This window comes from Dipodomys spectabilis, unplaced genomic scaffold, assembly GCF_019054845.1.
Source record: "Dipodomys spectabilis isolate Male_0828 unplaced genomic scaffold, ASM1905484v1 ptg000136l, whole genome shotgun sequence".
Taxonomy (NCBI): domain Eukaryota; kingdom Metazoa; phylum Chordata; class Mammalia; order Rodentia; family Heteromyidae; genus Dipodomys; species Dipodomys spectabilis.
This window is the reverse complement of record NW_024870813.1, coordinates 3507977-3649884: the sequence shown is the minus strand read 5'-3', so window position 1 is coordinate 3649884 and position 141908 is coordinate 3507977. Positions and strand designations below refer to the sequence as shown.

At 44.1% G+C, this 141908-nt stretch overlaps 6 protein-coding genes across 10 annotated transcripts; 4 read left to right on the top strand and 2 right to left on the bottom strand.

The window, feature by feature from the left end:
* Positions 1-37323: 37323 nt before the first annotated feature.
* On the top strand, positions 37324-53832 carry Ghitm (growth hormone inducible transmembrane protein). Of its 2 annotated transcripts, none has more exons than XM_042690221.1 (9): positions 37324-37392; positions 40528-40692; positions 42431-42530; positions 43891-44002; positions 44296-44437; positions 49002-49110; positions 50212-50400; positions 50602-50773; positions 52543-53832. In XM_042690221.1, exons 2-9 carry the CDS (start codon positions 40564-40566, stop codon positions 52625-52627), a joined length of 1038 nt encoding a protein of 345 aa, XP_042546155.1. In that variant the 5' UTR covers positions 37324-37392; positions 40528-40563; the 3' UTR covers positions 52628-53832. The 2 variants fall into 2 exon arrangements, with proteins under 2 accessions (XP_042546155.1, XP_042546153.1); XM_042690219.1 differs by having other exon boundaries at positions 37336-37458.
* Positions 53833-59579: 5747 nt separating this feature from the next.
* On the top strand, positions 59580-70657 carry CUNH10orf99 (chromosome unknown C10orf99 homolog). 2 transcript variants are annotated; one of them, XM_042690364.1, is made up of 4 exons: positions 59580-59591; positions 62668-62762; positions 64108-64188; positions 70298-70657. In XM_042690364.1, exons 2-4 carry the CDS (start codon positions 62693-62695, stop codon positions 70381-70383), a joined length of 237 nt encoding a protein of 78 aa, XP_042546298.1. In that variant the 5' UTR covers positions 59580-59591; positions 62668-62692; the 3' UTR covers positions 70384-70657. The 2 variants fall into 2 exon arrangements, with proteins under 2 accessions (XP_042546298.1, XP_042546297.1); XM_042690363.1 differs by lacking the exon at positions 59580-59591 and having other exon boundaries at positions 62656-62762.
* Positions 70658-73576: 2919 nt separating this feature from the next.
* Positions 73577-97666, top strand: Cdhr1 (cadherin related family member 1). The gene is made up of 17 exons (XM_042690265.1): positions 73577-73631; positions 74236-74331; positions 75772-75917; positions 76802-76852; positions 78135-78224; positions 80740-80826; positions 82272-82388; positions 83494-83637; positions 85306-85384; positions 86079-86179; positions 89174-89377; positions 90051-90203; positions 92122-92286; positions 92878-92945; positions 93507-93735; positions 94646-94906; positions 96493-97666. Exons 1-17 carry the CDS (start codon positions 73577-73579, stop codon positions 97024-97026), a joined length of 2580 nt encoding a protein of 859 aa, XP_042546199.1. The 3' UTR covers positions 97027-97666.
* Positions 97667-101326: 3660 nt separating this feature from the next.
* Positions 101327-105484, bottom strand: Lrit2 (leucine rich repeat, Ig-like and transmembrane domains 2). Its single transcript, XM_042690172.1, has 3 exons — positions 105375-105484; positions 104298-105079; positions 101327-102075 (listed from the first exon to the last, which is right to left on the bottom strand). The coding sequence occupies exons 1-3, from the start codon at positions 105482-105484 to the stop codon at positions 101327-101329; spliced, it is 1641 nt and encodes a 546-aa protein (XP_042546106.1).
* Positions 105485-111858: 6374 nt separating this feature from the next.
* Positions 111859-123170, bottom strand: Lrit1 (leucine rich repeat, Ig-like and transmembrane domains 1). The gene is made up of 4 exons (XM_042690369.1): positions 123049-123170; positions 119443-119909; positions 114743-115048; positions 111859-112844 (listed from the first exon to the last, which is right to left on the bottom strand). The coding sequence occupies exons 1-4, from the start codon at positions 123168-123170 to the stop codon at positions 111859-111861; spliced, it is 1881 nt and encodes a 626-aa protein (XP_042546303.1).
* A 3365-nt stretch (positions 123171-126535) lies between these two features.
* On the top strand, positions 126536-135368 carry Rgr (retinal G protein coupled receptor). 3 transcript variants are annotated; one of them, XM_042690353.1, is made up of 7 exons: positions 126536-126614; positions 128214-128370; positions 129663-129784; positions 130060-130213; positions 131449-131566; positions 134661-134774; positions 135237-135368. In XM_042690353.1, the coding sequence occupies exons 1-7, from the start codon at positions 126536-126538 to the stop codon at positions 135366-135368; spliced, it is 876 nt and encodes a 291-aa protein (XP_042546287.1). The 3 variants fall into 3 exon arrangements, with proteins under 3 accessions (XP_042546287.1, XP_042546286.1, XP_042546288.1); XM_042690352.1 differs by having other exon boundaries at positions 129636-129784; XM_042690354.1 differs by lacking the exon at positions 134661-134774.
* Positions 135369-141908: the final 6540 nt, after the last annotated feature.

Sequence of the window (141908 nt, the reverse complement as noted above, 5' to 3'; positions counted from 1 at the left end):
CTTGGAGTGAGAAAATTCTTCACACACACATACACACACACAGAGTGAGGAGGGGTAGGATTTTAAATATGCCCATGGTACTTTAGTAGTTAATAAGAAAATACTCCCAGCTGAGGATTTCAAACATCTGGAAGAGAAAAAAAAATGAGCCAACCTCCCTGGGGGAAGCCCCTATGCTGGATTTGCTTTCTCCTGTCAGCAGTAGTCACCGGCAGCTTCCTGTGCAATGAAATACGCCCAGTGAACTTGAGCCAGTGCAGCTGCTGTGGCTCACAATCATCCTTGAAAAATGAGCAATCCCAAGCCTTGTGTTGGTTGTCCAGAAGTATTACAGACTGTGTTCTGTCTTGCAGTTTCAAAGCTGGCTGGCATATAGTCATTTTTCCCAGGGAATGTGTGGGCTGCTCGGAATGTCTCTCTATTTACCAGCTCAGGACTCGGGATTGGATTGCCACATCCCATAAAATAATCATTCTTTAGGCTTACACCAAAACTTGAAAATCATGGCAAATCCATATATCCACTTACCAACTGAACAAAAAATGAATTAAGCTCATACTGAAACCAGAGTTTAAGGGTAAAAATCTCTAGCTCTAGAAGTCCCTCCCAGTCTAGGCTTGGCCACCAGTCTCACTAAGCAAGTTTGAGATGAAGTAAGCCAGGAGCTGGTGGTTCACGCCTATAATCCTATCAGCTCAGGAGGCTGAGGTCTGAGTATTGTGATTCAAAGCCAGCCCTGCAAGAAAGTCCATGAGACTCATCTTCAATTAACCACCAGAACTGTGGCTCAAAGTGGTAGAGAGCAAGCCTTGAGCAAAAAGAGCTCAAGGATAGCACCCAGGCCCAGAGAAGGGGAGGGGGGGACTAATAATGAATTTGAAGGAAAAAAAAGATATAATGGAATGCAGCTGCATCAGGAAGACAGCTGGATCCAATGACCCCAAGATCATCTTCAGGGTACTGATGTGAACTTCCCGTTGACGTAGTGAAGGAGTGAGGACCAGGGTGAAAGATATGCCTACTTAGATGGTTTCAGTCCAAGATGTTATCTTAGTTGAGCATTATCCAGGAATGGTCAGGTGGCATTTGGTCACCATGAGAAAAAGGCAATGTTGCCACGTGTTGGTGACTCACAACTGTTATTCTACTACTTGGAAGGCTGATAGTGGGGGATGGTGGCTCAAGATCAGCCTAGGCAGAGAAGTAGATCACACCCCCTTCTCAACCCATAGCTTGTTGTTGTGGTACGGGCCTCTTCTCCTAAACTACATGGGAGGCTGATATTGGGAGGATCAAACTTCCAGGTTAGCCTGGGCAGAAAGATTCACAAGATTCCTTCTCAATAGATAGTAGCAAAATGTAGTGGTAATTGCCTGCCATTGAAGCTACCATGGAAAGTCTAAAATAGGCCAATTATAGTCCAGGAAGAAGCCTAGAGAGGAAGAAAGACCCTATCTCCTAATTAGACTTGGACTTACATGCAATACTATCTTAAAAAGGAAAGTTAATGATTACTTCCTTATTCAATTTCTATCTAAAAAAAAAATTAGATGCCTGGTGTTGGTGGGTCACACTGGTAATCTTAGCTACTAAGGAGGTTGAGATATGAGGAACACAATGCAAAGCCATCCAGGAAGGAAAGTCTGTGAGATCCTTCCCTCCAATTAACCACCAAAAAACTGGAAAGGGAAGGGCAGCTCAAATGGTACAGTGCCAGCCTTGAGTAAAGACACTAAGAGCATTCAGGATCTGAGTTCAAGCCACAGTACCAGCACACACACACACACACACACACACACACACACACACACACTCACACGCACACACACAAAACCACCAAAACAAACAAAAACAAAAAAATTAGGAGCGTACTCCTATAGTAACTCCAAATCCTCTGGATTATTCCCTCCACTTTAAAATCCTGAAAATAAGTATCCAGAGGCCATCCAATTACCACAGCATTTTCTTAAAATTTTCATTTTAGGAATCTACAACAATCTGAAAAATGAGCTATAACTAGGGCAAGAGGTTTTAGAGGGTGTGTGTGTGTGTGTGTGTGTGTGTGTGTGTGTGTGTGTGTGTGTGCGTGTGTGTGTGCGTGTTTCTGCCAATCCTGAGGCTTCAACTGAGAGCCTGAGCATTGCATTGTCCCTGAGCTTTGGTTTTCAAGGCTTGAGCCACAGCATTACCTCAAGGGTTTGTTGTTGTTGTTGTTGTTGTTGTTTCTTGTTTTGTTTGGTGGTTAATTGAAGATAAGAATGTCATGGACTTTCCTGTCCGGGCTGGCTTCAAACCATGATGCTCAGATCTCAGCCTCCTGAGTAGCTAGGATTATAGATGTGAGCCATCAATGGCCTGTATGAGATGAGATTTTAAACACAGAATGATTTGTAGTTTTTCAGCCTCTTCCTCTTCTTTCACAAAAGTTCAGTGCTATGAGTGTTATTTGTCATGACTTATCTGTTCTACCTTCTGCATGTCTAGTACCAACTGAGATGCATGCTCTAGGAGAGACCCATGCACCCTTTAGGGCATGGTAGGAGACAAAAGAAGCCAGGGTGGGAGAGAAGAGCTTTGAAACAAATAGGACAATATGGAGAGGGGTATGCAAGTGCACTTCTGCTGCCAGCCCCAACTCTGTCCCTAGCACAGTCCCTAGCACTCACAGGGTGTGATGACATGGAGTAGTACTCAGCAGTAGTTCCCATAGGTGCATCCACAAAACGTTAGGAAAAGAAAGAGAGCAGAAAGGTAGAGCTCGATGAGAAGGGCAAATAACATCCCCAGGCCACCTAGGGCCCACATAGAGATGAATTGCCTTAGAAAAAGATCCCTAAGAGGCCAAGGGTCCTTTCAGAAAAGTAAAGAATCTAGATCACTAGATCATAGGTGTGTGTGTGTGTGTGTGTACACTCATTGGAGGGGTGTGTTTGTGTGTGTATGTCCATTCGGTAGTGGCATAAAGAGATGTAGCTGCACCCCTGTGGACCCCAAGTGGGCATCTTAGTCCACTGGAAAATACAAGGCAGGTCAGACAGAGGGAAGCCACCTGCAGCAGGCAAGGCTGAATAAAAAAGTTCATATATGCTGCCCACTCAGAGAAACATGGGAGACTAGGAGGAAATCTACCTTCCTCTCTTTTCTGAACTTAACCATATAAGGAGATGATTCAAGGACAAGAGAAAAACTGGGACCACACTGAAACTAACAACAGAATCATGAATCCACCTGTGGAAACCTTCGGCTCGTGCTTACTGTCTAAGATGGGCGAGAATCAAGTTCTCCCTGACTGACAGAAATGAGAGTGGAGCCAGGTACTGGTAGCTCATGCCTGTAATCCTAGCTTCTCAGGAGCCCAAGATCTGAGGACTTAGATTCAATGAAATCCAGACAGAAAATTCTGTGGGACCCTAATCTCCAACTAACTAGCAAAAAGCTGGAAGTAGAAGTATGTATCAAGTGACAGGGTACCTGCCTAGAAAGAAGGAAAGAAACAAAGGAAAGAAGGAAGGAGGAAGAGAAGGAAAGAAAGAAAGAAAGAAAGAAGAAAGAGAGAGAGAGAGAGAAAGAAAGAAAGAAAGAAAGAAAGAAAGAAAGAAAGAAAGAAAGAAAGAAAGAAAGAAAGAAAGAAAGAAAGAAAGAAAGAAAGAAAGAAAGAGGTAAGGGGGACAGAAGAAGGAAGGAAACAAGGAAGGAAAGAAGGAAGAGAGGGAGGGAGAGAGAGGGAGGGAGGGAAGGAAGGAAGGGAGGGAGGAAGGAAGGAAGGAAAGGAGGGAGGGAGAGAGGGAGGGAGGGAGGGAGGGAGGAAGGAAGGAAGGAAGGAAGGAAGGAAGGAAGGAAGGAAGGAAGGAAGGAAGGAAGGAAGGAAGGGAGGGAGGAAGGAAGGAAGGGAGGGAGGGAGGGAGGGAGGGAGGGAGGGAGGGAGGGAGGAAAGACCTCACTACTTATGCCCACTGTGGTTCCCTTGTAGTATTCTCAAGCTGTGTGACCTGCTAGAAGGGCTCCATTCACAGATGTTACACATGGCCATTATAAGTCTTTCCTCATCTATGGATAGGTATGTGATGAATCACTGTTACAGTTTGCCAAATTTAGGTGTCATCTGTTCTTTTATGTATTTAATAATTTTCTTTACCTTGGCTGGCATTTTTACTTCACTCCAGTCTAAGCAATGAAGTGTCACAACGCAATGAAGTGTTGACTATATTTTTATCATGTTATTTTTCCATACTTTAAAAGGAAAATCTATTCCTCTTATTAAAACAAAAGATCTGACCTTTATGCTCCTTAAGATCATCTCACATACCATTGATAAGTGTGATCCATTTCAAGAAAGATAGCCGGTCATTGTGGAAGTTCTACACTGGATCCAATCACTGAATGATTTTTTGCAAGGTTCTTGGGAAATGTAAGGAAAGCCAAGCAAGATTCTGTGAGCTGCTGTTGGTCTTTTACTGGTCGAGACAAAGTACTCTGCCATATCTCTAAGCCTCTTCCATCAAATAAGTGGAAATCACTGGAGACACTTTGAAATATAAAGATGTAAAGGGTGGCTACTCGTGACTTCCAATTCCTGCCTGCAATAGCAACACCCCAACTCATGTCAACTTGTACCAAATGAGACCCACAAACAGATAAAGAAAGATAATTATTCAAGCAATTACAACATGCACACTTAAGAAATCAACATGTGTGGTTATTGCAGTGGAAATGATACCAAAGTAGAAAAACAAGAGGACCCAGGACCTTTGCTCACCTCTGCCACTTACTGGCTGTCCCAAGGACCTTCAGCTAAACTACTCCTCAAGCACTGAATTTCTTTTTCCATGATGACAGGGTTGGGCTAGACCAATGCCTCTCACATAGGCTGACATTATTATTGGCTAAGCATTGTTACCTATCAGCATCCTAAGAAGAAATACAAAATATTCAATAATACTCATCATTTTTTCTAAAGTCTGCTTATTTCCTGGAGAAAAATTAGCAGCCATTGGGCAAGGTGGTCTCTAAAAAAAGTCAAAAGCCAACAATGAATCCTTTGTTGGAGCCATCTGATCAATGAAGAAAGAGAGAGGGAGGAGGAGAGACAGTTTGGAGAAACTGAGGGAAGCTGGGAGCAGAAGTTCACCTTTGGATATATATATACACAGGAAACGGCTCACCTCGATTGTTTTTGGTAGTTCCATGCTCTTCTTTCTCTTCCAGCCAAAACTCAAGCAGCTTTCCTCTAGGGACACCCAGGTTAAATCATACTGGTTCTTACCTGGCCCATCTCTGTGAGCAGCCATGCAGCCAGAAACCTCTCAGTTTCCAGGATACTGACCTTCTCAGAAGTAATCTTGTACTGCTGTGCTTGGTAAAAGTTGGATGAAGGCTGGAGAGTGAGGGCTGAGGGGAACATGGGAGTGATGAGATACTGCAACAGGAGCAGAGTTTCCTTACAGTGTCTGTCATTGAAAACTTCAAGGGAAGTAACAGCCTGTGTTTGGAGATGTTTACTCTAAGATCTAACTAGCAAAACAGTCATCTGATTATCTACAGCGTTGGGAGAGGAGCTTCTCAGGAAAGAGGGTGGCAAAAGAGAACTGACTACCCTTCAATAAAATATCTGTAAGCAGACAGTTGATATTCATGCCCTATCTGGCCTACACACCTACCTCTACTTGCAGATGATAAATAAAAGATTTCTGCCTGTCAAAAAAAGGAGTAATCCTGCTTTTCTGTTTTCTACTCTGCAAAACTTGTTCAAAACCAACAACGTAAGGCTTGTATTGACAAAGGCATTGCCTTCCAGATGTATGAAATGGCTCCAAGTTTGCTGCCACCTCAATTTTCTAATCTCACTCCCAGAACCAAGGTCTTTATATTTTAATGCGTAATGAGATTTATCTCCATCTACACACAACTTAGTGTGCATGTGTGACCTGCCTGACACTGGAAGCTTCATGACCCAGATGAGGCCATATGAGCCACTTTTATATACCTGCATCCGACCTCTGGCAGAACTGTCTCCATTCTGGTTAATGAGAAGGAAAGCCAGAGAGCACTAACCAGGAAGGAGATGTTGCAAGTTCAGACACTACAGTACAATCTGCTGGTACAGCCAGTGAGCGCAGGCCCAAGGGCTCACTTCTCAAGCAGGAAGAGCTCTGGGCCCCCGGAGGATGCCTGCTCCGTAGAGCTGGGGCCAGGAGGAACTGCTCACACCCACAAGATGCTGCCAGCTAGAAAGGTCTTCTGTGACAGTGGCTGAAGCTGTGGTCTTTCTTACAAACTCAGAAGCATTTTTCTTTACAGGCTTTGCTAATGAGCTGAAATGGGGTTTTTGTTGAAAACTCACCAAGAAACTCTCTCTCTCTCTCTTTTTCTCTCCCTCTCTCTTCATGTGTGTGTGTCCTCTTTCCTCTCAGAATTTCTCTTTCTCTCTCTAAATATGTGTGTCTTTCTCTTTTCTCTCTGATCCTTTTCTATGTCTCTCTGTCTCCCTTTCTATGTGTATATATGTGTGTATGTGTGTTTGTCTATCTGACATCTTTTTCTCTTTGCTTCTATCTCTCTTTATTCTCTTCTCTTCCCCTCACCTCATCATACATACCATCAAACTAGGCAATTCCTGCCACCTTCCTGTGTTTCCTCCATATTCAAGACATTTTAACTGCTCTTATGCCAGGTACCGCTGGTTCATACCTAATTCTAGCTACTCAGGAGGCTGAGATCTGAGGATCACTGTTCAAAGCCAGCCCAGGCAGGAAAGTCTGAGATTTTCATCTCCAATTAATAACAGAAAGAAAGAAAGAAAGAAAGAAAGAAAGAAAGAAAGAAAGAAAGAAAGAAAGAAAGAAAGAAAGAAAGAAAGAAAGAAAGAAAGAAAGAAAGAAAGGAAGGAAGGAAGGAAGGAAGGAAGGAAGGAAGGAAGGAAGGAAAAGGAGGGAGGGAGGGGAGGAGGGAGGGAGGAAGGAAGGAGAGAAAGAGAGAAAAAGAGAGAAAGAAAGAGAGAGGAAGGAGAGAAGAGGAGAGGAGAGGAGAGGAAAAAAGAGAAGAGAAGAGAAGAGAAGAGCCAGAAGTGGAGCTGTGGCTTAAGTGGTACAGTGTTGGCCTTGGGCAAAAAGCTGAGGAACAGCACCCAGGCCCAGAGTTCAAGCCCTAGCATCAGAACACACACACACACACACACACACACACACTCTCTCTCTCTCTCTCTCTCTCTCTCTCTCTCTCTCTCTCTCTCTCTCTCTCTCTCTCTCTCCCTCTCTCTCTCTCCACCTACTCTTTCTATGTGTCAGGATCTCCTCAAGTTTTGAAAGCTCAGCTGAAATGCCACTGACCCCAGCAAGCCTTCCTTGGTCTCTCCAAGAAAGTAATGAAATCTTTTCCCTCTGTAAACTCCATGGACTTCTCTGCAGCCCATTTCTGAGGCCTTCACCTTGTATCCATTCCCTTCACTCTATAACAGGTATTCCAACACCAATGAGCACACATCAATTGATAGTTGATGAATTAATGTACTGCAATCATTTTCATCCTCAAAAACAGTTGGTATTAGAAATTATATTGTGATAAGGGGGAATATGTTGAAGTAGTTTATTTAATGTATGTAAAAAGAACAATGGAGCCTGCTGACATTACTTTAAAAGAGGGGGGAGGGGCGTGGGATAAAGGAGAGTAGTAAAGGGGGTGAGGTTGATCAGGATATAGTATGCATGTGTGGAATTGCCACAATGAAACTTACCCTTGTACAACTACTATGCACTAAACAAATATTTTTTAAAAGTAACAGTGCAAAAAAATGAAGCAAGTCTCAGTCGTAGAATGCTTTCTTGGCAAACATGAGATCCTGAAAATAATAAATTAATTACAAATTACATCATAAGCAGGCATAGTGCACACACCAAAAATCTAATCAGCCTTTGGAGGTAGCCCAGACCAGCCTCGGCTACACAATAAGACCCAGTCTCAATAAATAAATAAACAAACAAACAAAAATAAAGTTTTTTAAAGGCAAGAAAGACAATGAAATAAATTAGATTGTGATTATTGCTTATGATGTCTGGGGATGAGGAAGAAAATAAGAAACAGGATAACATAAAATATAAAGAGTGGTGAATATTTGGTATAAAATAAGAAAATAAACAAAAAATGATGCACCTCTTTTCTCATGCAAGGAAATGTTGTAAATTTTCCTTATGTTATGATCTTGGCAGACAGAACCAAGAATCTTATCTCCATCTTGCTACTGGGAATTCTATAGTCGACAACATTATTCTTCTGGTATAATATAAAGACATTCATTGATCAATTTTTTTAAGTTGCTCAACAGGGCAAATTATTATTTTAATATGCTTACCCCTTCCCTACCACCCTCAAGTGATATTGGTGATGCTTTAAAACATGTAAAGATATTCAATGCCTCTGTTATCCTCTGGGAATCTGAACTGTTGTTTTTGTGTACATTAATAATTTCTTGGTGTAATTTTTCCCAAGAGAATGTATCAAACGAAAGTGTGCAAAGAGTTAGATATGTAATCGCTAATAAGCCTTCCAAGAAGAAAATAGCCTTCCATCCAGGAAGAAACAATATCACTTTAAAGCAAAGCTTAATGTCTATCAGTGTTTTTCCAATGTTATAAAAGAATGCGAGGCTATCAGTCAATAGCAATTAGGAAATGTAAGTAGCAATTCTGAGAAGTGGCCAGCCACTTGATGGTTACAGAGGCAAAATGCAATCTCTATTATGTGTATCTACTATTTTGTCTACCAGGGCATGAACATCCTTCTTACTTGGAAGTTATTTCCAAGATTTGGGGGAGGTAAAGTCCTATTTCCCTTCATGCATCTCCTCTCCCAGCTCCCTGATGACACAGGTATAGGCACATGATGGTGAACCTTGAACAAGTAATAAAAATAAAAACAAAAATATAAAAAACATCACCCAGTGCTGGTGGCTCATGCTTTTAATCCTAGCTACCCAGGAGGCTGAGATCTGAGGATCAAGGTTTGAAGCTAGAACAAGCAGAAAAGTACATGAGACTCTGAACTCCAATTATCCACCAAAAAGCTGGAAATGGAGCTGTGGCTCAAGTAGTAGAGTGCTAGTCTTGAACAAAAGAAGTTCAGGGACAGTGTGGAGAGAGATAGAGATTCCTAGGATTAACCAATGACTGGCATCCTACAAATTTGTAATAAGAAAGACAAAGTAGAATAAGGAAGTTATAGTTTCCCTGTTTTCTTTAAGTCCTTACCCAATAGCCAAAAAATGTAGATTTACAAATGACTTCATGTGATGTCAGTAAGATCGCTACAAAATATTCCAACAAAAATGTTTGGAAACAGCCAGGCTCATGGCTGTAATCCTTGCTACTCAAGAGGCTGAGATCTGAGGATCTCATTTCGAAGCTAGTCCAGAAAAGAAGTCTGTAAGTCTCTTACGGCCAATAAACTATTCAGAAAAAGGTGGAAGTGGCTCTGTGGCTCAAGTGGTAGAGTACTAGCCTTGAGTAAAAGAAGCTCAGGGACAGAGCCCAGGCCCTGAGTTTAAGCCCCAGGAAGGGTAAAAAAAAAGAAAAACAAAATATTTGAAAACATTTAAATGAAACATAGAATGAATAATATTGGTATGGAAATAAATTAAGCAATCTGGAAATTGGTACATGGAGCTTTATTATACACTGCTACTCTGATTGAAATTTTTCATAAAATACTTGCAGTAGTTTGATTCTGGCTCCTGTGTTAAGGCTTGCTTTTCAGCCTCGTTCAACAGAAATGCAGCTCTCCCCTACTAAACCACTGGCTGACTTTGAATCTCACCATCTACTTGCTTGTGGCCTTTGAATCCCTCCCAACACAGCTTTCCAAAACCGTAACTGAGATTTCAAAGACATTTTCCATTCCTAGCCAAGGTAAAGCAGAACAAATAGAAAAAAATCTGCCAGCAAAACCCTTCTAAGAAGATAATGCAATGTTTAAGCTGATTATAAATAAATGAGTTCAGCTATAGTGGACAACAACTAATTGAGCGTACAAAAACACAGAAGTACAAAGTACAGAAGATTTTGAATGTTCACTGCCTAAAGAAATGATCAAGGTCTGTGGATATATATGTATGTATATATATATATATATATATATATATATACATATATGCCAGTTACCCTGATCTGATCACCCCCCATTGCAAACATACACTGAACCCCGACTGGACCCTGTCATGTGTGCAGTCACATATCTGCTAATAATAAATAAAAAGTAAATGTGTGCAAGATGGCTCTATCTTCCCTCATTCTTCTTCAACTACCTTCCCCCTGTATAAAAGGATAAATGACATATGCATTATATTTGCTAAGAATGAATAATATCAGAACTCCTCTAAAGACTTGAAGCTGTAGAATTCCTTTAGTTCGATCTTTTTTTGCATCAAAAAGAATTTATTGAAGAAAGATCTCTACATTATTCCCCATGAATATGCAAACTCTATTACAATACTAGTATTTATAGTCATAATACCTTTAAATCTCTGTATCAGCCATATTATTTCCTGCATCCTGCAAACACACACACACACACACAGGTTTCACACATAATGCAGGTTTCATAATATTTTGGTTTGTGTTGGTTGACACTGGTATGGGGGCTTTAATTCAGGGCCTCGTGTTCTTGCTTGGCTTTTTCCCCTCAAAGCTGGCACTCTACCACTGGACTCATACCTTCACTGAGAGCTTTTTCTGGTTAATTGGAGATAAGAGTCTTGTGAAGTTTCTTGCTCAGGCTGGATTTGAACTGTGGTCCTCAGACCTCAGCCCTGAGTAGCTAGGATGACAGGTGTGAGCCACTGGAACCCAGCCCCGGAGGCTTTTAATCTCTAGGGTGGAGCCCAGCCCCCTGACAGCATTACCCCATATCAGGATTTCTGTAGCTCAGCAGTGTTGCCAACAATAGTCACAGAAGAGAGGAGGAAACCTATACATTATCATGAGGCAGAAGTTTTTTTAACGAATGGGAATTGTGTCACCAAACAGGAATGCTATTGTCTAATCATAAAAAAGTTGCTAAAAGTTCATGAAATTGGAGACACTCTTGTCTATAGGAGAAAGTTTGCAGTGTTTAGAAAAAGTGAAGGTGTCTTATCCTCATATTCTCAAAAAGCTAAGCATGCTCAAGTGCATTAGTTAAACATGAGGTGAGGGTAAAAATAACATCTAATTCATGTGAGATGACTATGAGATTGAGAAGAGATGTGTGGAAAGTTCACAAGGGCAGAGAGTTTGACTGTTCTACTCAATACCTAAACTCCTTACCTTGCACACAGGAGGCTCTCAGAGGTGTTGGTGAATGAAGAGTCGTGGGCAAGTGCTAATCAATGTGAGCTTATGTTAAAGATTGACCTATATAAATCTACCAAGTTAACAATCACTGTTCTTTATTTGATTTCCCCTGCAGTAGAGACTGAGGCATAAGCTCAGCTATTTTATTTGGAAGGTGATACCAGAAGTAGAGAGAAAAACAGAATGACTGAGACAAAGAAGTAGGGAGTATGGATAAAGCCAGGCACCAGTGGCTCATGCCTGGAATCCTAAGTACTCAGAAGGCTGAGATCCCAGGATCATGGTTCATGGTTCAAAGCCATCCAGGGGAGGAAAGTCAATGAGCCTCTTACCTGCAACTAATTAGCAAACAGCTGAAACTAGAGCTGTGGCTTAAGTGGTGAGTTCTGGCCTTGAGCCCAAAGCTAAGGGAACAGCACCCCGGCCCTGAGTTCAAACCCCCGAATTAGCGTATACACACACACACACACACACACACACACACACACACACACACACACACACACACACACACAAGGTGCTTGATTGAGCTGGTTACTGTTGTGCATGACTAACTTTAATCCCACTAGAGGAGAGTACCATTCCATTTCCCTTTGCTATAAGGAGATACCTGACGTTTAGCCATATGTACCAAAAAGATTGGTGGTGTTTGGGAGACTATAAATCCAAGATAAGTCAGCCACAACAATTTGATCTCTGGTGAGAAAATAATCAGTAGCAGAACAAGTGAGAGTGGCCCCTTGGCAAGACAGGGATCCAGAGAGCAACTATGTGTCACATGTGCTCTAAACACAACTTACTCTCTTTAAGAACTACCTCAGAGTCACAAAAGAACACCGCATCCAATAAGTTAGCCACCATCCCTTAGCCCCCATGAAAGAGTTCTCTACCAGTTCTCAACACCACCAGACCTAGCTTCCAACACATGAACTCACACCATACTCAATGATAGCAGAGGGTATTAGAACCTTGCATGAAGCTTAGAATCCTCCAATCAAGGCTTGGGGCCAGGGCATTTGTCCATCAACCCCTACCCCAAGTGGCTGTTGGCCACCCTCAACTCACACACTTCTAAGCCCAACCATGTAGGCCAAGCAAAGACCAGACACTTGGAAGAAATCCTTAAAGCAGAAGGAGCTGAGCTTCCTGAGTGCTTAAGGTGATAGGTGATCTGCATGGCCCTTGCCAGGCTGGAGCTGAAGGAAGAGGCTAACAGAGAATGAGCAGCAGTGGGCACTGCACTGGCTGTTCTGTACCTCCTGAATAACCAAGCATTAAGATTTTATGAAGTCCTGTGAGTGCCTCAGGAGACAAGTGTGATATCCAAGCACAGAACAATTTTATAATTTAAAAGGGATTTGATTCTCTTCTCTGTCTAGACAGAAAAGAAGCTAAGAGGATGACTCAGACCCTGTATATTTAAACAGACTGTTTCGTGGGCACCTTAAGTGAAGATGTGTTAGTCTCTTGTGTAGAAAGTCAGATTAATACACATTACTTTGCAGGAAAACTAATTAAATTTTTCTATCTTCCTCCTTGGCCTCTATCAATTAAGTGTAATTTAAACTTTACCTGGGTCTTTCCATAGAGGAAATAAAGAACACAAGCGAAGTCCTGGAAAGCAAATATGGTGTTCTTGGGGGAAAATTTGCAAAGGAGATAAAAATTGAAAACCTTTGGTAGTTTGGAGTTCAACTGATTACAACCTCCATTATTCATAGAGGGTAAACCTGGAAGGTACAAAGAACTTAACAAATATGCCGACCCCAATTACTGGATTCAAGGAGATATTAATGCAGATCATATCCCCCACAATAAACAAAACCAGGCAAAGAAACAAATCAACTCACACAAAAAAGGAAAGGCAATACCACCTAACATTATTCTCAATGCTTTATTTTTTGTGGCTTTTTGCTTTTGTAGTATGAAGGATTGTACCCACGGCCTTACCAATACTAAGTAAGCACTTTGCCCCTGACCTTCACCCCTACCCTTTTAATAAGTGCTATATGCTTTGGTGCACTATCAGACGGACTAGTTAAAGGAATGGTTGAAATTGTTCAACCCTTCAGAGCCTATGATAACCAGTGGGTTATGTTAGTAGAAAGTCACTTTATTCCATAGCCCTTTTTCATACAAGGTTCTTTGTGTTTTAGAGTCAGTAGGTATCTCTCAGGTGTATTGGTAAACACATTGGCTATTGTCCCTCTACTCTGAGGTGTCCTTTACCCTGGATTATAACACCATAAAACATAATTACACTACATAACAGCCTGTCTCTTTCTGTCTCTCTCCCTCTCTATCATCTGCCTGCCTGCCTGCCTGTCTGTTCATCCCACCATCTGTCCATCCATCCATCTATTTTGTTCAGTTATGCTCTCTTCCAGAAACTATTGCAAGTTTGACTTTTCTAGAGCTAGGGATAAACCCAGGGCCTTATAGATGCTGGGCAAGTGAGCTACATCAGAACCTGATCTTCTGATCTATGGCAAGGATACATCATGCCTGCTGCCTCATGCCTTAGTGTTTTAGCTAAGGTTCATCAACTGCACACCTGTTCTCTAGGACTCTCACTTGTTCTATAAATTTCAAGGAGGTAAGACTTGCACAAAAGCTATAGTGACAAACTCAGTTCTAGTCATTCCAACCACATCTCCTCAGCTCTGGCTAGTCTCTTCTTCCTTAAAAGAAATGTCTTTTAGCTTTCTTTTTTTTTTTGGGGGGGGGGGGGGGTGGTTCGGTCATGGGGCCTGAACTCTGGGCCTGGGCGCTGTCCTGCAGCTCTTCAGCTCAAGGCTAGCGCTCTACCACTTGAGCCACAGTGCCACTTCTGGCTTTTTTCTTTTTGCTTATGTGGTGCTGAGGAATCGAACCCAGGGCCTCGTGCATGCAAGGCAAGCACTCTACCACTGAGCCACCTTCCCAGCCCTCTTTTAGCTTTGTAAACTAAATGGTATTTAGGGGCATCATAGCTGGCCTTGAGCTGCAATCCTCAGATCTCAGCCTCCTGAGTAACCAGAATTACAGGAGTAAGCACCAGTGCCCAACTTCAAAATATTCTTTGAAAAAGCATAGACAGGCAGAAAACATAGAGATAACTTAAAAACTTGCCCTCTATAACTCAGTAGTTTCCGTTTTGAAAATAAATTATTAGAAAGTAATATATGCATATATGCATGCATATTATGGTAGTGATAAATTAGAAGCAAATTAAATGTCCTAAACAGAGGAAGTATTAATTAACTTGGGACATATCTACTTTGTGGAATATTATGCAACTATCACAAAGCATAATTATGAAGACTGTAAAGCATCTCAGAATAATACTTGTAAGTCAAATGGAAAAGCCAGGAATGAGACAATATATTCCATGTGATTATCATTATGTAAAAATATGGATTAATATTAAATACATAAAGGAATATTCAAAAAGTATAGTGATTATGTTAATGGCCTTTTTTGTTTGCTGTTAATTTCTGTTTCTTTTTTTTTTTTTTTTTGCTAGTTCTGGGGCTTGAACTCTGGGCCTGGGTGCTGCCTCTCGGCTCCTTTTGCAAGGATAGTGTTCTACCAATTGAGCCATAGCTCTACTTTTGGTTTTCTGGTGATTAATTAGGGATAAGAGTCTTATGGACTTTCCTGCCTGAGCTGGCTTCAAACTGTGATCCTTAGATCTCAGTCTCCTTAGTGGCTAGGATTACAGGCATGAGTCCTTGGTGCCTGGCTCTTTACTGCTTTTTAACTTTCTGTAACATTATGTTGCTTTGCAATGGAAAGAAGTCCCATCCCTGTACTGATGGCTCACACTAGCAATCCTCAGGAGACTGAAGGATGGAAGTTCGAAGCCAGCCCAGGCAGAAAAGTCTATGAGGCTTTCAACATCTCTGGTCATAAAAGAAATGCAAATCAAAACAAGATTGAAGCCAGGTGCAAGTGGCTCACGCCTGTAATCCTAGCTACTCAAGAAGCTGAGATCTGAGAGGTTCCTCAAAAGACTAAACATAGAGCTTCCCTATGATCTAGCAATTCCCCTACTGGGCATTTATCCAATAGACTACAAACAAACCCACACTAAAACCACCATCATGGGCTGGGAAGGTGGCTCACTGATAGAGCGCTTGCCTTGCATGCATAAAGCCCTGGGTTCGATTCCTCAGCACCACATAAGAAAAAAGAAAAAAGCCAGAAGTGACGCTGTGACTCAAGTGGTAGAGCGCTAACCTTGAGCTGAAGAGCTGAGGGACAGCACCCAGCCCCAGAGTTCAGGCCCCACAACCGGAACCAAACAAATAAAATAAAATAAAAAATAAAAAAATAAAATAAAACCACCATCATGACCTTGTTCATTGCAGCACTGTTTACCATAGCTAAGATATGAATCAACACAGATGCCCCTAAGTGGACGAATGGATCGAGAAAATATATTTATACACAATGAAATTCTATGCTTCCATCAGAAAGAAGGATATTGCCTCATTCATAAGGAAGTAAAAAGACTTGGAAAAATTATATTAAGCGAAGTAAGCCAGAAACATAGGCTGCTTGACTTCCCTCATTTGTAGTAATTAGAATGGGCCTATAAGTCTGCAAAGAAACCCAACGGATAGTAAAAGACAAATAATGACACCCAGACATGATTTATAAAAGTAGCATTCTAAACACTCACATAGTGAGAACAAAGGAGGATATTCTTAGGAGATGATCTCAAGGGCTCAATAATTATGTGTTTATGATCATATAAAATGATGCTTATCAAAATGAACTCCAAGAAATGGAAGCAAAGGGTCTTTTTATTATATTGTTTATGGTCTTTTTAAATTTTTCTTCTTTCCTTTTTTCATTGGTTTATTGCCTTCTGTTGCTGTTTTTTATTTCTGTGCCCTTGTCCTGTGTATAAGTGTATCTAATTTGGGAAGGGGAAAGGAATGTACAGAAAGGGCAGGAAATAGGTGAACCAATTCCACAGTGAAACCCACTGGACACTGTGTTGGAAATGAACTATACAACTTGAGGAGTGGGGGAAAAACTAGTACGGAATGAGGGAATGGGTAACACTGTTCAAAAGGAAATGAACTCATTACCTGACATGTAACCATAACCCCTCTGTACATCACCTTTACAATAAAATCTTTTTTAAAAATAAATAAACTCCTTAGCCAATACTAGAAAAAAAAACAGAGAGCCAAAAGTAGAGCTGTGGCTCAAGTGGTAGAGTGCTAGTTTTGAGCAGAAAAGCTCAAGAACAGCATAAAGGCCATGAGTTTTAAGACCCAGGATCAGCATCATCATCATCATCATCATCATAATAGCAATAAGAATAAATCCTTTATACATGTAAACACACAGTCACAAACATAAACTCAGCTTCTAATATTTCTTACAGTTTTAGCTCAAATAGTTTCTATCACAGGTTTAATTTCTCAAACTCAAGGGATATTCTAGAAATAAATATTTTTCTTTTCAAGTGGAAAAAAAGAAATAATTTTGTTTACTAAGGGAAAATGTACCTCCATATTGAGTAATATCATACAGTGCAATGCTCTTGCACCTCTGTGATCAGGGTGTGTATCTCAAGTAGATCTGCACTATGCTGCCCTATACCTTCACCTTGTTCTCCATCCACCTAGCTGGGGACTGGACATTCTAGTTTGCCTGGTCAAGCAAAGTACATTAACCTATCCACTGATCATTCTGAGCCCTGGGTAAAATGCTCCATCCAAACAAGCCAAATTGAGATATAATAACACTGCGATGAAATGCCGGAGGTCATTCTGTGCCAGCCAGGTGAATACATTATTGACAGTAAAATCATAAATTATCTAGAATACAACCAGGAAATTGTGTGTAAATGTATGTAGGTGTGTTCTTTTAACATTCCAGGAGAAATAGAAACTTAACCTCACTAATGTCTAAAGAATAAATATTATACTACATAACCATAGCCTATGTCATAATGAGAGGAGAGTGTATAATAATGACTCCTTTAACTAGATGCCTAACTCCTTCAAATTATTGTTTTTTCAATTTACATTTGTTTATGTGTTATGTTGCCAGTACTAGGGCTTGAACCCAGGGCCTTGGAGCTGTCCTTTAACTTTTTTACTCAAGGCTGGTACTCTACCACTTGAGCTCCACTTCTGGCTACTTGCTAGTTAATTGGAGATGACAGTCTCTTGGATTTTTTCACCTGGACTGACTTGAAATTGTGATCTTCAGATCTCAGCCTGCTCAGCAACTAGGATTAGAGGCATGGACACCAGTGTCCAGCCAGGGTGTCATTTTCCATTTTCCTTCTTCACCTATAATCAACCACTATATTCTCTTTATTCTACTTCTAAATAGTTATCGTATTAACTATCTATATCTCCATTGTCTTTGCCTAAATTCCGGTCTTTATAACCTTAAAATAGGCTAATGATTAGTATTCTCTTTGTCTAATCTTGCTTGCTTTTAGTCTGTCATCCATAATTAGTGCCAGAGTAATCCTAGCAGTCCTCAAAAATAATTTCAGTGCTTCTCCTTACAAGAATCTCAATTAACAAATGTAGGAGAAATGGTGGAAATAGAAAATCACCACTAGCCAGGGTAGGGTGATACACATCTGTAATGCCAGCACCCAGGAGACAAAGGCAAGATGACCTTGAGTTTGACCTTGGACTATGAGGCAAAATCCTGTCCAAAAACAAAGGAAACCAAAGAGAGGAACATTTCAGCCTTCACAAGCCCTCGGTGCTCGCACATCTGCATGTCATAGCACCCTTGCCTGGGACAGCATGTTTTCCTGGCCTTGTGCCTGAGCTGACATGACACAGAGGCACACCCTGGGGTGACCGGTAGGCTATGGAAGCTCCTCCCTGGACACCTGACAAAATTGCTGCTCATTTTCAATCAGCCAGCGTCCAGGAGGACCATCCTTTTTTGTCAGGGAAACAGCCCACACAGACCAATGGAAGAAATTGCCAGGCTGTGGTGTGGGGACTCGGTCGACAAGTATGGACCACGCTGCTGCATCCTAGACCCATCCTGCTTTAGATTCTGAACTATTTTAACTTGGAGCCAGCACAGAAGGTTTCATGTTTCAGATACTGTATAACCCAGTACTTGGCAGACAAAGGCTATTTGATCTTCTGAGGCAGTACCTGGAAGGCTGGTTGAACATGACTCTGAAAAAATTAGAAAACATCAAACACCTCATTTCTGGATGACTGCTGCTTCCGGAAAGAAACAGGATCCTGGTAGCTTTCTCCTGTAATACTTGATTCTTACAAGGGGTTTTACCTATGTTTTTTCTTCCAAGGTACCTTTATTCATGTTTCAAAGCTGAAATCTAAAGAGATACAACAAACAGGAAGAATACGTCAAAGAAGGCAAAATAAACTGGGCACAGATGTCTCATGCCTATAATCCTAGCCACTCAGAGGATGATAGCGGAGTATCAAGGTTTAAAGCCATCCCAGAGGGAAAAATATTACATGAGACTTTTGTTTGGGGGGGGGGGGGGTCTGGTCGTGGGGCCTGAACTCTGGGCCTGGGCGCTGTCCCTCAGCTCTTCAGCTCAAGGCTAGCGCTCTACCACTTGAGCCACAGCACCACTTCTGGCTTTTTTCTTTTTGCTTATGTGGTGCTGAGGAATCGAACCCAGGGTCTCATACATGCAAGGCAAGTGCTCTACCACTGAGCCACCTTCCCAGCCCTACATGAGACTTTTATCTCTAGTTAACCAGAAAAAATTCTGGACCTGGAGATGTGACTCAAATGGTAGGGCACCATTGCTGAGTAGATAAACCTAAACAAGAGCATAAAGCTCCAAATTCAAGCCCCATTACCAGCACAAAAAAGGTGAAAGACATGACATGAAGAAAATATATTTGCCAGACAAAATTTTTTGTAGTATTCCCAGCCTTAAAGCCATGCTGTATATTAAGAAAGACTATCATAAATGTTAATGTACCTGTTGCATTTTATAACTCTGTGTTACTCTCTCTGTGTATCATCTGCCTCACATTGTCCTCTTAAAAATGGGACTGATGTACCTTTGACACATTATGTAATGCTAAACACAACAAATGTAAAATGATAAATGAAGAACAGACCTGCCCTTCTGTTGCCGGCCAAGAAATCCTTGTCTAATAATGCGTTGGATTTACTGAGCTCTATTATAGTTGTGACTTGCCTTCAATTGTAATTAACCAGCTTAGTTTAAGAACTAAGTACAAACCAAAGCAGAAAGAAGTAACAGAAAAGAAATCAAACAAGATACATTAAAATCGATAAACAATAGGAGCTTATTATGATTCTGAAGGCTAAGTACAGAATCAAGGTGTCAGTAGATTCAAAGAAGAGACTTGCTCTCTGCCTCAGAGAAAGTGCCTTGTGTATGTGTTCTCATATGGTGGCCGGAATAAGGCACCTCTCTCCAACACTATTTATTTATTTATATGTGCATCCTGAGACTTGAACTCAAGGCACTGTCCCCGAATTTTTGGGCTCAGGACTAGCACTCTACCATTTGCGTTACAGCTCCACTTGAGGCTTTTTGGTGTCTAATTGGAGAAAAGGCTCTCACAGACTTTCCTGCCTGGATTGAATTTAAATGATGGTCCTCAGATCTCAGCCTCCAGAGTAGCTAGGATTACAGGTGTGAGGCATCTCACTTGTCTTCAACCTCTTTTAAAGGTCACTAATCCCACTCATGAGAGCTAACACTTCTCCCATGCCCTACTTCTTTATATCACCCCAGTAGAGATTAAATTAATTGTATATGACACCAACATTCACACCAAAGTACAACACCAATTTTGTAAACATACACAAGCAAACATGTGAAGCCTATGTACAATTTCCTGAGTTTGGATGGAGGATTGATTTCTAAGTTCTCTGGCTTCCCCCCAAGCCACTAGCTTTTATTGAATCAACACTATTCCCATTCACTTATTAGATTCCCAGGTTATGGCATATGACATATCATAGCTAAGTTAAGGTATTCAACTCAATTTTGTCATCAGTTTAATCAAACCTTCTGACAGAATGTAACACCCTATAATGGTATATGTCACAAAATGGAATTGAAAACCCTGAAATCATTCGTCTCCAGTGCAAACACTACATCCATTTTCATGAAGTCAAGATAGGCACGTTTATGCACATTTACAAAGTGCATATTTCTACTCTTACAGGTCCCATTACAATCATGTCTCAATCCTGTAGTGTTAAACAGAATGCCACAGTGAAGAAATTATTGGTGCATGCATGCAACGGCCTGGCCCGACTTCTTAATAGATTCACAAATAGGGATTTGATTCTTTTATTAGTAGTTAGAAAAGGTTGCATTAATATTCAGGAGTTAAAATGTGCCTTTCTAAATTTTACATAATTTCCCACAGAGGAATAAATTTTCTTGAGAATATTCCCCATAGAAGAATGGCTTTAATACCCACTGTCTGTGAACATGGCAAATAAAATGGCTCATAGACTTCTGCTCTGGCAAACAGTTGAAACAGCTTCCCTTTATAAATGAGTATGAGCCCCGCTCATTTAAATGGATTGAGATTGGCTCACTTCTGTATATAAGTGTGTTGACAATTCTTTGAGTCCTGTTGACTTTTGGGTTCCCAAGTCCTTTCTTGAAAACTTTCTAAGCTACTACTTTAGTAAAGGGAGCTGGCTAAGTGCCAATAGGTGGAACTGGAAATCACTGAAGGTTCTGAGAGAAAGGAAAAGTATTGCAGGAAAGTCTCTATTTTTCAGTCTTTTCCTCTCTCCTCCTTCTTTGTTTTAAACCATCAACCAACTTGAAGTAGCAAAAGGGGAAACTTCTTCCTCAAGTGAGAAAAAGAGCTACTAGAAAGCCACAGGAGCAGACAAGTAATTGCAATGGAGCAGAAAGGACTGCAATCCCATCGAAAAGCTTTTCTTCCTAGAATGCTGGAGAGAACTACAGAGCACTCTGCAATTCATGGGCAGGCCCAGACACAAAATTGCAGGGGATGAGTCAGAGCAACCACACACAAGGCTAGTGATTGACTCTCATCTAGAAATTGTTCTCAATCAGATAAATAACACTTTTCCTTGAAAGCAACGTGCTGGAGGAGTCCAACTGCTAAAAGAAGGAGCTACTTTTCTGTCTCCCAAAGTACAGAGAAGGGAAAACATCAGTGCTCTAGTGTAAAAGGATTTGGATCTAAATATTGTCCTGGTATCATTTAAGGACAAGGCCCACAAACCTCACCATGCTAAACATTCAGGCATGCATGCTCTCAGAATCTCTGTAGCACGAAGTCTGATTTTTATGGGTGCTGTCTCCAGGTGTCCCTGTTAAAATGTTAAGTATAAAGGCAGGGACCCAAAAGATTCTCTTATTAAATAGTTGTGAATATAAAAAATAGCTGTAACACATAAGCAAGCCCCTAAAACCCTGAGTAACATGCCAGAAACAGCATCTAGAATGCAAAGCAGGAAGCAAAGCTTATAGCAGGCTCAGATTTTTGTTTCCCCAGATCTAATTTTAAAAACTTCAGGGCAGGCTCACTCCAAGGAGAACTCACATTAAGCACAGATTCATTTATTTTCTGATGATGAATGCACAGACATGTGACAGCTGATAAAGTCATTTCTCTGTGTAAAAGGGTCTGAGGAATACAGTTAGGCATTTCAGCTCCAAATTCCCATACCATCCAATTTACTGATGCAATGATAGGTTTGTTGCTATTACATTAGGCTAAATATATAGGTGACTTGATTCTATCTATATTTGTTATCTTCTTTAGAAGAACTGGAATAAAAATCACTCCATCTACCAGGGGAAAAAATACGTTCCTTGTGATGTTGATTCAGTAAGTAAATGCAGTGGGAGAGGATGTAACTATTTCTGGGAAAATATCAAGAAAAAAATTTACAATTGGGTGCTAGTGGCTCATGCTTGTACTTCCAATTGCTGAAGAGGCTGAAGATCTGAGGACCACAGTTTGAAGCTAGCCCAAGCAGGAAGGTCTGTGAGACTCTTCTCTTCAATTAACCACCAAAAGCTGACCATGGAAGTATGACTCATGTGGTAGAGCACCAGTTTTAAGGATAAAAGCCAAAAGAGAACATGAGGCCCTGAGTTCAAGCTCCAGTACTGTCAGAAATAAGTTCTTGGCAGAAGCATACTGAGTCTTCATTTGGAAATCTGAGAGGCAAAAGTGCAACAGAGTTTTCCAGTTGCCTCTGCTAAGGCTCTGCGTGAAATACTGCTCCATTACCACTGACCTGCACCAGGTCCATGCTCAAGAACTTTTTCTTTTTCTTTCTCCTTCTTTCTTTTGTTCTCCTTCCACCTCATATCCTTCACACCCTGCTCTCTGTGTGTGTGTGTGTGTGTGTGTGTGTGTGTGTGTGTGTGTGTGTGTGTGCGCGCGCGCTAGTTCTGGGACTTGAACTCAAGGACTAGGAACTATCCCTGATGATTTTTGTTCACATATAGTGCTACACCACTTGAGCCACAGTACTATTTCTGTCTTTTTGCTAGTGGTGGTCATCATGAGTTTTTTGCTTAAGGATAACATTCCACCATGGCTCAAAGTGGGTTTTTTTAGGTGGTTAATTGGAGATAAGAATCTCACAGACGGGCTGGGAAGGTGGCTCAGTGGTAGAGCGCTTGCTTTGCATGCATGAGGCCCTGGGTTCGATTCCTCAGCACCACATAAGCAAAAAGAAAAAAGCCGGAAGTAGCGCTGTGGCTCAAGTGGTAGAGTGCTAGCCTTGAGCTGAAGAGCTGAGGGACAGCGCCCAGGCCCAGAGTTCAGGCCCCACGACCGGACCCAAAAAAAAAAAAAAGAATCTCACAGACTTTCCTGTCCTGGCTGGCTTCAAATCAGGAGCCTCAGATCTCAGCCTGCTGAGTAAGTAGGATTACAAGCGTGAGCCACTAGCAGCCACCAAGAGAGTCACTTTTAAATTATTTTTCAAATAGTATCTTATATTAATAACATCTAATGTTCATATTCATGACACAAAAAATAGTATTGAAACCAGACTCTGGTAGCTCACATCTGTAACCCTACCTACTCAGTAACTGAAATATGAAGTTCACAGTTCATAGCTACCCTGGAAAGAGGCTATGAGACTCATCTCCAATTATCTAACAAAAAGCTGGAAATGGGAGTATGTTTGAAAGGCAGAGCGCTAGCCTTGAGCAAAAAAAGCTCAGGGACATGTCCAGGCCCTGAGTTCAAGCCCCAGGACTATCACACACACAAAAATAAATAGTATTGAAAAGAAAAATGGAGGAATGTAATTGCAGGTATAAGAAAATGACTACCTAGAGATGAAGCACAAAAGATAAAACAGGAAATGCTAAGGCAGGCATAACACTATAGATACCAATAATTACCATCTGACTGTGAGTGTGGCTCAAGTGGCAGAGCTCTTCCAAGAAAATGCAGAGTTCAATCCCCAATACTAAAACAATAAATAAACGAAACAAAGAAAGAAACAATGAAACAAAGAAAAGAAAGAAGGAAGGAAGGAAGGAAAAAAAGAAAAGAGCATGCATACTGCATTTAACTAAGTATTACTGGGACATGGTTTTTTTTTTTTCAATCAACCCTACAGAATAATAGATTCAGAAGCAAAGAATGTAATGGTTTGTATCAACATTTCTTTAAAGCCTGAATTGTCCAAAGATACTGAAGATAATACATTGTCAGTAAAACTACTTTTAATCCCGCAACATCTCCAAAATACTTAGAGATGCTCTCTCAGGGTAAATAACTACAAAGAAGCAAATGGTTTCAAGGAAAGAAAGAAAAGCAAATGGACATTTTTATCTAAGCAAGGTTAATGGTTAATCCCAATTTCTGATCTAAACATGAGCAGCGAGTGCCACCTATTGAAAATAACAAAGAAAAATTTTGCTCATAGCAGGCTCTGCAACAACTGAACTGGATCAAATGTCATAAAGGAAGGAGTCAGCATTTTAGTGGGGAAAAAATCTGTTCTTTGTTCTGTAAACAAAGCTAACGGACTCGAATGGGCCTAAATACAAAGCCACAAAAGATTTGATGGAAAAAAAGACGTGGTTTATTATCAAAGACATTTATAAGTCTTATCCCAGCCTATTAAATCAGAAAAACAAAAGAGAAGCATAAAATTTAACAAGGGAGGAATGATTACTGAGTCTTTATTTTAATTAAAATACCATATTTCTTGGTGTTTTTCTTCTTTAAATGGTTTGTGTTCTAAAAATACTTTTCTAAACACTCATTTTTCACCAATGACTTAATTATTTTGTTCTCAATCTGTTGAAAACCATCCTAACTATAAATTATATCCTAACTATCTATATAATATATAATTATGTTATATATTTCATGTTGTATATTACATATTATTATATAATGTACATTATATTTTGTGTATTTATATGTATTAACTATTATATCTATATAATATACATATATATTAAAATAGAATACAAAATAGGACTTGTGGAATTAAGTTTGACCTATAGCTACCTCTACATGTTTTATTTTATTTTTTTTGGAGGGGGGGGGCGGGTCCAGTCATGGGGCCTGAACTCTGGGCCTGGGCGCTGTCCCTCAGCTCTTCACCTCAAGGCTAGCGCTCTACCACTTGAGCCATAGCACCACTTCCAGCTTTTTTTTCCTGCTTATGTGGTGCTGAAGAATCGAACCCAGGGCCTCATGCATGCAAGGCAAGCGCTCTACCACTGAGCCACCTTCCTAGCACCTACATGTTTTTTTATTGAGACCTAAAATTTTCTTTTCTTTTTTTTTTTATTGTGAAAATACTGTACAGAGGGGTTACAATTACATGGGCAAGATAGTGAGTACATTTCTTATCAAGCATTGTAGCCTCCTCCTTTGTTTACCCTTCCCATCCCTTCCCATTCTCCCTCTCCCCTCACCCAATTCTCCCCCCCCCCAAGTTGTAAAGTTCGTTTTTGACATGACAACTTGTACTTCTCATTGTTGTAACAGGTCCACCTGTATCCTTATTTAAACGACTTGTTTTTCCCCTTCCCCGCCACAAATTATACCGACATCAAATACAGTGAAGGCATGGGTTATACTGTGGGGGAGGGACATACAAAGCAACAAAGAAATAGTCTTATAATTGCATTAGAAACAAATGCATGAAAAAAAAAAACATTTAAAATACATACCTTAGGGTTCATTTTCCTAACATCACCTTATCTGACCTTTTCTGCTTGACTCATACATATACTAACTATTGCAAATAAGGGAAACCATGGGACCTATGTTTCTAAGTAGTAAAGTATAACCTAACTTGTGTAAACACTGCAACCTAGCCTATCACAATTAGTTGAGTCTCAGCCAATCAAATAGTTGAATTCTAGTGACTGACTATTCAAATCAGGTTCAAACAAAGCCTCTATCAAGCTTTACCCATCCAGCAGTCTTTATATTTGACTTCCTTTTCCTATACTCACTTCTTTTCTGTCTGCAAATTTTTCCAGCCATGTAGTGACTCTGAACTCATTCTGGGTCTGAGTGCTATTTGGTATGTAAACCATTTCATTTTTCTCAACTTCTTGAAATTAACATTTCTAAAGTGTCTTTTGAACAAAATAAGAGTCTTGTAAGACTGTGTAGCATTGATAAAAGGAATGGTATGTAGAGAAGGAAGAAGGTACTAAGAAGATTGGAAAATGTTACCTGGAGAAATTGTATGTTGAGATTAACTTTGAAGAAAGAGTTTGGTTCCAAACTGAGAGATTGCCAGGTGCTGGTGACCCATACCTATAATTCCAGCTACCAAAAAAGCTGGAAGTGGAGCTGTGGCCCAAATGATAGAATACTAGCCTTGAGTAAAAGAGCTCAGGGACAGTGCCTAGGCCTTGAGTTCAAGTCAAGTCCCAGGACCAGCACCGAAAGCAAATTTTAAAAAAAAAGCAAACAACAAACACACACAGCATTTACATCCATACTCTATTATCTACTCTAAGACCAAATGCAATGCTAGGATTATATTTCCCTTTTAATAAATTCAATGTCAACCCTTGGGCTATGAATAGAATGATCTTGTCTTGAAATTGGTTCTTTTCTGCTTTATCAATTATGTGTTAAATTGATATCTATTTTATTTTGCGTCAAATTTGGATCAAAGTAACTTGTGATCTTGCATGGTGTTTGCTTTAGGGGAAAGTTTTAAATTGTTTTCTTGGAGTCCTTTTGTTTCAAGCAGAAATATTTGTGGTCTCCGCTTGTGACATGGTATTTATCCTCGATTTCACTTCGTTACAGTGTTGGAATGGATCCCTCTTGCTTTCCAGTGACCATTATTTTCCTTGAATTTTTATTGTTTTTGGTTTTGTTTCTATAGTACATCAGCATGGAACTTCTTTAGAGAAATTATGCTTCTTAAGAATAAGGGATGCCAAAGTAGCAGGGTATAAAATTAACCCTCAAAAATCAATGGCTTTTCTGTATGCCAACAATGAGAAAAGTGTGGCTGAAATTAGAAAAGCAACTCCATTCATAATAGCCCCACAAAAAATAAAATACCTATGAATTAACTTAACCAAAGAAATGAAGGACCTCTTATGATGAAAACTTTTAAAACCTGGAAAAGGAAATCAAAACAGAACTTAGAAAGTGAAAAAAAATTCCCATGCTCCTGGATTGGAAAGATCAACATCGTGAAAATGGCAATACTTCCCAAGGCTATCTACAAATTCAATGTGATACTTATCAAAATTCCAACCTCATTCTTCAAGGAAATAGAAGAGGCAATCCAAAAATGCATATGGAACAATAAAAGACCCCGAATAGCAAAAACGATCCTTAACAGAAAGAACAGTGCTGGAGAAATATCAATACCAAATTTAAAACTCTACTACAAAGCCATAGTAATCAAAACAGCTTGGTACTGGCACAAGAACAGACCTCAGGACCAATGGAATAGAATTGAAAACTCAGAAATGAACTTACAGACCTATAGCCATCTAATCTTCGATAAGGGAGCTAAAAAAATAGAATGGAAGAAAGCCTCTTCAGTAAATGGTGCTGGCAAAATTGGTTAGCTATTTGTAGAAAACTAAAGCTAGATCCTTATATATCACCCTGCACCAGAATCAACTCCAAATGGATCAAAGACCTCGGAGTTAAAACAGACACTCTGAAAACATTACAGGATGGAATAGGAGAAACCCTAGGTCTCCTAGGCACAGGCCACAATTTTCTCAATAGAGACCCAGAAACACAACAAATCAAAGAAAGGTTGGACAAATGGGATTGCATGAAATTATAGGGCTTCTGCATGGCAAAGGACATAGCTAGCAAGATCAATAGAAAGCCCACGGATTGGGAGAAGATCTTCACTAGCAAACAACAGACAAGGCTCTCATATCTAAAATATACCTGGAACTCAAAAGATTAAATTCCCCAACAACAAATCTTCAAAGAAACAACTGCCCAATAAATAAGTGGGCTAAAGACTTAAAAAGAGACTTCTCTGAAGAGGAAAGAAGGATGGCCAATAGACACATGAAGAAATGCTCAACCTCTCTAGCCATAAAAGAAATGCAAATCAAAACAACATTGAGATACCATCTCACCCCAGTTAGAATGGCTATAATCAAGAACTCTAATAACAACAGATGCTGGAGGGGATGTGGCCAGAAGGAACCTTACTACATTGTTGGTGGGAGTGTAAACTTGTTCAACCACTTTGGAAGCAGTATGGAGGTTCCTCAAAAGACTCCACATAGAGCTCCCCTATGACCCAGCAATTTCACTTTTGGGCATTTACCCAAATGATCACAAACAAGACCATACTAAAGCTACCAGCACAACTATGTTTATTGCAGCATTATTTACCATAGCTAAGATATGGAACCAACCCAGATGCCTCTCAGTAGATGAATGGATCAATAAAATGTGGTATATATACACAATGGAATTCTATGCCTCCATCAGAAAGAATGACATTGCCCCATTTGTTAGGAAACGGAAAGACTTGGAAAAAATTATATTAAGTGAAGTAAGCCAGGCCCAAAGAAACATAGGTCCCATGGTTTCCCTTATTTGCAATATCTAGTATAAGTCTGAGTCAAGCAGAAAAGGTCAGATAAGTTGATGTTAGGGGAATGAAACCCAAGATAAGTATTCAAATATTTTTTTCTTTCTTGCAATTGTTTCTAACATATTTATAAGATGATTTCTATGTTGTTTTGTATGTCCCTCCCCCACGGTTTAACCCCTGCTTTCACTGTATTTGATGTTGGTATAATTTGTGGAGGGGATGGGCAAAAACGAATCGTTTAAATAGGGATACAGGTGGACCCATTGCAACAATGAGATGTACAAGTCATTATGTCTAAAAACAAACTTTACAACTTTGGTGAGGGGGAGGATGGGGGGAGGTAGGGGGAGTATGGGAAGGGAGGGGAAGGGGAAACAAAGAGGAGGCAACAATGCTTGATAAGAAATGTACTCATTATCTTGCAAATGTAATTGTAATTCCTCTGTACAGTATTTTCACAATATTATATATATCATATAATAAACTATAGAAGACTAAAAAAAAGAATAAGGGATGCCATTAAGTAAGCCAGATCCAAAGAAATATAGGTCCCATGATTTCCCTTATTTGTAATAAATAGTATACATCTAGAATAACCTTAATAGATGAGCAGACTAGTTCAATATCTGTGTATGTATGACCATATAAGATGATGCTCAGCAAAATAAACTCCAAGACATGGACACAAGAGGTTTTTCTTTGTTGTTGTTTTTAATGTCCTATGTGATTTCTTTTTTGCTTTTGTGTTTTGACCCCTATGGTTTATCTCCTGTTGTCACTGTATTTGATTTTGGTACCCTAGGTATTATATATATGTTTATCTGAATTAAGGAAGAGAAGGGGTGCAAAAAATGATGAGACAAAGGACAGAGTGGGAACCAGTGCAACAGTGATACGCACAAGACAATATGTTGGAAATGATCTGTCCAAATGATCTGTGGGGGGATTAGAGGGGGAAGTAGGAGAAAAATGAGGAAGAGGGTAACAAGTTCAACAAGAAATGTATTCACTACCTTACTTATGTAACTGTAACTCCTATGTACATCACCTTGACAATAAAATTAAATGTTAAATAAAAAAGAATAAGAAATGTCTTGTAATTTTGTGAATGTCTGAATTTCTTTATCTTGCTGAATCACTCAAATTTTCAATAAGAAAACTGAAGTCATGGTATGTATTTAAACAGAAGGGAGGTAATGGAGAAAATTTATTGAGTAATAATGGAAGACCTGAGAAATCACATAAGGGTGTACAGTAGCACAGATCAGAGGAACGAAATGAAAGGTGATCTCAGCAGATCCCACCTCTGGGCCAGGTTGTCCAAAAGAGCCCAGAAGAGACCAGAAGAGCAGAGAAGACACAACAATTGTTAGATCCCACTGAAGAGATGGGGAAAGAAGAATCGGGCCCTGGTTTCTCTCTTCTTTTGCATTCCCATTGCTTCACTCTAGCCAGAAGCCAGTAAACAAGTAGCCTGAGAACTGTAGTCCTCCAGGCTCCAGGATCCTGGCAGTACCACATGTACACCTTTAAGAGGTCCTCCATGCATTTACCATACATACCTTCGCTGCTGTGTTTCAGCTCCTGGTAGAATTGCCAATTTTTGCTTTATCATGATTGGAAGCCTATCCAACACCTAGACCTCCAGCTCTCCATCCTCTATAATCATCTTCTCTTCAACCTAACTCCGTCATTTCTCCCATAGTCATATATGTAACTATACCATCATCAACAACCAAACTTCCACAAAATCTGAATTTCAAATATTCTCTCTCTTCATTTCATCAAAATCACCAAGAATGACAACTTTCGGTGTATGTGTTGGTACTGGGGCTTGAACTCAGGGCCTTGCATTCACAATCTCACTTGTTTTGTTTTGTTTTTTCATTAAAGGTTGGCTTTGTACCACTTGAACTCATCATTCACTTCCAGCTTTTTTCTGGTTAGTTGGTGATAAAAGTCCATCCGCCTCTCCTGTCCAGGCTGGCTTTGAACTTTGATCTTTGATCTCAGCGTGTTGAGAAGCTAGGACTACAGATGTAAGCCACCAGCACTGGGCTACACACAAATTTCTTACCTGAACGAAATACTATTTTTTTCAAAGCTATTGGCATGTTAGATGTTTGAAAATGACATATAAGGTGATATAAAATGAGTGTTTTCTGCCCATTAGCATTTATGTACAAAAAGGAAAGACAGGCCCAGATGTGAAACACAGAAGATGAAAATGTAGCAAGTGTTGTGTCTGCTGTCTGACAAGAACATTTTGAAACATGGCAGGTGAATTTCATCAGGGACTGGTGTAAAGTAATTCACTCAGGGAAAAAATATTATAATCAATCTATATTTATGGAGTAATAAGCTCAGAACCACCTGGTATAAACTAGTATATAAGATGCTATAAGCCAGGTGTTGGTGGCTCACACCTGGGATCCTAACTACTCAGGAGCTGAGGAGTTGAGGATCGAGGTTCAAAGACAGTCCAGGCACGAAAGTCCATCTAACTCTTATCTCCAATTAACCACCAAAAAGTTTTAAATGGAGTTGTGGCTCAAGTAGTAGAGCAAGCTTTGAGCAAAGAACTCAGGGACAGTGCCCAGACCCTGAGTACAAGCTCTTGGTCCAGTACCAAAAAAAGAAAATGTTGTAAACTACTAAAATGGAACACTAATCCAATAGCTGGGGCAGGGAGAGTCTAATATTAACTAGCACAGCCAATAAATGTAAAGAGGTATCATAAACCACATAGCACTTATAATATATGAAGGCCTCTTTGGTCCACCCTAAGAAAGATAATTGAAACTGAAAAAATTCAGAGATAAATAAAACTCATAAAAAAACAGTAACAATAATAAAGTAATAATTATTAATAAGATGATCGTCTGTCTACTCTTCTCAGAACTAGCACACACGTTACTTCATTTAACCCACCTAGAAGGCCCGTGAGATATGTATTACCATTTTCATCTCAGAGGAAATGCATTAATCTGCGTGGGCTGCTGTGACAAAATACCAGAGCCTTAATGCCTTAACAAAATGTGATCCTCCATTCTAAAGACTAGGAGTCCAAGATCAAGTGCTAACAGGGTTAGTTACTGGTGTGGGTTCTTCTGTGCCTCACTTGCTGAGAAATGGATCTCTAGTGTATTCTTTTCTTAAAAGGATATTAGTCCTCTACACCTAGGATATCACACAACCTTAATTACATCTTTAATGGCCTTGTCTCCAAACAGTCACATTGCCAGGTAGGGCCTCCATACAAAGTCGGGGTGGGATGGAAGACACACCATATACTTTGTAACAGATGAAAAACTGGAGACTTGCTCCTCACATTGCGCCCTACCCTGGGCCCTTGGGCACCTGACTTCTTTTTTTTTTTGGGGGGGGGTCCAGTCATGGGGCCTGAACTCTGGGCCTGGGAGCTATCCCTCAGCTCTTCAGCTCAAGGCTAGCGCTCTACCACGTGAGCCACAAAGACACTTCCGGCTTTTTTCTTTTTTGCTTGTGTGGTGCTGAGGAATCGAACCCAGGGCCTCAGGCATGCAAGGCAAGCACTCTACCCCTGAGCCACTTTCCCAGCCCATGGGCACCTGACTTCTGAGGATCTCACAGTCCTACCTTCCTCGGGCTTAAAGTTGAATTCAGCCATTGGAAGGTACAAGCAGGTAATCAGAAGGTAAGAAGTTAGGAAATGTATGCTCCAGGTCTCATCCTGTTTATCCATAGCTCTAGTCTGGTAATCCCTCTCCTACATCCATAATCTTTGGCAGGATCCATTAACTACCCTCTTCCCCCACATAGGATGTCTCTCTAGGCCGGAGTGGTTACAGCTTCTGGCTGTTGCTAATTCCAGGGTGCTTTACTGTTCCTTTTTATTTTTTCCTGTTATCCCAGCTTACCATTTGTCAGTAGTAACTTCTTTTTATATGACATACAATGTAGAAAGCATTTATTGTCCACACAAGGATTTCATATATCTTCAAGAACATGCAAAGTAGTACTTCTTATCTTTTATTAGCACATAGGATAAAAATAAAAAGAAGTTGATAAGATCATTCACAGAAAAACACATTCCAGCAAGATAGCAGAGCAAGAGTACATGTGTGAAAATACTTCACATTATAAAGTAAGTGCATGCTGGGGGTGCTAGAGCAGATATTAAGGGAGGCTTGCTGAGTATCAGATGTCCACCCTGTTGGCAGGTCAAATAAAAATGTTTCCTAGCTACTCAGGAGGCTGAGATCTGAGGATCAAGATTGAAAGCCAGCCTGGACAGGAAAGGCCTTGAAACTCTTTATCTCCAATTAACCACCAGAAAACCAGAAGAGGCACTGTAGTTCAAGTGGTAAAGCACTTGCCTTGAGCTGAAGATCTGAGGGACAGCGCTCAGGCCCAGAGTTCAAGCCCCATGACCGACCAAAAAAAAAAAAAAGTTTCCTTATGCTCTTTCTTTCCTTATTTGTTCGGAAAATACTTCACTTGTGCAAAACATCGATGTATATAATGATAAATAAAATACAACACTGCAAATATATTTTGTTTTTCAGGACCATTAGAATCCCATCCACAATCTCCTCTCAAGCTTCACCACAGGACTTAACTATTAATTAATTAATTAATTAACGATCTCACTATGTAGCTCAAGCTGGCCTGAACTCATGATATTCCTGTCACAGCCTCCAAAGTGTTGAGATTATAAGCGTGTACCACCATTCGCAGCTCAAGGAGTAAGTTCTAGTCTGAAATTAATATGTCCTGTTGTAGTAGGAAGCGTGGTGGATTTAAATCCATGTTTGTAAATACCCCAGGAAGCTGGGCCTGTGTCCTCTGGTGTGTCCAGTGTTTCCTCTCTTCCACAGTCACTACCAATTCAATTGCAAGCAGCACCTTCACCTCTTTTGCACATAAGGAGTGTTGCCTGTCCTTCAAAGTCATATAGATGCATGCTTGCTTGAGCAGCACACACACTAACACTGGAACAATGTGCAGATTAACAGTACACACAAAATCATGATCTTCTGGGTTTGGTCTTTTAAAATGGTTGTGTTGGTGATTTTTAGTAGCTTTGTGTGGGTTTTTAGTACTCAATTATAGTAGATAAGGCTGAGGTGAAGCCTCTTAAATTACGTTCACCTACATCTGGCCAAGAGATAAACATAAAGCAGTATCATATCCTAGTGGTACTGGCATAAGTCAGTGCTACCTTCAGTGTGGAAGTTGTAGTCTGTCATCTTTTCATTTAATTTAGCAATTTGTTTTATACTAAATTTCTGTGGGGAACAAATTGTCAGTAGTAACTTCTATGGACTGACTCCTCTTCCCCCCTCTCTCTCATTCTCTCTAGGGGGACACTGATAGATACACTTAGAGCTAGGATTTTAATGTAGGCATATTTTTGGATCTTGTATGTGTGATAATTGGTTTTAATACATCATTTAGTTTAGTCCTACTACTTTCATTAAAAAATGAAAAATGACCAGTTGAGTACAAGCAAAACTGAACTCTATTTCTCTGTAAAGTCAATTCAAATTTGCTTTCGAGGGTGGATATTTTATTACCCTCAGGCAAATTAAGGATAATCTGATGATTTGTCAGTTAGATTCAGGATGTATCAACAACAGATAAATTAGAGGTCAAAGCCCTCACTCTTCTCCAGGGCCCACTTGACTTAAAAACATACAAATTCAAAAGGAGAGAAAGGATAGAGTCCTTTTGAACATTACACCTCTATTTAGGAGATGCTTTACACAGAAGCCAGAATCAGTGATTTCTTTTTCATCTATGGCTTCATTTTCCTGCCATGGTTGATGTGATTTAATTTCTGGGGTTAGCAATTTAATCTCTCACCCAACCCTAGCGATGCCAGCAGGACATCTCCCATGCCAGCACTTTCTACTCATCCACCAGGTAAAAATAAGGAGCTAAAGCAATCATTTTAGAACCTAAGCCCCAAATTCCAGGGGTTCCACATGTCGGGACTGACCATTCACCCCTTTAGGCCATTAAAGAAATGGTGAGGAACACATTTATTATGTGGCATGGGCAGCCAAGAGAAGATACCATTTTAGTTCATCATCGGCCATCTTAAAGGTGTAGACATTGGCTATAGGTTTCAATAAACAAAGAAATGAGGAAAAGAGAAAAGTATGCATAATTACAAGAGTCCCAGGTAGTCTGACAGCCCATTGTCTCAGGATTGGTTAGATGGGCCTTGATAAAGTAAGAGTCATTGACATTTGGCAGGTGGCCACAGCACCTGCCAGGGTTCTAAGATGGTTCTAAAGTGACAACAGGAGAGAATGGAAAAGGACATAGATAGTTCAGGATGTCTAGCATTTGTTCTGCCTTTGGCTAATTTGTGGACCCACGTGGGGAGTCAGTGATTTTCAACAAAAGCAAAAGTTCCAGCAATTATTACAAAACCAGTGAGCAGCCTGTTATAAAAAGTTATGGAAGCCTGGTGCCAATAGCTCACACCTATAATCCTAGCTTACTCAGTAGACTGAGAACTGAGGATTGTGGTTCAAAGCCAGCCCAGGCAGGACAGTCCGTGAGACTCATGTCCAATTTACCACCAGAAAATTGGAAGCGGCACTGTGGTTCAAGTAGTAGAGCACTAGCCTTAAAATGAAGAGTTCAGGGACAGCGCCCAAGCCCAGAGATATTCAGCACCGCAGTTCAAGTATTTTTTTTAAATCTATCCTTGGCTCTAAGATATTAGAAGCACTGAACTTAACATTTTAACATTCCATACTGTTTTACTTATCTACATCCCTGGCATCTGTATCTCTTTCTGTGTCTGTCTCTAAATGAATGATGTAATTATCTGACCAATTTCACTCAGTTCTGAATGGAGGAATTTCTCAGGTTGCCTTTCTCTTATCAGCTGAATTCAGTCAGTCATTAAATCCTGTAAATTCCACCTCAGTTGATGTATCTCTGTCACAAACCTCCTCCCTGGCCCTCTACTGTCTCATTTCCAGGCTTCATGACCTTTTGCTTGAACATTACCAAAAATTTTAACTGGCTTTCCAGTCAACGGAACCTTCCCCACCCATGCTGCCACAGGAGAGCCTATCTTTGTAAGTCATGTAACCAGGTCCTTCACCTGTTCAAAATATTTGACATTAGTGGACACAGAAATACCACCCTAACTTGATGGAGAGAAACAGGGTGTCAGAAATTTTTCCTCCTATAGGAAGCAAATAAATTATTTTTTAATTTGTTTATTCATTTATTGGTAGTGGGGATCAAACTCAGGACAATGAACTTGCTAGGCAAGCATTTTGCCAGTGAGCTACATCACAACCCAGAATGAGCCTTTTAATTAATAGAATTTTTCCAAGAATGTTGACTCCTGACTTTTAAGATTTTGTTCATTCAAGTACTGTGTTGTAATCTGTCCTCTGCTGCTAACAAAGGCTGTAGGCACTAAACAGAAGGAGCTAAACAGACAGCTTGCTTGCTAGCTAATCAAATTGCGTAAAGATCCAAACTAAGATTAAATTGCTCACGTGCTATCTGTTCAATATCTTAAGCCACAGATTTCTCTAGAGATTTCATGCTATTTTGAAAGCAAAGAGATAAGAACTCTGTTGTCAAACTGTTTTATTGCCCAAATAAAAAAGCAAATTGTAATCTTTGTCAAGATTTTCCTAGTTGGGAGATGATCACAAATCACAATTCATAATTGTTTGCAAGATAATAAAGGTTTATTAGTTTTACACATTGTTAATCACGTTATCTTGCCTCTAGGATTTTTCTTCTTCGTAACACCTCCTTTCTCTGTTCTGTTTTTCCATTTTCTCCCTTCACCTGAAAGTGAATGCCTCAAGGGCAGAGGCTTTGGCCCACCAAAAAAGGGTACTCAATGTTTTAATCATTTGTATACATTACTACCGTAGTGATTGCCTCAAAATGAGCCTCCAATAAATATTGAACAGGTCATCCTGAGTGAAACAGACAGGCAAATGAACTTCTATTTCCTATAAGCCAGAGATATGGGTTGTTGTTTTTTCTTTTCCTTAACAAATTGTTCTCAATACATCTTAATAGTCCTCAGAAAAACCCTTGTATAAATATGGGGAGTTGCATGTATATGCTCCACTATACAGGTATAGACTGAAGCTTGAAAACAATATGTGATGGCAAGGTCACAAAGCAATGAAACATAAATGTAGGGGGAAAAGTCCTTGGAACTTGGGGATTTCTCGGGATTTCACCATCTAACCTTGGTTGTCTAACCCAAGTAATAGATTCGTCCTCAGAAACTGCCACAATAGACAAGATTACTTATGTCACAACTACAGAAGGTCATAAAAAAAAAAAAAGCAAGGAGAAAGGAACAGGACTACGGATTCATTTTCGACTCCAGCAACTTCTGAATTTTTTTTTTTTTTTGGGGGGGGGGGGGTAATGCCAGTCCTGGGGTTTGACCTTAGGGCCTGGGTACTGTCCGTGAGCTTTAGTGTTCTAGGCTGGCGCTCTACTACTTGACCCACAGCTCCACTTCTGGCTGGGATGGGGGGGGGCGGGGAACGGTGATACATTGGAAAGAGTCTCACACTTTCCTGCCCGGGCTGGCTTCGAACCGTGATCCTCGTCTCTCAGTCTTCAGACTAGCTAGGATGACAGGCGTGAGACACACGAGTGCCCGGCCCACTCTCTCCATTTTTAAACTTTTGTATGTGTTAAACTTTTGTATCTGTGCCAAGAGAAACATTAGCAGCCACATTAGAGCGCTCCCTCTGCCCGGAGTTAAAATGGCCGACACCGTTTCATTTACCCACACCCAACATGGACGCTCACTGTGACGTTTCCAACAACAATCTATCCTCCAGCGGTCCCGCCCCCCACCAGGTCAAAACCCCGCCTATCCTTCCCCGCCCCCTCCCCGGCGTTTCCGCCAGACGCCCGCTCATGATTGGCTGTTTGTACTATTTACCTTTTCTCCGGATGTCGCGTCACGCAGTGAGTCAGAGCGACTGCGCGCGCAGGGACAGTAAGGACCGGGCGGAGGGCCGAGAAGGTGCGGCGTCCGCGTTTTCGCAGGCCCGAAAGGGGAACTGCGTGGTGGAGGTCACCGGGAACTGAGGTACTTCTCCCCTGGGCGGGAAGGAGACCCTCCATGTGCTCAAAGTTGGGGCCGGCGGGGGCCCCTGGGTGCTGCTGGAGAGGGTTGGAGGCGGCGGCGCCCTGGAGCGCGACCCGGCCGGCCCGGGGGCCGCTTCTCTGCGGGCGGCCTCCTGGAGGCTGGGAGAGCCGGGGCGCGCCCTGGTCCGGGGGCCGGAACTGGGGGGCGGCGGTGAGCTGAGTCACGGCCCGGGCGGAGTTGGCAGCCGCCGCCGCCGCCCCAGGCCGAGAGCAGGGCGCCCGCGGCCGGGCCGGGGGTAGGGCCTGCTTTGACTTTTCGGAGTTGGGAGGTTGAGCCGCCGCCAGGTCTCGCCTCTGGGTAATAGGGTGGGTGCCCCAGGCTCATAAAACGCGCCCGGGTGCGTCTCGTTATGATGAAATCAGGTGCCCGTTTCAGACATCCCAGCATTCACACAAGGCCGCTTTAGAATGTGTGACATCAAGGTTTCCCACTCGGGGCTTTATTATTATTATTATTTATTATTATTCGGTGCCGGTTTTCATGCTTGAACTCAGATCCTAGGCTACGTCCTTCATCTGTTTTGCCCAAGGTTAGTGCGCTTGAGCCCAGCTTCACTTGTGGCTTTTTTGGTGGTGTTCATTGGACACGGACTTTGCTTCCCCGGCTGGCTTTGGATCCTTTCCGTTCTCAGCCTACTGAGTAGCTTGGGAGGATTACAGGCGTGAGCCGCCAGCGTCCTACTCTGGGCTTTTTTTCAAACGATACAGTTGGCCACTGCCTGCACCCTGGGCCTCTGTCCTAACCCATGAGCCGAAGACTTAGAAAAAATTCTGCTTGAGATGATGCAAATGGCACGAAAGTTTCAGAAGAGATGGGGATTTTCCCAAAGGTCAGGTGCCCAGTGGTTTTATTTATAACCTTCAAAGTTCCTGTGGCAGAGCTGGAAGGACTTGGGGATATTTCAACGCTAGAATCCTTAGCTTTGAGGATACTAATTTAAAAATGTATATTCCTGGTTCTATTTCTAGAGTTAGAATAATTGCCAGAAGGTATGATCTAGAAGTTTTGGTGGTGGTGGGGTGTGTGTGTGTGCGTGCGTGCGTGCGTGCGTGCGTGTGCGTGTGCGCACCCACTTGTATTCCATGTGCCCATCCTGAGGCTTGAACTCAGGACCTGGGTCTCAGCTTTTTCGTTCAGTACTGGTGTTCGGCCATTTGAACCACAGCTCCATTGTCGGTGGTTAATTGGAGATGGAAGTATCATGGACTTTGCTTCCCCTGGCTTTGGGCAGGGATCCGCAGGCCTCAGCCTCCTGAGTAGCTAGGATTAGAGGCATGACCCACCAGCACCCATCAGGAGTCTAATTTTAAGATCTATCTTGGGTAGTTTCAGAGTGGGTAGTCCAAGGGCCAGCACTGTAGTCTAGTACTATTTTGGTCCAGATTTCTTACGGAACAAATGGGGAAAATGAGACCCAGGAGGATTTCATTTGCCTAGGATTGATTACAAATCATTGACAGAGATGGGCTGGTAAGCCTAAATTGTCTTACGTTTGTCATATTGACTTCTGGATGGCCACTTACTTGATATAGATTGTCCTGGAGCTGGAATTTTTAGCATGCTTTTCTAGTGGTGACACCACAAATGGAGACCAACATATGAGGGACACTTCATTGGTGATTGTTTATTTAGATTGCCCTTTATTTGATGTAGAAAGTCATATAGAGTAGGTGAACTGAATTGAATATTTCCATATCTTGTCTTGAATATTTGAGTTATGTCCCGACCCGCAGGACGTCAACGAGGGCAGTGAACCTAAGCTAGAAGGGATGAAGGGACAAGAGACACAAAGAATGACAGCAAGACAAGGGTTCTGATCAAGCTGCAAATTTTTATTTTTCATACAGGGGTATTTATATGCTTGGAATAAGGAAGCTTTTTCATTGGCCATTAAGGAAGCTTTTTCATTGGCCATAGCAGTGCAGGATGTTTACTTAGGGCAGGATGAGGGTCAGATTCTGTAAACTCAGCCTCAAGATGTTCCAGTGAGATAGTCAAGCCTATTATGTTGAGAGACTCAACTTTTGGCTCCCGACAGAGTTACTTGAAATTTATTTGTTTGGGGTTTTTTTTTTTTTTTTCCTGCGAATGTGGTGCTGAGGAATCGAACCCAGGGCCTCATGCATGCAAGGCAAGCGCTCTACCACTGAGCCACCTTCCCAGCCCTGGGTTTTTTTTTTTAACTGTATTTTTTTGTCTTTTCTTTTTTGGTACTGGGGATTGAACCCAGGACGATGCACTTGCTAGGCAAGCACTTTGCCACTAAGCTACATCCCAGCTACTTGAAATTTATATTTGACCCTTTGTCATATGTCTTCATAGACAACATTTTCCTGTGCTCAAAAATTCCTACAGCTTCTTCTTTTTAAACTTTCCTATTGAATGCTGGTATAAGTATTAAGTCAAAAAGTACATTTGCATAAGATCTCACCATCCTCTCAATGGTTTTAAGATAATCTTCATTCTGTGTCATGTATAGTTTTTGAAAAGTCATACGTACTATTATTTAAACTGGGATTTAAACTTAGTTTGATGGCTACGTCCCAAACAGGATTCTGTGGAGTGGTTTCCTGTAAGACAAGCAGAGGATTCATTGAAAAAGTGTTGCACCTAAGCAAGGCACTGGTGGCTCATGCCTATTATCCTAGCTACTCAGAAGGCTGAGATCTGAGGATCGCAGTTCAAAGCCAGCTCAGGCAAGAAAAGTCTGAGACTCTTTCCCCTCCCTCCCCCCCCCCCCCCCCCCCCCATGAGACTCTTATCTTCAGTAAACCACCAGAAAACTAGAAGTCGTGCTGTGGTTCAAGTGGTAGACTGCTTGCCCTGAGCTGAAGAGCTCAGGCCCAGGCCCAGAATTCAAGCCCCACAACCAACAAAGAAAAAAAGAAAAAGTGTACGGAGAAAAGTGTACACCTTACTCCGTATTTCCAATGAAAGCTAATTATTGTATCTAGTTCTGATTCATCTGTATCCTCCTTTAATTAGTTATGCTTTTATCCTTCTCTCTAGCATTTCAGATCTGCTTAGTAAACCTGGTTCATCACCATGCTGGCTGCAAGGCTTGTGTGTCTCCGGACACTACCTTCCAAGGTTTTCCACCCAGCTATCACCAAGGCCTCCCCGGTTGTGAAGAATTCCATCACAAAGAATCAATGGCTCTTAACACCCAGCAGGGTAAACAAATATGTTTATATTGTCTATTTTTCTCTCTGCTCCTGGTTTTGTAGAACTGGTTTGGAATTCGGGTTTGGGATGGGTTTTTGTTTTGTTTTTTGGAGGTAGGGTTGTATTTGTTTGCTGCCTGTCCTTGGGCTTGAACTCAGGGCCTAGGTGCTGTCCTTGAGCTTTTTTGCTCAGGGCTAGTGCTCTACCACTTAAGTCACAGCTCTACTTCCAGTTTTTTGGTGGTTAATAGAAGTTCAGAGTCTTACGGATTTTCTTGCCCTCTGTTAAAATGGAGGAGAAAGGAAGGACACAGACTGGACTCAGTCTTCTATAGGCTAGAACTGCTCATTGAGGAACAAGAGGGGCATAGCCTTCCAGCAGCTTGGAAACTGTGTCAGAGGGGTGGAGTTTGAGTTTAGGCTTTTATGGAATCTGAGTAAGGAGACAAGTTGAGTTTAGTTTGAGGGGAGGGGGTGACTGCAGAGGTAAGGCAGAGAATAGGGTATTTCTTATCTAATGTCTCAAACTTTTTTAATTTTCAAACAGCTCTATATTTGTCTTGCCTAGGCAGTTTGTCCCTCACAGGGTCCAGTTCTCAGTCTGCCAACCACTTACCCTTTCCAGGCCTCACAGCTCAACCTCAGAGCCTTGCAGTCTAGGCCCACAATGAAATGTTTACAGCCAGGCTCAGGTTGGATTGCCCTGCCTGTGACAGGCATTCTGTGCCTATCTTTGTTGGCGTCCTGATGTCTTTATAGACCTGGGAAAATAGGGTGGGAATCAGTCCTTCATATTCCAACTTTAGATACATAAAAAGATTGGGCCAAGAGGGGAGAGGTAAGTCTTTCACCCTCAGTCCTCAGATTGTTACCTTGTAAGTAACTAGGATTATAGGCATGAACCACTGGTACCCAGCTCTGTTTTTTGTTCCTAGCAGAATATAATGGTGCTCATTTCTGCCTCTATCACATAGGAAAGAGAAAAGGTTCTATAACTTTATTTACAGATCTTGTAATTGAAAGTAAATAGCAAGGACTTGAGAATTAAGTGGTATAACAAAAGACCCTGCATAAGGCTATACTCAGCTGCTTAAAAGCCCACACTTAGCACCATGTGGTCAGTAGCTTAATTTTTGTTGTTGCTTTTGTTAATTATCTTTTTTAAATTGCTATTAAAAAGGTAATGTACAGAGAGGTTACAGTTATATAAGTAAAGAGTACATTTATTTTGGGACGGTGTCACCCCTTCCCTGACTCTTTCCCAGTCTCCCCGCTCCCATCCCTACCTACAAGAGTGTCTCACTAACTTTCCTGCCCAGGCTGGCCTCAGATCTCAGCATCCTGAGTAGCTAGGAGTCAACAGCGCCTAGTAAAGCTCATTTTCTTTTTACAACAAGCCGTTTTTCTATTTCTTTCTTTGAGTCAGAATTTTACTGTGTTATCCAGGCTAGCCTCATCTTCCCCAATGTTGGGATTATAAGCTTGTAACTCCATGTCCAACTAACAGATTTCTCCTCAACATTCCAATAAGTTAGGAGTATATGTTTTAAGTATACAGTAATTAAGAAGGACATAAAGTAGCTAGTAAGAAACGACTTTTTTTTTTAATCAACTGCCCCACTGTTTAAAACAAAACATGAAGCAACCATGCTTCTCTGACTTGTTCAGGAGAGGGAACTTGCTTAAGGCCATTCACCAGATGACAGAATGTAGCCTGTGTTTTTTGACTGCATTTTTTTTATAATCAGGAATATGCCACCAAGACAAGAATTGGGATGCGCCGAGGGAAAACCACCCAAGAACTCAAAGAAGCGGCATTCGAGCCATCAATGGAAAAAGTATATAAAAGTAAGTGGCAGTCATTAGATTTTAAATTGATGTTCATGGAAATGTTTTAAGAGGTCTATAACAGTCTCTTAATAATATATGTGAAACTTAATAATTTGTGCATTTTCTGGAAAGAATGGTCCCATTACTGTTCTCAGGAAGGTGATTACTTAAAAAAAGTTGCACTAGGTTCCCAAATTTTCAATTACAGATTTGATTTCACCATTTTTAGGGGGAGAAGGAGGAAAGTATGCCATAATCTGAAAGTCATAGCCTATTCATTTAAGTTGTATAGAATCTCTATTCAAGTATGTAATGTTTATGTGTTTCTCAGATCAGAAATCACTAAAATGTAAATAAATATTATTGTAATCCTAGTCATCTGAGAAACTTCCTCAAACTGGCCATTAGGGCCTTTCATAAGGACTTTACCTTAATGAACTCTTTCTGATTCCATTTAGATTTCAGTTTGCAAGTTCAGAAACTAGTAATCTTCTGAAATCTTAATTTTTAAATACCATTATTCCTTAGTAGTCTTGGACACTGTCAGCATATTAAAGTGGGGGAGAGCCTTAATCAGTATCCCTCAGCATATTTCTTTCTGATTAGTTCAATCCTACAGAACAAATCATGAGTACACTAACATTCTCTGAACAAATATAGATTGAAGGGAGTAAGATGTTTCTTAGTAAAGCATCTGCCTTCCTCTATCAAAATAGAATTGCCACTCTAAAACAAGCATCTTCTACCTTGAGTCCCATGACAAACTACAATTTGTCTTCAGTTTTCTTCTCTTTTGGCTGCTTTTAAAGCTTCTTAATAATCACGTTAAACACAGGATGGAATGACTATTGAGCACTCATTTTCTACTTTGTTTCTCATTTTTTTGAGATAGGTCTTACTGGATAGCTCAGGCTGGTCTCAAACTTATAATCCTCCTGTCTCAGCCTCTCTAGTACTGGGATTTCATTTTTGTTTGTTTAGTTAGATTTTATTTTTGCTTTTTGTAGACAAGGTCTCAGTAACATGGCTGGTCTAGCACTTAAGAGTCCTCCTCAAGAGTCCTCCTATCTTAGCCTTCCAAGTATGAGGATGCACTACAGTTCTTAGCTGGTCTTCCTTTTATTCATAGTACTAAGGTGTGAACTCAAGCACTCTACCAACTTAAGGCACATGTATAGCTAGCCCCTTTGTTTTTATTACGCTTTCATTTCAGGGGTGCTCTTTACTACTGGTCTCCTAACTTGAAGGACATCTATGTGACTGTTTAAAAAACAAAAAATTATATGATTCAGTCCCCTCATGAATGTTGTGAAAGCCTTATCTGCAGCACTTACAACATGTTACATGGCCTGCCTGCATTTCTTCCCATATTCTGCAGTTGACCAGATGGGAAGGTGGTTCGTTGCTGGAGGGGCTGCTGTTGGTCTTGGCGCACTGTGTTACTATGGCTTGGGAATGTCTAATGAGATTGGAGCCATTGAAAAGGCTGTGTAAGTAATTACTCATAAAGAATCCTAAGACTTCTTTAAAACAAAGTTCCAGTTTTCTCATATTATATTCACGTTTAGATAGTCTTATGTACATACACAAATAAAAATAGAATCTTTTGCTTTCTTGGCATGCATTTATTCAAACCTAATGTTTTTTCACCTGTGTTATATGTGTTGATTTTTACATGCCCCAAGTGCTTGTCATTTAATCTTTCTAGTAACTTAATTATTTCTATGATAAATGAAGATTGTTCTAACACATAGTTTCATAAACTATGTCATGTTTCTTACAGAATCTGGCCTCAGTATGTGAAGGATAGAATACATTCTACCTATATGTACTTAGCAGGAAGTATTGGTGTAACAGCTTTGTCTGCTTTGGCAATAGCCAAATCTCCTGTTCTCATGAATTTCATGCTGAGAGGCTCTTGGGTGGTAAGTCAGCCTGTTTGATTTGGTTTGTTTGTTTTTTTTTAAATCAAAATATTAAATGAAATATATTGGCAGGAGTTGTTGTGAATGGTTGAATACCATGTTAAGCTGTTTTTTGCTCTTGTGATCATGAATCAGTATAGGTGAGAAAGTTTAGATTTTGTTCTTTGTTGAATATATATTTTAATAAAACCAAAACAGTTGTAAATGAACCTTACAAGAATATCCTTATCTGCTGGGCACTGGTGGCTCATGCCTTTAATTCTAGCTACTCAGAAGGCTGAGATCTGAGGATCGCAGTTCAACCTGGGCAGGAAAGTCTGTGAGACTCTTATCTCCAATAAACTACTAGAAAACCGGAAGTGGTGCTGTGTCTTAAGCAGTAGAGCACTCACCTTGAGCTGAAGAGTGCAGGGACAGCACCCAAGCCCAGAGTTCAAGCCCCATGACCAACAAAAAAGAAAAAAAGAATATCCTTATCTAGCAGCAGATAGCAAACAGCCTTTGTTATGGAATTTTCCTAAACAAAAAAAGAAAACATACAAACTTCCTTAAAGGTTGGTGGGAAATAACTATCACAAAAATCCAAGGTTTTTAACCTCCCATGCCCCTGGATTGGGAGAATTAACATCGTGAAAATGGCACTACTGCCGAAGGCTATCTACAAATTGAATGTGATGCCTATCAATATCCCAGTCTCATTCTTCAATGAAATAGAAGAAGCAGTCCAAAAATTCATATGGAACAATAAAAGACCCCAAATAGTAAAAACAGTCCTTAGCAGAAAGAAAAGCACTAGAGGAGTAACAATTCCAAATTTCAAACTACTACAAAGCCATAATAATCAAAACAGCTTGGTACTGGCACGAGAACAGACCTGAGGACCAATGGAATAGGACTGAAGACCCAAATATGAACCCATAGACCTATAGCCACCTAATCTTTGACGAGCTAAAGAAATAGAATTGAAGAAAGCCTTTTCAGTAAATGGTGCTGGCAAAATTGGTTTACACCTGGTAGAAAACTAAAGCTAGATCTGTATATATCACCCTGCACCAGAATCAACGCCAAGTGGATCAAAGACCTTGAAATAAAAGCAGACTCCCTGAAAACATTACAGGAAGGAATAGGAGAAACTCTAGGGCTCCTTGGCACAGGCTAAAATTTTCTTAATAAAGACCCAGAAACACAACAAATCAAAGTAAAGTTGGACAAATGGGATTGCATGAAACTGCAGAGCTTCTGCATGGCAAAGGACATAGCAAGCAACATCAGTAGAAAGCCCACGGACTGGGAGGAGAGCTTCACTAGCCATACAACAAATACAAGGGTCTCATATCTAGAATATACTTAGAACTCGAAAACTTAAATCCCCCAACAACAAATCCTCAAAGAAACAACTGCCTGATTAATAAATGGGCTAAAGACTTAAAAAGAGACTTTTCTGAAGAGGAAATAAGAATGTTCAAGACACATGAAGAAATGCTCAACTTCTCTAGCCATAAAAGAAATGAAAATCAACATTGAGATTCCACCTCACCCCAGTTAGAATGGCTATAATCAAGAACTCTAATAACAACAGATGCTGGAGGGGATGTGGATAGAAGGGAACCTTACTGCATTGTTGGTGGGAGTGTAAATTTGTTCAGCCACTTTGGAAAGCAGTATGGAGGTTCCTCAAAAGACTCCACATAGAGCTTCCCTATGACCCAGCAATCCCACTTTTGGGCATTTACCCAAATGATCACAAACAAGACCATACTAAAGCTACCAGCACAACTATGGTTATTGCAGCATTATTTACCATAGCTAAGATATGGAACCAACCCAGATGCCCCTCAGTAGATGAGTGGATCAAGAAAATGTGGTATATATACACGATGGAATTCTATGCCTCCATTAGAAAGAATGGCATTGCCCCATTTGTTAGGAAATGGAAAGACTTGGAAAAAATAAAAGTGAAGTAAGCCAGGCCCAAGAAACATAGGTCCCATGGTTTTCCTTGTTTGCAATGACTAGTACATGTCTAGGACAAGCAGAGAAGGTCAAAGGCTATGTACATATGACCATATAAAATGATGTGGTTTTTTCCTTGCTTGCTATTGTTTTTAATGTACTTACAATGCACTATGTGATTCTTTTGTGTCTTTTGTATGTTGTTCCCCCTGTTTTCACTGTATTTGATTCCAGTGTTCTACATCTCGTATATACATTTTTGTAATCTGGGGAGGAGAAGGGATAAAATGGCATGTTTAAATGGAGATGTAGGTTGACCCATTGTGACGATGAGATGTACAGCACACTGTTGAAAACCATCTTTACAATTGGGGGGGAGTGGGGAGAGGAGGTGGGGAGAGAAAGGATGGTAGAGGGAAAACAAAGGAGGAGGTAACAATGCTCGATAGGTAATGTACTCATTACCTTATTCATGTAACTGTAACCCCTCTGTACAGTAATTTTACAAAATACATACATTAAAAAAAATCCAAGGTTTCTATGCTGTTAAAGAATAGCACTGCTGTAATTATTTCTCAGCTTCTTGTTCGTAGAGTTTTAAAGTCAGTGAATGTTTCTTGACCTCTTGGGGTCTTTTTTCTTGTTTTTGTTATTTTGGCTTTTTACTTATTGTTTGTTTGTCTCTGTTTTTCTTGATAACCATGTTATGATTTCAGACTTAGGTTGTATTCTGCCTGTCTGAAGAAAAGATGATATGGAATGGATGGTATAAGATTTGCAGTAAGAAGTAGAAAATACAAAGTTGGTTGACAGATTATGTCTTAGATTGTAAGTCAGATTCTGTGAGGGACACCTGTTGGATCAGGGCTGTTAAAGACTAAGGCTTATTTCAGAAGAGACAAGGTCAGTCTAATTTTACAAAATAATATGAGCAAAAGAGAAGAGCTTGGAAAACCTAATTTGAAAATGGTATACAATCCCATTATAGTGAAATTCCAAGTATTTGAGGTCTTAAACATGAAGACTTGACTTAGAAAAGGTATGTTTGATTTCCAAAGTTCATTGAGTTCAGAGTCAGATGTTACTGAACAGCGGTCAAATTGAAGTTATTAAAGAGACTAGAACAGCAAAAGTACAGTTTAAAATTGAGTATTAAGAGGTAAGGTAGAAAGACATGAAACAGTTGTGCATAAGGGAATAATAATAACCTGACTAAGTGTCATGAATCTCTTAGCTTATAGGATCATGTAGGCATAGAATGAGCATAGTGAGAAATGTCAAGCAAGCAACTTAAATTGGGACTTTTGTTTTTTTAAACAAAAAATGTGGCAGTATTATACTAAAATGTATGTAAATTTTAGGCCTTAAAATAAGATTCCATAGTCTTATTTAAAGAAGTTTTATGCTTAGACCAGACCCTCAACTGTAGGCAGATCACTCTTTTCCTGTTATGAACAGAAAAGCCAGACAGATGTTGAAGTGAAAGTGTAGCCATTTGGAAGTGGTATGGGATCTGAAGGGGGAGGGCAAAGAGGACAAGTCAGTCATTTTCACAAGTGCTTTTGGGACAGAGGCATCTAACATTGCTTGTGAGAAAAGTACCGACTAGAAAAAGGTACTGAAACAACAGTCTTAGGAAATCAGCCAGATAGCGAGGAGGTTTTCTTATAGGCAGATTGGACAGTTAAGGAGACATGGGGAGCATACTAGCAGCTTCCAGTTCAGTGTAGCTGAAACTTAGAGTGTAGAAAAGTAACAGGCAAAACATGAAGCTGAATCAAGAAGAACCTTTAAAGAAGGAAATACAGTTGAAATGAAGTGTTCTGAAAACTTCAGAATAATTCTATGAAGTGGTTTCTAGTAATTGTTTCTCTGTTAGAAAATGGTAGTTACCCAGTATGCTTTTTCTGCATGAATTAGGGCTTTCTTGCCCTCTGCAGAAACACCTGCTGTTTACTTGTATTTTATGTCAGAGGCTAAGCATTCTCAAGCCTGTGGATCAGGCACACAAGGAAGCCTAATAGCTCACATAAGGAATTATTGGTATCTAAAAATGTTTACTGGTTTTAGTAGTAATGTGTCAACAAATATCTGCTGCCTGATTCTACCCAAAGGTTGCAAAAGTTTGCTATTCCTGCTTTATATTTTGTGAAAATGTACCACTATCTTCCCATTGTACACATTTTTTCTTGCTATACACAGAAAATATTTAAATGTCATAACAGTGGGAATCCAAGATACACAAAGAAAAGGAACACAGGCCAAGTCAGCCATTACCCTAGGAGGACAGAAATGTGGGATCTTACTCTTTTCCATCTGCTACAAATAATATCTGCATTCTATTTGCTGAGTCTTATTAGAAGATGTTATTTGATCTCTGTCCAACAAAAAAATTGTTAAAATGATGGAATTAGTCTGTTCTGTTCATGTTCATGAAGCTCATATCTGGCAGCAGGGGGCACTCTTGCTAAACTAGCCAATACCTAAATAATCTCAGTGTCTTAAAAGTATTTGGAAAAATACAGGGTTCTTTTTCCATTTTATCATTTGTCTTCACAAAACTGGTTTATTAGGAATAACTTAATGTGTTTTAATGATGTGTGTCTTTCAGACAGTTGGTGCAACCATCGTAGCCATGATTGGAGCTGGAATGCTAGTACAGTCCATATCGTATCACCAGAACAAGGGCCCGAAGCATCTTGCTTGGTTGCTACATTCTGGTATGTTCTCTTTTAAATTGTTAACTTTTTCTTTTTTGAAACAGAACCTTACTGGGTAGCCTAGGCTGATGAAAATTAATGGTTTCTCAAGGCCCAGTTTTTAAATATTTCCCCTTTAGATTAGCTCTTCACTGCTGTAATGGCTTTATACATAATATATTGAAAGCTTATGTTGAAAAAAAATCACAATTTTCTGAAGTCACTACTGGTTGCATTACTGTCAGACATTTACATTGAAGGGTAGATTTCTGATAGTAAATCTGTGGCCATACACCACTATTGAACTTGTCTCTGAAACAAGGTAATATGTGCAGAGTACTATTTTTTGGTATATTGTCCAATACCAGTAGAATTTCAGACCTGATATTTACTACTTGAGATTTACTACTTGAGAATTGCTTTTGTCTGATCATTATGGGGGAAAAAAACTGAAGATAGAAAAGGTTGCTAAAATTTTTTCTGCCAATTGCTGTTTTTGATCAAGGCTAGTGCCCAGGCCCTACAAACAAAATAATAACCTAACATTTTAGTAATGAAATAATGTCTTCAATCAAGATTTTTTTCAGTTCAGGTGTTCCATTTATCTTTGTTCAACTTTTGCTCTCTTTTCATTTTTATGAAAATGCTTACCTAACAACTAAAATTACTTACAAGCTGCAGAAGCACTTGCTACTGCACAGAGTAACAATAGCATCTGTCCTGAAAGTTCATGTATTTTCAGACTTACCATCTTACACTCTTCCTCTCCTTTTACTTTAGTCTCTTTGGAAGCAGTAGATTTGATCTTGACTCCCCTTTTTTTTTTTAAAAGCCTTAGATATAACTAAAAACCGATGGTGGACTGAGACCAAATAAAGAGCTAAACAGAATTTTGTAAGGTTACTAAATATGTAGAGTAATGTTAGTGTTTGTGAGTTGTTACCATTTGACTGAGAACCTAGTTAATGTGGTATGGATTTGGTTAGCCTCAGATTTGGGTTGTGGAATTATATAAAGGGAAAACATTTTGTAATCATACTGTTTTCATATAAGGTACAGCACAGCATGGCATATTGGAAGCCACATTTTCGCTTTGGTAACAAGCATTCCCTCTTTCCCCAGGTGTGATGGGTGCCGTGGTGGCTCCTCTGACAATACTGGGGGGACCCCTTCTCATAAGAGCTGCATGGTACACCGCCGGCATCGTAGGAGGCCTCTCCACTGTGGCCATGTGTGCTCCCAGTGAGAAGTTTTTGAACATGGGCGCACCACTGGGAGTGGGCCTGGGTCTTGTGTTTGTGTCTTCACTGGGTAAGCTGCCGTGCTTTCATCCTTAGTGCTTGATTCCTAAATTCTGGCACATTTTGGGGTGGTAGTGGGATTTGAACTCAGGGCCTTGTGCTTGCTAGTCACTCTGCCAGTGAGCCTCACCTCCAGCCAGGGAATTCTTTGTTTCTTTTTCTTTTTTCTTTTTTTAGAAAGTAAAGCTTAATTTTCTTGTTTTGATCTTAGGGTCCATGTTTCTAGCACCGAACACTGTGGCTGGTGCCACCCTGTACTCAGTGGCAATGTATGGTGGATTAGTTCTTTTCAGTATGTTCCTTCTATATGACACTCAGAAAGTAGTCAAACGTGCAGAGGGAACACCATTGTATGGACAGAACAGATATGATCCAATCAATTCGTAAGTAATCCTTACAGCTGTTACTCTGTTACATAAGTATGTTTGTGTTAACGTGGGCTATATTTCTTAGAGTATCTTGAGATGGGTTGCTTAAGACAACAGAAAGTTACTATTTTACTATCCTGAGCCTGGAGCCTACAAAGAAGTACAATATTATATTTCAACACCTAGATTTCTTGAGCACTCTGAAGGAAAAATCTATTCTGTGTTCTACAGCTTTTTGTTACTGTTGGCAAGGCTTGATATTTCAATCCTCCAACTTCACTTGCCATGTTTCCTGTGGGTTGTGTCTCTTCTTCTTTTAATTCTGTCTTGTCTATTTTTTTAAAAACAGGTTTTCTTTTTTTTTTTTTTTTAATAAGTCCACCAGGCATATTGGGATGAAAGCCCACCCCCTACTCTAGTATGACCTTACCATTACTTACCTTAAAATCTTAATTATGGGCTGGGAAGGTGGCTCAGTGGTACCGAGTGCTTGCCTTGCATGCCTGAGGCCCTGGGTTCGATACCTCAGCACCATATAAGCAAAAAGAAAAAAGCCGGAAGTGGCACTGTAGCTCAAGTGTTAGAGTGCTAGCCTTGAGCTGAAGAGCTGAGGGACAGCACCCAGGCCCAGAGTTCAGGCCCCACGACCGGACCCAAAAAAAAAAATCTTAGTTATGTCTTCCGAGAAAAATCAGACTCACAGATCCCAAGGTTAGAACTTCTAGGTATCTTTTGAGAGGATGACTTTATCAAATTTTGCTATTTTATTTCATAAACTATGTATAGATCCAGAAAACATCTGTTTATATGGCAACCAAGCATATGCAATTTAGTTATTCCATTGAATTGTATATTCTGTTTATTGGGAAAATATACATAATTGACTTCAGTTTTTAGAGACGTATAGAATAAGCTCTTATAATTCTAAAAATTAACAAAATTTTTAATATTCAGGATACAACTCCATTTTTTGAGATATTTAAGTGGCATTTAATATTATATATCACTTTTCTTGGAGTCTACTTCAGTAGTTTTTTTTTTTTAAGTTTCTTAGAGTTACATGGTATTGGTCACATTTTTTTAAAGTAATTTGTTTTGCTTAATCTAAAATATTTTGTAATGGTTTGAAAAATGTTTCTGTAAAGATTTGTAGCTTTCTTTTTTTGGGGGGGGGGTGCCTCTGGTCGTGGGCCTGAACTCTGGCCCTGGCGCTGTCCCTTAGCTCGTCGGTTCAAGGCTAGCACTCTACCACTTGAGCCACAGCACCACTTCCAGCTTTTTTTTTTTTTGCTTATGTGGTGCTGAGAAATTGAACCCAGGACCTCATGCATTCAAGGCAAGCGCTCTACCACTCAGCCACCTTCCCAGCCCTTGAGCTTTCTTTAGGAAGGTGAAACTGACATATTTTTAAATTCCAGACTGTGTCTAACAAGTTCTTAGGTGTTTCTTTGGTTTTATTTTGATTATTTCATTGTCTAACACCCAAGGTTTGTTTTGTTTATTCTTTCTTTGCAAGATATTATATTTAGTGCATCAGAGAATAAAATATAGAATAATGCCTTTAAAGATTACCGTTAACATTTAAAGATAACTCTACCGGGGGGGAAATGCCTCTTTTCTAATTTAAGACTTGTTTGGTGGTTAGCAGTTAAACATTATTTTAAATAAATTTCCATTTCATAGATCTAAGACAAATAATATTTCTTTTTCTTTTCTATGTTAAGAAATAGTCTTTATGTCATTAGGATTGCATCATATATAATGGGCGTAATTTCCTTTTCTAGGATGTTGGGAATCTACATGGATACGCTGAATATATTTATGCGCGTCGCATCTATGCTAGCAACTGGAGGTAACAGAAAGAAATGAAGTGACAGCTTCTGACTCCTCCAACACATCAGATGTCTTGCTGTTGAATAGGAGCAGATATTCATTGCACAGTTTGGACAAGCAGCTTTCATTGAAGTTTAGAAGATAAGAACCTGTCAACATGTTTGAAATGTTCCAGTAATGTGACCCTTCAGGTCTGCTTTTTCTTCTAGAGAATAAATTGAGTAGTACTCTTCCAGATAAGCTATATTTTCAACTCTTATATATAAATAATCCTAACATTCTTTAACAAACATGAAAACTAAGATTTGTGTTATGAGAATTAAGTGTATTAGATGAAGAGTTAGCCTACATATGTTGGTAGATAGAAAATATTGTGATGTTATAAATGACTTTAAGGATTTAATATAGAGAGCAGAGAAAGGCAGTCGTAGGACTTAGCAATATGTAATTATGAAGAGCCCTAGTGAACAACATTATTTGGACTATTTGAAAACAAACACCTGCTGTGTTTTCATTAGCCTGTAAAAGAAAAATGTAGGATTTCTTCTCCTGTTGTTTTCCTTAGTACTCTTTTTCCAGTGTTGATATGTTGTTACAGTCCAGAATGTGAATCATATGGAGAGACCCTGATAGAATTATGTATGTATAGATGTTTTACATTGAAATGTCTAAAACAAAGTATCTTACTCTCACAAGTATATTTGATGCTTATGTCAGGTATACATGAAAGATATTCACTAGTTGCTGAATTTTGTGCATATTTACTGAATGTCTAATTGAGATACATGCTTTCATTTTATCATCTCAAAGTTTTGAAGGCTTTGTCAAAAAAGCCGATTTGTAGCTTACTCTAGAGATTGTGAAAATGTTTTACTCCTGAAACTGTTGTATGTGTTTTCCGTTTTCTCTCAGACTGAGCATTGAAAAACAAAGCAAAAAAATTTTTTTCTTTAAAATATGTATGCATCAAAAGTGTATGTGGGATATCCGAGGTAGTTCATTGGTTCCCCTAGCAGAATTTCCTTTTTGTCCTACATAGCTTTCTCATGATATTTGTAAGTTTTTTGATACATAATAGTTATTTGGGGAAGTCTTCAGTGAATGAAAGGAGAGCTGTATGATTATTGAGATGATTGCTATTCTTGGGGAACATTTTATTACAGTAATCCTGAAATAACTATTTTAACCACTTCAAAGTACACAGGATATCTATTTCTGAAATAATAAAGATGCCAGCTGGATGGTGATTAGTGTACTTTTTCTGCCTGAAACATGTACCTCATTTGAATCTTGATTTATTCAAGAAAGAAACTCAGGCTCTTGCTACTATATGGTGTAATGAGATGGTGAGTCTTGTAGGTAGACTTCCTCTGTTTCAGTCTAAACCCTTCACTTCTTAAATCTGGTGCTGAATGGAGGTGTTGATTGTTAGCATCAGCTGTGGGGACACACAGGGATGAGTGGCCAGAAGCATGTTAGGGAAGGCACCAGAGGGGCAGCTGACCTTGGTGAATTTTGAACACAATGCTGAAGTCAGAAATCCTCACAGCAAGTGGGGAATTTAGAGCCCTAACAACAGCTTGAATTTTCAATGTAAGTCCTTTTAAGAGATCAACTGTTGGTGTTCTATTAAGTTAACAATTGAATCTTGGGAAATAGCAACAAGCACTTTGATGACTAAGGTAAAGTTATTCATTAACTACAAAAGGATTATCCAGAGCAATTGCAACAGAGTCTGCAGGAAGTAGCGAGCAAATGTGCCAAGTGAGGATGGGAAGGGTTGTGCTTTGGCGTGAAAAGAATGTTGGGCTATTCCCACAGGCAGCAGCATGGGAGGTGTCTTAACCTACTTAGCAGAGTGATTAGCTTCCACCTGCAAGACCCTGACCAAGTTCTGTGTGATTTGAAAGATTGTAGATGAAAGAGGATCAGACACACCCATCCCAAGGGACCACACAGAGGCAGGCAGGCACAGGAGAAAGATTATAAGGTTTATTAGGGGAGCCATATTTCCCCCGAGAGGGAGCCTCCCTCACCATCCAGGTAGCAGGAGGGTCTGGGTGGAAAGAGGGAGAGACAGTCTGTATGGAGGGATCTCCAGGGTGCGAGGGGGGCTCAGGTCTGGGTGGAGCTGAGTACCAAAGGTGAGCATAACACTAGCAGTAGAAACTCCTACAGAACTCTACATGCTCACAGTTGAGTGATTTTACCCTCACATGCCTCAGAAAGATATGAGCAGTTGGCCATTTTATTTAAGTAAAGTAGTGATTTTTAAAGAAGTGGTAGAGCGCTTGCCTTGCATGCATGAGGCCCTGGGTTTGATTCCTCAGCACCACATAAGCAGAAAAAGAAAAAAAAAAGCCAGAAATGGTGCTATGGCTCAAGTGTAGAGTGCTAGCCTTGAGCTGAAGAGCTGAGGGACAGCACCCAGGCCCAGAGTTCAGGCCCTACCACCGGACCCAGAAAAAAAAAAAGAAGTTGAGAAAATGAAATATTTTCACTGTCATAAATTGAGTGGCAGGAAAACAACTGACATTTAGTAAGTGAGGAGCTCTAGGAATCTTTTCAGTCTTTTTTTTCCTTAAGGGTATATTAGAAAGTGAAAATAATTAAAAACACTTTGTAAGAAGTTGAAATGGTAAAAGATGCTGGAGAACCAGTTTTTTTGTCTACCCTAGAGTCCTCCAAGTACAAGGGCTTGGCCGCAACAACTCTGACTCCTAGCTGAGGCAACATCTCTGGGACTACAGCTGTTGCCACATTGCTCACCTCACCTGTTCTAGTGGTGCTAGGTATAGGAGCAAGAATAAGAAGTAAGGTGACACCTCTCCCTGGAAGTCTGCCAAACTGCAAGATACAGAAGAGACAAAACAGGATCCATCCCAAGCTCCCCTGCTGTTCTCCCACCATGAGCTCTAGCAGAAGCATTTGACTACATTCCTGCCCTGTTCTTTCTGTATATTATCCCTTCTGCTAAATCTCTTGTGCTTGCTCTACTGGTCCTCACTTTTCCCCCCATCAGAAAGCACGTATATATGAAGTGCTAGCCATAATTGAGACCTAAATTTCCAATGGTGTGTGTGTTTCCTATGCTCTGTGGCAAGAGAAACAGTGAAGATTGGGTAACTTGGAGAGATTTTTGAGGGAAAGGTAGTGAAATCCAGACATGAGATCTTGAAATCTGTGTTGAAGGAGGTACCTGCACCCTCATGTTCACAAGAACCAAGACATGGAATCAACCTGGTGTCCATCTAGAAAACACAAACTTTATTTGCAACAACATGGATAAGCCTAGAAGGTATTGTGTTAAGTGAAATATTCTAGGCAAAGAAGTTTGATGGTCTGTTACACAAGGAATTGTAAACAATTCTCAGAAGAAAGGTGGGTACCCTACTACTGGGTTAGAGGGAATGAAGACATTGTAGTTAGGGCTGGGAAGGTGGCTCAGTGGTAGAGCGCTTGACTTGCATGCGTGAGGCTCTGGGTTCGATTCCTCAGCACCACATAAGCAAAAAAAGCCAGAAGTGGCACTGTGGCTCAAGTGGTAGAGCGCTAACCTTGAGCTGAAGAGCTGAGGGACAGTGCCCAGGCCCAGAGTTCAGGCCCCAAGACCAGACCCCCAAAAAAAAAAAGACATTGTAGTTAGCATTCAGTTAGACAAGAGGAAAAAGTGCTCCATAATGGATATGGTAATTAGTTTCTTTCAATCATTCCACACACAACATCACTGTTACCCCATAATTCCGTACAGATAATTGGTCATAAAATGAGGAAACATTAGCATGGTGCAAGTGAATTCTGCACAAGTTGGAAATCTTAAACCTTAGGAAGTAAACCAAAAATAGCCAGAATTTTTCTTAATCTTAGATGGTATTGAAAATAAAATTTCATTAGAATTTCCTGATGAATATGACTTGATTTAGTTGAATGTAGAGTCATCCTTAACTGTTGACAAATACAATAAATACTTTGAAGGGGAAGCGATAAACCTGGATCTGGAAATCAGCTAGACTACATAAAATCTTCCTGGAGCAAACACTTTGCCATTAAACACCAAGCAAACCTGTTAACTATGCAGCTCCAGTTACTAATTTACATTGAAAGAAACAGGCACAGACAGAGAAGTTGATCAACTTGTCCAAGTCACACAGCTAAAACAGCGTTCTGATTAGAGCCTTGGTCATGTGGCAATAGAACCTGTATGTGTTTTCAACAAGTATGGGGGGAAGCAGGAAGACAAAAGTTGCTTGAAAATGTGTTGGGGCAGGAAGCACAATGGTGAGGGATGGGGGAGAACCCACACAGCTCCAGAGAGCAGGCAAAAAAGTTTGGGGGCCTCTTCCACCACAGACAGTCCGGTTTCACAGGTGCTCCAACACCAGTGTGGAGTGGCCGGACAGTGCCTTTAGTCTCTACCAGCCTCAGTTGCCTGTGGGAGAGGGTAAGATCCCGGCCCTTGGAGTGGAGGAATGCCTTGGTCTGGTGAGAACGCCATAGTGAGCCAGGATAACCCCATAGCCAAGACAGCAGGTAAACAGACCAACCTGTGTGGAAGGAGACGTGAACAGCAGTGGAGAAATTCACAGCACCAGTGAGCCAGTAAGACCAGCATTGAGGAAACACTCCCTCACCACCAAGCCAGCCTGACTAAAGCAGTAACCCAGCAGCTGCAGGCAAGACCTGCAAGGCTTGAGGCGTAGAAGGAAGTTCAAGTAACTGTCAATAGGAGGGGAATTATTCTTGCCTGTAAGCTAAACATCGATTTTTTTTAATTTTATTTTTATTGTAAGGATATTGTTCAGAGGGGTTACAGTTACATGAGTAAGGCAATGAGTACATTTCTTGAGCATTATACCCCTTCCCTTGTTGGTCTCCCACCTCCCTCACTCCTTCCCCCTCCACCCCCTCAAAGTTATAAATTTCATTTCAATATACTGTCTTGTGGGTATCATTGTTGGAATGGGTCATCCTGTGTCCTTGTTTCAGAGCTAAACATGGATGTTAAAGGCTATTTCCAACAGCTCCTGAATTCTGGAGCTCTGGGAGTTTTGGAATCCAACAGATCAGGTTCCAGTTGAGAAATTCTATGGGGGAGGGCGAAGGGGAATCTGGCACCATACTGAGGGTTGTGCAGTTTGCTGAGCAATTTAAAGTACTGGTACATTATGGGGTCTATAAAATCCTCTTGGAAGAAAAGGTGCTGCCTAAGAGCAATGTAGGACATAAACCAAGAAAAGGTGCACTTCTGGGATTTGCTTGATTTGACTTTGACTGACTCTTTAGTTCCTTGTAAATTCCCAGGTGTCCTTGGGTGTGTCTCTGAAGACTTCTTTCTCACGAAAGCTACCACGGTTTCAAAATCATCTTTGGAAACCACTCAACGCCTTATGTTTGAGTATTTGGGGGGAAGTGGACGGCAAGACTGCATATGTTGAAAACCAACAGGTGTCCCTATTAAAAATGATTCTCATTTTCACCTCTCTCAACTCAGCATGAGATTTTGAATATTCCAAAAAGCCAGAGGTGTTTCTTCCCTTTTTAAAGCTAGGAGTTGACAACTCTCTTTGAAATGTTAAAAGCGAATGAAAATCTGAGAACAGCAGTGGTCCCCAGAGTGTAGGATTGCACCTAGAATTTACTCTCTCTACCCAGTGTTATTTCAACTTAGGGGGACAGGATTGCTTCAGCAATTGGTTTTAGGAGCATTTGAGAAGCTGAGGGCACAAAGCATGAAGCTCAGTGATGCAGCATCTGCTAACTGAGCACTGCCTCCAAGTTCAATGTCCAGTATTAGAAAAAAGGAAGAGGGGCTGGGAAGGTGGCTCAGTGGTAGAGCGCTTGCCTTGCATGCATGAGGCCCTGGGGTCGATTCCTCAGCACCACATAAGCAGAAAGAAAAAAGCTGGAAGTGGCGCTGTGGCTCAAGTGGTAGAGCGCTAGCCTTGAGCTGAAGAGCTGAGGGACAGAGCCCAGGCCCAGAGTTCAGGCCCCACGACCGGACCAAAAAAAAAAAATAGAAAAAAGGAAGAACAGAAAAGAGAAAAACATAACAGGTAGGAACCAGGCACCCGTGGCTCACTCCTGTAATCTTAGCTACTCAGGAGGCTGAGAGCTGCGGATGAAAGTTCAAAACCAGCCCAGGCAGAAAAGTCTGTGAGACTCTTCAACTAAAAGCCTGAAGGTGAGATGTGATGCAAGTGGTACAACACTTGGCAAAATAGCCAAGGAAGAGCATAAGGCCCTTAGTTCAAGCCCCATTACTGGCAAAAGAAAGAAAAGGGGAAAAAAGAAAAGAAGGAGGAAGCAAGCAAGCAAAAGATAAAGAGAAAGAGGAAAAAAGGGAAGGAAGGAAGGAGGGAAGGAAGGAAGGAAGGAAGGAAAAAAAAAAAAACAAGTAGGCTCCTGCCAGATTTGTCCCAAGATGTGGTCCCAGGAAAACCTGACAGTCTGTGAGTTGTATGTGTAAATGTATAAGGAGCAAAGCCCCTGGATAGCCCATTCCTTCCCTTAGCTGTGCAATTAATTACCCTAATCCCTACATCTCTGTCAGCTACGCTTTTATTTTCCCCTCTGATGATGGTTTGCCAAAAAGCAACAAGGATCTATTTCCATGCAAATAATACCTGTTACAACAGGTAACAGGTAAGTGACAGCCAAAGGTGAGCTGCTACCCAGAAAACTCAGCACTCTCAAATGACTTCTGATGAAAATCTAGTGATGCTAGTCCTTGATTTGTATTGTGGATATTGTCCTAATCTTATGACACTAGGCTGGCTGTATAGGCCTGGGGCTTAAGAATCTGGTGGGGGGGGGGGGGGGGGGAGGTGGGAATGTGTCTGGGAATGTGGCTTAGTGGTAGAGTGCTTGCCTAGCATGCATGAAGCCCTTGGTTTGATTCCTCAGTAACACATAAATAGAAAGCCAGAAGTGGCATTGTGGCTCAAGTGGTAGAGAGCTGGCCTTGAGCAAAAGAAGCTCAGGGACAGTGCCCAGGTCCTGAGTTCAAGACCTGGGACTGGCAAAAAAAAAGTAGAAAAGAAAAACAAAGAACCTGGTGCTGGCCTGCAAGTGCAGCCTGACCCACCCAGTACTTCACCCTCTTTCCAAAAGTGACCACCTGAGGTCTCTCTTGGGGACCAGCTCTAGAGCTGTCTTGGTAGACACCACAGTCAAGCAGGCCATCAGGACTCAGAGCACACTTGCAGAGGGAGTCAGGATGAGGCCTGGGGAAGGTGATTGACATGACATACTATCAGTCCTTTGACCTAGCAGCCTCAAATAGTTTCTTTCTGCAAATTAAAGACATATGTGTCTGTGTCTGTCTGTGTGTGTGCACACACGTGCATAGATATTGTCCTTGTTCCTGAGCATTTTTGCTCAAGGCTAGCACTCTACCACTTGAGCCACAGCTCCACTTCTGACTATTTGGTGTTTAAATGAAGATAAGAGTCTCCCTGACTTTCCTTCCTAGGCTGGCTTCAAACTATGATCCTCAGATGTCAGCCTCCTGAGTAGCGAGGATTACAGGCGTGAGCCACCAGCACCCAACAACTTCAAAGCTTTTGACAATATATAAAAGTATTCAGGCTGTGGGAATATTCCATAATCATTGATTTGCTCATTTAGCTGTTCTAAGCATATGGCCTCTTTTTTTTTTTTCCTCTAATCTATAGCAGAGGAGGAAGGCTAAGGAAAGTGTAACATGGGCCAGATCCCTGCAACAAGGAATACCTGACATGGCTGCCCTGAACCATGGAGATCCTAGAAAGCTGGAAAAATATTGGGATCCTCAATAGGAACTTCCAGGATAGGAACCAGAATCATTTCCTTGGGCAGAAAGGCAAAGTTATCCAGGCATAGGAGAGATGGCCAACCCTATCTTCACTGGCTGATCCTGGCCTACCTACAAAATAAAAATTATATTTCTATCTTCAGCCACAGATAATGCCTAGCCTGTGTTCAAATACATGGAAATCCCTTCACTCACAGTTCCCTTCCACTCTTGTAGCTGGAAGGGTGTTTGCATCTTTCTGTATTCTCTGGACACCAGTTTGGACATATGGTACCGATTCTTCTTCTGTGGGGTTGTGTCTAATTGCCTGAGCCTTATCTCCTGTCCCTAGAGATGACAGCTTGCTTTGGGCAGGAAAGAGGTATCACCATGGATTTTCAGCACATTCAAGGAATTGCAGAACCCACACACTGCTCACAATTAAACAGACAGGCCCCACTAGGTATAAAGGCACAATGGGTCCATAGCACTTGCCCCAACTCTCAGGAATTCAACCTTCTATCGTCCCCTGGGCTCAGGCCCAGTGTCTCCGAGATCTGCATCATGATGGAAACAGCATGAGAGCTAACATCACAACTCGCACTGCCTGGAATGCTTAGGAAGAGTGGATAGTAGGCTTGTTCTAGAAAGACTAGCAAGAATTGGCTCAGAACATGGGGTCTGAGCTCAGCCTAAGCAGGGACTCAACAGAATGAATTAGAAATACCTGTCCCTTTATGGCTCCCAAAGGCTAGGGCCTTGCCTAGGCTCACGAATCTAGATGCCATTATTAAGAAAACATTCAGGAGACCATCCCTGAATAGAAGAGAAACCTTCAATGTTTACATCATCAGTCTCTACCCAACCAAAGTCTTCCCATGCCTCCCCTTTTCTTTTTTCTTTTAATGATTAAGAAGTTGTATAAGGGGGTTAAAATTCCTTAAGTCAGGGTAGGCATACCAATGCTTCTTGGTCAGTGTCACCCATTTATTCATTCTCCATTTTCTCCTTGCTGTCCCTACCCACAAGTTACATAGTTCCATTCTTACACAATGTGCATTGAACATAATGACTACATTTTCTTACCTCTCTTCCGTTCCTATGATTCCCCTTTGCTCTCCTCCCAAAATATGTTTCCACTTCCTGGTATTCATTTTGATAAGCAGTACGTTAGTCGTTCAGAGGAGTTACACCTTTGAAGTCTAAGTATACTATCATTTAGTCTGTTTGTTTGTATGTAAATGCAGTGAGCCCCATATATGCTATCATGCACGGTTGTATTTTAAATCTAGTTTCTACAGATGAGAGAAAACATGTGTCCTTTGTTTCTCTGGGCCTGGCTTACTTAACAAGATTTGTGCTAGGTCCATCCATTTTCCTACATTTCACATATCATTTCTAGTGGAAGAGTAAAATTCCATTGTATCCATGTACCACATTTTCTTAGTCCACTCATCCATTTTAGGCATTCCTCCAGTATTCATACCTTAGCCAATCTAACTCCTCTGTTAGCCCATGCAACAAAATTTACCAAGCCAGCCCAGCCCTGCATCCTGCTCATTATCTCTGTACAGCCTCCTCTTCATTCCCCACCCCTGACAGCATAATGACTCTCTCTACCTTTTGACATGTCCAAAACTTACAACAGCAATGTGGCAGATACCTGTCCACACAGAAGCTCCACCAACAGAAGCTCCCCATGGCCAGACACAGCCTCTTCTGTATCCCTGAGGCCTAAAGTATGGCCCATCCTGGGACATGTATCCAAGGAATGGATGACAACTGAATCTCATGGCCTGGTGAGCTGCGTCAGGAAAAGTAACCCTACGCCATTTCACACTTGGGCAGCAGACTTAGAGTCATTCAATGGCAATTTCAAGATCACACCTCTGGCAGGTGTCAGAGCAAGCCTTCCAACCCAGGCCATTTGACTCTCTCTGATGTTTTGCAGATGACTTTATGGTCCTTCTCCCAGCCACATTTATGAAAGCCTGAATTTGATGGGATTATTACTGACATTAAAAGTTAACCTTCAACCTTGCAGCAGGCCTTTCCTGCTCCAACCACTGAGGCCAGGTGGAGAGCTAACCCTCAGGGCTAGGCATTTATAGTTCTCGATGCTTCAAATCACTTAATGTTCTTGACTTCTTGAAAAACTAGGTTTATTTTTCCCTTTTTAGGAGGGACTGACTGTACTTTATATGAGAATTCCAAGGGTGTGGTACCCTGCCAATCAGGAAATACCTCTCTGTGTCTCTATAAATGTCTGCCAGAGAGGTCTTCTATAGGACATTCACCTCCTCAGGACCTGAGACTTCCTGCATCTCACTATGAGGCTTCTAGTCCTTTCCAGCTTGCTCTTCGTTCTGCTGCTCTGTTTCTCCGTCTTCTCCTTGGAAGGTAGGGCTGCTCCACACCCATTACCCCATCGGTCCCCCCCACTCCGAAATCAGGGACAGCTATTGTATTGTCTGAGAAGGCCATTCTGAGCTCTGGAATGACACAAGCCTGAACCTAGGCAGCACCCTTATCCACCATAGCCCCCTAACTGGTTGCTTGGGGCAGCTTCAGGCCCAGAACCTCCACCCACCTCTCTCCCAGCTCTCTTACGATTCATGGCTACTCCACAAGACGGCTAGAGCCACGTCCTTATTGTCTGGAAATTCAACACCATCCACGTGTGTTGTGCTTAAGTCAGTATAAATTTGTGCTGGGTGAGTAGTCAAATTAGCTGGTTAGCTATCTGATTTTGAGCATTCCAAAATCTCATGCACAGAAAACACCCACAGGTGGATGGAATGAGGTAAGATGGCATGGGAAGAGTCTGTATATGTTTAACAGTGGCTGGGCAGGGGGTGATGTTTTCAGCCCCATAGATAGGAGTATTTGGCTCTCCTGATTCAGAGAGGTAGGTATTGGGGCTTTTTTGTGTTGCCTAGAAACTGCTTACTTTGGAATATCGGCAGAGAAAAAAAAAATGCTGCCTTTCCCCATAAAGGGTTCTATCCCTTTAAGACTATCTGGCAGATTCCAGAAGTGGTGTTAGTCAATTAATACTTGTAAATGTATCTTACCACCCTGAATGAAGCACACTATCATGAATTCATGTCCTTGGGCATTGCAATGGTTCATAACTTCATAATGTATTAATATGTGGAACAGAGCTATGTGTATATAAATATTTCTTCTATTTAGGATTCTTAAACTAGATTTCCAAGAGAATTGCTATGTGGAATAACATCATTTCTCCACAGTGCCAAAACTGTGTTTAGACTTGAGCAGCCTGAGAAAGATCTATTCTTAGAGCATTGTTACCCACCAAAGCTGACTTTGCTGTTTATGCAAAGTAATAACAAAGCCCATCTCTTATCCTGGTTCAAAGCTAACCAGGGAAGAAAAAGCCCTGAGAGTTTAATTTCCAATTAACCACCAAAAGGCTAGAAGTGTAGACATAGCTCAAGTGGTACAGCTCCAGTTACGAGCAAAAAAGCCAAGTGAGAGCACTAGGCTCTGAGTTTAAGCCCCACTACCTACACACACACACACACACACACACACACACACACACACACACACACACACACACACCACTTCCCTCCTGAAGCCTGGCTCATCCTGAGTCTCCTTGAATAAATATTTCTGTACACTGAGCCTTGGAAGTAGAAACTCACTAGAGCTGTCTCTGCAAAGATCTGTTCCAGGGTGTCTCAAACCCACTAAAGTATCTGTTTCTTTGTGTCTTCAGGGAGAAGGCATTTTGCCAAGCCTGGGAAACTCAGGTTCTGTTGTCGCCTAGCTCCTAGCCGCAACCAGACAACCCAGAAAGGTAAGTATCCTCACCCTGCTAGGACCCAGAGGAGACACAGGACAGGCTAGACTTGTAATGGCCCTCACCTGTACCTGGCCTTATTCACTAGTACAGAGCCCCACCCCACCCCACCCCTGCAAACAGGTGTGATATCAGGTCTCAATTCAAGTCACTGATGGGGGATGGCATCTGAGAAGCCCCAACTTGGTGGAAAACAGGGTGGCTCCCAAAGATTCAGGCATCCAGACAGCAGACCCAGGCACCAAGCTGGAGGCTCAAAGCCAGAATCCATGCTCAGGATGAGTTGCAAAAATTCACAGCCTGACCTTTCTCAGACTTGAAGAAATGATCCACTGAGTACTAAGAGGGCACAAAGCCTGGCCCAAGAAGGCTGTGGGTTCCTAGCACTGAGGCTCCAGGCCAGGGGCAGCCCGACACATGTGACCTGTGCTGCTGGACCTCTGTGGTCAGAGGGCCATAGATCACAGAGTGGGCATAGCCCTGCAGGAAGGCCACAGAGCCTGGACACCAGCGTCTTGCCTATGCTTCAGCTCTGCAGCCCTGCTGGTTCCTCTGGGCAGCACCGAAGCAAAGAAGCAAAAAGGCAAAGAGGCTTGCAATCAATGGCAAAGCCTTGGGTCCTTATGTCTACCCCAGAAGAAACGGGGAAGATGGTGGTAAAGTTAGAGGGAGGGGAGCAGGAAGGCTTCAGTCTCAGGCCACCCCAACAGCCCCTCCTTCCAACTGGCATCACACCCAGAGTGGGGCTGAGTAAAAATAACCAGTTGTCACACATACACCTCAAGAACTGAGAACTGAGTGTGAGGCACCCACCCAGGCGAGGTGGAGGGTGAGCAATGCCTGTCTACAGCTCAGTCCCCCCAGGCCTAGAAGAGGAGGAGCCGAGGAGCAGCAGTGTTTCTGTGAAATGAGATGCAAACCTAGGAAGAAAGGTGGCTTGTTCCAACCTGCCCATCCTCCCTGGCAGGATACTCAGAGACAGGAGGGAGAAATTGAAGGGCGGGGTGCACCCATTCATAACACATATATACAGGCACTTACACAAATACACGCAAACACATATACATAGCACATCACTACACACACCATGACATACACAAAGAGCTATACATATTGTAACCCCTCTGTACAATACTTTTGCAATAAAAATATATAACACACAGATTAAACAGACAAAAATACATATGCCATACACTACACACATACATACACACAGATAACATGGATACACATGCATTCAGGCACACACAGATATGTATACACATGCATACATACATAAACATATATGCCCCACAACGATGTACAGGTATACACAGCTTACACACACTACCCACCTAGCCACACATGTCAGCAAAACACTAAACACAAAGACACAAATATACAATGCACAGACATGTACATACACTGTGCATGAACACATATACTATCAGGTACACACACACACACAAATACATATCTACACAAATGCATCATAACACGTACCTCATAACTATACTTAGAAAGCCAGAAATAGACACATAAACCACACACACACACACACATACACAGTTCATAGGAAATAGCCAGAATTGCTCCTTGTGCACAACCTTCTCCAGTGCAGAACTATTTAGATCCATGGCCCTTATGTGGAGATTAGATTTCTTATTTGTGTGTATATTTTCAAGATACCATTTCAGAAATGGATCAACAACTTAGAAGAAGAAGAGTGAAACAAATATATTGACTGGGTCCTGACCATGCAATCTCTTTGAAATCCTGGAGGTCTTGTGTCTAATGTATAGATTGGGAAACTGAGACTCAGAAAGAAACTGAGGCAGAATAGAAACCAGAGTCTATGGACCTCTTTCCTGTGACAATTTGCCTTTTCTCTCTAGAGGGAAAGTTCCTGCAGCCTCTGGATGAGGACAGGCCGGGGCCAGGTAGATGCAGAAGTCTGCAGGCTGCATACCTTTGAGCAGGTCCCAGGTTGGCTGAGCTGTGGTAAGGGGTCAATGAGGTCATGTCCATAAAGCCCTTGGCATCCAGCCTGCCACATAGCACAAGGCCTGCTACCTGAGGTGAAGGCTAGGCCCTAATCAGGCCTCCGGAGCAGTGCCAACATGGAACAGCAAAGGCCAGGCTGTCTTACAAGCCAACCTGGGGATGATCAGAGAGGAGGAGGTGAATCAAGTGTTATGTGACACAGAGCAGGATTTTAGAATTTTCCAAGCTCTTGAAATCCAGCCTTCTGTCCCAGTTCAGAGAGAATGCAGGGGTGACTCCTTTCAGTCTAAAGCTTTCCTAAGCATTACTCTGAATCTGAGCCCCGTGTTGCATGCAGGGCATAGACAGCATGCTGTAGACAGCCAAGATTCTGCATTAAAGGGACCAAAGCCATCTTTGAAATTTAAAGGTGATAAATGGCTGCTCTGCTGCATTGGCCACATTTATCACTTCACTTTAAAAATAAAGAGTTTCTCAAGTATTTTGAAAGTGCGTAGCGTCCCACACAGCAGCCTGGTTCTGGGATTTGAATTCAGAGCTTCACACTTGCTCATGTTGCGTCCCACAGCTTATACTCTACTACTTTTGTCACACCTCCACTCCACCTTGTCCCTGGTTATTTTGGAGATGGAGTCTCTCACAAGTGCAAGCCACCAGCACCCAGTATTAATTGTTGTTTTTTTTTGTCTTTTTTTTGCTAGACAAAGGCTCTAATTACTTCAGCTATAACTCCCCCAACCTCTCCCCTAAGAAACATTCAATATACTGGCCATATTGGCTTTTGAGGGATATCCAGCACTGGCCCCAAGACTATGAAGTCCGATTGATGATTGTTTAGGCCCCATCAGCTGAAAGGTCTATGAGTTTGAGACCTCTGTCAACCACTTTCCTGAGGCTGACAGAGGAAAAGCTTCTGGGAGACCCAGGCAGCTGAGAGACTGCCCAGGTTCAGAGAGCCGCTGCCACCTCCCTGCATCGAAGTGCAGCAGAGGAACTCTATCCTGGGGGCAGACTCACAGTGCAAACCATAAGCCACCAAGTGGCCATCCATCCTTGTCTGCAAAAAGACCTCAGGTTGCAGGGACGAAAGCTACCCATTGAAGACAGTGTGGTGGCTTGAAGTTTCTTATTCCAGAGAAGACATGAAGACACAGAACAATGGGCCTTGAAAGGAGGTAGAGAAAGCTCAGATCCATAGCCATAATCCTTGTAATTATATCCATAGCTGCATTTCGAGCCATCCCCAGCTTTGTATTTATGATTTTCCATGATTCTTCATGTCGCTAGATATGTTTTCTAGGTTTAGCTGATTCCATCCTCTTCCTTCCTTCTTTCCTTCCTTCCTTTCTTCCTTCCTTCCTTCCTTCCTTTCTTTCTTTTTTTGTTGGTCATGGGGCCTGATTTCTGAGCTGGGACACAGTTTCTCAGCTCTTCAGCTCAAGGCTAACATTCTACCACATGAGCCACAGTACCACTTCCAGTTTTCTGATTCGTTTATTGGAGATAAGGGTCTCACGGACTTTCCTGCCCAGGCTTTGAACCGCAATCCTCAGACCTCTGCCTCCTGAGTAGCTAGGATTACAGATATTAGCTGGTGCGCAGTGTTTTCTTTCTTTCTTTTTATCACCTTTTCTTTCTTTGTCCCTTGTTTTTTTTTTCTTTCTATCACCTTTTCTTTCTTTTTCCCTTTTTTCTTTCTGTCTCTCTTCCTTCTTTCTTCCTTCTTTTCTTTCTCTTCCTTCCTTCCTTTCTCTCTCTCCTGATCTTTCCTTCCCTGCTATTTTCTTTCTTTTTTCCTTTCCTTTTCTTCTTTCTTCCTCCCTTCCTCCTTTTTTTGTCTTAGACAGAGTCTCACTGTAAAGCCTGGACTGACTTCAAACTCACAGTCCTCCTGCTTCAGCTTCCCAGTGATTAGATCACAAGCCTCATCCATTCTTCTTAGAGCTCAGCAAAGTGGCTTTGTGGATCTTGGATAGGCTCTCCTGCCTGCCTCAAGTTGGAGGATGGGCCCAATTGGAACATTTAGAATCTCTGCACATGGTTTTTCATTCCCCAAGCATGCTATCGCAGACTGCTCACTCAGGGTTGCTGAACTCCACTTACATAATGGAGAATACATTAAGGCCTCTTTAGGCAGGGGCCAGGAACTAGTCCACCTTCATCCCACCCCATGATATTGGTGAAAGCAAGTCATAAAGCCAGTCCAGATACCAGAAGCAGGGGAATGGATTCTATATCATAGTGAAAGTAACCACAAAAGAGAAGGCAGAGTATTTTTCCCATATGTGCAATCTATCAACCACAATTGTTTTTGTTTTGTCAGTCATAGAGCCTGAACTCTGGGCCTGGGTGCTGTCCCTCAGCTCTTCAGCTCAAGGCTAGTGCACTACCACTTGAGACACTTCCAGCTTTTTTTCTGCTTTCTATGGTGCTAAGGTTTTATGGTTCTAAGCTTTGAGCCAACTTCCCAGCACTCAACTACAATGTTTATTGTAAAACCTAGAAAAGGCTGTCTGGGATTTAAAGGTAGGGATGCGGGTAGAGGAAGTGGTCAGGAAACCGTGGGCCTCCATCAGGAATGCTAGTGGAAAATTCTTATAGTACCATATCAATAGAAAAGAGCACACGCTATATTGTTGTGATTATCACCATGAGAAGATAAAAGCACTTTCAAAGGAAGAAGGAAAAGCAGGAAGAAAATCACACCAATGTTAGCACTTATTTATGATTAATACATGAGGCTTGTAGATGAATTATGATCATTCAATCTATTTTTAGTTTAGCATGCGCTTATTTAGCAATGACTAGGAGGAGGATTTATGCCTGCTAACACACTTAATCTCAAAATAATCCTAAAAGTTAGATACTAGGACTGTCCTCATTTTCACACAGGAGGGAGCAAAGCATGGAAAAGTAAGAGTTTGTTAGGATGGATGCCAGTGGCTCACACCTCTAATCCTAGCTACTCAAGAGACTAAGATCTGAAGATCAAGGTTTGAAGCCAGCAAATCCATGAGATTTTTTTTTTCTGGTCCTGGGACTTGAACTCAGGGCCTGGGCACTGTCCCTGAGCCTCTTTGTGCTCAAAGCTAGAGCTCTAAACTTGAGCCACAGTGCCACTTCCAGCTTTTTCTGAGTAGTTTATTGAAGATAAGAGTCACAGACTTTTCTGTCCAGACTGGTTTTGAACCATGATCCTCAGATCTCAGCTTCCTGAGTAGCAAGAATTACAGGTATGAGCCACTGGCACTTGGCTATGAGATTCTTATCTCCAAGTAAATAGAAAAAAGCCAGAAATGGAGGTGTGGCTCACAAGGTAGACTGCCAGAACTGATCAGAAAAGCCAAGCGAGAATGTGTTTCTGAGTTCAAGCTTCATTACCAGCACACGCATACATACACACACACACACACACACACACACACACATACACACACACACACACACACACACACACACACACACACAGAAAGAAAGAAAAAGAAAACTTGTTGAAGATCACACAGCTAATAAGTGGCACAATGAGCTTTGAATCCAAATAATTAGGCTCCAGATTCTATGTTTTTAAATTTCCACATTACAGTGTATATACTAATAATTTTAACAAAAGAGAGGAACAATATATGTTACAACTTAACCCTTCTGATTCATTTGTGTCTACTCTATTTTTTCCTTTTAGTTCAGAAACACTTACTTAGCTTTTTATTTGTCTTGATAGTCACCTTCTGGGCTCCAAGGAAGAAAGTAAGATCTGGTTTTTGCTTTGAGTTTTAAAAAAAATTGTATTTAGCAGGACAGTGGAGGCTCACACTTCTAATCCTAGCTACTCAGGGAGCTGACATCTGAGGAGCCAGCCTGAGCAGGAAAATTCAAGAGATTTCTATCTCCAATTAAGCACCCAAAAAGCTGAAAGCAGAGCTGTGGCTCAAGTGGCAGAGCACAAAAACTAAGGGAAAATGTTCAAGGACAGCACCCAGGCCCTGAGTTCAAGCTCCAGAACCAGCACAAAAGAAAAAAAAAAAGAACATTGTGTTTGAGAATGAATCTTAATTGTCTATCTCTCTTTCTCTCCATTCCCCACTTTCTGCTCCCTCCTTCTGATCTGCCTATTGCTCCCTTCCAGGAAATCGCATGAAGGTCTGCAGAGTGTGCAAGGTGAAGGCAGTGGCCCAGCCTTGGGTGGTACCTGGGGCACTCCCACAGGTGTGACTTTCCCAGAGCCAGGCTCTACCAACCGAAACTCTTATGTCCAGAGCTGGAGACATCCAGAAGCCCCCAGATGGCCTCTTGTGACTTTCACAGCAATATATTGTGATGTTGGAGGGCTTCATCTTGGGCAGCAAGGGCCCTGAGAAAGTTCTAGAACATCAGGGCCTCGACATGATCGTGTCATCAACCTTCATAATGATCGTGAATCAGGCCCAGCCCACCAGGCTTTGGTCCCCACAGAACCCACCTTTTGCTGAAAACTGAGGACCCTCATGATGACCTGTGCCAGCTCAGATCCAGAGACTCCCACACCTGCTGGCGTGCAAGGTAGCAAGACCCCATGATAGACCAGGACTGCAGAGTATCAGCCACCACCCTTCTAACCTCCCAACCTGAAAGAGCAACTAAACAAACACATCTAACTAAACTCACAGAAAAATACTATGAAGCATCCTTGTTTGAGAACATTGATGATAGGCCTGCACCACCATGGTCTTACAAATCTACCTCCATCTTGGTGTCATAGGTCATGTGAGGAAGAGGGACAATGTGTCCAGCACTTCCGGGCACAAAGGCCAGCCCTCCTGAGATTTTCTGTGTGACCTAGGTACAACAGTTCCTTTCTGTGCAGAATGGACATTTCAGGACCTACTCAGAGGACACATGGACAGGTGTAAGGAGCTCACAAAGGGGCATAGCTCAGGAAGTCCCTGCTTCCCCTGCCCTAAGTTCCTTTGTGTGAGAAGTGTAGAGGTGTTGATGTTCACAGTGCACACAGAGCTGAGGCACAGAAGAGACAGATGGCTCAGATCTAAGAGGCTTATCTATCTCCCAGCAAAGCTCTCTCTGATCGGATTCTCCCAGCAAGGTGAGAAGTCCCATTCCTACAACATCCACATGCAGGGATGAGAACACTGGGCCCTGCAGGAGTGAGGCCGAGGCAGAGTGTGAGGATAGCAGTCATTACCTTACCATGGGCCAGACTTCTCAGTCCTTCTCATAATCATCGCTTCTAGCTCACTCACTCCTCCAGTCACTGATTCCCATATTATGCCATGATCAGACTCGGTAGTAGGTTCTGGGGCTCGGAAAAGAATAAACTTGGTCCTTTGATTTCTGAAAGTCAATTACTGCTCCACAAAATTGTAAGTTCCAAGGTTAGACCTGAGAATGGAGGGTTCGGGAGGAGAGTGGGAAATAAAAGCAGAGAGAAGTTGACACACAAACTCAGTCAGTGAAAGGTAGCATTCTCTTTGGGGAAAGAGGGTTTGGGAAGTGTGTGTGGGCATGTGTCATACGCACACGGGTCGTGGGCTGTGTGTGTGTGTGTGTGTGTGCATGTGTGTGTGTGTATGTGAGTGAGTGTGTGTTGGGATGAAGTAGGAGCACAGCTGAGACTCAGCCCGGAGGACTTAAGTGTTGAAACAGAATTCAGCACCTGGACAGCAACATGGAGGACAAAGGACCCAGGATCTCATCAGGTCTTTGGAGTTTATCTTAAGGAGAGATTTGTGTTACGCGAGAGAGCACAAATGAGAGAAGGCAGAATTAACTAGAATGAGAGTATCACAGAGGCAGAGATGCAAAAACTGGGTAGGTAGAGGGACAAGTCAAACCCTACCAGGAGCCCCATTACTAAGAAGTTAGCCAGAAATGGCAGAACTGTAGTTCCTATGTCCTGGCCCTCCTCCTTCTCACCTTCTACCCAAAGAGGTAATGAAACACATACAACTTCACATGTGAGCTTGTATCCACCAGCATGGATAACTCCAAGATCATACACTCTGAGGAAAGCAGGAAGCCCATAAGCACTACCTCTCTGAGGGGCATAGTGGGTGAGTTACAACCTAGCTAGTACACACTAGTAACAGAAAGGCCCAGCCTGGCACCTAATTGGGGGATCAGGGCAGGATGGCAGTGCCATGGCTGAAACCACAGTGCCATGGACACTTGCCTTCCAGGGATACCAGCCTAAGAGGGCAGACTCAGCCCCAAACAAAACACAAAGGAAGACGAGGATTCTGGGAGTGGCCCACTCCACCTGTGGCCTCTGTGACACTGATCAGATCAGATGCGTTGTAACACCCAAAGTGCCAAGTTGAACAGAAACACCTTTGTACAACTATTTAAAGATAATCTACTTAAAAAAAGCATTCACTCTTTCTCGGCCAGCTGGAAGAGTGGATCTACTGCCCACCCCCCTCACTGTCCCAGACTAGATACAGGGGTAGGGAGGAGGCCACAGGTGTTGGATCCTACTAACAGGGTTCTTGAACACAGTTAATGAGATCCTCTGGGAGAGTTGGCTTGCTGGGGAGGCAAGGCAGGAATAGGCAGAGATCCTTCTCTCTGTGTTTTGGTCTTGCCCTCAAAGCCTAATGTCTGGGTTGTTTCCTGGCCTCTATTTTATCTTCATGAATGCTCAGAGAAGTCATGAAAACTCCTTGTAAGTCACAGAGAAAGATTATGCCAAAGGAAGTCTGGGGTGAGGGAAAGGACCACTGGTGACTCATAGCCTGTAATCCTAGCCACTCCAGAGCATGAGATCTGAGGTCTGTGTGCAAAGCCAGCTTAGGCATAGCATTTCATAGTTCTCTTATCTCCAATTAACTAGCACAAAGCTGCAAAAGGGGTGAGCACCAGCCAACAGGGAAAAAAAAGATACAGGACAGGGCCCAAAAGCCCCTGGAACCTCCCATCTCTACTCCCACCACCCCAGTGGAGCCTGAGGCCTACCAGGACTCAAGGGTTTTAAGGGACTCTAGTTGTGGCCCTGGGCCACCGGCAGGAAGACTTTCCCCAGCTCCATCCCTGCTTCACAGTGCCCCATCCCCCAGAGACCCAGTGGTCCCTTTGCCACTGAGAGCGAGGCAGGGGCAAAGTGGGGTGGTAGGAGGGAGGGCATTCTGGACACGCCCTCCCTCCCCACGGCTGCGGCAGGTCCCCGTGCTCCGTGCCCACTAATTGGCCTCATTAGGCGGCCGGCAGGAGCCCTCGGGCTGCGCGGATCCCAGGGGTGTCATCCGCTTAGCGCCCTCGCACCACCCGGCCCTCCCGCCCCTCGCCCCTCCCGCCGCCGCCGCCGCCGCTCGCGCGCCCCGCAGAGGTCCGCGCTCCACCGGTGCGCCCAGAGCATGCTCCGCGCTCCTGCGCCCGGTCCCGGCGGCGAGGCTCTGCACCGGCCCGCGGAGACATGAGGCGCGAGCCGCGCGCCGCCCTGGCCCTGGGGCTGCTGCACTTCTGCCTGGGTGAGTGGAAAGGACGGGGAGGAGGAAAAGGGGGGGGGGGACTGGCGAGGGATCCACATTTCTTCTTGCTGGGGCTCCAGGGCTACCACGATCCTGGATCCTGGATCCTGGACTCAGGCGGGCAGGCATGGGGAGCCTTCCAGCTACCAAGTCCAGTCCCAGGAGTGGGGCGCTCCCTGAGCGCTCCCCAAGAGCCGATCGCGCTGGAGCTGAGGCCCTCCGCTGCGCTCAGCCTCTGTTGACTCTGGGCGGGAGATTTTCGGCTGCTCCGCGGTGTGTGGGGCCAGGGAGGAGGTCCTGCCTCCCGGCCTCGCGGTGTGACCGTAGCTAGGTCGCTGCTCCTCTCTGGGCAAGGCTCCCCTGTCCGTTCTTTGATGGAGATGGGTTGGTGCTCTAGGTCCCGGACAGGCTTGAGGCTAGTCGAGGCCCACAGAAAGTGAGGTGCAGGAGTGGACCCTCTTCAGGATGGTCCAGTGGGCACCCTCAGGGCACTGCATACAGGGCGTTAGAGCATCCTGCTGCCCGCTGGTCCTGAAGAGTGACTGCGCGGGTGTCCCTCCCTTCTCTGTCTCTGGGTGTCTGAGTGTCTGTCTGCTCTCCCTAGCCCAGCCCAACTTTGCCCCCCACTTCTTTGACAATGGATTGGGCAGCACCAGTGGAAACATGGCCCTGTTCAGCCTCCCGGAGGACACCCCCGTCGGTAAGGAGCCTGGATTGACTGCAACCCCTCCCTCACACCACCCCCATCCCCCTGGATTCAGGAACCAAACTAATGGCATTTGGTGCCAGGTTGTGCACTCCCCGAGGTGCCCTGTTTGTACTTCGAATTCCCCAGAGTTGTGAGAGGAAAAAGCGGGCACTGCTACCATGGTGACCCAAGAGGGGAAGGCCAGCCACTCCTGGAGATCAGGACCAGAACCCAAGGCTGCAGGCTGCAGGCTGCAGACTGGCTCAAAGGTGCTGCTAAAAGATTGTGCAATCAAGAGCACAACCTCACATCTCTGGGTTGAAAACCACCAAGTCAAGCTGGGCGCCACTGTGGCTCAAGGCTGCAATCGCACCTACTCAGGAGGCTGAGATCTCAGGATCGCAGCCAGCCCAGGCAGGAAAGCCCATGTGATTCTTATCTCCAATTAATCACTGAAACGCCAGAAGTGGAGCTGTGGCTCAAGTAGTAGAATACTAGCCTTGAGCAAATAGGCTAAGGGGTGCCCATGTCCTTACTTCAACACCCAGGACCAGCACGCCCCCCCCCACACACAAACCAAACAAAAAAAAAAAAGCCCACCCCAAACCCACAAGCCAAGTATGGTTGAGATATATCACAGTGGGGAGAGGGGGAGAGAGGATTCACCTGCATTCAGAAAACCTTTAAGAGCCAGTCTGGGCACGGGGTAGGGGGATGTAGTGCTACACATGTATACTCAGTGCTTTTTTCCACTTGTCTCCTCTCCCATCCCAAGGAGCCCCCTAGACTTGCCTCCTGGAAGAGCAGTTGGTGCAGGCAGAAGGAAGTAAAGTTGGTACTATTAGACATACCAGCTTCCTCTGTAGACTGTATGGAAGATGACAATCTTGAATATGTGACTGATAACACCTAATAGTTGTGAAGATTAGTGATTTTTTTTTTTTAAAGTTGGAAGCCACCAGCAGGGGTGAGGCCATTTATGAGTGCCCCATTCGGGGATGTAACTTTGGCACTGAACTGAATATTCACTCTAAACAGTTGAATCCTTAACACTGAGCATTTGCCACTTAGTGTGTGTGTGTGTGTGTGTGTGTGTGTTTGTGTGTGTGGTGTGTGGATGTGTGTTTTGTGTGTGGGTGTATGTATGTGTGTGTGTGCTGGGTTTTAACTCACAGCCTGGGCACTGTCTCAGAGGGGTTTTTTTGTTTTGTTTTTTGTTTTGTTTTGTTTTTGTTTTGCTCTACAACATAAGCCAACAGCTACACTTCCAGTTTTTTTTGGTGATTAATAGAGTCTCACAGACTTTTCCTGCCTGGGCTGGCTTCAAACCCAGAGCCTCAGATGTCAGCCTCCTGAGGAGCTGGGATTACAGGCATGGCAGCTGGTCCTTTTAAAGGGAAAGTTGGGTCCCAGGTCCTAAGCTGCTCTTTCTGCCCTTGTGTCTCATTGCAGGATCTCATGTATATACCCTGAATGGAACAGACCCTGAGGGAGACCCCCTCTCCTACCACATCAGTTTTGACCCCGGCACTAGAAACGTCTTTTCTGTTGACCCCAATTTTGGAAACATCACTCTAGTAGAGGAGTTGGACAGAGAGGTATGGAGAAAATTTGAAGAGTACTTTGGGGCTGCTGTTGGCTTGACTTGGTGGACTGGAATGTTCTAGATGGGCCCTGCTGGTATGCATGAGGCCCTCCTGCAGAGTGAGGGGTGAGGAGAGGGCTGTCTTCCTCCACCCCAGCAGCTCCGTTTCTCATTAGCAGAGAAAACTTCACTCACCCCGAGTAAATAATGGGACCCCTAACATCTGCCAGCTCTGCTTATCTTTCAAGGACGGAGCCATTAAGAGCAATCTGTTTGTATGCTGCAATTTCTGAAAGAGACCTTCTCAACAATCTTTTTTTTCAAGCCAGTGCTTGGAAAGGCACTATAAGCCACAGGAGATTCGTGTAGCACACATGCCGAGAAAGTGTGGTCGAGCTTGGAAAAACTCCTGTCTGTGCCCTTCTGAACCTACAGGGTTGGAAAGTGGGCTTTCTCTCCCAATTAAGAACCTACAGCTGACTGGTCAGTTTAGTTGGCCACAAAGCTGGACCTTTGCTATGGGGCTACCTCTTGTTCAATGGCAGAATCCACTATCTAGCTACAGTGTTGGGCAGAGAAAGGAAAGGGAACTCGCAGAGACTGTGAGGGGACTCAGAGGTGGAGTCTTCTGTCGGTGGTTAGCCCCTGCATCCTCGGATCTAGTGATCTCATGGCAGTCTCAGCCACATCTGAGGAGACAGAGCACTGGAGACACTGGATCTGGACCACTGTCCAAACTCTTTAATATGGAGAGACATAGAAAAGATAAGGGAGGGAAAAGGGAGAAAGGATTGCCTTCTTTGCTGGTTCATGGGGATAGGGAGAGCCTGGCCTAATCTCTGGTCCAGGATGACCTGTTAGACCCCAGGCTCCTCACTCAGTCCCTGTGCTTTACAGAGAGAAGACGAGATTGAAGCCATCATCAGCATTTCTGACGGCCTGAACCTGGTGAGTGTTGCTCCAGTGGGCCCTGGCTGCATACAGTCAGGCCTGAGAAGGCCCACAGGGCCACAGTGAGACCAGAGGGGAAGGAGGAAAAGAAGAAAGGCAGAGAAAGAGGGAGGGAAAGTAAGGAAGCGAGGAAGAGAGAGGAAGGGAGGGGAAGAAGGAAGAAAGGGAAAGAGGGGGAGAGAGGGATGAGAGAAGGCAGGAGAGGAAGTGAAGAAGGAGGGGAGGAAGAAATGGAGAAAGGAAACAGATAGCAGGCTTTCTCAGCTGAGCTTCTGGTGCGTCAAACCATGCCCTATGGCATCTCCTAGCAGCTGCCTTTCTCATTCCCTATCTGCCTTCTCCCAAATGGGTTTTGGCCTCTTCCTCAGTTGTCCAAACTGAACACCTGGTCACCCTGGTGTCTCCCTTCACCTCCTGCCCCACAGCCACCAATTAGTACCCGCCCTAATTAGTACCTGCTAGGGTTGCTGCAATAAGTCCCAGACACTCCCCAGCCAACCCAACTCATCCTCAAATTACCGTCACTAGGAAATAAATGTAGATCTTAGCTCTCCAAATGCCAGCTGCTGGCCCTCCCTCACCTATCCACATGTCCCTCAGGTGATCAGGGCTTCCTGCCAATGCCACCTGCCTCTCTTGGCTTTTGTTCACCCATTCACCCTACACCCACAGAGACAGGAATCTCCTGTTCTCTGCAATCACACCATGCATCTCACCCTTCTTTGCCCTTGCATCTACAGTCCCATTTTCCCCACCTACTTTTCTACCTTTGTACTTAAGGCAAACTCACTTCATGACTAGGACGCAGCCCTCCCAGGAGCCTCTCTGCTACACACATCTGGGGCTGAGGCTTTCCTTAGAGCCTCTAGCTCTAGTGATCAGTCCTGAGCAATGCATTTATGCAGGCCACGGTACACAGCATGCCCTGGAGGGGGAGTGTGTCCATGCTCTCCAAACCTGGCACACTGGCATTGTCACTCCAAATGACATCTCCACCTTCTTCTCTATGTTGATCTTTGCTCCGTATCTAAGCCACCATGGTCACTGCCAATGAATGTGCCATCAGACGGTCTCTTTCTCTAGAACAGGACTCAATGATAGACAGGATGTGGTTGATCCATTTTATTTGTATTTACTGAATGAACAAAACAAAGAAGAGAAAGGGTGGGGAGGGGGAGAAACTATGGCAAGAGTATATTCCTAGTAGTCTTAATAGCCAACTACCTTTATCCACTAGAAGGTCTCAGTGTCCTAACTCCTGGTCTCCTGCCCTTCTCAGGTGGCAGAAAAAGTTGTGATCCTGGTGACCGATGTTAATGATGAGGCACCCAGCTTCGTCCAGCAACCCTATGTCGTCCTGGTTCCTGAGGTGAGTAAGGCTGCTGGGCAGAGAAGATGCTCTGAAGAAAGCCCATGGTCTGCATCATGACCCAGAGAACCTGAGTCTGGACTGCAAAGCACCTGCCCATCACCTGCTATTCGTTAGAGAACGCTGGCTTTGTGTCTTCCCCCCACTTCTGCCACTGTGACCTCTCATGCAATCTGTCTAACTATCCTATCTATCTATCTATCTATCTATCTATCTATCTATCTATCTATCTATCTAATCTGTCCTTGGGGAGGGGCAGTATTGGGGCTTGAACCCATGGCCTGGGCTTTGTCCTTTAGCTTTTATGCTCAGGCCTGGCATTCTACCACTTGAACCACAGCCTCACTTCTAGCTTTTTGCTGGTTCCTTGAAGATAAGAGCCTCACAGATTTTTCTGCCTGCGATAGCTTTGAGTAGTTAGGATTACGGGCATAAACTACTAGCACCAGGCTTTCCCATGCATTCTTAGGCCAAAGGAATATCCACTTAGTACTTTCCATTGTAATCATAGTGCATACTTAGTAGAAATATGGTATAGAAAAGTAGGGGAGAAAGACTGAAAAAAATACTCTTGATCCCTCTAATTTAAGTGTTAAGTGTAAATGTATTTCCTTCTACTATTTTTCTGTTTTTTTCTTTTTTCTTAACATAATTGTGATGGTATTAAAACATATGCTTTCTATGTCCTGTTTTTCATTTAATTTATACCATAAGCCCTTTCTTCATTGACTATAAAATTTGAGTGACCATCAATTTAATAGTTTCCATCAAGCTTACATTCTGGTTAATGGTTCAGTTAACTGACTGAATCATTCCTTTATGCTTGGATATTTAACCTTGAAATTTTTGCTATTGTAATAAACACCGAATGCTAAGCATACTCTCCCTTTCTCCTTTCTTACTTCTTTCCTTCCTTCCTTGCTCCCTTCCTTTTTTCTTTCCTTCCTTTCTTCTTTCATTCCTTCTCTTCTTTCCTTTCTTTTTTTTTACTGGGCAGTGTTTTACTATGCTGCCCAGACTGGCCTCAAACTTCTGGTCCTCCTACCTGCACCTCTGTAGTGCTGGGATTCGAGCATATAACAGATTTTTTTCTCTTTGATATTATTTCTATGTAGCAGTTGTGATGGTACATCGTTGTAATTCCAGCTACTGGGGAGGAGGAAATAGGAGGATCAAAATCTGAGGCTGGGTCAGGTTAAAGTATGAAACCCTATCAAAACTTAAACTAAAAGTCAAGGGGCTGGAAACATGGTTCAAGTGATAGGGTATTTGTCTAGCAAGATGGAGGCTTCGAGTTGAATTTCCATTATAAAAATTTCAGAAGGACGGGAGAAGAGGGTAAAGAAGAGAATAAGAAGCAGGAGCCGGGTGCTGGTGGCTCACACCTGTAATCCTAGCTACTCAAGAGGCTGAGATCTGAGGATCACGGTTCAAAGCCAGCCCAGGCAGGAAAGTCTGTGAGACTCTTATCTCCAATAAAGCACTAGAAAACTGGAAGTGGCGCTGTGGCTCAAGTGGTAGAGCGCTCTCCTTGAGCTGAAGAGCACAGGGACAATGCCCATGCCCAGAGTTCAAGCCCCATGACCACCACCAACAACAAAGAAGCAGGATGGGGAGAAGGAGGAAGAAGAAAAGGAAGAGGAAGAGGAGGAGGGGGGAAGAGAAGGAAGAAGAGGAGGAAGAGGAAGTATTTCTTTAAGGAGAGGGAGATAGCTCAATGGTAGAGTACTTGCCTATCTACTCAGAAACCTATGTTCATTCCCCAGTGCTGCAAAACCAAACAAGAAGAAAGGGAAGAGAAGGGAGGGAGGAGGGGTGAGAGGGACAGAGGACAGAAGAGAAAAAGTGAGAGAGAGAGAAAAGAGCAGGATGGAAAGATGATTTTCCTTAAGATACACCCCAAGATTTAAAGTTACTGAGTCAAAGCATGAATGCTTATGTTACCAAGTTGCTTTCCTTGCTTTCTCCTTACCCTACAACATAGAGCATGGCTTCTCTCCCCTGTCCCTTGCCTGTGCCAGGACTTCTCAAAGTTTCAAGTGTTTACTCATTCAACAAGAGAAAGATGTTTCATTCCTACTCTCATCTGATAGCTTCCATCAGGTTAACATTCTGGCTAATGGCTCAGTTAACTGACTGAATCATTGTGTCTCAGTGGTTCCAGATGAACTTAAATATGTCAATTTAAATATTGCCACTTCATATTTAAACCCTAAAAAAAAGGCAGGTCTTGCCTTTTCTTTTCCCCTCTACCTTTGCGTGCAATCCTAGCTCCTCGCCTTGTCTTTTCCCTCCTCCTTTCCTTCCCCTCTTCCCTGCTTCAATCTGCCATGTCTTCTCCACAGCTGGCCCTGCCTTGTTGGGAGCATACTCACATGGTCACCATCTTCTCACCATTTTCGCCCTCCTCTCCCTTGGCCCCGCCCTGCTTCATGGCCCCCATGCCTCTAGCTATTACCTGAGAATCTTGTCACTGACCCTGACCCTTCCTTGTGGCTGTCACCCCTTCCCCCAGGACACCCCTTCTGGAAGCAGCATCTTTAAGGTTCGTGCAGTGGACAAGGACACGGGCTCTGGAGGAAGTGTCACCTATTTCCTGCAGGTAAGGTGGGGGCATATACCCAATGTAGCCAGGGGACACCTGGTCACTTTCCACCTCTCTCACCAATGCCTCTGTTGTTCTCAAGCCTACACCAGGAACCCAAGAGGGACAGAGACGTCCCCTCCTTCTCTTTGAGGCCCCAGGATTCACAGTCCTCCAGTTCCCCAGCTATTTCCCCAGGAGGCCTGGGTGCTGATACCCTCAGAGCATAAGAAACCTATCTAAGCTAGGGATGAGAGGAAATTCTCAAAATAAGCAGAGTTATGAGGCCCAAGCTCCTACCATTCTCCATCCATGTCATTTTGATGAAAGTTGGGGAGGATTCTTCCTTGTAGCTCTGGACTTCCTTTTTGAATCCAGTCATAGGGTGTGTACTCAGGGCCTGGGTGTTATCCCTGAGCTTTGTTTGATCAAGACTAGTTTTCTATCAACTGAGCCACAGCTCCACTTCCAGATTTTTGGTGGTTAATTGGAGATGAGTCTCACAAACTTCTCTGCCCAGGCTGGCTTTGAACCTCAATCCTCAGATCTCAGACTCCTGGGTAGCTAGGATTTACAGGCATAGCTACAGGTGCCCAAAACCCTTACCCCTTTCTAGATTTCCCAGAAATGAGCCACGTCTCCCTCCCATGGCTGTGACTTCTACAGCATTTCCTCTTCTCTCTGTGTCTGGTTACCAGTCCTTTCTAATTTTCAAATCAGTACAGGTTGGTGCCTAAAACCACAGGTTGTGAAGAAATGTCCTGGACTCCATGGGAGCCAAGAGATTCCCCCCTCTTACCAGTCATGTCATCTCAACACATTACCTAACTTTTCTACCTCAATGTTCTTGATTATAAAAGAGGAAAGATAAAAGCATGGTTTTATTAGATTACTGTGAAGGTCAGGTACATAGAAAGCCACAGTCACAGTGCTTGGCTCCTAGCCTCTTAACCATCCCCAGACAGAAGGGCCTTAAGCACAGGAGGCAGGGGCTCCTGCCAACCAGCTCCAGACTGCTCACCACCTACTGCCCCACCCCAGCAGGGGCCACCTGAAACAGGCCACAGTCACATGCTTGGTGGATCTGAAGGTCTCTAAGATTCTCACCTTCTCCATGAGTGTTAAGCTCCAGGTATCTCTAGCGTTTTCTGTGTGCTGGAACCAACAGGCCCGATCTTAGCCCAAGGCTATATGTTTCAGCCAAGCCATGAAAAAAAACTAAGGCTTTACTGGAAGGGAACAGTCTCACTTTGACTGAGGGTGTGAGGGGAGAAATCCCCAGTCAAGCCCATGAAGAAGGACCCTGGGATCAAAAAGGCCAGAGGCCTTCCTATGGAACCTCAGCCTCAAGGCCAGAATGCCCACTGTAAGAGTAGACGAGACTTCCATCACAAGCAGAATGTCCATTCCTGGGGCTGGCCTGAGTTCCACCCTGACATCCAACTACTCATTAACTGTTACAGAACCTGCACTCTACCAACTTTGCCATGGACCGCCATAGTGGAGTTCTGCGTCTCCAGCCGGGGGCCACTCTGGACTATGAGAAGTCACGGGCCCACTTTGTCACTGTGGTTGCCAAGGTAATAGTGCGGGGCAGCCTCTCGTCTGCCTCACTAGGTTGACACACAGTTAAGGAGGGGCAGGTAGATATGCATCACAAACTGGCCAGTAGGCACCTCTCTTTACCCTTGCGCAATTCCTCTTCTCCCAGAGACTAGCTACTCTCTCTTAGCCTCTGTTGCCTTATCTACTTACTCCTGAAGCTTAAGTAAATTCCCCAGATTTCTGGAGTGAATAGAGTAGCATACCTGAGAATCAGCAGTATCTAGTGAAGCTCCTCCTACCTCCTCCCCCCTCCCCCAGGCAAATACCTAGCCATTTCTTTAACAGGAAGTCCCTTGCAGATCACCTGTTAGCTGTGAGCCATTTTCATCCATTTTGTTGTTGTTGTTCTTTTTTTTTTTTTTTTTGGTTCCGGTCGTGGGGCCTGAACTCTGGGCCTGGGTGCTGTCCCTCAGCTCTTCAGCTCAAGGCTAGCGCTCTACCACTTGAGCCACAGCACCACTTCTGGCTTTTTCTTTTTGCTTATGTGGTGCTGAGGAATTGAACCCAGGGCCTCAGGCATGCAAGGCAAGCACTCTACCACTGAGCCACCTTCCCAGCCCTGATCCATTTTGTTGTAGCTTGTTCCAGGGGGCTTGGAGATGGTGCCAACTGCCAGCTGCCGTGTGAGGTTGGGCTCGGGGGCACACTTCCATTACCCCTGTGTGGAAGTGAGGGCCTAAGTGGTATTCCTGGTAAGCCTCTCTCCTGGCACAGCTTGGAGGTGAGGTCATCAGGAAGTGTGGGAGGCTTGGTTCCTGGTGGGGAGTGAGAATTCACCTCTGACCCTATTCTTTCTGACACTGGCTGCCCAGTCCATGTTCCTGGAAAGATCCCATATCCAAAAGAACCTGTTGTGTGTTGAGCACTGATAGAAAACCTTCACATATCATCCAGTTGTCCCAACATCCCTGCAAGGGGAGGGAGAATGAACTTCAGGAGCACACAGACATCACTCAGCCTGCAGCTGACCTCATAGCCAGTAGGTGGCAGAAGTCAGATTTCAACGGAACCTGTCTGACTCATGAGCCCAGCCTGTTTGTATTCCTTAACCTTCCTTCTGTGTCCCGGATTCCTCTCTAGGATGGCGGAGGCAAGCTTCGAGGGGCCCATGTGGCATTCTCAGCCACTGCCACTGTCACGGTGAACGTGGAGGATGTACAGGACACAGCCCCTGTCTTTGTGGGCACACCCTACTATGGCTACGTGTATGAGGACACTCTGCCGGTAGGTGCTTGTACCCCTCGTCCAGTGTCTCCACCAGACACATCCTACCCTGTTCTTTGCAATTCCCAAGTCCCATTGACTGCCCTTCCCATATAGGAGTTGGCCCTGGATTCATCCATGTTCAGGCCACAAACACGTTTTTGGTTTGTTTTTTTTTTTAACTTCAGAAGAATAAGAGAGAGGAGGAAACTGGTACAAACATGTGTAGTAGCTCCTGTGTGCTGAGACATTTGTTCATTCACTCCTGCTTACACCAGCCCAGACACATAGATCGGCTGCTGGAAATTGGTGGGAAATGGGGCCATGGCAGGTGGCTGGATCAACATAGGCAGAACATTTCTCACACATCCAAAGGTTTCCTTGTGCTTTGCCAGCCCCAAACCTATAGCCTAGAGATCCTCAGACCCGCGGTCCTACCATGATCAGCTGCCGCAGAACTACTATGACGCTTGCCGGGCTTCCCACAGGTCCAGCAGGAAGTTCATATCAGCTTCCCTCCTGTTCAGGCTTCTGGTGGCCTCAGGACAAGCCCCCAATGTTTGCACTCCTCAGCCTGGCCCCCTGGGCTCAGCCTCCCTGCCACTTCATGAGTGCAATTCCTAAATCTCCGAATTACCTTATGGCTTTCCTTCCCAGTTTAGCTCAGGCGCTGCAATTCCTGCCACAGTAGGGCAGAGATGGGGGCACCTCCCTACACCTGGAGTATTTCCTTCTTGGAGTACATCCATGCATTTATTTTTTTTTTACATCCGTGCATCTATGTTTCCTAACTACAGCATTAGATCCCTACAAACAAGACCAAGCTGAAGCCAGACTTTATTGGGCTGTGACTCAGTGGCTTACTATAGAATGGCCTCTCAACTTTCATATCTCTTTTTTTTTATCATTCTTGACTTCATTATAAAAAAGTAGAGACCTCACAGAGGGAGAATGAAATGTTTAGGCCCATGGTGTAATCTGTAGGATAGTTGAGTGAGGCCCAGACCCCCCATTGAACAGCTAAGGGTAGAGGGAAATGTCAAGGGCCAAGGATCAGGGCAGGCTCTGAGAGGGGAAAACTGCACCTGTGCTGGCTTGGAATGTGGCCCTGAGTGGACAGGCCAGAGGGAAGAGCCTACAGAGAGTGCTTAGAAAAGGGCTACAGTTGTGCTCTACCTCTTCCAAAACTCTTTGAATAATATCCTGAAGGCCACAGGATCCAGTCCTAGATCTGAGATCTGCTATTTGAGGTGCTCTAAGACTCTTCTCACCTCTCTTCAACCTGCCTTTACCTTTCTTCCACCAGCCTCTCACCTCTCTCCCATATACCGCTGGGTCAGATGAAGGCAAAAGATGTCAGGGAGAGCAGAATGAAGCTGGAAGTCAAGAGTTTAAATGAGGGCCGAGGAAATAGCATGGAATGAGCAGGAGTCAGTCAAGAAACCAAAGTCACTGGGCAGCCCAAACTCCGACTCTAGCCGGATTCACGCTGTCTCTCTAGCCCTGGGAGGCCAGTGGGTATGGAGACCTCTCATCCCAGCAGGACAGAGACATACTCCAAGGCCACCTGCGGCCTGGCTCTTTTCTTGGGTGGGACCATTGCCTCTTCTCTGCGATAGAACAGAATCTAGAGTGAGGAGACTTGAAGTATGTGCATCAACCTCAGGGAGCTTGCTTTTGTCCCTAAAGGGCTCAGAGGTGCTGTCTGTAGTTGCTGTTGATGGAGATCGGGGCAAACCCAACCACCTCCTCTACAGCCTCGTGAATGGTGAGTCGGGACAGCTTTGGGATGATGGCTCTGAATTTCTAAGGGAGCAGAATGAAGTTTCCAGCCTCTTTAGGATCTGTCTCTTAACCTACAGGACTAAGGGGAGCAAGATGCCTTGGAGAGGAGGGGCTGGGCCCCGCAGGCGATGAATGCTCCATCCCTGCTTGTCAGTACCTCCAGAGGGTCCCATGCAGGGCTGGAGAGCAACCCAGGCTGCAATAACCTCTCCTCTTACACTGGGCATGCTCTCAGGGATGGTAATGCATAGCCATATTTTTTTTATATTATTGGAATTGCTTCATTTTGTCCTTATTCTTTTCAGGTTTTTATTTTTTACTTCAGAGCACATAGTCGGGTTAAGTGGATTAAATCCAATGATGCTGTGACATTTCCCTACTATTAGCTCTGTAAATGAATAAGAAAGCTGAGGTTCAGAGGTGCTAACCAGGTGCCCTAAATCACCAGCACTGGACTGGAACCCACATGACCCTGGAGTGTACTGTTCCCACACCTGGGTAGAAGCTGAGCAGACATCAGGGTTCTTGGGGGTGGCTGCAGTCTTTGGGAAAACTAGACCTGGAGCCTGATCCCAAACATGGCACCTAATAAACTTGCACAGAGACCATCTCCCAACTCTGCCTCCCCTGCTCCCTCCTGTGGCCCTGTGCTGAACTGCAGGGCATATCTCTGACAGGGAGCGATGGTGCCTTTGAAATCAATGAGACATCTGGTGTCATCTCCGTGATGCAGAGCCCTGCCCAGCTCCGGAGAGAGGTATATGACCTGCATGTACAGGTAATGCTTCTTTTGCTTGGCCTACCCTTTCTCTTCTCTAGCCCTGGAAAACTACAAAAGGGATCAGACCTCCTAGAACTTCCCTAGGGGTTAAATCTGGAGAAGGAGCTAGATATCACTTCAAGGAGCACTTATGTCAGACTGCAGCAGATCAGTGTGATATCTCCAGAAAAGAGAACCATGAATTTTCAAGCAGGAATCATGAAAAGGCAAGCAAAGGAAGGCTTAAAGCAGCAATGCATCCAGTATGGTTAGAATCCAGCCTGTGGAGGAACACTGGCATGAGGGCTGAAGATGGGAGGAGTAGAATGGAGGCCAAAAGCTTGTGAGCTGGCCACATGAGCTGCAGTAGGGATTGGCCAAGAGTGAAGTGAAACTGAATCAGAGTCTATGAGCAGCAATAACAGGAGCAAGGAAGAAATCCCAGACGGGACCCAGGAGAGCAAGGCTCGCATGTGAATTGGGGATTTTTCCTAGATCAGTGACTTGTGTATTCACACAGATGCTGTTAGAAGGGTTCCTAACCAAGTTTATTATTTTTTTTTTTTTTTTGCCGGTCATGTGGCCTGAACTCTGGGTCTGGGCACTCTCCCTCAGCTCTTCAGCTCAAGGCTAGCGCTCTACCACTGGAGCCACAGCGCCACTTCCGGCTTTTTCTGTTTATGTGGTGCTGAGGAATCGAACCCAGGGCCTCATGCTTGCAAGGCATGCACTCTACCGCTGAGTTACCTTCCCAGCCCCCCTAACCAAGTTTATAATGCACTATTTTTTGCTCTCTCAAAATCTTTTTTTAATGAATAAGTTTTTTTATTGTGAAAATACAGTATAGAGGGCTTACAATTACATCAAGCATTGTTGCCTCCTCCTTTGTTTCTCCTTACCATCTCCCCCATTCAAAATCTTTGTGTGTGTGTGTGTGTGTGTGTGTGTGTGTGTGTGCATGTGTGTGTGTGTGCTGGTCCTAGGGCTTGAACTCAGGGCCTATGTGCTGTCCTTGAGGTATTTTTCTCCAGGCTTGTGCTCTACTACCTGAACCACAATTCCATTTCTGCTTTTTGCTAGTTAATTGGAAATAAGAGTCTCACAGACTTTTCTGCCTGGGCTAGCAGAACCACGATCTTCAAATCTCAACCTCCTGAGAGAATCATAGGCATGAGCTACAAGTACCTGCCTCTGGCTTTAATTCTTAATGATGCTGTGGCTTTCCATTTGTAACCAGAATTCTAAAAATCACTGAAAGATTTTGAGCAGAATTCTGGTTACAAAGAGAACCGAGTCACCTTGGAAACATGGAAAACTGGTTGCACTGGCTGCAGTGTAGAAGTTGTGTGAAGGTTCTAAGTGGGGAACAGGTGAGAATCCAATGGGGATAGGAAGTGGAGAAGAAGGCATGGGCTAATGGAAGGACCAAGGGTGAACAAATGCACTAGTGGTACTCACCAGACACTATGTTGAAGATGAACTATACAACTTGTGGATGGGTACAGGAGGGAAACACTGGGAGACAGTGAGGGAAGGGGTGACACTGTCCCAAAAGAAATGTACTCATGACCTGATTTAATAACTATTATCCCTTTGTACATTACTTTTATAAAAACAATAAATATTATTAAAAACAAAGAAGGCACAAGCTTCTGAGAAGAGACAGTTAGGAAGTTAGGACAACTGCCAGCTGTGAAGATGCAGGGTCCAGGGAGAGTCATTATAAAAAAAAAAAAAGCATTCTGATTGAGCCAGAGTTCACTCAGAATAAGGGGGATGAATAACTAACCCTGGGGATGGAGGCATGGGTCAGGTGGCACAGTGCCACCAATTGAGTAAAAGCATCAGATAATATATTGAGTTTGAGTCCTGGTCTTGGACTAAACAATTAAAAAAACAAGGGAAAGGAGGTAGAAGAGGAACAAATGACATTTGTCACATGATTTATGAGGTCCTATGGGCCTTCAGCACTGCTTAGCAACCTCTAATGCTTCCAAATAAATTCCCCTAAATGTTATGGTTTCAGTTGACATATACTGGCTGGACACCAGTGGCTCACATCTGCAATCCTAGCTACACAGGAGGATGAGATCTAAAGATCACAGTTCAAAGCCACCCCAGGCAGAAAAGTCCATTAGAGTCACTCTTAGCTCCAGTTAACCACCAAGAAGTCAGAAGTGCAGTTGTAGCTAAAGGGGCAGAGCACTAGACTTGAGCAAAAAAGCTAAAGGACAAAGTTTTAGGCCCTGAGATCAAGCCTCAGTACTGGCACACACAGACAAAAGAGACAATACACATTCATGTCTGGCACACATTTCTATCTGACCCATTCATACCTGGGTCTTTAGTTCCAAGGTCTCTCCAATGAGTTCTACAATTACAGTGTCATCTGGGCCTGAGTTCTCATCTGGAGGCTCGGCTGGGGAAAGATTGCCTTCCTAGTTTGGTTAGTTATTGGCATGACTCAGTTGCCTGATATGTGGGCTAGCATTTGTTCCTTGTCACATAGACTTTCTCCAAGCCAGAAAAGGAGATTATGCTAGAAAAATGGAAGTTAGAATCTCTTGTACTCTAACTGCAATGTCTTGTCATCTTTACTATATGCTGTAAATTAGAAACACTTGCTGAGCCAGTCTACCCCAAGGAGAGGGGATCACACAAAGTACCTGGCATAGCACCGGGTATACATGTCAGGAAGCAGTATTGTAGGAACCAATAAGATTCACTGGAAGCCTGGAGCCAGTGGCTCATGCTTATAATCCTATCTTACTCAGGAGGCTAAGATATGAGGATTGTGGTTTGAAGCCAGCCTGTGCAAAAAAGTCCGTGAAACTTATCCCCAAGTAACCACAAAAAGCTGCAAGTGGAACTGTGGCTCAAGTGGTAGAGTGCTAGCCGTGAGCACAAAAGCTCAGGGACAGCACCCATGCCGAGAGTTCAAGTCCCAGAACGGGCAAAAAGAAAACAAATTCTTCTGGACACACAGCCATGTCTACTTGTCCCTATCCCCAGGTGACAGAGGTCAGCTCTGTGGTAAGCCTCGCTGCCCAGGCCACGGTTCCAGTCACCATCAGGATAGTGGACCTCAACAACCACCCACCAACATTCTATGGAGAGAGTGGGCCCCAGAACAGGTTTGAGCTGTCTATGTATGAGCATCCACCGCAGGGGGAGATTCTGCGAGGCCTCAAGATCACGGTCAATGATTCTGACCAGGTGCGTGGTCCTGCCCTCAAAACTGATGGGGTCTGCATCCACCCTCAGAGTTAATGAAGCATAAGCCAGACAAGTAGAAAAACAATGGGACGAGAAGATCTGGCCAAGGGAGAGTGGAAGGATGGTGCCTAATCCAACATGATCTGCTTGGTCTAAATGTATTCGCAATCAAAACATGAAAGTCAAGCCAGGCACCTGTGGCTCATGCCTGTATTCCTAGCAACTCAGGAAGGCTGAGATCTGAGGATCAAGATTCAAAGCCAACCTAAGCAGGAAAATCTGTGAGACACTTTTTTCTAGTTAGTCACCAAAAAAGCAGACATAGAGCTGTGACTCAAGTGGTAGATTGCTAGCCTTGAGAAAAAAGATGGTTAGGAACAGCACCCAGGCCCTAAGAAAACAATGAAAGCCAGTCAAATGAAAGGTCCTCTGACTCTCCAAAGAGGTGTTTGCCCATATGTCCTGCCATAACCTTGGTCCAGCTCTGTTTGTTAACTTGCTTAATCCTCATAGTCTTGCTGATCCTTGATGAACTGACCTGTAGAAGGAAGAACTACTTACTCACTTTTTCAGAGTTAAGGGCCCAGGAAGGCTCCCCACCCAGCTTGAAATAAATAATGTATTTCTGTTCTTACGTGTCTTCCATTTTCCTTTCCCAAACTCTACTTCCCAGGGAGCCAATGCCAAATTTAACTTGCGGCTGGTGGGACCTGGAGGCATCTTCCGCGTGGTCCCACAGACTGTTCTGAACGAAGCCCAAGTCACCATTATCGTGGAGAACTCTGCTGCCATCGACTTTGAAAAGTCCAAGGTGTTAACCTTCAAGGTAGATAGTGCTTTGCACTTCTTTACATGAATGGGGAGAGAGGGATCACAGGAACTCATTCCAGCATCATCGTAATTTATACAGGAGGATAAATTACTCCCTTCTCTTCCTGGCCCTGCTCTTCCTTCCAAACCTTCTGCTCCTCTGTCTCATGGGAAGCAGGTGGTGGGTCGGGGTAAGAGGAGAAGAATGACTAACAGACCACTTCGAAGACCATTCACAGTTTCAGGAATGTAAGGGTTGGAGTTTGCCATTTAAACAGATACACAAGAGAAACTCCAATAATCGAGGCAGATGTTTTCTCCTGAGCCTTTAACATCTGACATTTATTTTGATAATTCTACTTTGGTATTTGTAATTATATAAAATTATAAATATATATAAACAATGCTAATTATATGTTAACATATATGTTAGGTCCTGCAGAATGGGAAAATAATAACTTACTGGATGATTTAAATAATTATTTATAATCACACACACACAAACATACATACCCATAGCATGCATTAGGAAGAATTATCACTAAAGGACTATTAAAGGTAAGAACAAAGTATGACTATGCTTAGGAGGCTGAGCTCTGAGGATCATGGTTCAAAATCTTCCTGAGACGTTTATCTGCAGTTGGCCAGCAAAATAAGCTAAAATTGGAGCTGTGGCTCAGAGGTAGAGTACCAGACTTGAGTGAAAAAGCTAAGGCACAAAACCCAGCCACTGAGTTCAAGTTCTAGTGCCACTATAAAACAAATAAACATTACTGTCTGCTATCACTACTGTCATTTAGTTCAATGTTTGGAATAACAAAATTCCTGGGTAAAGAAAGGCAATAAGATCTGCCAACATTAGAAAAGATGTTATATGTAAGGAATATTATTTCCTTAAAAATCTAAGAGAAATAACTGTAAAACTATTAGAAATACAGAAAAATTGCTAACACTGTTGATAACAAAATTAGTACCCCATCTACAACAGTTTTACAACATTCCCATCTTCAAAAGAAAATATGCTGGAATGAAAGATTTTTTTCTCTTTTACAAAAAACAACCAGCAGATAAAATTCCTTGAAATTAACATAAGGAGAAATAGTCCACATTTAAATAATGAAAAGTGGAGAATTTCACAAAGGGATATGAAAAAGACAGGTATGGCCTGGTACTGGAGTCTCATGCCTGTAATCCTAGCTACTCAGGAGGCTAAGATCTGAGGATCACAGTTCGAAGCCAACCAGAAAACCAGAAGTGGAGCTGTGGCTCAAAGTGATAAAGCACTAGCCTTGAACAAAAAAACTCAGAGACAGGACCTAGGCCTTGAGTTTAAACCCCATGATTGACAAAAAAAAAAAAAAAAAAAAAAAGAAAGAGAGAGACAGATCTGTACCCTTTTTGCCTTTTGTCTGTTTTGTTCTTTTTGGTGATACTGGGGCTTGTATTCAGAGCCTCTTGCTTGCTAAGCCAGTTCTCTACCACTGAGCCACGCTTCCTTTTTTTTTGTTTTAAAAACAAAATCTCTCCTTAATTTAAAGATTTCATGGCCACCCCCAATGAATGTTTACCTAGAATTTCCTTTGAAGAGCTAATAAGAATCCTTGATAAAATTATACGGGTTTTGATCTGGAGAAATGAACGTATCGAAAGAGTAGGAAACTTGGAGCTAGAGAGGAATATACAGATAAGTGGAGCAGCAACACCAAAAATAAGCAGGCCCAAAGACACATGGACATGGTAAGGGTGCTGGGATTGACAACTCATCGGAGCAGAACGATGTGAAGTCTCACAGAGGATGGCTGGAATGGCCCCATGGCAGGTGAGGGTGGAATGGGAGGCAGGTGGATGCAGTATCAGTTCTGGGGAGACAGCAAGAAGTCTCGAGGCAAGGTGGCCCCATCCAAACAAGCCTTTGATTCTCCTTCCTCTCCCAGCTCCTGGCCATTGAAGTAAACACCCCGGAGAAGTTCAGCTCCACTGCAGACATCGTGATCCAGCTCCTGGACACCAACGACAATGTCCCAAAGTTCACTTCCCACTACTACATTGCCAGGATCCCTGAGAACACCCCAGGAGGCTCCAACGTGGTGGCTGTCACAGTAAGCTGGGGATCTGCCCAGGGCCTAGGGTTGATTTAAATGGGGTTCTGGTTCAAATTAAAAGGTCACAGACTAGTTTCTAAACAAGCTGCTGCACTTTCCTAGCCTCTGTTTCTACCTCTGTGCAGTGAGTTCTGTGTTTTCTGCCACAGCTTATGTGGCAGGAGGTCAGAAAGGGAAGAGGATCTCCTAGCAAGATGGGAGTCACAATCTCTTAATCTACTCATGAGGAGATATCTCATCATCCACCATACACTCACTCAGAAGCAAGTAGCCAGGCCACCGTAGAGAAGCTCCTTATTTCTCATTGTTTGTAAGGGGGACCTTTGTATACATTTCAGGCCTGGTGTAAGGGGACCCATCCCTTTTCCTTCCTTATTTACGAAGAAGAAATAAAGACTTTCCAGTAAAACTTTTGCCTCCAACGCTGCACCTTCCTGGAAGAAATCTATAGTCCTAGAGCAACCTGCAAGTCAGATACTCCCTGCTTGCTGAGCCCTAGGCTCCTCTTCTCTCCATTGGAAGCCTCCTTCAACTCCAGGAGCTGCCTGGCTACTCGGCAGATACCATTGTGAGCTTTCTTTCTTCCAGGCTGTGGATCCAGACACAGGACCGTGGGGCAAAGTCAAATACTCCATCTATGGAACTGGAGCAGATGTGTAAGTACATCCAGTATCCCAGGCAGAGCTTCAGGCAGAGGATTTGAGTGGTGAGGGTCTCTAGCAATTAACGGCAGGAAAAGCTTAAAAGGGTTAAGAACGTGGGTTGAGGAATCTCCAGGGCTCAAGGTAGGGAGAGAGCAAGAGGCAGAGAAAAGTAATGGAGTCTGAGGTAGAGGAATAGGGGCCACACACAGTAAAGAGACTGAGAAAGAAGAAGGTAAGGTCACAGCCTGGCATTGGGGGCCATGGCCTCCAAAGCCAGGCAAACAGAAGTGGGCTCAGAAAGAAGCAGACCGTGGGAGGAAAGAGAAGGGCTGCAGTTCAGAACGTTAAACTCCATAGCAGTAGATGGATGCACCAATTGGCAGACCCACTTCTCAGATTCAGAATGCAAGGATAACAGAGGGTCAGCTGAGATGTCTTGAAGAAGAAGCTGAACCATGTCTCATGTGTGTGCAAGCCTGGGTGTGCTATAGAGGCCTGGACATGTGTGCACATGTAAGCATGACTGTTTGCAGACATGTATGCACTTGTGCCTGAGCTCTCTGTGCTTGGCAGCTTCCTCATTCACCCGTCCACCGGACTTATCTACACCCAGCCCTGGGCTACTTTGGATGCTGAGGCTACTTCGAGGTACAACTTCTATGTGAAGGCAGAGGACATGGAGGGCAGGTACAGCCTGGCTGAGGTGTTCATCACGCTTCTCGATGTCAATGATCACTACCCCCAGTTTGGAAAGAGCATCCAAGAAAGGACGATGGTGTTGGGGACCCCAGTGAGAATTGAGGTAAGTTTTACATGCAGTTGATCCCCCCTGCAAGCCCCATTCCTACAACTGGGAGAGACTCTGAGCATAACCATTTAGTTTAATATAAAATGTATTACACTCTCAGGGAGGGGGATGGACTACAAGGTACTTTATAGAAACTCATCTCCGGGCTGGGAAGGTGGCTCAGTGGTAGAGCGCTTGCCTTGCATGCCTGAGGCCCTGGGTTCAATTCCTCAGCACCACATAAGCAAAAAGAAAAAAGCTGGAAGTGGCACTGTGGCTCAAGTGGTAGAGCGCTAGCCTTGAGCTGAAGAGCTGAGGGACAGTGACCAGGCCCCCCCCCAAAAAGAAACTCATCTCCACACTAAACCCAGACAGGTTCTCTTGAGAAAGATGTTACAAATGCAAACCCGAGGCTCAGAGAGGTTGTGTCTGACTTGTCTGAGTGTCCACAGCTGGGCTACTTGTCTTCAAAGCACTGCTTTTCCTAATGTGGAAAAAGCATTAACTCTGACAGCCATCCAAGAGGTTGGAGGCATCCCTCAGTTAGTAGAGTGCTAGTCATTTCATGAAAGTATCAGGTACCGAGTTTGAGTCCTGGTTTCGGACCAAAAAAAGAAAAAAAACAAAAAACAGAACCCCAAGTCCCCTCTTTTCACTTCTTGTCACTCAAGTTCCATGCTTTCCTGGACCCCTTCTATGAATGGAACTATGTAACTTACATAATAAACCTTTAGTGGCCCCAAGGTCACAGTAGAGAACAACACATTCTCCTTTCCCACCTCAACTCACTCCAGATAGAGTCTGAACACTTCCCATCAGCTCAGCCAGCTCCTTACTCACTTACACTCACTCCATGCTCACCCAGTCAGTGTGCCCAAGTGTCTTGGCTCCCAACCCAGTTCTGTGTGTCCTACCCTGTGTACAGGCAACAGACCAGGACGCAGAGGAACCCAACAACCTAGTGGACTACTCCATCACCCGTGCAGAGCCAGCCAATGTGTTTGACATCGATGCGCACACAGGGGAGATCTCGCTCAAGAACTCCATCCGCTCTCTAGATGCGCTACACAACATCACCATGCCCCACAGAGACTGTACGTGGTCTGTAGAAGTGCAAGCCAAGGACCGAGGCTCACCGTCCTTCAGCACCACGGCCTTACTGAAGATTGACATCACAGACACGGAGGTAGGTACAAAGCCACAGTTGGTACCTAGACAAAGAGGGCAGAGGGCTATCCCCTGCCTCTTGGCAACATGGGCAAAGAGAGAAGGACCATCTTCTTCTTCCTCCAAAAGGCATTCAATGATAACAAAAGCAATCTGTGTCTGCCAAGCTGGTAATCGAGTTGAAATTCTAGTGTCAGTGCTTATTCATGATGTGTTTTGGGGGTTTTGCTAGGCCTCTTTTCTGAAAAATGGGAGAGTGGGACTGACAGAGCTGGGGTTGCAGGAAGACACCTGGGAATGTTGGCTAAGTTGGTGTGTGATATGGGGCTTGCCATAAGAAGCTTGGGAATGGTCTCGTTTTTGTGGTTGTTGTTGTTTTGGAGTGGATTGAGTTGATAAAGGAGAATGAATTTCAGTACAGGGCTGTTGAAAAGTCGAGGTAAAATAATACATGTAATTCTCAGCTAAGTATCTAGAAAATAAGGGGTTTCTGATGCAATTTGGTTTAATGCCTCCCCCAATCAAAAATAAACAATATCTTACTCTTCTAAGGACAGCATTCAATAAAGCAGAAGACTTTTAAAGATTTATTTATTTTTTAAACATTTTGCATGTGTTAATTATACAAGGGATCTTTCTTTGTAATATTTCCATACATGGATATAAAGACTTTCATCAAATTCACTCCTCAGTTACCATCTCAAAGCAGAAGTGTTTAATTTAAAAAAGGTTGTTCTACTTGTAATGGGAAATATCCAGACTGCAGGCTTCAGAATCACTGGGTACACAATAGGTTGGACATGTATGCTTCTGGTCAGTTGCTGATGACCCATCTGCCTGTCTGGATAATTTTGTATGGCTCTCAACTGATGCGATATTCAAATAGCCCTTGGCAGAGAAAAAAAAAGGAGTCCCCACTTCTGTGAGTATGATTTGCAATATCCTACCTCTGCCTGTATTATTTTTCTGTAAAGAAGTCTGTAGTGGGCCTGGGAAGGTGGATCAGTGGTAGAGTACTTGCCTTGCATGCATGAGGCCCTGGGTTCGATTCCTCAGCACCATATAAGCAGAAAAAGCCAGAAGTGGTGCTGTGACTCAAGCGGTAGAGTGCTAGCCTTGAGCTGAAGAGCTGAGGAACAGTGCCCAGCCCAGAGTTAAGGCCCTATGGCTGGCAAAAAAAAAAAAAAAAAAAGAAGTCTATAGTTAGGCAGGTACCATTGGGTCAGTCTTATAATCCTAGCTACTCAAGAGGCTGAGGTCTGAGGATAGAGGTTGAAAACCAGCCAAGGCAAACAAATCTAAGAGATTCTAACCTTCAGTTAACCAGCAAAATCCTGAAGTTGAAGATATGGATCAGGTGGTAGAGTGCCAGATATGTGCAAAAATTCCCAAGCCACCCAGCTCAAGGCCCTGAGTTCAAGCCCTAACACCAACACTAAATGAATGAATACATATATACAAACAGACAGACAGACAGACATAAGCAAATTCCACAATGCTTATCTCAAAAGGGTTCCTGGAACTGGAGGAAACTCCTATCTCCATTCTGGCCTCCTGGGTAGCAGGAGAGAATAGCTGAATGCAGGATGTGGTACTTTCTTCCAGACACTGTCCCGAGACTCCATGGCTGCCTTCCTGATAGAGACCAAAGACAACCCCATGAAGGCTGTGGGTGTGCTGGCTGGCATCATGGCTGTTGTGGTGGCCATAACTGTCCTCATCTCCACTGCAACCTTCTGGCGCAACAAGAAGTCCAACAAGGTCCTACCCGTGCATCGTGTGCTCCGAAGAAGGCCCAGTCCTGCACCCCGCACAGTCCGCGTTGAGTGGCTCAAGTTCAGGAGGGCTAAGGCTGCTACCAAGTTCATTCTCAAAGAAGATCTGCCCACCGAGAACTGCAACAACAGTGCAAGAAGCTCACCACCTCCCATGGCTCCAGCTCTTCCACCAGCCCCTAGAATGGCACCCAGCACAGCTGTACACTGGACTGTGCCTACAGTCTCTGGATCCCTTACCCCCAAGCCACCCCAGCAGTCACCCAAACCCAAGGACTTGGGAAACCCCATCCAATCTACACTGGTGTCTGAGCTCAAACAAAAATTTGAGCAGAAGAATGCTGACAACAAGGCTTGCTTCTAGAGTGCACCTCATGACCCTTCTCTTCCTCCCCCACTCCCAAACATCAGCCACCCTGATGCTCCCTGCCTACCCTCTACTCCTCAAGGAGGTCAGGTCACCCCACTTTGTACAGTAATGTAACTCATATCCAGGGCTCTGAACAGAGAGAGCCTTGGGCAAGAGAGTTCTTGGGCTATGGGATGCAATTGGCAAATACACTCCTATTACCCAAACATTGGGCACAGCAACCAGTGCTTTCAATTCTTCAGAGGCTGGGAGCTGACAAGGATCTCATAGTCATTTAAGTACTACTGAGATTTCATCATCCCTAGTCAAGGATCAGGGCCCTGACCACATATGACAAGGAAAACAAGAATCTGGATACTGAAACTTGCCCCTAAGATTCAGCCCTGGGTAAGTCTGGAGGTTAGCAAAGCTTACAGAGCCATAGGAAAGCAAATGAGGGCAAGAGGAAAGCCCTTGATGCTCTGAAAACTCATTCTGACTACAGGGCTGAGCCCAGAACTATTGGGACAATAGGATGAAATCATAAATCCTTGCTATATCCAGCAACATGGAAGTATAAAATGACTTTATGAAGAGTTAGGGCAACCGGGCACTGGTGGCTCATGCCACCAATCATAGCTACTCAGGAGGCTGAGATCCAGAAGATCATGGCTCAAAGCCAGCCTGGGTAGAAAAGTCCATGAGAGTTCATCTCCAAAACAGCTAGCAAGAAGCTAGGCTGGGGGCGGCCTTCTTTGATGAGATAGTGCAAGGTGCTAGATAGATCATGAGGGCTGAAATTTGAGGAGATTCCCATATGTATCCAGATCTTTTGCTCATATTATGACACCTTAGGGAAACTGTTTAAACTTCTTGATTGCCTTCTTCCTATACAAACGACAGAAAGTAAACCCTTGTCTATCAAATGAAGAAAGTAAACCCTAAGAACATAGTGGTGCTGAGGATTTTAACCAACTGTAAAGTGACAGGAATATAAGGTGTTTTTCTGTAGGCCAGATTCTCTGAGTTCAGTTTGTTCAGAAAGTATTAAAGCCTTGTAGTTACTCTGCCAAGTGTCCCTCCCTCTGAGGGCAACCACACATCTGAAGCCTGATGATGGCTATGTTCTGACTCACACACTTCCCTTCATTATCCCCTCACCCTACACCATTCTTAGAACTGGAGTCAGGCAGCCATATCCATCCAGTTTAAGCCTGTGTTTTGTCTGAGATAAGGGAACTATGTCTCCAAGACAGGAGTGATCAGCCCCATACCACACAATGGATGGTAGCAGGGACCTGGTCCCAGGCTCCTAGTCCATGGCAAGATCTTTTAGTTGGGGCACACCTTGTCATTGTGACCATCTCTCCCAGGACAAAAGCCGTAAGGAACCTCCTAGAAGGAAAATCTAGACATGTAGACAGAGATATAAGTTGAATTGTTCTTTGTATTTTGCTTCATTCACTAATAGCCCTCTGGAACACATGAATGGTTTTCTGTGAATAGATTGTACGCTCGTGTGATGTTCTTCATGTCTGATTTGTGTTTCAAGGTGTTGTCCAGATGTGTCCATTTCACTCATCACCAGGGTGTCTGCAGCCCCTGAATCAGACAGTATTGAAAGATGGACTCCACCCTACTAGGAGACAAGTGGAAATGCATTTTTCACCCCAATAATGCTTGTCCTCCATAGGAATTTGGAGTCCTTAAAACATGCATGTAATCAACTCTTTTGTAAATGGCAAATAAAATCTACTAATGAAAGGACAAAAACAGTTCTCCTTGTCTCCCTGCTTAAATGTGTGCTCACTGACTTAAGGGGACTAGTGTTCCAGACTCCTAGATCTGACTCTAAGGGAAGCTACAAAATTTGTCCAAATTGCCACCTTAAACAACAGTATATTTGCAGATTTGTCTGCTGACCTTGACTTGTCCTAGGCTTGCATGGAGCTTTTTGTCCCCAAACAGGATCAGCTTAGTTAGGGCTGTTTAGGGTAGAAAGAAGTCTGGAGCTAGAGTTAATTATCCTAGTACAGTCCAGAAGGAGAAGAGTTGGGAGATTACCATGACAGTCAGGAAAACAGTATACTCTCTCAGACAGTGACCATGAAGACCTCTGAGCTAGAAGAACAGGCCAGCATGTGAGTCTTGGGAAGAGAATGGGTCCCTGGATAAGCAGGAACTTGGCCCAAAGCAAAGACAATGTTGGAAACTGACTATGGAAAAGGAAAGGGCCTAGTAGCCAGGATGAGCCACACTGGGAGAAAGGAAGAGGGTACAGATAACCAAAGAGACCAGCAAATATGGTGAGTACCAAAGGAGTCACTACCAGCTGTGCCTTACCCCATCAGGGAATGGCAGTGTGAGAAACTTCCTGTTGAGTCACATTGGGACAGGCCAAGACCTACAAGCAGGTACCATATTAGGTTTCCAGTTAAGCATCTGCTGGGCAGCAAAGCCCAGCTTGAACTCAGGGCCTGGATACTACCCTTTTTTTCTTTTTTGGTCAATCATGGGGCTTGAACTCAGGTCCTGGATACTGTCCTGAGTTTTGCTAGCACTCTACCACTTTGAGCCATGGCTCCATTTCCAGTTTTCTGGTGGTTCGTTGGAGATAAGAGTCTCACAGACTTTCTTGCCTGGGCTGGCTTCAAACCATGATCCTCACATCTCAGCCTCCTTAGTAGCTAGGATTACAGGAGTGAGCTACCAACACCCAGCTCAGAGCCCTCTTTTCCTTCCCAAATCCTAAGAATGAAGCATTAGCTCTGTGGGGGGAAAAAATCAATAGTGGTAATTCAAAGAGATCAGTCATTATTTCCTTTCCTGTGGCTGACTCAACTTTCTAATCATGTGAAATAATCACATGTTTTTAACAGCTTGACAGCCCGAGGTCTAATTTTAGATTTTGCCACTTACACGTGATCTGAGGCAAGAGACTAAAGCTTTCTGGGCTTTGCTTTCCTCATGGTGCTGTTGGAGGTGACAAGTACCAAGAGCCAGCTTTGTGCTGTTCTGAGATTCCAACAGGACAGTTGAGGAAGGCTGAGTGTGGTCTACACAAAGGAGCACCTGTCCAGGAGCAAGGACTTTTCCCCACAGCCTTATGCCAGGATGGGATGTGTCCACTCACCAGAAGTCCTAAAAGCCTTTCCTTTGTGTTAAGAGAAGGGAAAAGATGAGGTAGAAGTGGAGGATCATAGGCAGACACCATAGCACCTGTTACCTGTGCAGCGTGCAGCTTGGGTTTGGGCATCTAGCTATGTGCTTAAGGGAGTGAAGAATGGATGAGACAAGAAAACCGGAAGCAGCACAGCTGATGAAGCATGGTGAGAGCTGGGGAGGAGATCACACCTTTGGCTTCTCTAGGCACTCCTGGGCCCCATCTTGGAGCAATGGATGTGGTGGCAGTGGTGGTGTTGAGACAGAGTCTTGCACACTGGATGTATGGCTCAAGTGGTAGAGCACCAGCCTTGAGCTGATATGCTAAGCAAGGACACTAGTCCTTGAGTTCAAGCCCCAATTCCAGCGCAAAAAAAGCTGTATTTCAACCAATATTGATTACCAACAAGTCCTAATATTGGATACTTACAGTGGCAGTTGTGCCCTTATCTGAAGAAACCACCTGCCACCTGCAGGAGGGGTGATATTAAAAAATGTCATTAAACTTTTCAAACTTAAATTTCTTCACCTATAAAAAGGGATATTTTAATCTATCTTTGGGAAGGTAAGGGGTCACACAGAAATGGAGGGACAAAGGATGAACAAATGTAGCAGTGATATTCACTAGATACTATTTGGAAAATGAACTACACAACTTGTGGGTGGGGAGGGGAAGGAAAAACTTGGAAAGAGTAAGGGAAGGAGGGGATATTGTCCCAAAAGAAACGTACTCATGACCTGATTTATGTAACTGTAACTCCTCTGCTCATCACCTTTATAATAACAATTAAAAATTTTAAAAAAATATTCTACCTTCCTTTACAGGATAGCATACATGAAGTGTTACATGTAGATGCTACATATAAACATGTGATGGTTATTGGGCTATACACATAGAGTAACATATAGATCTCAGATTTGTTGAACTTCAGCCACTGTCTATAAATCAAACAATCGATTTGCTAGGTCCAGGCATCAGATGCATGAAAAGAAGAACTATGTCTCCCTTTTCACTTTCGAAAACCCTCTGTCAGTGCCCATGCTTGGAATACAGTAGGTACTCAATAAACACTTGTTGAACACAAGTTGAACTGCCATGGATGGTTGGATTCAGAGGATGTTTCACATCACGTCTACCCTGCAGCCTGGGTCATTAGATCTTATCTTCCTCTACTTTTTCCTCCTCCTCCTCCAAAACTCTGTGTCCCTCGCCATCCTCACAGACAGTGGGATGGCCTTTAAAGGAGTCATCCTTGTATTGTGGGACTGCTTGGGGACACCGCGGGGCTTTTCTGTGATGAAGGGAGCAGTGCAGGCCCCACTCACTGCAAGGACCCTGCACAGCCCAGACATAAGCTCCCACAGGCACTGCCAGGAGCACAGCACACAGCACCACCGTGACATGAAGGAGGCGTTCACGAGCCTCTAACTCTCCACCGTCTCTGCCTGTCACAAAGACCACACACTGGCCTTGGCGCGGGGATTGATTCCCCAGGCCTACACATGCCTCATATTTTGTGCTAGGCAAGAGGTCCTCCACAGCATATGTGTTGATTCCTGGAGCCATGTGGATCACCTCCTTCCTGAGGGCCTCTTCAGATGTGATGTAGAGGGTGAACCACTCCTCAGGGGTGTTGGCCACAGCAAGCCACTCCAGCAAGATTCCATGCCCGGTGTGCTTGACCACACGAAGGTCCACATAGGCATTATCTTCTGAGGAGATGGATAGAGAATTGGATGCAGGCAGGGCCTGAATAGGCTGGACGTGGAGAGAGATGATAAGGGTGCTCCTGCCGATGGAGTTAGAGGCAACACAGGTATAATTACCGCTGTCTACTGGGTGAGCAGCAGGGATGACCAGCTGCGACAGAGTAGCATCTTCTGCAGTAGAAGAGGTCAACACTGGGTGGAAAGAAGAGGAAAACAGTGTGCATTTCTCTGATAGGTATTTGGAAGGTTCCAACAATGTCAAAAGATGATGTTAACCATCTATGAAGCATGTACTTAGTGCCTGGTGTTCTCTTCCCAGGGCCCCTAATAAGCAATTACATTTAAATAATATAAGCTGTTGAGGACTAGAGCAATCAAATCCTTCAGATTGGATAGTGAGAGTTGTTAAAAAGCAACAATTGATTTGGAACCTACTTCTTCTATAAACATCATACTCTTTTAATAATTTTAGTGTCTCCCACCAACTACCTTGGCCTAGTTGGGTCTAGCACCATGGCTTTCTGATATCTCAGAATGGTATGGTTAAAGATTAGACACAGAAGACTCAAACTTGTCATGGTAGCTATTCAGGATGCTGAGATATGAGGGTCCCTGTTCAAAGCCAGAGTGGGCAGACAAATCTGATACACTATCATTTCCAGTTAATTAACAAAAAGCTGGAAGTGTGGCTCACCTGATAAAGCACCAACCTTGATCAAAAAAAGTTTATCAAGAGTATGAGACCCTGATTTCAAGCCCGAATATCATCTCTCTTCCTCCCCCCCCCCACAGAGTTGTATTATTGATACTGTGAGCCCCAACAAATGCCTTCCCACCCCCACAAGTGCAATGCTTCAGAGAGCCTACAACCAAATACCTGGGTTCCGATCTCTTACTAAATATATGGTTTTAGTCAAAGTGCTTAATCAAGGTGCTTTAAATTCTCTTGACATTGATTTCCTTGACAATAAAATAGGATAATGATAGCTTTCAACCTATAAGTTTGATTCCAAGTATTCAATAAGTCTTAGCTGTTGCTTTTTTCCAGGAGACTAGATATAACACAATGTCAAGAATGATTACAAAGCATCACAAAAGACAAACTCTGGATGCATTTCCTGGGTTTCTACAGTGATAAGCCATTTATCTCTCCTTTATGAACATTTAACCTCTAGTCAAAAGGATGTGATCAAAATAATGAGGAAAAAGCTCAGTCAATTGGGTATTTTTTAAAACCATCTCAAAGCTTGCCGCCATGTATAACAATTATCTGGATGACTGCATTTTCCAAATTTTAACATAGTACTTTAAGACATCTTCTAGATAGAGGAAGATAAAGAAACCTATGTGTTTCCTTTCATTTCCCAAATAGCCTTGAAGAAGCTATGCCTCCCAGTGAAACCTCCCAGTGCTACAGGGGATCCCACACGAGGTGTGAAAAAAGAATACACAGCTCCAGTAATGGCAGACTTTGAATCTTATTCTGTAGCCCATGGAGCTCATGGGGTCTAGGCTTACAATTGCAAGATAATAAGGTTTGATCACCATAGTCATAAGACCTGAAAATTCATATATATGTGTGTAAATTATATTCCTAGTATTACCTATTATATACATAATATACACACATGTATGTGCATATACATATAAATATATACATATATATGCAAATACATATGCATATATGTACACAATATATGTATATGCTGTATATTCACATAATAGACATACACGTATCTATGTTATATACATATATACATAGATACACATATGTACATACTTATATACACATTTGTTATATAGCACATATACATACATACATACATACATATGTACATATATGACTCCTCAACCTTACTGGATAAGAGTACTAGATAAGAGTTAGTTGTGCATTAGTGTTGAGAAGGAAAGGAACACTTGCTAAAATACATGTCCTAGGGCATTGGATCCACTGAATTCAGCTTCCCAAGGCAGAGGATGGGAATTCTTATTCTAAACAAACACCCAAGCAATTTTGCTCCGTTAGAGAATAATAGATATTCTCTGGAACCAGTCCTAGTTGGAAATCCTAAGATTCTAAAATTCACAGTATAACGACTCTCCTCTAGCAGGCTCTCAAAGAATGTGTTTGTTCACATACAATTCTGTAACATTTCAAAAAGTATGCCAAATGAGATCCAGAATATGTATTTAATCTATGTATGTATATATGTTCCAGCAAGATCCATGCGCAACAATTTGAAACAATGTTGACAGTGGCATACTCTCTTCGAATCTTTTCTGTTTTGCAAAGTTAATTTAGACCTATACCAACTTTACCTATATATAGCTTTCATGATGGACCGTCCAGAACCTCCCTAATGAGGGAGGTCTGCACTCCTCCCAGATATACTGAGAAGCTACATGTAGCTTACCATCAAATTCTCTCCACGTGCTTAGGGGATACGTCCATGCAATGGATGCTGAGGGGCTGGCCTGTGACAAACATTTCAGTGTCACATTCTGTCCTGCCTTGGTGGTCATATTGGTACTAGGGGTTGAGATCTGTGGCTTCATACAAATCCTAAGTTCAGTCTCATGAAAAAGCTGCCCTGCTTTGGAGAGAGGGCCCTGGCATATAAGGTAGGAATTCACCAGAATAATTGGGAAGCTAATGGACTTGACAAACTGGACAAGCCCCCTTAGACGACAGTCACATACCCAGGGGTTATTGTGCAGTGCCAGCACCATGCTGGAATGAAATTCCACCCCACAGCCAGGCTGCTGGTGTTTCTGGTAGGCCAGCCAGTTCAAAAAGACATTCTTGGATACCACTGTAAGCCTATTGGAGGAAAGATCAAGGTAGGTCAGTTTGGCCAAGAACTGAAGAGCTAACTCAGGGAGTACATCAATCCTGTTGTGTTTGAGATCCAAGACTCTTAGGAGTGGAGTGGCGCGGAACACTGTCCATGGTACTGAACGGAGTTTGTTCCCTTCTAGCCTCAGCTCTCTCAGTTCTGGCATGAGATCCAGGGCTCCTAAATGGATCACAGTGACATTGTTAAAGTTGAGCCAAAGGTACTCCAAGGTGCTCGTGTTGATGAAAGATGCTCGGGCAAGTTCATACAATGGTGAGTTTTCAATTCGCATTTGCTTGAGCTCTTCAGGAAGGTTCCTTGGAATCTTTCCCAAAGAGATAGACATACACTTCAGAGTCCTGTACAAGAAACCGGAAAAGCTTTAGGATGAGTATCAGGGATCTGAAAGTGATAGATGGTAAATCCTGGCATGAGATTTGTAAACTAGATGAAAAATAAAGCTACTATTCAATGAACTGAAAAAGACCTATATTTGATTTTTAAAACACTCAGCTCACCAAAATCCAGCACCAATGAAATCAGTCCCATAGAAATTCAAATTTCCTGCCAATTCTAGGTATACGTACACTCTGCATCATCTCTACAGAAAGCCCGACCCCTACAACCCTCTGGCATTCTGCCAGAACAGCGCACCTGCCAACATTTTCCTCTGAGCAGATGCATCCTGGCAGGCAGAAAGGCTGAGCTGCCTGTGTGTCCAAAAGAACCAGAACTAGCAGGAAATAGTAACAACCTAAAGCCATATTTCTCTGTAAGAGACCGCCTTGTCTGCTTTGAATAAGCATAGCCCCAGCTTCCACATGACAAATCCTATTATTGGTAATCCATGGTGATGTAGGTCAGGACAACAGGAGCAAAGCCCCTGCGTGTCTAGATGTCTATAATGGCCCAGATCACAGGTTCAGGAAGAACCCATGTAGACAGAGTTAGGTCTCTTATCTAAGATCAGGACATTCACTCTTCATCTACTTCTTAAGTTTGAAAAGCAAATTCGTAAATCAAATATCCGGCTTTCTCCTGGTTCTCTCTCCTCTCAGTCTCTTGCAGGGAAGTCTGCAAAATAAGTAGGTGAGTACCTATGCTGAGTACCACTGCAGTTCAAGAGATTTGGCCAGAATGCATTGAATTCTTCATCTTTCCGAGCTAGCCCCTTAAGCCTAGAATTTCTATCTATTTTCTTGAAGTGACAGCAGATGATGAGTGAATAAAGTCAAGCTGCAATCATTCTTATCACTTGTTCTCTCCCCTAAACTTTGGGAGGTGTGTTAGCCATGCTTCCACTGCACCAAAACAGCTGTATCTACTGAGCACAGTGCAGTTTCAAACACAAGATGACATTTTACAATAACATCAAAGCTTTGGAGGCTGGGGATATGGATCAGTGGTAGATCTTTTTCTGGCCTTTATCTTAAATGTGGTGTATTTCACATCATAAAGTTAGTTACTTGCATTTTAAAGTGGCATGTATGATATTATATTGCTCTGCTATAATTCAGTCTCTTGATATTTATTGGTCATCTTCTCTAAGCTAGACACTTGCTAGGTGCCAGAAATGGACTGGTGAGCAAATTAGTGATAAACCTTCCCCATTTAAACTTTCTTATTGCCTGTGCTTCTGAGCCTTGAGGGTTTGGCAATGTTATTTTGCCTCTATGTTTCTGGTTTTCTCTTCTGCAGAGTGAGACTATTAGGTAATACCTCACAGTGCTTCTGAGAAATTTTGGCATTATTTAAAGAAAGCACTTGGCATATGATAGATTTTTTTCAAATAAAGAACCTAGCTAATAGAAGATCCCATTCATTCACATCTTATGATAACAGATTCTTTTTTTTTTTTTTTTGGGTTGGTCATGGGGCCTGAACTCTGGGCCTGGGCACTGTCCCTCAGCTCTTCAACTCAAGGCTAGCACTCTACCACTTGAGCCACAGGGCCACCTCTGGGTTTTTCTGTTTATGTGGTACTGAGGAATCGAACCCAGGGCCTCATGCATGCAATGCAAGCACTCTACCACTAAGCCACCTTCCCAGCCTGATAAAACGGATTCCTGTCAACTTCTCTATTAATTGAGAGTACTTTAGAATCCTGTGGTTTCCTGTAAGACTCATGATATACAATATACCCTACAAAAGGCCTCAGTGAAAAAAAAATCCGCTTAGTAGCTAACCAGTGAGCAGGAAATGGGTCACCAGCTAAGCTGATTACATTGCAGGGTTTTCACTCATCCAGATGTATTTGCTGAAGTTCCCAGGCAACCTAAATCTACAATCTGGATACATCTCTGTGGTTCCCCCCCCCCAAAAAAAAATCCAAAACAAAATGTATAAAATGAACATAATGTTTGTGATACAGGTAAAGATGTGCTACCTTGATATCTTTCAAGAGGGGAGCTACTGCTGAGCTGCAAGAAGTGTTTAATGGGGCCATGCACCTTCTAAGGCAGCCCCCTCCCAATGACAGAGGACGGAGGTGCCAGAGCTGGCCAGTGTGGTCTGATGGAGTCATCTTCTTTGTGTGTATATGTATGCCAGTGCTGGGGGCTTGAACTCAGTTCATCATGCTCTTGCTTAGCTTTTTCACTCACGTCAAACCCTACCACTTGAGCCACAACTCCACTTCTGGATTTTTGCTGGTTCATTGGAGATAAAGGCTTTCTGGATTTGTCTTCTTGGGCTAGCTTTGAGCCTCAATCCTAAAATGTCAGCCTCCTGAGTCACTAAGATTAAAATCATAAGCCACTTCACCCTGCTGATAGAATCAATGTGGATGTGAAATTCTCACTCCCGAGTCCTCTATCAAGTTTGCCAAGACTACAGCAGACTTGCTTTGTGAAAACACACACAACTTAATCTATCCAGAATCACTTGTGAATTCCTTCCCTCTTACAGCCAAATAAAAAAGCCTAAAGAATCTTCTTACTTCCCTATTATTTCTTCTCTACCTATTCTATGCTAACCTTTTAACACAAATATGGCTCCATCCATAATTGGCTGAGAACTTGTGAAGAACCTGCACTGGCATGCAATCATCTAGTCCTCCCTCCTCTTCTGACCAACTTCATTTTCTGGTTTCCTGATTTGGCATAAAGGTGTTAGGAGTAGTTAATGGTGGGAGACAAGACAAAGGACTGTGACAATCAAAGGGACAAGTCACTCAGGTGACATAACTTGTGGCTAAGAAGCCCTGACAATAAAGGGGAGGGGATCTAAAACTGTGCTAGCCTCATGTCCCTTCCTGTGGAAACCTCCAGAAATTTGGCTCTTAGAATTCTTAGAAGAAACAGAACTACTCTGTGCTTATGAAATGACTAGATATAAATGGCTCCTGATAGACTTGATGAGACTATCCTGTCTGTTCAATTAGAAAATTCCACTCACTGCTATTAGCAAACAAACACTGTTTGCAAATAAATCCGTAATATTAACAAAACTTGCACATAGCCCAAATAGAGAACTGGAAAACCTATGAGAGACTAAACATAACTTGCCTTTCTTTCCTGAGCTAGAACTCTTTCGTCAGTCCTTTTTGAGCTCGAACTCTTTCTGGTCCTTTCTACTCATGTCTGAGTTGGTTCTCAGGCCACTCATGCACTGCTGTGCCTGTGGAAGACATGTAAAAGATCACCATATCCTAGCCCTCCTGAGCTATGCAGACCTTGTGACTCATGTTATACCGAGTGAAATGTTTGAGTAAGATGATGTTTGAGAAAGCCCTACATTCTTCTTCAGTCTCCTGCCCTGCTGGGACAACTGTTGGCATCCCAGATGGTGGAGTCTCCATCAGCCTGGTCCTTGAGTGAATAAATGATGGAAAGCCCTCTCCTCCCAACCCTCTCCCTCATCCACATCTCCTTCTCATTCAAATATACTCTTTTTATTTTTTTAGATTCAGGACTGGGGCTCCAACTTGGTAGCTAATGCTTTTGGTCTACCAAGTGAGCCAGGCCTCTGATCCATCAAACACACTCTTAAAGAGTGGGAATAAAGGGATATGTTTTAAGCCACTAAAATTGGGGAAACACTACTGTGTCATAAATCTAGCCTGCTTACAATGTCTTTGCAACTAAGTAAAATATACTCAAATGCTTGTCAATCCATGTTTGTCTTTACTAGATTATATGAAAGTTAAAACCAGAATTATCAGCTGTGCTCCTTTGAATAATCTGCTCATTGAGTCTGTTGATAGCCTCATCTGATGCCCACATCCACTTTCCAGAATGTAAAGTCTATTGTTTTAGTTTACCCTAAAACTTGGGTAACTGAAAATAAAGTGACTTCAGGCTTGCCTTCTGCCTAGTTGGAAGAAATAAGAGACATGATGGAGATGCCACAACTACAACCAACATCCAAAGCAAACTTGTAAGGTAAAACCACCAGAAGTCATCATGGAGCATCATGTCATCATCTTCTAGGACACTCAGAGATAATTCAGTTTTCATGAAATGACTCATACTCACTATATACTACAAGATTAATAGATAAACCAGACGCCATTTATTTTTTGTACTATGGTAATTTTTGAAGTGACTTAAATATTTTTGGGGACAATTCAGAATGACCTTTCCCTATAAAAGCCAATCAGGGAAAACCAAACATATGAAGGGAGGTTGACAGAGGGCATTGGAAGGCTGAGGATGACTATTTTGAAGACGATGGACCATGAATGGGGATCCTAGAAAATCACTGGAAAGTTTAATCTGTTCCTTCTCCTCTTCCCCCTTTGAATCACTTGATACCTCCCAAACATCTCTCTCTCTTTCTCTCTCTCTGATATTAGCATACTAGCTAATGCATGCTTCCAAGTTCCTGATTTTTCTTCAGAGTTCACTAATGTCAAATGTTTGGGATCAATAATTTTTCAGTCAGGCTTAAGTCAACATTTAAAGGCGACATCTTTGATTTTTTGTGGTTGTGTGTGTGTGTGTGTGAGAGAGAGAGAGAGAGAGAGAGAGAGAGAGAGAGAGAGAGAGGGTTCTAGGGTTTGAACTCAGTACCTGGACAGCACTCTACCACTTGTGCTACAGCCCTACTTCCGGCTTTTGAGTAGTTTATTGGAGATAAGAGTCTCACAGGCTTTACTCCCTTTGCATGCTTCAAGGTGTAATCCTCAGATTTCAGCCTCCTGAGTAGATAGGATTACAGGCGTGAGCCACTGACATCTGACTCAGAGAGCTGTTTTTGCCTGCTACATTTATATTTGTTCTGATTTAAGAGTTGTTTGCCACTCTCCTCCTGTATTCAACTATTCTAATGAAGTCTTGAGAATCCATAGACACAGTAGAAATATATATAATACACCCAGATAAGGGGTTGACAAACTATAATCTATGGGCTCAATCCAGCTTTTCATCTGCTTTTTTTTATAAATAACATTTTATTGGTCCAAAGCCATGCCATTAACTCACAGATTGTTATTGAATTTACATCCCATTACCAGAGGTGAACATTGATAAGCTCCATAATATTTATTATCTGTTTTTGTTTACAAAGAAACACTGGCCCTTGATGTAGAGAGTCTCAGTCATCATCAAACTGAATAATTTTTCTTACCAATGATAATGGCTCACAGATATAATCAAATATATCCCTTAGACAGTGGCAGAAAAATATCCAGGTGTTGAAACTGTAGGCCTATATGCACAAGTGTTGTCATTGTGTTGATCCTAGGTTTCAGTGCCTCCGAAACAACTCATTTTCCATAGCGAATCTATTATGGATCACATTGCCAAGATCCATGCCAAATAAAGACCCTTAGTCCAGCTAAAAACTTGTCCAACCCAGATCCCAAAAGATAATCCACCTCTCCCCTGCAAAGATCAATTCTTTGGTTCTCAGATTTGTCATCTGCAGAATGAAGCAGAATTGGGTTGTCATGAGAATTTAAATGTGAGAAAATTAGTAGAGATATTTTGAAAGGTCTTTTGTAAGTGTGAAAGGGATTTATATCTTGTAAATATTTCCATGATGTACAGTCTCTTGCTCGTGACTAACAAAATAATTCCAAATATTCTCAGCTGTTGCCCCAGAGTTGAAACTAGGTATTTTGGTTGCTCCCTGCTAGAGCTCAGCTCTGTGGACAAGAAGCAAGTGAAGCCATCCCTTCCCTGGGAATATGCATTCTCTCCTGTGAAATGAGACTCCAACCCAATGGTTTTCAGCCTTATGCAAAACCGAACAAAAGTCCTCTTCTGAAGTGGTCCACTGAGTGACCAGGAGGGCTCCAAGACATTTGCAAAACCCCACGTCAGTTTCCATAGGATTCACGGAGGTAATGGCCATCTAGGGAGCCTGGCAACACTAGGTATAAAAATAGCTCTTCCAGAGAAGGTCTGTTGGATTCCCTCCCTCCTCGCACCCTGAGAACAAATGAGCAAAACTCTCCTGGGCATCACCCAAACCTTAGAATTTATTGAAAATCGGTTATCTCTGAGCAGCAGAGATACACTGAAAATAAATGTTGGAATTCAGAGAATAGATGTTAGAATTCCATCACATCAATGAGTGAGGTGTCGGTGTGTGTGTGTGTGTGTGTGTGTGTGTGTGTGTGTGTGTGTGTGTGTGTGTGTGCTGCTGTACTAGTGTTTGAACTCAGGCCTCAAGGCCTCATACTGTCCCTTAGCTTTTACACTTTTACACTCAAGGGTGGCGCTCTATCACTGGAGCCACAACTCCCCTTTTGGCATTATGCTGGATAATTGAAGGTAAAGAGTCTCTTGGATGTGTTTGCTCGGGCTGGTTTTGAACAGGGATCTTCTGATCTCCGTCATCTTCCTTTGTAGTTTTATAGGTGTGGGCTACAGTAGGAGCCTGGCAGCTTTTGCTTTTATTTGTTAGGCAGCAAAACACTGATGGATAGAGGCCAATTACTTAACCCCTTCATGTTTACCCTTTAGGAAAAAAAATAAAATGGAGAGAAGAACCGGTGCCTGATAAACCAAGGATGGCTTTCAGAGTTGAATGAGTGAATGCAGTATGAAGGACTCAGGACAGACCCTTCCTGGCACACGATTGCTTAAGACAGCGTTTGCTGTCCATCCAGTCGCTAGGTCGCAATGGCCGAGCCCATGTGCGGGCGTCAGAGTGACCTGCCTGACCTTGACCGGGAAGCGCGGAGCAAGCCTTAGCAGAAGTACTCATGGATGCGCCTGCCCGCCCTGACCCCCAAGGCCTGAGAGTCCAGGCTGGACCTGGCCGAGAGGAGCCTGTCCGCCTCGCTGAGGCTATTCCTGGAGAGCAAGTCGGAGCCATCCTGGCTGTGGCGCAGCCTCTCCAGGTGGACGTAGGCTCCCCCGGCAGCGTCGGCCGAGCCCCCGGCGGCGGCGCGGCACTTGCGGCAGCGCCTGCGGAGGGCCCCGCAGCAGACCAGCAGCGTGGGGGGCAGCGCGATGATGGCGGCCACGCTGATCACCACCATGTTGATGAGGCGCTGGGTGCCCTCGGCGTCCACCACCTCGTCCGTGGAGAAGATGACGCACTGCTCTCTGCGTGGCACCACGCCCCGCGCGCACACGCACGCCACGTACTTGGTCTTGGGCGCCAGGCCCTCGATGGTCACGCTGGTCTTCCCGGGCTGCACCATCACCCTGCGCATGTCCCGCTGCCCGAACACCGCGTAGAGCACGCTGACAGCCGTGGCGTTTCCAGAAGGGGGGTTCTTCCACACCAAGGACGCGCTGTGGTACGTGTCCCCCACCACCTTGAGAGACCTCACCATCTGGGCCTCCTGGGGCTCCTCCTGCCGATCCAAGGCGGAGGCCGCGCCCATCTGCAGATGCTGCAGGGTCAGTTCCTCCTTCGGGCTGGCCACTGAGGGCCGAGGGCCCCGGCCAGGAGGCTCGGGAACGCGGGGGATGTGTCTGGCCACCAGTTTGTTGTTGTAAGCCGCGGCCTCCACCCCTTCTCCTACCCTTGCCAGCAAGGCCCCTGGGATCCCCCCACTGTGCTCCGTGGAAGTCTGGGGTTCCGTGACCAGCAGGGAGATGAGCGTCTCGGAGGTTCCCAGGAAGTTCTGGGCCTGGCAGATGTAGTCTCCAGAGTCCAGGCGAGACACTGCAGGTAGGTCCAGCAGAGACCAGCTGGAGCCATCGCTGGAGACTTCTTGGTGCACTAGGGAGAGAAGAGGCAGATGTGGGAGGAGGAATGCATTCAGCTCCACCCCCCCCCCCCCCCCCATCTTCTGCCAGCGTTAAGTTCACAGCTCCTGGTTTGCACACTCGATCATGAATACCTTGTCATCCCAAGAACACACTGGCAGAAATTCAGCTTTCACATAGTTCAAGGATCAGTTCATTGGATCATTCAAGGCCAGACCCTTGCATTCATAGCTGAATGCCATTGGCTTAGACTAGCCAAGGGTCTCAAGATTACCCGGGCTCCAAGTGTGAGGAGAGTCCTTGGAACTTCAGGCAGAGGCTGAGCCTAAGAATAAACTGTCATTGAAATTCTGAGCTGTTCAGAGTGCTTTGCTTTGTTTTGTTTTTGGCACCTGTGAGGCTTGAACTCAGGGCTTGGGCACTTTCCCTGAGGCTCTTTTGCTCAAGGCTAGCACTCTACCATTTTGAGCCACCGCTCTACTTCCAGTTTTTGAGTGGTTAATTGGAAATAAGAGTTTCATGGGGACTTTACTAGCGGGGCTGGATTTGAACCGTGAACCTCTAATCTCAGCCTCCTGAGAGGCTGGGATTAGAGGCAACTGGCTCAAAGTGTGTTTTTTCAGGGTGCTGGAGTCTTGTAGAGGCAGGTGCATTGGAAGGGAGGCTGGCCAGGTAGTGAGCAGAAGGCAAAGGCCTAGTTGGAAGTTCCCTTCCCATCCCTACTCACACCCACTACCAAGTCAGCCAGAGCACCTTTACCTTCTTGATTTACACAATGGAGCTTTGGGTACCATTTTGTTTGTGAATTTATTTATAAACCCCTTGCCGATCTAGTTGAGTGAGAAGGCCAGGAGGCATGTGAGGTTTACTGATTCAGTGCTAAATCATTCCTCCTCCACCTCATTTTTCTGCCTGTGGATGGCTGTGACTCCCACCTTCTCTGTCACCATGGCAGAGATGAATCATTACTGCCCACACAGCCTAACAGAAATAGGACACACAGTTGGAATCCTAGTTTTTTTCTCACAAGCTGTATGATGTAGGCCAAGCATTTACTCGCTTGCAAAATAAGGATAATTAGGTTATTCTTTAAAGTTCAATGACATTCTGGGCAGAATTCACTTCACATAATGACCGACACAGATGAAGGGCTCAGGAGATGATAACCTCCATTAACCCTCGCTTAATATTCACAATTGGGAAACTTGCTATCAGTATGAAATACATTAAAAGAGGGCTGGGAATGTGGCTTAGCAGTAGAGTAGAATGCATGAAGTCCTGAGTTCAATTCGTCAGTACCACATAAACAGAAAAAGGCAGAAGTGGCAGTATGGCTCAAGTGGTAGAGTGCTAGCCTTGAGCAAAAGTAGCTCGGGGACAGTGCCCAGACCCTGAGTTCAAGTCCCAGGACTGGCAAAAACAAAAAAAAAATAACACTACAAGAGTGTATTTTGACCAAATATCACTTTTTAAAATTCTTCCCAAGATGGTCCTGAGTCTTGAATACAGGACAGGTTTGGAACATGGGGACAAGGGGCCTTAACAATTTTTAAGTTGTTGATACTGAGTTGGATGCTATCCAACTCCATTCAGACAAATGAAAGTCTACCCTGAGTCCCTCGAACATTACAATCCAGTCTGGAAGTCTCTGAATAGATAGGACACTGGTGGCTCACATCTGTTAGCTCACATCTGTTAGATATCAGGAAGCTGAGATCTATGAATCACAGTTCAAAGTCTGCGAGAGTCTTATCTCCAATTAACCAGTAAAAAAGCTTCACATGGAAGTATGGCTCAAGTGGTAGAGTACCACCCTTGAGTGAAAAAGCCAAGCAAAAGTGAAAGGCCCTGAGTATAAGCCCCAGTACTGGCACATACACCCTAAAAATGTTCCTGCTGTAGTTCACATACCTGTGCCATTGACTGGGTGCCCGTTGGCTCTTCGCCAGCTCATCTCAGGCCCAGGGACCCCAGTGGCTCCACAGCGGAGCAATACCGTGCTACCCACAGGTGATATGATGCTGGTCACCCCTGGATGCAGCTCTGGACCCTGACATTTCCTGAGCTCCAGTTGGCTGAAGGCCACTCCAGCCAGGCTACGTGGGCTGCCACACTTCAATCTGGCTTCAATGAAGACCAAGTTTGGGACCCAGCCATCCAGAAGATGGACCAGTTCATATAGTCGGCAGTCACATACCCAGGGGTTGTCCTGTAGACCTGCAGGAGTGTGTGAGAGAAAGCAAGAAGTGAGGCCAAGATATCCAGATCCTCAGGTCTGTCTTTCCCCTTAGGTAAAATGAAGCAGCTCAGACAAAGTAAGTAGAACTGGCCTATAGGCCCAGCTCCCTGTCTTGTTAGTTATATGATCTTAAACTGGCTTCTTTATTTTGAATAGCACCATTACTTTCCTTCTAGGTTCTGTCAGCATAAATAAAAGTACTGGGCAAGTCACACGGCATACTGACAAAATGCAATTACTGACGTCATACTAAAGCTAATTTTTTCAAGCCCCTGGTGGGGCAGGGGGCAGACTGTAATAATTGGAATATGCCAGAATGCATTTTGCTTCTCTGGCTCCTGACCCTTAAGCCCAGGTATCCCAGGATAAATGGCAATAAGAATGGTTCTGAGTAACAGTTCCCCTTTGACAAATGGGGAAAAGGGTGGAGTATGAAGAAAGGAAAATCAAATTTCATGATATATCCCCAGACCTCTTGGTGTTGCATATTTTTAAAGAAATGAGCAAGGCACTGGTGGCTCACACCTGCTATCCTAACTACGGAAGAGGCTGAAATCTGAGGATCATGGTTCGAAGCCAAACCAGGCAGGAAAGTCCGTAAGACTCCTATCTCCAATTAACTACCAGAAAACTGGAAGTGGTGCAGTGGCTCAAAGTGGTAGAGAGCTAGCCTTTAGTGAAAAAGCTCAGAGACAGCACTCAGGCCCTGAGTTCAAGTCTCATGACTGACAAAAAAGAAAGAGAAAAGAAAAGAAAAGAAAAGCAAGCAGCAGGCAGGCAGCAATGAATCTTGTTGAAATTGTTTTGAGAAAGGGTGAAGGAGGGCAGGATAAGAAAGAATGATAGAGGGGATGAGTTTGCATTTCTAAAATATAAGATGAAAGCATTTATTATAATGTTCTGTTTTGTGGGGAAGGTGTGCCAGCACTGAGAGCTTTAACTCAGAGCACTGTCCTTGAGCTTTCTCACTCAAAGCTGATGCTCTACCACTTGAAACACAAAGCCACTTTGGCTTTTTGGTGGTTAATCGGAGATAACAGTTTCAGAGACTTTCCTGCCTGGGCTGACTTTGAACCCTGATCTTTAGTCCCTAGCCTCTTGAGTAACTAGGATTATAGTATGAATCACCAGCATCCAGCTGTGATTTTCTTTTTGTATCCCCCAAGGCTTGCTATTAAGTTTGATAGAGTATAATAACCCATGATTTGTTATACATTTACGCACATATATTTGGAGAAGGGGATGTCAAAGAGAAGGAATGTTTGGATCTGATTGCATGTCACTGACTCTCAGGTCCTTTTGAGGGCAACTGGGGTACCAGTTTCCTCTGCCTCCTTGCTCCATCCTGCCAAAAGCTGATACCTGGTGTTCAATGCACTCATAATATATCTACAACTCAAGAGTCATCTCCACCTCAGCTCTGGTGGTAAACTACTTGGGAAAAGGCTGTTACAAAAGAATCAATGCAAAAAGTAAAGTAAGACAACAGTAAAGCTTTCACCCTTCAGATTGACAATAGTAAAGCATTTTGACCAGTTTGTTAGTTGAATAAGGGAATAGATTTCTGATTTCTGATGGTGGTGGTGGTGGTGGTGGTGTGTATATACTGTTACTAAGGCTTGAACTCTGGGCCTCACACTGTCAGCTTTTTCACTCAAGGCTGATGCTCTACCCCTGGGCCATACATCTACTTCTAGATTGTTACTGGTTCATTAAAGACTCTCATGGATTTGTATTTCTGGGCTGGCTTTGAAGCTCAATCCTCAGATCACAGCCTCTTGAATAGCTGAGATTAGAGGTGTGAGCTACCAGTAACCAGCCTAGATTTCTGTTTTGTTCATTAATGTATATCTAGTACCCAGAATTGGATGGCACACACACACACACACACACACACACACACACACACACACACACACACAAATCACTGGGTGATTACAAGGAATGAATGATCTTGACTGGTGAAATGGCTCAAGTGGTATAGCACCACAAAAGGAAAAGGGAAGAGAGAGGAAAAAAGTGTGTGAAAGAGATAGATAGAATGTAATTTGTTGGCTGGAGGCAAGGCTCAGCAGTAGAGCACCTACCTAGCTAGCACAAGGCCCAGGGTTCAGAATTAATGCTGTCAAAAAGAAAAAAGAGCTAATGAATGAATGGTCTTACACAGCAGGGTGGAGAGTACGAATTGTACCAGCCATGTTTGAACTATGAGGCTGAGTGTAAAATGCACACTATGCACACTCCATGACTTAACAATTGTACTTTCCAGCTCTTATCCTTCAGCAACACGTGCGTTTGCACACAAAAATATATTTCCAAGAATGTTCCCTGTGACATCCCAGGTGTTAGCAAAATAAGGAAGACATTCTAAAGGTGCTTTGAGGAGGGATGGCTACTATACTATGTGGTAAAGTATACTATGGAATAATGTGCAGTAGCTTAAAAAAGGCAATTTGTTCCGTTTGCCATAATTGAGAAAGACCTCTGAGATACATTGTTAAAAGAGAAAGATAATGCTATGTATTAAGCAGATAGATAGATAAAAATGAGTAATACATGCACACATGTATGTAAGAATTTGTATACATATATGAATGTATTGCAAAAAATAGGGATGTTTTTGGAATGAAAGAATGAGAGTAGGAAGGCTAATGACAAATGGGTCATTAGTTTTCTTGGTTATGTTTTAAATGTTTATATTTGTGTAACTGATACATAATTCAAATAGATTTTCCAGTTATGCCTCAACTGTCATTCTGAGGTCAAGGTGGGTGCCTTGGGAAGAAAATGGGAATTAGTTCACCTGTTAAGTCTCTGCTTTGTTACAAAGAGGAAAAGGAAAGATAAAGAAATCGGGTAGCCAGGCACCAGTGACTCATGCCTGTAATCCTAGCTACTCAGGAGGCTGAGAGCTGAGGGTTGCAATTCAAAGCCAGCCTGGGCAAGGAAAGTCCGTGAAACTCTGATCTCCAATAAGCCACTCAGAAAACTAGAAGTGGTACTGTGGCTCAAGTGGTAGAGGGCTCACCTTGAGCTGGAAAATTGAGGCACAGCGTCCAGGCCCAGAGTTCAGACCCTACAACCAACAAAAAAGGAAGGAAGGAAGGAAGGGTAAGAAAGAGAAAGAAAGGAAGGAAGGAAGGAAGGAAGGAAGGAAGGAAGGAAGGAAGGAAGGAAGGAAGAGAAAGAAAGAAAGAGAGAGTGGGGGAGGGAGGGAGGGAGGGAGAGAGAGAGAGAGAGAGAGAGAGAGAGAGAGAGAGAGAGAGAGAGAAATCTGGTGATGTGATGCACAAACCTATTGAACCCTGAGGTGGGAAACTGAGTCTCAAAGGGAGCTTTCTATTGCTCTTATAACCTGGAAGACCTGTTGTACTTTTGTTTCACTTTGTCTTGTTTGAGGGTGTGTGTGTGTGTGTTTGCTTCTGTTTTTGTTTTTTTTTTTAATTCACAACACTGGGACATGAATTGCTACAGTAGGGCTTGAACCTTGAACTCCCAAGAAGGTTACATTGTGGCTTTCTCCATCTTTACCCAAACACGCTAGGAAGTTATGACCTTTATTTTCCAGCTAAAGAATCAGATTTAAGCCTGCAATCCTAGCTACTCAGAAGGCTGAGTCCTGAGGATCATAGTTTGTAGTCTGCAAGACTCTTATTTCCAAAAAACTACTCAGAAAAATCTGGAAGTGGTGCTGTGGTCAAGTGGTAGAGTGCTAGTGTTGAGCACAAAGAAGCTCAGGGACAGCACCCAGGCCCTGAGTTCAAGCCCCATGACTAGCCAAGAGGAGGAGGAGGAGGAGGAGGAGGAAGAAGAGGAGGAGGAGGAGGAGGAGGAGGAGGAGGAGGAGGAGGAGGAGGGAAGGAAGGAGGAAAGAGGAGGAGGAGGAGGAAGGAAGGAGGAGGGGGAGGGGAGGAGGAGGAGAAGGAAGAAGAAGAAAAAGAAGAAGAGGAGGAGGAGGAAAGGAAGGGAGGGAGGAAGGAAGGAAGGAAGAAAGGAAGGAAGGAAGGAAGGAAGGAAGGAAGGAAGGAAGGAAGGAAGGAAGGAAGGAAGGAAGGAAGAAAGGGAGGAAGGAAGGAAGGAGGGAGGGAGGGAGGGAGGGAGAAGGAAGGAAGGAAAGAAGGAAGGAGGGAAGGAAGGAAGGAGGGAGGGAGGGAGGAGAGGGAAAAGGAAAGAGAGAGGGAGGAGGAGGGGGAGGGGAAGAGGAGAAGGAAGAAGAAGAAGAAGAGGAGGAGGAGGAGGAGGAGGAGGAGGAGGAGGAAGGGGAAGAAGGGGAGGAGGAGGAGGAAAAGACTTAGAGAAGCTTAGGAACTTGAACTTATTCATGACCTCAAGGCTCCTAAGGGAAATTGAGATGGAGGATGCCATCGCTTACCTAGGACCAGCCTGGTGTGGTGGCCTGGAAGGAAGGACCCTGTCTTCAAGTGAGCCCAGGTGAGCAGCAGCTCCTGCGGTAGCCTCATCAGCTGGTTACTGGAGAGGTCCAAGAAGGTGAGATTTCCTAGGAAGCGCGCAGCCTCAGGGGGCACCACAGAGAGGCGGTTGGCCTGCAGGTCCAGCAGCCGCATCTGGGGGGCGTCCCTGAGCACAGCCCAGGGGAAGGTGACCAGGCGGTTCCCAGGCAGCCGCAGCTCCCGCAGGCCATGCAGACCCCGCAGCATGAGCACACTGAGCTCACTGAGGGCATTGAAGGGCAGCCACAGCTGCTCCAGGTGGGCCAAAGACCTGAAGGCATCCCCTGGCACCCTGCGGATGGCCGTCCGCTCTAGCCGAAGCCTGCAGGTGTCCGGAGGGATAGATGCTGGCGGCAGGGTCATATCAGGGTCACTGCAAATCACTGTCCTGGGCAGAGAAAATGAGAGATATTTGAGCCACTTCCCATACGAACTTGACTCCCAGATCTGTCAGTTAACACAGGGCACGATCTCAATCGCAGGATGGGCTCTGGAGAGACCTGGGAACAAGCAGCGGCGTGCTTGGGCTTTCCTTTTGGAGGACTATTAATCTCAGAGCAGCGTCTATCAGGCACTGGTGGCTCATGCCTGTAATCCTAGCTACTCAGGAGGTTGAGATCTGAGGGTCGTAGAAAAGTTTGTGTGACTCTTATAAAACTACTCCAATAAAACTACCCAGAAAAAGCTGGATGTAGAGCTGTGGCTCAAGTGGTAGAGCATTGGTCTTGAGCAAAAGAAGCTCAGGGATAGCATCCAAGCCCTGAGTTCAAGCCCCAGTACTGACAAAAAAACCCACAATAAATACATTTCTTTAAAAAGGGATAATGTACAAATTCAGCCTAATGCCCATCACATTGTAAGAGTCTAGAGTTACTGGTCACTGTCAAAACCTTCATCATCGATCAGGGAGTCTTACTAGTGCCTTCCATTGTTCTTTCTGCCCAAACAGTAACAGGTATGCTAATCTTTGTTCTCTTATTTGTGTGTCTAAAGCTGAGGTTTGAGAGACCACAGGAAGCAATTCTGTCCCCAAGGCTGCTACAATTTAGGGCTGTGTTTTATACCATCAATAAGAATGGTACACTCTCACGAGGTTAGATGGAAAAAGAGGTTGGAGGAGGGTAATAGTTCCAAGGGATGGAAAATTTGGAGGCTGGGCACTGGGGCCGAGCCCATGTACAGAACCCATCTCAACAAAGGTTTCTCTACTCACACTGGTTGAGGTAGCATGACCATACTTTGCTCGGCTAAAGGTGTCATATTCTGTAATGTCATCATGCATTGCTCAAGTCCACCTTTCCTGATGCCATACATAGGCTACTCAAGGCAACTGGGCTAGGCTTGTTTTTCCTTATAAATGGTGCCACAGCAATGGCGCTCCCATTGAGGTAGAATGCCTACCAAGTGTTTGGCCAATCAGAAGAGACTGAAGTCACAGCCCTTGGTTCCTACAGTTTGTAATCTACCTTAGTAATCTACCAGAGTTCAACAAAAATAAACCATTGAAGACAAATGGTGTTTTCAAGGCAAAACACAGGTTGTTAGCTAGAAGGAAAGGATTTGAGTGGAAAGAAGGGAATCAATGGGAAAATACGGGGGGGGGGGGGGGGAGAAAAGAGTCAAGAGCACCAGTCAAGAACCAAATATGTAGGGCAGGGTCACTTAAGCCAATAGCACAAGGAGCATGAGAACACATTAATCCAGGGGTCTAGACGGGACCCTCCCAACCACTTTCACACTCACAAGGACATACAATCCGTTCATGATACAGGTGTACGGTACAGGATGAATACCACGATAGAGTCTCTGAGAAGCCTGGTTATAGCTGGGTGTCAGGGAGGTAGTTGAGATTCAGAAGGAACCTTGTTCTAAACACACAATCTATGCCTGTGGCCAAAGGGGATCTCAATTCCTTTGCCACACCTCAGAGCCTCATTCTCCTAGGACGCTCCATGCCGAAGGCTGGTACATAGCAGGAAGGTATAACCAATTGTAAGAGCTCTAGTTTTAGAGGAGGGAAAGGCTATCTTCTGATATTGGGGGCCCCTAGAAATCTCTCTCCAAATTTCACTTGCCATCCAAAAGGAAATTCTGTTGGCAGGAGCTTTTCTCTGATCTCTCTCCATGGTAACATCCTCAGATGGGAAGATGCTGGGAATTTGATATTAAGAGTATTCATTATCCCTTAAGCCAAATATGGGATTATTCCTATTGCTCAGACCATACAGGGTGTCTTTCTTAGGGGTTTCTCTCCAATCTCTGCCTCCCTTCACCCCCAGAATCAACTTGACAGAATCATTGGAAGAGTAGCTCTGGTAATGTTCTCCTGATCAGAAATCAGCAGTGGCTTTCTGTACCCACCTAAGACAAAGGAAAGAAAGAGAGGATGGAATTCCAAAACATTGGGGAGTTGGTAGGACAAGGCTGAACCAGAAGCTGAAATCCTGGCAAGTAAAGAAATATAGAGGTCATTCATGGATAAGCTGAGAAAAACTAGAGGAAAGATGGTATACGGACTGTGGAAGAGAGGTAGAAAATCAGCCACAAACCACAATGGCCCCAAAAAGGTTCCATGGAAAGAAATAAGGAGAAGATGGGGATGTAGATAAGGAAGTCAAGACTGAAGCTGACCCAGGCAACAGTGGCTCAAGCCTGTAACCCTAGCTACTCAGGAGGCTGAGATGTAAGAATTGCAGTTCAAAACCAGGCCAAGCAGGAAAGTCCATGAGATTCTTATCTCCAATAGACTACCCCCCAAAAAGCTGTAAGTGGAACTATGGCTCAAGTGGTAGAGTATTAGCCTTGAGCAAAAGAAGCTTGGGTACAGTGCCCAGGCCCCAAATTCAAATCCCAGGACCAGCACAGGAGAAAAAAAAAAGAGTGAAGCTGGGAAAGGACAGAGCATGCTTGAATGGATTGGACACTCCTGCAGTTAGGAGCACCCACAAATAGGGGTCAAGGCTGAAGCTCCTGTGGGCTTGCAGAGGGAAGGCATACAGAAGCATCATGGTGTGAAGGAGTAAGGGAAAATTCCTGGATATGGCTGAGTATCCCAGGGATCTGGAATAGGATTGGAAGAGGCTGAGGACACAAGAGACTGGGAGCCATAGAAAGGAAGATTAAATGGAAGGAAGCAAAGAGAGGAAAAGAAAGATGTAAGGAGAGAACTTCTTGGACCTTAAAGAAGGTTCCTCCCCACCAGGATCCTAGAGAAGGACATGGGGAGGACTTCCAGGAACAGGAATACCTCTTTCCACTCTCCTAAGTCAAGGTCCTTGATTAGCTGTTCGTCAGAGCAACCCTCCTGCTTGCTGGAAGATGAAAGAGCACAGACAACTCCCATAGGAGTCTGGGTTCCAAGAGCCAGGGAGGACAGGGCCTCACCCGGTCACGGGCCACAGGCCCTGGGTCCAGCAGGTCCTTATTTATCAAATGATCTCAGGTAAGGATCAGGGCTGAGCATCCAAGCCCTCCCAACCCAGCCTAGGACTTAGCAACCCACCCCACCCTCACCCCCAGTGCCATACCTGGCTTTACTGCCATCGCCCAGGATGTGAAGGCTGCAGCTGCATTGAGAGGGGCAGGAACCCCAGGCTTGATAGGGCCCCCCAAAGACCAGGAGCCAGAGCATGCCCGCTGCTACCCACATGACTCCTGGCTCCTCTGTGGTCTGAGCAGGGGGCCTTGACCTGGTCTTCTCCGTCCTGCCAGCCCCACAAACCCAGCAGCTGCCCACTTGCTTGCTGCCCTCCCTCTCCACCCCTGCCTAAGGCCATCGGATAAACATGGACAGGCTAGGGATTAGGGAGGGAAGCCCCAGCCACACCACTCAGCCGCTTATTGCTTCCTGAATCACTCAGTCCTGAGGGTGGGGGATGGAGGACCCCTTTCCATAGCAACAGCTCCAGGTCCAATAAGTCTGGGATGCAGCAAGACAAAGCAGGTGCACAACTGGCCAGAAGCAAACTGACTTCTGGATTGGCTGGTTGAACTGCCCAACTGCAAAGTAATCCACGCCAACCAGGCTGGGGGTAGCATAGATCTATTTCATTGGGCTGCAGAGGATGAGGGAAAATGGAATCAAAACTCAGACGTCTAATGAGGGCCTTTGGAAATTCTCCCCGATGACATTCTCTTCACTGAAAAAGCAGTATTGAAAGCAAGGCCTTCCTGAAAGTGTCAAAGGCATTAGAAGGACCCCACACTGCAGAGCCAGGATCCTAGGTTCAAATCTTAGCTCTTCTATTTACAGATCCTGACCGGTGTGCACATTCCTTCTAAAAAGGAAATAAAGTTATTCTACCTAGAGTGCTGATGAAAATCGAACAAGCTGAGTTTCTGTGGCCTTGACCACCTGGGGGAATGGAAGCTCACTCATCGGTTGCAAATATCCTGTTCTATTGGAGGTATCTACTCATGGAGAAACTGGAAAGATGCTGATATTTCAGAGACCTCAGAGATGGTTCCCATGGGTCTCTGAACAGTGAGGTCTCATCTGGGCCCTGCTAGGTATTATCCCCCAAGCTAAAGGGAAGGGGCATGTTTGTAGGAAGGTAGAGGTCCCTACCTCAACATATTGTACTCCAAGGAGGGTCTTAGAACAGTACCTCATACACTTTGTAGAGAAGATACTTGCAGTCTTTACCTGTTGTCTCCTCCCTAATGTCAGCCTGCCAAACCTTGGGGACTCAGCCAGGGGTGGTGCTAAGTCACACTCAGATGACTCGTCCCTTTGCTCTTCACTTTTGACTCTTTTTGCTTTCTGGTCCAACATCTCTACTCATATCCTTTGTCTTTTCTAAAAGGTTCCCCTGTCTCTCATACCCAGGGACTGGACAGGCCTAGGTTAGAGAAGTCTGATTGAGGAAGATACCTAGAGACCCAGTATATGCACAGGTAGTGCCTACCTGTGGCATAAGTCTGTTTTGACAATATTGAATTCCAGAAGACGATGGCTTCTAGTCACTTTCTCTCATCCAAAAATCTAACTAATAGGATTCCCTTGGTGTTATTACTGTACCTGGAGCCTTCCTTCTCCAGCCAAAAGACAAGTTTTGTCCTTTGATAATCAGGGCTATCTTTTCTTCTTTGTCTGGGATTCTTTTCCTCTTTCATCTGCCTAGATGACACTACTGTTTTGTTATTTTTAGTTCCAGTAACGGGGCTTGAACGCAGGGTACTATCCCTTAGCTTGTCTGCTCAGGGTTAAGGCTCTACTATTTGAGCCATAGCTCCACCTCTGGATTTCTTAGTAGTTAGTTGGAGAGAAGAACCTCATGAATTTTCCTGTCAAGGGTTAGCTTCAAACGATGATCCTCAGTTCTCAGCCTCCTGAGTAGCTAGGATTAGAGGCATCAGCCACCACAGCCCGGCTCTGACACTTCTCTTTATTGCTGGCCTTCTCCTCTCTCGTCTTTCATGAGTTCTTTCCTGCAGTATTTCAGAATAAATGGTTAGAAATTGGGAAAGGGCGGGGAAGGCACTGAAGGATATGACTATAAGCTCAGCTCCCAGGGGTGGGCAGGCTCACACATCAATGGGAACTTACAAGAGGGAAGCCTGGGAATGGGACATTCAGAAGGAGCTGCTTAATTAGCCAGAGAAAAAATGTTTCTGAAAAGTACCCAGACCTGCAGAATGGGAAATGAGACATTTGTTCCAGCACCACCTAAAAATTATGGCAACACCTCAGGTTGATTCTTAGCTACTTTTTTGGCAGGGAGGGGGTCCGGTCGTGGGGCCTGAACTCTGGGCCTGGGCGCTGTCCCTCAGCTCTTCAGCTCAAGGCTAGCGCTCTACCACTTGAACCACAGCGCCACTTCCGGCTTTTTTTTCTGCTTATGTGGTGCTGAAGAATCAAATCCAGGGCCTCGAGCATGCAAGGCAAGCGCTCTACCAGTGAGCCACCTTCCCAGCCTTCTTAGCTACTTTTTTCTGCAGTTTCCTCATCTAAAATAAAGATGCCACCTGATTTATGGAGTCCTTTCTAGGAATCATCAGAAGATGTCTTAGCACAAAGCCTGAACTAAGTAGATACCAGTCACATCATTATTATTTCTCCGTGGTTCAGTTTCTTCATCTGAAAACAAGTTAAGTTGCACAGATCAATTTTACTGGGTGTGGGTTTCACCAGGAGCTGATATATAAATTGCACAAAAACTTCATTTGTAGAAGGCAAAGTTCTTAGTGGGTCATGAGGACACTTAAGAAGACAGTAGACCATTGGTTCCAAGCCAATGTCTTGGGATATGTTTTTAAATGCTCATAGAGTGAAAAAGCATGATGTGAGACAGGAAATGAAGGCTTGCAATATACATCCATGATGTGTTCTAACCAAGGCTTAGTTAGACAGGACAGAGCATAAATAAAAGATGCTCTTAAATTTCAAAGGAGGAAATTGAGAAGACCGAGTTGTCCCACTGTAGAGCATGAAGCTAGTTACTGGTCAATTCCAGACAGGAATCCCGGGCCTTATTTGAGGTTCTTTATCTATAATAGTAGGTAATACCCCAAACCTCATCCTTTCCTCAGTTGCTTCCAGCACATCTATGTGATCCTGTGAGCACATGCATGTGCATGTGCGCGTGCACGCACGCACACACACACACACACACACACACACACACACCACTCCTAACCAGTCCTCCTGAACAGCTGCCACTCCAATCCCTCCTTCGACTCCCCTCCTTGGTTATGCAATAATACTTTTCCAATTCAGCTCTCAGCCACATGCCATTTGGATCCTCAGACTTTAATCCTGCCTAGTGGGGCTTAAATGAATGAGACAGGGCTCTATTTTAGCTTCACAAAGGCCACACTGTCTGACTGGTGAATGGGTTCCTTTGGCTTGGGCCAAAAGGGTGATTTAGAGGAGGGGAGGCAAAAGAAGGCATTAAAACCCTTATTTCATGATAATCTGCATGTGCCAGCATGTGGAATGTTCTTTAAAAAGGACGGGTCTGATTTTGGAAAGACAGAGCAGAGCAGGACCACTGAGAGGGAGGAAGACCACTGATGGCAACATCCGGGGACCTGCCAACTGGCTTTGGGGAGCTTGAGGTGCTGACTGTGGGCACTGTGCTGCTGGTGGAAGGTGAGCCAGGCAGAGTGTTGGGTGGAACAGGGGTCCAGTGGGTTCTCAGAGCTCAAAACATAGCACTGGCCAGAGAAGTCCCCCAAATCAGCTGTGATGTTATGTCATCTTGACACCCTCTTCTGGTATTTGGACCCAAGGAATCTTAGGGCATCTCCCCTTTGGGAGATATACCACGCTGGATAGGAGAACAAATCCAGACACACGTAAGGGAGGCAGAGACTTGGAGGATGTATCCAGGAGTCAGCCAAGAACCCACACTCAAACTTTTCTTGTCACTCTAACCAGGAGAAAATATAATTTACTCCTGGGAAATTGTGCTAAGAATCCCATAAAAGATCAGGCCTTCAGAAGGCTCTGAAGGCAGACAGCTCTGTCACTTGCTTTCTAGGTGAGTAGAAAACCAAGACACTTCAGTTCTTCTAACTCCATAGTCTTGATACTGCAAGTAGATAGTTATGGGGGTTAAGAGATATCATTTGTGTAAAACTCTAGACTAGCTGAGATCTGAGAATCATGGTTCAAAGCCAGCCCAGGCAGAAAAGCCAATGAGGCCCTTCGCTACAAATAACTAAAAGCCAGAAGTAGAGCTGTGGCTCAGATGTTTAAGTGATAGCCTTGAGCACAAAAGCTCAGGGACAGTGCCAAGGCACTGAGTTCAAGCCTCAGGACCAGCAGAAAAAAAAAACTCTCTTGATGGATGAAGCTGTCGTTTAGAAAGCTCAAAGAACATTCCTGTCCTTTGAGGTATTACTGTCCTACGGTGAGGGATCAGGCTAAAATTCAAGTTCACCTTGCCATTTTGGGCCCTGGACAGCTTCCAGCTCTAACTTGAATCATCTCCCAGGCTCTCTCCACAGCCTCCAGAGAAGGCATTTTGGAATCTAAAACACCTGAGACAGAGCCCTAGCTCTGCCACTTACCAACTGTGTACTTAGGGCATGTTAGTGAGAGTCTTTAAGCTTTAGTTTCCCAACTGTACATGGAGAGGAGATGGTCAAAGAGAAGACTGAATGAGCTGGACACCTGTGTTCATGCCTGCAATAACTAACTACTTAGGATGCTAAGGTCAAATGGTTGCAATTTGAAGCTAGCCCAGGCAGGAAAGTCTGTGGAAGTCTTATCTCCAGTTCACCAGCCAAATTTCTTCCTCCTGCCTCCCCTCTTTAAGTCATCCTCTTGAGTTATGATTCAAGTGACAGAGTGCAAATTTTGAGCAAAAGAAGGCAAGGGAGAGATTGAGGCCCTGAGATCAAGCCCCCAGTACTAACATATACACATGCTCACGCACACACACACACACACACACACACACACACACACACACACACACAGACTGCATAAGCTGATCTTTGTCACATGCTCTTTTCAGGGTTGCCATATTTGCTTAGTGCTCATATTACATTGTGCTCCTCACAGCAGGAGGCCAGCCATGGAGCAGAGCATTCAGCACTTCAGTAGTAGTTGAAGAACTGCACCTAGAGAGTTGCTGGGTGTGAAGTGGGTGGAGACTGCTGAAGCTCCACCCACCCCAGACCCTGGTTGGGACCCTAAGTGACTCACAGCAGCCCAGATGCCAGTCCCTACCCTTCCTTTCAGCTCTCTCTGGTCTCAGCCTCAATGGTCTGACCATCTTCTCTTTCTGCAAGACCCGGGAGCTGCGGACTCCCAACCACCTGCTGGTGCTGAGCTTGGCCGTGGCAGACAGTGGGATCAGCCTGAATGCCCTGATCGCCGCCATCTCCAGCCTCTTACGGTACTAGCCAGCTCCCTGGTCCACAGACTCCGGGGCCCTGCCTGAGGCGTGACTTTGGGGTCTTGGGAAGCCAGGCCAGAATGTTTCTACCTATAGAAAATGAACCAATTGCAGAGGGTTGGGCAGGCTGAACTAGACTAAATTTGAATTCCAGATGATCACTGAAGAACCATAGCCAATATCGAGACATGGGGGTTGCTCAAACCTGAAAGATGTAACAAGCTCAAAGATTAAGAGCATGAACTCTCTAACAGGGTGGCCTCATTGAATCCTTCTAGCTTCCTCTTTCTGGCTCTTGGCAATTTTTTTACTTTTATTTTCTTGCTTTTCTGGATGTGTGTGTGGGGGGGGGGGTGTGAATGCACCTGAGCATACCCATCCACACTAGGGCTTGAACACAAGGCCTGGACACTGTCCCTAAGGTTGATGCTCTACCACTTGAATCACAGCTACACTACTGGCTTTTTGGAGGTTAATTAGATGAGTCTTATGGACTTCGCTGCCCAGGCTGAGTTCCTCAAATCTCAGCCTCCTGAGTTGTTAGGGTTACAGGCATGAACCATCAGTGAGTGGCTGATGATGTCCCTCACCTACTTTAGGAATTGAATATTATTATCTAGTTCATATGGGTGGCTGGAAGTATTGATTTAACGACTTACAAATAACTTGAAACAATGCTACCTAAGTAGCCCTAAATAAGTATTTGTGAGAGCAAACAGGATTTGGACTGGAGTCTCTTGTCTCCTTACATGCAAGCCAAGGTGTTCCCACATAGCTTAGAGAAGGCATTTCTAGATTCTTTCCTTAAGCTGACTGAGCATTTCACATCTGGGTAGGTCACTATAAGTGAAGGCTGATCTCATCCGGATGTGAAGGCTCTGTGGGGTCTAAAGCAGTGGACAAACACTTGGCCGACGGATCTGAGGGATGAGAGGCTTGGGGTCTTCCCTCTAACTTTGCCTTTATCTATGTGTGTGATGGGGACTCAGTGCCTTTTCCTCTCTAAACATCCTTCCTCCCCCTGCAGAATGAAGGCTGAACAGTTAAACCTCTGGCCTTGCAGAGACCTTTTGTCCAGCCTGCTACATGACCTGCACTAGGATCTACCCCTCCAGCTAGATGAGTTAAGCTCTAAAGGCCCTGCTTCCCTTCCTGGAAAAAGTAGATGACAATACCCTCTTCGTAAAAGCAGGAACAGCATGCAGGAACCTACCAAACTGCAGCTGGGCAGGTGTGGGAACGGGGGGCAGGGGAGGGCTGGAGAGATCACCTGGGCCCAATGTCTCCAACAGGCACTGGCCGTATGGTTTGGAGGGCTGCCAGGCTCACGGATTCCAGGGCTTCGTCACGGCATTGGCCAGCATCAGCGGCAGCGCAGCCATTGCCTGGGGACGCTATCATCATCACTGCACCCGTATGTCTTGTCCCCACCCCCAATGAAGGGATAGCTCAAGCTTTGGGTGTGGGGAGGAGTAGAGGCAAGGTGGGGATGGTCGTGAATAAGTTCTCAGTGCCTTCCCACAGGTGATTGGGGGGCAGGGGAGAGGATACACTCGTTCCAGGAAAGGAGGGAGGATGGGAGAGCATGATAGAGGCCTGTGTCCAAGCACAAGTTGTTGTTGTTGTTTTTCACTTGATCAGAGTATCTTCCCTGCATAAACTCTGCTTCCTCCTTTCTTGTCTGTGCAGGCAGCCTGCTAGGGTGGGACACAGCCGTTTCCCTGGTGATCTTCGTGTGGCTGTCCTCTGCCTTCTGGGCAGCTTTGCCCCTGCTAGGCTGGGGTCACTATAACTATGAGCCTTTGGGGACCTGCTGCACCTTGGACTACTCCAGGGGTGACAGGTGAGAGGGGGGGAGTGGCTTGCAGGCCCCTTGACCTTGAGTTTCTGGGACAAGGCTGTCTGAAATATCCATTAGCTCTTTCTTGGTCAGCCCTGCCTCTTCCCCATGGCTATCACCTGAGAGTCCAGGCTCATTTTGGGTACCTTCAATTATTTCTTCAGAGGCACACTAGACAGTCTCTTTGTCATCCAGAGACTCTCTCTCTCTCTCTCTCTGTGTCTCTGTCTCTGTCTCTCTCTGTGTGTGTCTCTGTCTCTGTCTCTCTCTGTGTGTCTCTGTCTGTGTCTCTCTGTCTCTCCATCTGTCTCTCTGACTCTGTCTCTCTCTGTCTCTCTGTCTCTCTGTCTCTCTGTCTCTCTGTCTCTCTCTCTCTCTCTCTCTCTCTCTCTCACACACACACACACACACACACACACACACACACATCAATGGTGGGGCTTGAACTCAGGATCTGGGTGCTGTCCCTGAGCTCTTTTGCTCAAGGCTAAGGCTCTGTCACTTTAAACCACAACTCTACTTCCAGCTTTTAGGTTTTTAAGTGGAAATAAGGATCTCATGGACTTTCTTGCCTGGGCTGGTTTTGAACTGAGATTCTCAGATCTCAGCTTCCTGAGTAGCCAGGATTACAGGTGTGAGCCTCTGGCACTGGCTCCAGAGGCTCTTTTCAAATCCTTGCCCCTAGAACACTCCATGAATGTTTCATCCTCTTGGTTCCACTGATATCGTTTGGTGAATACATCTCCTGAACTAAGTTCTTCCATTCTCCATGTTGGAATAACAACTTTAAGTTGAAGGCCAACCACTTGAACTTGAAGGAGCTTCTTCCTTATCTCAGCAATCTTGTCAGTTGTGGGGCTTGAACTCTGGGCCTAGGAGCTGTCCCTCAGCTCTTCAGCTCAAGGCTAGCGCTCTACCACTTGAGCCACAGCGTCACTTCAGGTTTTCTGGGTGATTTATTGGAGATAAGAGTCTTACAGACTTTCCTGCCCAGGCTGGCTTTGATCCTCAGATCTCAGCCTCCTGAGTGGCTAGGATTACAGGTGTGACCCACTGGTGCCCGGCTTGAGAAAACTTCTTGAAGAGATCAGCTGGGGCCAGGAGCTACCACACTCTGTGTGCTTGTCCAATGGAGGCTGTTCTCCACACCTGTCTGTGGAGTGCAGAGGCTGGTGGGCTTGGGAGGGCAGGTGAGCACTCTTGAGAACTGACCTTGTTCCTCAACGTCCTACCTGTAGAAACTTCACCAGCTTCCTCTTCACCATGGCCTTCTTCAACTTCCTAGTGCCCCTGTTCATCACACTCACTTCCTACCAGCTCATGAAGCAGAAATTCGCAAGGAGTGGCCGTCTCCAGGTAAAGAGCAGCTCCTAAAGCAGCAGAAATCTCTTGCTTCCTCCCAGGGAACATGCACGCTGTGATAGGTTTCTTTTCTTTTTCCTTTGTGCCAGTCCTGAGGCTTGAATGCTGGGACCAGGCACTGTTTCTTAGCTGTCTACCACTTGAGCCACAGCTCCATTTCCAGCATTTTGCCTGTTAATTAAGATTCTCACAGGCTTTCCTGCCCAGGCTAGCTTTGAATCTCAGCCCTCAGATCTTAGCCTTCTGAGTAGCTAAGATTATAGGCCTAAACCACTGGCATCCTGCTTCTTTAGCTTTTTATTCAAGGCTAGCACTCTACTGCTTGAGCCACAGCTCTACTTTTGTTTTTGTTTTTTTTTTTTTTGGTAGTTAATTGGAGATAAGAGTTTCACAGTCCTTCCTGCCTGGGTTGGCTTCAAGCCACGATCCTCAGATCTCAGCCTCCTGGGTAGAATTACAGACCTGAGCCACCAATGCCTGGCATTACTCACGGTTTCTATATTTGCAATCATGAAGAGAAATTTCAGCTTCCATAGAGCATGGAATGTGAAAGGTGAAAGGTTACTCTCCCTCCTCACCAAGTTCCGGGAAGAAGAGCTGGGATGGTTGGGAGTGATGCGTACCCTTCAACCCCAGGAGCCAGGGCTTCCTGCCAGATTCCGCCCATGCCTTCACACTCAACACTTCACAGGGATTTGAGGCTTAGCACAAAATTACAGACCCTTTAAATAACACTTCAGTTGCTTTCAGATGTTTGATTTAATCACCGTCACAGGCTGTTACAACATAAAAATCATACCTACAAGCATATTTGTCCAAGAAAAACAATGCTTCAAAAGAAGTCCTCTGGAATATTTCCACATTTCTGTATTCATATTCCCTTGCCACTTTTAACTCTGTTACCTGGGCAATTTAGCAAATAAGTCATAGCAGACAGAATATTTCGGGGGTATTTTTAAGACAGGTATTCAATATTACTTCATGCACATTGTTATTTCCTCTTGGTGACCACTGTCTGAGAAAGCAAAGCTTTGCTCGCCCTATTTTACAAACTGGATTGAGACAAAGGGAGGTTAGCTAAGCAATTTGCCAAAAGTCACACACCTGGTAATAACAGACATGGATCCAAATCTTCTCTGGGACTCCACCACCATAGTACTCATAGAGCATTAAAAAGCACACTCTCCTGCCAGGTGTTGATACTTCACACCTTCAGTCCTTGCTACTCAGGAAGATGAGATTCTGAGGATCATGGTTTGACGTTAACCTGAAGCAGACAAATCTGAGAGTTCTTATTTCTAATTAACTAGCAAAATGCCAGAAGTGGAGGCCTTGTGGGGGGAGGGGGAGGGGAAGTGGGGGAGGCAGGACTGAGCAAGAATGCTAGGTTCTGAGTTCAACCATAGTTCCCACACCAAAAAACTTTTTTTGTGGCAGCCAGGTGCAGGTAATCCTAACTATTCAGGAGGCTGAGATCTGAGGATCAAGATTCAAAGCCAGCCAGGGCAGAGTCCGTGAGACTCTTATCTCCAAGTAACCACCAGAAAACTGAAAGTGGTGTTGTGGCTCAAGTGGTAGAGCGCTTGCCTTAGGCTGAAGAGCTGAGGGACAGCACCCAGGTCCAGAGTTCAAGCCCCACAACAGAAAAAAAATTGTGGCTGCCTAGTAGTCCCTTCGTGTCAGTCTTTATTCATAGCTATCACCAATTATAAACAGCAGTATGCTATCCAGTTTCATTATGAAGACCCTTAATCTGCTTCCTCATTATTTTTAAAATTTCTGTGCATGGGGAATGGACCGTGTAGGTGGAGCTCAGCAGGAGATGCACATGCCTGTGAAGTCACAGAAATACAAGGACTGCACTGGGGCCAGGATCCCAGCTCCCAGCTCCCAGCTCTTAGGCCTGGCCACACCCTGTACTCTGCTCCCCCCAAGTCTTGTCTGCATACACAAAGCCACATTTTTCTGAAGTTCGGTCAGCCAGGAACTAAGGCTGGCACCATGTCTTTCCTGTTACCTCTGTTCACTTAAGCCATCGGCGATATCCCTACAGCTGAGGCACAGATGGCCTTGGAGAGATCTCAGTGGGCACCCACTGAGGTACAGATTCTTCTCCAGCCTCAGCTTCTCCCAAGTAGTCTCTTAGAGTTGATCCTCCCCCTACCTCCGCCTTTATTTTTTCTCCAGAAGAAGGGACAACTCAAAAGAAAACTATATCCCCTGGTTGGCCACTGGTAGCTGACACCCGTAACCCTAGCTACTCGGAAGACTGATAGCTGAGGATATTGAGGTGGGAAGCAAGCTCAGGCAAAAGAAAAACAAAAAACAACAACAGTATTCCATGAGACTCTTATCTTCAGTGAAGCAGCAAAGAGCCAGAAGTGCAGGTGAGGCTCAAGCAATAGAGTACTTTGAGGGGAAAATCCAGGAAAGAGAATGAGACCCTGAATTCAAGCCCCAGGACTGCACACAAAAAATGTGGCACTGATATTGGTATGTTACATCAACATTTTACTATGTAAGACTTCTGGAGCAAGCACGTAACAAATCCACCCTGAAAATTAGAGTTCAACGTTGGCGCCCCCTTGTGGCCCTAGATAGAACTTGAGGATCCACTATGCTCCAGGTGGGACCTGCTCCCTGGTTGAATCTGATGCCCTGGAAATCCATTGAGCTCTGACAGGTCGCTGTCACCAGGTGTCTGCTGCCACTAATGATGAGCTTGTTCTGTGCCTGGAGACCCTTTTGCACACACACAGTCACAGAGCCCTGAATACTGTTAAAGAGGAAAGATCCCCAGTATCCAATCCCACCAGTAGCCCTTGCCTCCAAGCAAGCCAGGTGTTCATAGGCTCTTTTTAAACAAAGCAACTGAACTCAAGTACACTTAAAAAGCAGGCCTTGGGTCACATGGTATTCCAAAGCAGAGAAACCCATAAAAGTCCTTCAGTCTTCTGCCGGTTCAAAATCTTCCTGAAGCCTTGCCCCTGCTGCTCAGAACTGGTAAGAACAGACCTAGTCTCCCTACCCTCTCTAGACTGCAGACAGCTGGGGTGAAATGATGCCTCTGATGCCTGTTTCTCTCCAGGTGAACACCACTCTGCCAACCAGGACACTGCTGTTGGGCTGGGGTCCCTATGCCCTCCTGTATTTTTATGCAGCCATCATGGATGTGAACTCCATCTCCCCCAAGCTGCAGATGGTACAGATACTTGTAGATACATCCAGGGTCCAAAGCTAGAAGGCTCTCCATTTTTGCATCTCTCTGTCTCACCTTCTGGTCCCCCTCCCCCACTCTCATTCCCTTCTCCCCCCACACTCCTTTTTAGAAGAGATAATGAGTGGAGAATTGGCCCCTCAGCATTCTCTGCTCACTGAGCTGAGCGATGGGTCAGGCAGACAGGATGAATGAGTTGATGCTACAGTCATGAGGGGCTGAGATTGGCGTGGATGGGAGCATAGGTGGATGGACTGGGTTTCTGCAGGACTTCATAAGCCCGACACATCTGCCAGCTACTCAGGAGAGGCCCAGAGGCTTCAGAATCAGGACTCCGTGATGGGCAGCCTGGGGGGGGTGTGGGTGGAGCAAGGAGTCACCTGGTGGGGATGAGGAAGAAGAGGAAAAACCCTGAAATGTCTTTCCTGGTCTTTTCTGCCACCCCAGGTGCCCGCCCTTATCGCCAAAATGGTGCCCACAGTCAATGCTATCAATTATGCTCTGTGCAATGAGCTGCTCTGCGGGGGATTCAGCCTGGGTCTCTTGCCCCAGAAGGGCAAGCAGGACCGCACCCAGTGAGGCTCTCCCTGGGCCTGCTCAGAAGCAGATCCACCTTCTGACAGCCTGGGGCGAGTTCCCACAACAAGATGCTGCTGTCCCAGAAGCCAAGCCTCAGCCACTCATCTACCAGTAATAAGGAACTGGCTGAGTGTGGCCCAAGGCTAGATCCAGGGACAAAGAGACACTAAGCTCCGTAGAAGAAGTCTTGGAAGAGTCACGGTCTCCAAGCTGAGCTAACCTGAATGTGACAAGCAATATGAATGTGGACTTACTAGGTTTCTGAGCACATCGCAAATGCTCATTAAAACAGCTATCCATCTAAACTGTGGCAGTATCCCCCCAGTGATTCAGTCTTAGAAAGGAGACAGATCCCTGATGGGAGGGGCTTCTGGTGGGAACTTGTCCCAGGCTATCAGCATTTAGACACTGCATATTAAACTGAAGTGGTGCCAGTGGCTTACTCTGACCCCAACCCATTCATCCCTGGGTTTTCCTATGCCTCCCACAGGGCACTTCAGGTGTGGCAGATGCAGAGTTCTAGGTGGGACTCGAGGGAATGAAAGAACAGAGAGATGAGGCTACACAGGAAGTCTCATAATGGAGGAGCAGCTGGGCCAGGCCCATCCTGTGGAACTTATGGAATGGAGGGTGGTCAGTCCAATGAGATCTAGGGTCATTAGACAAATGCAGAAAACCAGGCTACCTGTACCCACCTCTCCAGAAGCTTGCACAAAACAAGCCAGTCCTATCACTTCACAAAGCCAGGAGGAGGGGAGCAAAGGCTGCCTTTCCAAAGCACTGTTTCCAAAATCGTGGCCACGGTGTTGCGGAGATGAGATGCCCCTCAGCCACACTCCCATGCCCGTGTAAGAGGTTTTGTCTTGGGCCTTGGAGCAAGGGCAGGGTAGGGAGATCTCTGCACCTGAGCCACTTAAGAGCTGGGCTCTTAATCAAGCTGAGTGGTTGCTAGGAAAAATGATGGGGTCCACATTGACCATCCTGACTCTGCTCTCTGCAGCTCATCCATCCCCAGAATGTCTTTGTTAGGGACTTCCCTCATCCTCAGACACCTCCTCCTACGGAAGGAGATGAGGAGAGATGGTCAGAAGCGACAGGGGGATGAGTTTTGTCAGAGCAAAGAAGGGTTGGAAGAGAAGGAGCCTGAAGACCCACACCAAGGGTGTCTGGTGTCAGCTTTGTCCATGAGCCATTCCCCAGGGTGCAAGAGAAGGAAAACAGACGAAACAGATGAACATCCTTCCCTGGTGTTCAGAGGAGAAGAAAGGAAGGGAGATTTACCATCATGCCTGATTCCCCAGGTTTGACAGATGCTTCCAGGCTTCCGGCTTTAGAGCTTCTTGGAGAGGAGGAGAGGCTCTGGTACTGAGCCTCTCGGGCCTACGGACTCTGGCCTGGGTTGACAAGAAGTGGGAAGGGCTGAAGCAGCTACTCATGGGCGTGACCAGGGCTTTTCACTCTGGAAGCTTCGATTGTACCCATACCTCCCCAATCTTACTCATGGAATAACTCTACGCATCCTCACAACCTCTGAGTTTTCTGCCCATATCCCAAAGCACTGTCAGGATTGCAAGTTCTCATGGGCAAGCAGAGCTCTGCACTGTCCCTTCCCAACAACCTCCAGCAGCCCAACCTTGACCCTGGAGACAAGGTCAAGGTAAGCTCAGCTCACCAAGAAGATGGCTGCCTCACACCCGAGATTCACCTCCCCACAGGTCCTTTGCATACTCCTGACTGAGTGCTCACCCACGGCTAACACTCAACCAGGATCTGACCCAAGTTAGACTGGCAGACCTAGGACCTCTTCAGATTTGCTTTGCTCTGCTCCCCCACACCCAGGGCAGATTCATGGCCCTCCGGTTCTGCTGATTTTCTACAAATAAGTAGGTTTTCCAGGCTGGGCGCTGGTGGCTCACACCTGTAATCCTAGCTACTCAGGAGGCTGAGATCTGAGGATCACAGTTCAAAGCTGGTCTGGAAAGTCCATGAGACTCTTATCTCCAATGAACCACCAAAATTCTGGAAGTGGAGTTGTGGTTCAAGTGACAGCGTGACAGCCTGGGTCAAAAACATAGACACCTACTGGCTTGGAATTCAAAGTAGAAATTGTGGTACAACTGAGTACACATATATGCAATCGGACATAGTAACTAGGGTGATAAAGATAATCCAGAACTTTCCTTTAGAATCTCTTCAAGTCCTTACCGCAGAAATACATTGTTTTCTCTCATTCCAGATGTATGAAATATGTACTCATCCTCAGCTTTAGGTGCCTCACTTAGTTGTATGGCTCAACTCACAATTAAGGTGGACTTTCTTCCTTAATATCCTTCCCCTTTCATCCCTGTTCTGGGTGTGTGTTGTACTGGGGCTTAGACTCAGGGCCTCATGCTCTCGTTTGGCCTTTTTGCTCATGACTATCACTCTACCACGTAAGCCACATCTCTACTTCCAGCTTTTTGCTTGTTAGTTGGAAATAACTCAGACTTTTCTGTCTGGACTGCCTTCAATCGGTGATCATCAGGTCTGAGCTTCATGAATAGCTGGGATTATAGGCATGAGGCACTTGCTCCCAGCCTTTGGTTTGTTTTTTTTTTTTAAATGCCTAGGACTTAACCTACCATTATTTTTCAGAACAATCTCTTCCTTAAGTGAAACCCACCTGGGAAAAAGCCTCACACATCCCCTGTCGTAGCATGCTCAGAACCCTGCTTCTGCTATCCCTTAGGTGGGGTTAGTGGGCTTAGAAAAAGACTGATGGATGGAAGGAAGGAAGGAAAGGAGGAAGGAACAAAGAAAAATAGTAGAGTAATATCCTCTACCCCAGCCATCTCATCTGATTGTTCTGGGAAAGATTTCTCTTCCTTGCCAAATGGAGTTGGATTACAGTCACAAACTAACAGATTGTTTTCAAAGTAAAGGACTGGCTCATCACCAAGACTTCCACTGAGATAATTTTCCTGGAGAGACAAGATGTCTGTATACAACTGATTAGCAATTAGCAATTGCCTACACTCTATCATCAATTCATCTATCTATCTATCTGTCTATCTACCTATATATATATGTATGTATATATATATATCACTCATTAAAGATAAAGGGAATTCTGAAAATTTCCCCCATATTTAAAAAAGTTTAATCATAAGAAAGTCCTAATTCAGGGCTGGGTAGGTGGCTCAGTGGTAGAGTGCTTGCTTTGCATGCATGAGGCCCTGGGTTCGATTCCTCAGCACCACATAAGCAAAAAGAAAAAACCCAGAAGTGGCACTGTGGCTCAAGTGGTAGAGTGCTAACCTTGAGCTGAAGAGCTGAGGGACAGCGCCCAGGCCCAGAGTTCAGGCCCCACTACTGGACCCCCCCAAGAAAAGAAAGTCCTAATTTATTTTTTGCTGCTTTTGCTACAATAGTGATGAGACTTCTGCTCATTTTCCTTGTAAGAGCCAATCTTGATTAAATTTGCTCAAATACATGCTTACTTTCATTCTCACTCACTGAGTAAATACCAGTGCTTATATCTAACTTAAAGTAAGAGGAATGGAGAAGGAAAAGCAAAGTTCCAATACACAAATTGTTCTCCAAGACAGGATGCTATGCAATGCACTAAGCATGTCACTAAGCAATGCACTAAGGATGCCACAAGGTGGCAGTGTCCTCTCAATGATTAATTTTATCCTGGGCCACGAGCCCTGTGGTGCCTTTCTGCAAAACCTGCAGGTTCTCTAGCAAGACCACGGCAGTGGAATGTGTTGATTTCTGTAGTTTTGTTTGTTTGTTGTTGTTTGTTTTTTTGTTTTTGTCGGTCGTGGGACTTGAACTCTGAGCCTGGACGCTGTCCCTCAGCTCTTCAGCTCAAGGCGAGCACTCTACCACTTGAGCCACAGCATCACTTCTGGTTTTCTGATAGTTAATTGGAGATAAGAGTCTCACGGACTTTCCTGCCTAGGCTGGCTTTGAACCACAATCCTCAGATCTCAGCCTCCTGAGTAGCTAGGATTATAGACGTGAGCCACTGGTAACTGGCTCCTGTAAGTTCTTTAACAAACTTTCCTTTATCTGTTTTTGGTACTGAAGCATGATGTCTACCTATTTCTATGTTGGGAAATAAGAGTCCCAATCTCATGCCCCATCTGGCTCCATGCCTATAAACAGTCATTAGAAGTTGATCTGAGGATAAACCTCCAATATCTTGCCATACACCATGGAATTTGGTTAAGAGATCTGCATCTAGGCTTTGCCTTTGTCTAACTGACAAACTGGGACCATCCCTGATTTCTCTGACCTTGGGTTATTCTTCGAAAAGTGGGGCTGAAGTCAGGAATGGTGGTTCATGCCTGTAATCCTAACTTCTCAAGAAATTGAAATCTAAGGATTTGGGTTCAAAGCTAATTTGGGCAATCAAATCAGAGAGGCTTTTACCTCCAATTAACTGGCAAATAGCTGGAAGGGGAGCTTAGCTAAATTTTCAGTAGTAGAGTACCAACCTTGAGCAAAGAAGCCAAGCAAGAGCCCAAGGCCTTGAGTTCACATACACACACACACACACACACACACACACACAGTGGGACTGAGAGCCCATAAATTAGGGTCACATGTGAGAGTATGTTGTAGCTGGTGTGGGGAGGGTGCATGTCTGGAAAGCATTCTTGGTACAGTGCCTGCAAAAGCAGTCCAGACCTTGGCAGATGCAGAATAAGTAACATTTGGTGATAGACAATGTTTCCAAGGTAACAAATGCTGGGAAAGCACTGGGTGAAGGCCAAGGACATAATCCCTAAATTTTCCCTCTTCTTGGTTGTGATTGCTTGCCACACCCTTAAGCTGTTCCTTGGCTTCACCAACCATACACCTGTTTTTCCTTCCATCCATCCAACTCTCCTACAATTGCCTCCATTGTCTCCAGGAGCAGCACCCTCCGCTCAGCTGCCCATCCCCCCCCCCCTGCAGCTGTTGGACATATGCAACCCCTTCCCCCTCCTAGGTAAGAGACAGGAGGGGCAGCTTGGAAAGCACTTGGGTCTGGTATCGGGAAGACCTGGGCGTGAATCCAGAGTTTTTGCCAGTTTACTCAATATGACAGTCTTGGCTTGATCACATTTTCATCCATCTCTGAGCCCTTCTGTGCACTTCCTTGTAAAACCCAGTTCGAACGAAACCCTGCTGAGCAAGAGTCCCCCACACCTTCTGCATCTGATCAGATTCTTCAACCTCTACCTTATCTCAGGCAATGATATATGCCTCTCGGCCTATCTTTCAAGCAAGTATCCTGTTCGTTTGATGATACAGCTTGAATCATGAAAATCCTTAAAGGCCCATGTGTTAAAGGACTCCTTAGCTTGGTGCTCTTGGGTTGTGGTGGAACCGTCCAAAGGTGGGGCCTATGGAAAGGTCTTTAGATCATTGGTGCATGCCCTTGAAGGGGATGTTGGGAGTCCAGCCCTTCCTCTTTCTCTCGGTTATCTCTTTCTTCCTTTCCACAAGGTGAACAGACTTTTTCCCAGCACATACTCCCTGCCATGATGTGTTGCCTGACCACAGGCCCAGAAACAACCATGTCAACTGGCCATGAACAGGAACCTGCAGAACGTCGAGCTAAAATAAACCTTTCCTCTTTATAAGTTGGCTATCTTGGGTATTTGGTATAATGACAGAAGGCTGACTAACTTGGGTTAGCCAGAATCTTCTGAAGGTCTTCTCTGAATCATTTTTCCATCTATTTGCTCCCCACCTAGCATCTTAACTATAAATTCCTATTGCCCCTGTTGTATTTAGATATAAACGTGCAACACCTCTTGACACGGTCCCTAGCTATATCTATAGCAATGGCTCTAGATAGCACTTCCCTTGCCTTTCTTTGTGTGTGTGTGTGTGTGCTCATGCGCACACCAGGAATAGGCTTGAATTTAGAATTTAGGGTGTTATATTCTCCCTTAGCTTTCTTGCACGAGGCTGACACTCTACCGCTTGAGCCATAGCTTCACTTCTGGCTTTTTTTTTTTATGGTTAACTGGAGAAAAGAGTCTCACAAGATTTTCTGCCTAGGCTGGCTTTGAACTGTGATCCTCAGATCTCAGTCTCCTGCATAGCCGTGATTGCAGGTGTGAGCCACCAGCACCCAATATTCCTAGGTTTTTGGAGACCCTGTATGGTAAGAAGAGGAGGAAGACAGCCTAGGCTTAGGGGTGGGGGAGAGGAGCAGACCTCACACATTTGCTTCTTATGTATTCTGCGCCCAGTAAGCATTTGGAAACATGAGCAGGACATAAAAGACGGTGTCCTGATGGAGTCATGCATGTTACATGGTCTCCTCTAGGTGTGGAACAGAGTAACAAACTCCCAGCCATTCCCAGAGCCTTCAACAGCCCAGGAATTAGAGTAAGAATAACCCTATGTAACTGGGTGTCAGCGGCTCACACCTCTAATCCTAGCTACTTAGGAAGCTGAGATCTGAGGATCACGGTTCAAAGCCAGCCTGGGCAGGAAAGTCTATGAGACTCTTTTTTTAAAATTTTTATTTATTTTTTGTTGTGAAAATACTGT

What these genes read in the sequence shown, in the direction of transcription:
- Ghitm (XM_042690221.1), top strand. Translation starts at nt 40,564, where the DNA reads ATGCTGGCTGCAAGGCTTGTGTGTCTCCGGACACTACCTTCCAAGGTT. An exon ending in TGTGTTTGTGTCTTCACTGG is followed by an intron (nt 50,401 to 50,601) that starts GTAAGCTGCCGT and finishes TTTTGATCTTAG; the next exon opens with GGTCCATGTTTCTAGCACCG. An exon ending in AGATATGATCCAATCAATTC is followed by an intron (nt 50,774 to 52,542) that starts GTAAGTAATCCT and finishes TTCCTTTTCTAG; the next exon opens with GATGTTGGGAATCTACATGG.
- CUNH10orf99 (XM_042690364.1), top strand. Translation starts at nt 62,693, where the DNA reads ATGAGGCTTCTAGTCCTTTCCAGCTTGCTCTTCGTTCTGCTGCTCTGT. An exon ending in CTCCGTCTTCTCCTTGGAAG is followed by an intron (nt 62,763 to 64,107) that starts GTAGGGCTGCTC and finishes TTGTGTCTTCAG; the next exon opens with GGAGAAGGCATTTTGCCAAG. An exon ending in CAACCAGACAACCCAGAAAG is followed by an intron (nt 64,189 to 70,297) that starts GTAAGTATCCTC and finishes GCTCCCTTCCAG; the next exon opens with GAAATCGCATGAAGGTCTGC.
- Cdhr1 (XM_042690265.1), top strand. Translation starts at nt 73,577, where the DNA reads ATGAGGCGCGAGCCGCGCGCCGCCCTGGCCCTGGGGCTGCTGCACTTC. An exon ending in CCCGGAGGACACCCCCGTCG is followed by an intron (nt 74,332 to 75,771) that starts GTAAGGAGCCTG and finishes GTCTCATTGCAG; the next exon opens with GATCTCATGTATATACCCTG. An exon ending in TATATGACCTGCATGTACAG is followed by an intron (nt 86,180 to 89,173) that starts GTAATGCTTCTT and finishes CCCTATCCCCAG; the next exon opens with GTGACAGAGGTCAGCTCTGT.
- Lrit2 (XM_042690172.1), bottom strand. Translation starts at nt 105,484, where the DNA reads ATGGCTTTAGGTTGTTACTATTTCCTGCTAGTTCTGGTTCTTTTGGAC. An exon ending in TCAGAGGAAAATGTTGGCAG is followed by an intron (nt 105,080 to 105,374) that starts GTGCGCTGTTCT and finishes TTTCTTGTACAG; the next exon opens with GACTCTGAAGTGTATGTCTA. An exon ending in CACGTGGAGAGAATTTGATG is followed by an intron (nt 102,076 to 104,297) that starts GTAAGCTACATG and finishes CTTTCCACCCAG; the next exon opens with TGTTGACCTCTTCTACTGCA.
- Lrit1 (XM_042690369.1), bottom strand. Translation starts at nt 123,170, where the DNA reads ATGTGGGTAGCAGCGGGCATGCTCTGGCTCCTGGTCTTTGGGGGGCCC. An exon ending in CCACACCAGGCTGGTCCTAG is followed by an intron (nt 115,049 to 119,442) that starts GTAAGCGATGGC and finishes ACACTCCTGCAG; the next exon opens with GTCTACAGGACAACCCCTGG. An exon ending in GCACCCAGTCAATGGCACAG is followed by an intron (nt 112,845 to 114,742) that starts GTATGTGAACTA and finishes TTCTCTCCCTAG; the next exon opens with TGCACCAAGAAGTCTCCAGC.
- Rgr (XM_042690352.1), top strand. Translation starts at nt 126,536, where the DNA reads ATGGCAACATCCGGGGACCTGCCAACTGGCTTTGGGGAGCTTGAGGTG. An exon ending in CACTGTGCTGCTGGTGGAAG is followed by an intron (nt 126,615 to 128,213) that starts GTGAGCCAGGCA and finishes CCTTCCTTTCAG; the next exon opens with CTCTCTCTGGTCTCAGCCTC. An exon ending in CAAGGAGTGGCCGTCTCCAG is followed by an intron (nt 131,567 to 134,660) that starts GTAAAGAGCAGC and finishes GTTTCTCTCCAG; the next exon opens with GTGAACACCACTCTGCCAAC.